At 41.3% G+C, this 121,896-nt stretch overlaps 1 protein-coding gene across 1 annotated transcript; it reads left to right on the plus strand.

Moving 5' to 3' along the window:
• The first annotated feature begins 39,490 nt into the window (after positions 1-39,490).
• Micu2 (mitochondrial calcium uptake 2) lies at positions 39,491-119,419 on the plus strand. Its single transcript, XM_034497984.2, has 12 exons — positions 39,491-39,733; positions 71,696-71,834; positions 85,012-85,043; positions 85,828-85,903; positions 94,233-94,280; positions 95,553-95,635; positions 105,698-105,763; positions 110,047-110,144; positions 112,814-112,985; positions 116,488-116,596; positions 116,971-117,128; positions 118,447-119,419. The coding sequence occupies exons 1-12, from the start codon at positions 39,524-39,526 to the stop codon at positions 118,549-118,551; spliced, it is 1,296 nt and encodes a 431-aa protein (XP_034353875.1). The 5' UTR covers positions 39,491-39,523; the 3' UTR covers positions 118,552-119,419.
• Positions 119,420-121,896: the final 2,477 nt, after the last annotated feature.

Raw genomic sequence — 121,896 nt, forward strand, 5'->3', positions numbered from 1 at the left:
TACACGGAGAAAATGTTAAGTTCTATAAAACAATTTGTGTGGCTACTTTCCAATTTCTTCTCACTCTCAGAACATTTTATATTCATGGGCCTTGATGTTATGGCAATAATTCTGCTTTCAACCACACTTCATTTCTGGTTTCTAAAAAGCTAGGCACCATTTTGTGTGCCAATTCCCAGCTGGGCTATTATTGATGAGTAAGCATACTCTTTGGCTTCATAAGTCAATGACTGTTGAGCCTTGGATCAGAAACCAATTTTTGAACTAAAGGCAAAGCTAACATTTTTATTTTTCTTTGTGAGTGGTTATCTTCTGCTCGACTTTGTTATACAGCACTGACATCTCCAGAAGAATGTCCTTGGCTTGCAGACACTAGAGTAGATTGACTCTCAGATAAGATAAATGTCACCTTTTCCCTGGATTCTTGGTAAATTTGCCATTGTTCTTTAAATTATGTAAAAATGAGAGAAACCTAGAAGAGAAATCTGAACAACTAGGAAGGCTCCATTAGACCTTGGCAGAGGCCCAAAGAGACCACCAAGCTTGCTCATAAATGTGCAGTGTCTAATAAAAATGTGATGGTTATTATTATTATACATTTATTGAGTACCAAAAATGCACTAAATTAAAAAATGTATACTCTCTGTTTTTCATATCTCCTGACGGGGGTATAGAAACTGCTGGCTGTTTGTTTGTCCCAGTAACTGGCTCTATGTCCTCATAGATTGTGGCTGCCAGGAGTCACTATCCAACTCAAGTGCTGAAGCTTCCAATGAACCATAGTGAGTCACTGAGTCATTTCACCTTGGTGGCATTAAATTAAAGATCAATCCTAATCTCTGAGTGGAGGTGGGTTAGAAGTTTTTTTTTTTACCACATCCATTGAATTTTCTTGTGTTTTTCCAAAAGAGAGGTTTCTATTTGAGGTTCCAAAGTGAGCAATTTGTTTCTTTTTTAAAATATTTATTTTTATTTATATTTTGTGTATGAATGTTTTGCCTGCAGGTATATAGGTGTACCATGTGCATGCAAGATCCTAGGAGGCTAGAAAAAAAAAGGGTGTCAGATCCCCTGTGGCTGTGTTACTGATGGTTGTGAGCTGCCATGCAGCTGCTGCAAACAGAACCCAGGTCCTCTGAAAGAGCAACCAGTGGTTTAACCACTGAGCCATCTCGGCAGCCCCACAATTGGCTTCTTAACCTAGGACAGACTTGGCTTCCTGCATCTATTTGTGGTTGATGTAGCACCAAAGATATCCTGGACTACCTCAAGCAAACTCTCATTCAAGTTGGGAAAAAGAATTAGTTACGTACATACATGAAAAAACGCAATGCCCAGATAAGCATTTCCCAACTCTTAGGCAACAGGTCTTTAAGGTATACATAGCAAATGAGCAGGAACGCAAACCCACATTTGAACCCTGAAATGGGTTCCCTGCTATCTCTAAATAAAGCCACAAGAGTAAGATGCAGTCAGGAAAAAATCTCTTCTTAGAAATAAGGTGAAGCAAGTTAGACTCCAAAAAACTAAACAACCCAATTAAAACTGGAGTACAGAGCTAAACAGAGAATTCTCAACAGAGGAATCTTGAAATGGTCAAGAAGCACTTAATGTTCAATATCCTTAGTCATTAGGGAAATACAACCCAAAACAACCCTGAGATTCCACCTTACACCAATCAGAAGGGCTAAGATCAAAACCTCAAGTGACAGCACATGTTGGCAAGAATGTGGAGGATTCTTCCATTGCTGGTAGGATTGCAAACTGGAAGAACCACTCTAGAAATCAATCTGGTAGTTCCTCAGAAAATTTGAAATAGACCCAGCTATGCTGCTCCTGGGCATATACCCAAAAGATGCTCCACCATACTATAAGGACATGTGCTCCACTGTGTTCATAGCAGTCTTACTCGTGACAGCCAAAAACTGCAAACAACCCAGATGTCCCTCAGCCGAAAAATAGATACAGAAAATGTGGTTCATTTACACAATGGAATACTATTCAGCTATTAAAAACAAGAACATTATAAATTTTGCAGGCAAATGGATGGAACTAGAAAATATAATCCTGAGTGAGGTAACCCAGACCCAAAAGGATATGTATAGTATGTATTCACTGATAAATGGATATTAGCCAAAAAGTACATAATACCCATGATACAACCCACAGATGACCATAAGAAGTTTAACAAGAAGAAGGGCCCAAGTGAGGATGCTTCAACCCCATGTAGAATAAGGAACAAAACTATCATGGGATTTAGGGGAGGGAAGAACCTGGATGGAAAAGAGGAGGGGGAGGGGGAAAAGGGAGTTGGGTCAGTTATGGGAGGAGACAGGAGAAAAGCCCAGAGGACCAGGAGAATGAATGGAAATATGAAGCTTCTGGGGTGGGAGTGGGGGAAACCTCTAGAAAGTCCCAGGAACCTGGGGTGTAAGAGGCTCCTAGGATTCAGTGGTGATGTCCTTAGCCAAAATGCCCAACAGTGGGGAGATAGAACCTGAAGAGACCAACTTCTGTAGATAGACAGGGCCTCCAGTGGAGGGATGAGGTCACCAACCCACCTTCAAAATTTTTGACCCAGAATTGTTCCTGTCTAAAAGAAATGCAGGGACAAAAATAGAGAAGAGACTGAAGGAAAGGTAACCCAGTGACTGGCCCAACTTGGGATTCATCCCATGGGTGGGCACCAAACCCTGACACTATTACTGATGCTATGTTGTGCTTCCAGACAGGAGCCCAGCACGGCTGTTCCCTGAGAGGCCCTACAGGCAGCTGACTGAGACAGATGCAGATACTTACAGCCAACCATTATAGACTGAGGTCAGGGATTCCTATGGAAGAGTTGGGGAAGAATTGATGACAACTCCATAGGAAGACCAACAGTGTCAACTAACTCAGACTCCTGGGAGTTCCCAGAAACTAAGCCACTGACCAAAGAGAATGCATGGGCTGGTCCGTGGTCCCAGGCACATATGTAGCAGAGGACGGCCTTGTCTGGCATCAGTGAGAGAGGATGCCACTAATCCTGTAGAGACTTGATACCCCAGGGAAGGGGGATGCCTGGTGCAGGGAAGCACCCTCTCAGTGAAGGAAGTAAGGAAGGAAGGAAGGAAGGAAGGAAGGAAGGAAGGAAGGAAGGAAGGAAGGAAGGAAGAAAGGAAAGAAGAAAGGAAGACAGTAGAAGCTGATGGTTCCCTTCCCTCCTCTTACAGCTCCACACTGCAGGGAGGGCAGCCAAAAGCAGAGGGCAAATGTTACAGGACCCAACTTGACTGGGCACTATTAGCCCAGCATACCTAAGGCAGCTGCTGCAAAGGGAGACTCCCTTTTGCACCTACAATTATTTTCATGCACTAATAATATACATTAAATTGGTCATTTGTGAACTGAATTCTGCACTGGCTCCTCATTTTGACCGAATAAGGGATCATTTTTCTAGCAAAATTATATTTTACAAGCAATTTCTATGTCTGCATAACTTAGCTGAGACAAACACTTAACACTACAAATGACAGCAAAGGCTTTCTTTAACACTTTGGGACAGTGTTGGGGATGTAGCTCCATGACAGAGTGCTGACCTAGGAAATACAAAGTCCTAGGTTTGATCCCATGCACTGTGGAGAACTCAAAACAAATTGAGGTCACTAAGTGCATCTGATTCTTCACCTTCCACCTTTAATCTTTACTTTCCTAAGACTGTAAATCAACATGAACCATTACACATATTCCAAACAGCTTTTCTTGTTTCTTCTTCCACTCTAAATCGATTGAGTGAACCAAGTGTTCTCAAAGAAAAGCACCATGGTGGTAAGCACGCTTAGTTTGCCCTCATAAAGGAAGCTTCTTTTTGCAGCAGATGGAGGCTCTTATTGGTTGGAATGAAGAGAATAAATAGCCATGAGGTACCCAGCTGCATCCCTTACAGCCACATTGCAATCCCAACACCTATGCTCTGAGAGCATCTCAGAGGCAATAAAAAGACTGCAGGAGCCAGAGGCTCAGGATGACTGCCATTATGTAGTGTCTTCTGCATACAGCAAGAATGCTGTGCCCATTACATCTCAACAATATGGCTATGTAAACCAGACTTCTTTAGTGACAGCAAACTAAACTAGTTGATAGGCCAACATGGATGGGGGAAATTTCACATGAGTCCCCACCCCTAGCTCACAGGCGACAGGCCGTCAATAGGTGCTGACGGAGAATCAGTCTTCTTCAGGGATGAGCACCCCCACACCAACTGTCCAATCCTAATTGGTCAGCCCTAAGCACTTGTCCATTTGAATAACACTATGTCGTCTAAGGAGGTATGTGGGACAATGATAGAAGAAGAGCTAATGAATTTGGAAGTGAGTTGGAGAGGAGCTGAAGAGGAGGAGTGGAGAGTGGGAATGATGTAAATACAGTAGGAAATATCAAAACTAAAAATAATACATTAAAGACTTAGTTTACTTTTGAATCCACCTAATTTTCCTAGCTTGTGTTTCCTTATGTAGTTTATACTCAGAAATATTTTGCATGCCCAGATACTCAGTAGTAGAATACTTACTTGGATCAGCCCTAGCACAGGAAAAATTTCACACACACACACACAGTTAAACACAAATGAATGCTTTGCAATTCATTCACCACCTCTGTCTTTCCACACAGAAGATAGTCTATGAATCCATATTACGCTAAATTTAGTAGTGTGTTAAATTCAGTAAAAAATAATTTACCCACATCGCTAAGGAAATAATCTTGGTGGACGAATAGTACAAAATTGTTCTCAATGTCAAGACTAGGATGAAACAAGTGACGTGTCAAGGTCCAGGATCAAGAGGCCTCCCTATCGGGAACTCATCATGTGTACACACATCTCTAAAACAGACCCTCAACCTTCGCGCATGGATTGTCTCTCGAGTCACCTGAGTCATGAGCACAGTCACTGTTGTCATGAGCGAACAGGACTGGTCATTCTAACATATGAAATAAAGCCAAGTCTTCCTGAATGAGTCACCAGGAGCTCTCCTGCACCTTTAAAATATGGAGGTTTCCTAGGTAAGGACCCCACCACATCCACAAATCCACATGTGTGTTGAGACCTGTGATAACAAGCTGGTTATTATCTTAAGTATTTTTATTTTAAATTGGGTCATAATAATTGCACATAGTCAGGGGATACAGTGTGGCATTTAGAGGTATGCATGCCATGTATGACAGTCAGACTGAGGTCACTGCCCTATCCATCACTTCCCCGTGATAGCTTTAGTCCTGTTTTGTTTTTGTAGTGCTGGGAATGGAATCTGGGGCATTGCACACGCTGGGCAAAGACTGAGATACACCTTCAGACCCAAGAATTGTGTTTAAGTCTTACTCACCAACCTTCCCGTGGGTTCACAGCTCTTCCATGCTCTCCCGTCTTTTGTCCCTTTGTGTTTCTCCTCAAGTATCTGTAGATTGTAAAGATCAAGTCAGAAGCTCGAAAGGACCATGGCTGTGATGTTTATTCACTTGCCATCTTAAACTTCATTTCTGCAGCCAGGCACGGCATCACCTCTCCCTCTGCATCTTTCTCCTTCCACAAGATGTACAAGCCACATCCAGCCAACCACACTGAGGTGCTGGTCAGTCAATGGACATTACAAGCAGGCCTGTTGTTGCTCAAATGAGATTAGTCTCTAACTGATGCACACGAGTCTCACTGAAAGGGCCATTCTGTAATTGTTGCCATTACTGCAGTGACCATGAGGTGGTCACAGAACCTTCCTGGAGGGACTAGGACGCTCCAGAGGCCGGGTCACTCATGTAGAACAGCAGGCACTGTGCTAATTTCCAGGCTCCCGGCCATTAGGGACAGAAGCAGCTCGTTAGAGGTCCTACCCTTTCAACGCCAATTACCCCAGGATAATGACCCAACGTAGAGCACCCTGGGAACTCTTGGGACTTCACACATCCCTCTCATTCATGATCTCTGCTGATGACAGCTACAGACATAAACAAACCAGGCCCTCACATCTTCTCACAGCCAGGTTAGGTGACATGGTCAGTCATGTGGACATGAGGTCATGTTAATTTAAAGACTGAGCATTTTAGCATGTGTCTTAGAGAAAATGCTTACACTTTGCATAAGAGGGTAGCCTAGAACACTGTTCTGTTGTGCTTTCCTATCCCCAATTCCTGTCCCTCTGATAAGGAACAGATTTTGCAGCAAGGCAAGACAAAAATCAATAGTTTTAGAAGTGCTAATATCTGTAATTTTCCTTTCTTTATGTGTGTACGTGTTTGTACATGTTCAAGTATGCATGTATGTGTGCTCACGTGTGTGCACTTAGCAGCCAGAAGCCAATGTCAGGTATCTTTGTTAAAACAGGGTGCCTCGCTGAACCTGAGCTTACCAGTTCTGCCAGATCAGCTGGCCAGTGCGCTGTAGAAATCTTCGTGTCTCCACACTGAGATCTCGGGCACATAGCACCCTGCCTGGATTTTCTTGTGCACACTGACAATCAGAACTTGCACCCCCTCCCTCATGTCCTCACCAACTGAGCCGTCCTCCCAGAACCTAGTACCTCTAATCTCTGCAGGAAACCATACAGAACTGGAAAATTAGCCCATCTGTCTCCTCAGCCCATGACATATTTACATGGCAAGAAAAAATTATGGTGGGAGAAAGTTATGGTGAGAAAAAAATGGAATTCTCTAGAAAAACAGAAAAAAACACTGCTTTGTGTGCCAGTGTGCTGTGCCCTGAAGCATCACAGAACCCCAGCCTTGGGGGTGACTGTTGCTACTTTAACCCAATGTCACTAAAGTTTCTCCCTTTCTTTGGTCCCCTTTGCCCAGTTCATTATTATTTTGCAATTTTACACCACAGTTTTGGGGGAAGTTTCCATTTGCTTCTCCCCTCTTGGCTGTAGCGTACCTAGCCCCATCCCACACAGGCCCTCCTCTGGGACAGACAGCCCCTTTCTTACTCCTAAATGCCATCTGAAAAGGAGCCAAGCCACTCAGGTCCCAACTTGTTGCCAGCAAGGTCTCCAAAGTGCCGTAATAAGAAAATACACCACACAATTGTTTTATGACTTTAAATGAATCAATGAGTTGTTTTCTGTGTTATGTAAATACTCTTTCAAATATGCAGGGGCATATTTTGTAGACGATTTCACTGACAGATCTTGTTCATAGGCACTAATGAAGAAGATGTTTTTGCAGATAATTCAAATAGCATCAGGCTCATAAAAGGATACTGTTAGCAGAAACACAGCCCATGTTTTTCTAGTGTCTTAACCTGGCATCCCAAAGTCCCAGAAGAAAAAGATGTAACTGTTTGGAACGTCATGAAACCATCAGAACTACATGAAATAAACTTTGAAATGATAAAACAGAAGTCACTCATGTTTAATTTGTGGCAAGATGAAACTACAAATTGTGTTCTCAGAAAACATAAACGAGGAATCTAGGCTCCCTCGTGTGGAGAGGGCCAGTACTACCCAGCCTAATTTACCCTCCTGCCCTGATGGGGAATCCCAAATCTTGTGAATATGTTTAAGGCCACTGTTGCTCCAGTGAGTATACCTTCCTCGACAATACCATAATAATTTCTTTCAGCCTACAGTCAGAGGTCCTTTCTTCAAATTTTCTGTCCTTGGGCTCGCTAAGCAGACCTATCTGCAGGTTACCATTGCAGAAACTTCCTGAGGAGTGATTCCTCGTGACGGAGACCACTGTGGGTTGCAGAGATGCCAAGTCAGCTCCCTTAGGACCTGCCTGTTTGGGAAGATACTAAGGCCATCATAGACTTATTCGCCCACATCTGATGAATTAATTCTTGTCCTTTTCAACACTATATGAGCGTTAGCTTGTGGGAAAGTAGGTCTGTGACCACAGTGATCCTCAGAGCAGCCATACTACTGTTCTTACGCCTTGAAGATATATCAGGGCAAGATCTCCACAACATTCAATCTGATGTGTTTGAATTGCTTTCATCTCATCTGAACTTTGTTCAGCTCTCGGTGCTGTGAGGATGGAGACCATCCTTTCAGCTGTGGCATCTTGCAGTTTCTGATATGCAAGGCATGCTTTATAACAAGGTGTTGCCTATGTGTCAATTCTACCCCCACATATGGCTTGCTGGAAGTAACAACTAAGACAGACACACAGGTATTAATGTGCACATCAGAGCAGTACATAGCAAGAGATGATAAACACAGAACCCCTTTGCCAGCTGAGTGAATGCAGTGCAACCCACCTCTTAGGAGCTGAATGGCTGTTTGCCTACTGTATCTTCACGCAAGCTTCAGGAGGCATCAGGCTGTTAAAGGCTGTCTTCTGGGACCTAACATGAGGATTCTGAGTTAGTGGTCCTGGAACCCTAAGGGCTTGCACCTCTCCCATGCTACCAGGCCATATTGAGGTGGTTGGTCTAAGGACCATACTTTGGGAACAGCTGATGCTATGGTTTAATTCTCACCCAGACTACATTCAGAAACCACTGGAAGACTGAAATTCTGTGTTTTACAGAGCACACCAAATGTAGCCAAAATCAGTGAGGGCCTAGCCATGGTCTTTAAGTCCCCTCCACCACCCCCAGACAGAAGATTCTGCATGCAGAGGAGCTTTAACAAGCATGGGCCACACTTGACTCTGTAAGTGACAAGAACATGTACTAAAATGCATGCTCCTAACTATAAAGAATTCTCCATGACTCCATAAATCCTCAAATAATCTTTGGAGTAAGAAAAAAAAAAAAGAAAAAGAAAGAAAGAATCCTCCATTCAAAAAAAAAAAGAGAAGTCATGTAGCAAGTGAGAATTCTTGGGCATAAGTCAGTTTTGGTTTTCTTGGTGTTTTTGTTTTGTTTGTTTTGTTTTGTTGTTGTTGTTGTTGTTGTTGTTCTTGTTGTTGTTTTGTTTCATTTCTTTTGGCCATATCAACTTTTGAGTCAAACTTGGAGTAGATGCAAGATCCAATTTAAAAAAACAGAGACATATCTTGACATGTACCACTTGCTGATAGAAACCATAAAGAGTAGCATAGAGTAACCTAAGGGTTAGCAACAACAACAATCTGCCACTACCCAAAACTAAAAGGCAAGCAGCATTCCTGGAGCCAGGGACCAGTAAGGAATCATGGGAGAAGCGATGGTGGACTGTGAGCTTGGTGATGAAGACTGGCAAGGCAAGGCAGAGTGGGAGGAGATAGGAAAGAAGGGGAGAGAAATGGGAGGCATAAGGAGGAGCAAGAGGGGGAGGGGGAGGGGAGAGAGTGAGCAAGGAGGGGAGGGAGGGAGAGAGAGGGAGAGACCCACCCTGTCTTCTCTCTTCTTGGAAATCTCCAACCAGAGCCTTCTGACCCATCCAACACAGAAGTCCTGTGACCTGGGAACTTGGGAAATGCAGCTTGCTCAGTCAGCAGCACAATAAGAATCAGAAAACAACATGAAGATCCAAACCAACCACATGGGGTGAATCCTCAGGTAAACCACCCCACTTCTTACAAATCTAATCTATCAAATGGAAAACACAGGTCTGGATTCAGTGGCTGAATTCAGCCTGTCTAGTTCACCATTGCCTCAAGTAAGTACTTCACTTGTCTCCTCTTTTCTTTGGTCCTCTGCTAGCAAGCAATTTGGCCTTTCCGCTGTCCTCTAAGTGATGAAAATTCTAGGGAAGGATGGATCCATGCATCAGCAATGCCACCACTCCCATGATCAGAGCTAGGCCTTTTCCCATGAGTCATTGTTGCTGCTGTTGCTAAAGATATTATCAAATCCTAGTGCCAGCCTTTGCTAGGGTGAGCACAGGTCACTGTAGAGCCTGTTGCACAGATACAAAGCCGCTGCTGTAGATGTTGTCACAGAGACGTGAGGTGCAAACAGGACCCTAAAATATTATAATGCCATCAGAATGGTGACTACACGCTGTAGGGTTCACCAGCTTCTGATCTCTACTAGTATTTGGAAAAGGTAAAACATTTTTCCCAGGGTATTTTCAGGTACACACAGGGTACTTATTTTTACATCATTATTTTTTATTCTCAATCAGAAATGGTATACTCATCTTCTGATCACCTTCAATTGGAAGAAACTGAATGCACTTCATACAAGAATTGATCTATTAAAAGAAAAAAAAAAAACATTGCAACAAAAAAGAGAAAAGAATGAGCCAGATCTGGCAGCACCGACCTGTGCTCCTAGCTACCAGGGAGACTGAGGCACGAGAATCACAATCTCAAGACCAGCCTGGGCTACTGAGTGAGTTAAAAGCAGCCTGGATAACTTAGCAAATCCCTGTCTCAAAAAAAAAAAAAAAAAAAAAAGTGAAAAGAATGAGTTAGTGAGATGGCTCAGTGGATAAAAATGCTTGCCGGACAAGCCTGGCAACCTGAGCTGGAATCCTGAGTGTGGTGATGGAGGGGCAGAACTGACTCCCTAAAGGTCTCCTTTGACCCCCACCACGCACTGTGACACGGGTATGTCGGCATGGATAAACACACACATGTAACAATAAAGAAAGGCACTTTTTAAAAAGTAAACTGAGAATCGGGCTGTGAGTTAGGGGTAGAAACACTCAGTATCGGTCCCAGAACTATAAAAAGTGAGAGAAGAGAGAGGGAGAAAGGGGGACAAGGGAGAAATGGGGTTGGGGGGTGGTTAGGTAAGAAAAAAGAAAGCAGAGGTATAAAGTATGTTTTTGTGGTGACTTGGTAAGAACTTAGCAAGACTTCATTTATAACCTTGTATGGCAAGATTTGTTTCTTATTAGACTATTGGATCGGAAACAGAATTACTAAAGCCCAATAACAAGTTGGTGCTTTGAGGGACAGCTAGAGAGATAGCTCGGTGGTTACAAGCAATTGCTGTTCTTTCAAGGGACCTGTATTCAATTCCCAGCACCTATATGGAGGCCTATAACCATTTGTAACTCCAATTTCAGGGTCTCCAACATTCTCATGAAGCCCCCACAGGCGTGTGCTACAGACTTAGGTGCAGGCAAGACACCCATACACATAAACATTTAAATAAAAATAAATGTATTTAAAAAGTAAAATCTTTAGAAGAAAATGCTTCACTTAATTCTCCTGCTGAATCCAACCCAAGTCTCTAAATTTGTTTTATTTCCTTCTTAAAATCAGAGTTAGCAAGTAACTTTAAATGTTTCTTTCAAACCTTCAAGTATAAAGATTTTTTTTTTTCTAGAAAGGAATTGAGTTGAAAAAGAAACTACAAATTGTGTATGTTATTTGGCTGAAAATTCATCAGTTGGGTTTTAGGGTCTGGCTTTTTAACAGAAACATACATTAAAATATGGGTCAATGACTACCTCCTGAGAGGCAGCAACATTGGGAGCAAGAAGGCCATCTGTGGCTGCAGTTAGAGTCTGAAGAAGAGTTGCTGCCTAGTATGAATGATGCCCAGATTTTCACCCCTACCAACACACACATGCAATGCACACATAAGCAAGTACTGAGGTGTATACACAAGCATGAGCACACACAGCAACGTGTGTGTGTGTGTGTGTGTGTGTGTGTGTGTGATTAGAATACTACTTAAACAAGATGACTGCTGGTGAGACTGAGTGAGTCCTGCATATTGTACTCTGCAGTACCAGTGCTGGGCCTGCACATACAGTACCAGTGCTAGGACTGCACATACAGTATCAGTGCTGGGCATGTGCATACAGTATCAGTGCTGGGCCTGTGCAGACAGTACCAGCTGGGCATGTGCATACAGTATCAGTGATGGGCATGTGCGGGGCACACACTGCACAGTACCAGTGCTGGGCAAGTGCATGGCATCCCTTAAGTTAGCTATTCTATTTTTGTAGTTAAGTGCTAAGGGGGAAAAAATCTTTCTTTTTCTTGGTCAGTATTCCAGGACTTTGCAGGATCCTATGCCAAAATTTATCACTGAAAAAGTATTTCAAATTTTTGAGGTCAATTAAATAGTCATTCAAAAATAAAATGAACGCTCTAGAGAATGCAAAGATTGAGGTACATGATGGGAGAGCAGGCTTTCTTGCTTGTTACTAATGCAAGTGTTAGAATAACAATAACCACCCTCTACTTAGGTAACACTTCTCGCAAGATTTAAATGTATTTTTTTTCAGAGCTATTTTCTTTAACTATCTTGGCTAGAGGAAATGATCCCAGTTAAACTAAGTTGTGTTTTGTAGGGAATAATAATTATGATGTGTTTTTACAACCTGAAACTTTATTGAGGGAAAAATGATATAGGCTCTGTCATCTTCAATATTATTTTTAAAAGCATCACATTCTAAAACAGGCTTTTCTATTAATTATTATTATTAACAATAATAACACTAATTACAATCATCAGCCACTGGCAGCTGTTCAGACAGAGGAATGAGAGGCTCAATAAGCCTCTTCAAGTTTAAGGTTTTCATGCAACGTATAATTTAAAATCCTGAAAATAGATTTAAACACTAGTAATTCTATATTTGTTTTCTTAATAGTGTTGTGACGTAAGAGACTCTTTCCTACTGAACCTGTTCCTTCCAGCTACACAGGTAACAGCTATTCACACCCCTGTAACTCACATTCAACAGAAACTTCACTACAGTCTGAACAATTGGTTGACTTTTATAATCTTGAGCTGGCCAGGTGACTCAGTAGGTAGGTAGGTAGGTGGTTGGTAGGTAGGTAGTTGGTAGGTAGGTAGGTAGGTAGGCAGGTAGGTAGGTAGGTAGGTAGTTGGTAGGTAGGTAGGAAGGTAGGTAGGTAGGTAGGTAGTTGGTAGGTAGGTAGGAAGGTAGGTAGGTAGTTGGTAGGTAGGTAGTTGGTAGGTAGGTAGGTACGTAGGTACGTAGGTAGGTTGGTACATAGGTAGGTCGGTGTGCTGGCTGCTAAGCTTCACAAGCTGGGTTTGATCCCCAGGACTCACACGGTAGAGGGAGAGAACAGACTTCCATAAGTTGTCCAATGACCACCACAAGTGTGTGAACACAAAATAACCAATGTAACTGAAATTTCAAAACCAATAAATGAAGCAAAAATAATATTAATTTTAATCAGAACTTAGAGGAGCTAATTTCACTAATGTTATATATTCTAAGTCATCCAGAGTCAATAACTTCCTGTAAGCATCAGTATGGATATTTATCAGAGAAGAATCTGAGGAAATTTAACTGTTTTGAAAGACAGTAGGTATTGTTACCTTTCCCCATTTATCTGATACTATTTCTTTCAAATAGCTTCCCTTGTGTCTATATGCACTGCAGTGTGCTGTCTCTATGTAACTCATATCCACTCTGTTCCATTCTATTAAACTTAAAGAATGTTTTTAAAAACACTTAGGTATTATCTCCTTCCTCCTAACAGTTCATAAAAATTAGTCACTTAAGTTTTAAGGACCCAATGCAGCATTTGTGACATTTATTGGTTCTCAGAACCCAGTGTAATATTAGTAAGTTATCTGGAAACTTCTGTTACTGCAGAACTCACTAGATAGCAGGAACATTTGCATTGGGCTTTCGGTAGTTAGCCATGTTGGACATGACTAGGACTCACCAAAACCTGCTTCTCTTCTTCCTGGGAATATAGAAGGCTGTACTTCCCAGCTTTCCAACTGCAGAAGTCAAGAACTACTTCTGGCCAGTAGTAAAAAGGTTCAGGATCACCCTTAAGTGAAGAGAGTAAAGACTGTGTGTTTGCCTTCCACCACACTCTCTTAAGATTGACATACTAGATAGAGTAAGACAACTTAGCCAGTGCATGTAGGTACTGTGGCCTACCACAGATCAAGAATCCAAATTTTACTATTTTTAAACCACTTAGATTAAAATTGTGGGACTTAGCCTATGCTAATTGGTTCATTATGGAAACATCCAAGGAGGGCCAATAAGCAGTGAGCTGCAAATGTGGGTGAGGAGGGAGACACTGTTCTGGAGACAGATGTTAATATCAATCCATCTGTGACTAAGGAGTGGGTGTTAAGCTACAAGGCAAGAATATCACCAGAAACTACAAAAGTCCACTGAAAACTATGGCTGCCTTCATCAACAAACATCTTTAGTTAGTGGTTCTCTAAGTTTTCCAGACATTAAGATCAACCAAATATGAGGCTCCGATCCAAATGTACAAAATAAAAAAGGCAAATCACCTTGGTTAGAGTCAGCAAAAACAAGCAGAACTGGACAGTTAAATTTTTCAGATATTTAAAGTTCCACTTACAGACTACAAAATACTCATGTATGATGTATAATCTGAATCACAAAAATACCATCATTGGGAAATTATCAAAAGTAAAACATACACAATCTGTAAACAAAAAGCAGCAATTGTTACATTAAAAGCCAAAGACTAAAAACCAGAAAACACAGGTAAAAGTAAAATCAACAAATTGGAAGTCTGATCTGAAAAAAATTATTCAACACTCAGAGGGACAAGAAAATGAAAACTAAAAGACTAGCTGATAAATAGAATATAAAGAAAATAGAAAAATAAATAGAAACAAAAACTTTTAACAATAGGCCAGGTAAGGAGGTACATGGCTTTAACCCCAGCACTCAAGAGGTGGAGACAGGTGGATCTCTGTGAGTTCAAGACCAGTGTGCTCTACGTAGGGAGTTCCAGGACATTCAGGCCACATAGTGAGACCTTGTCTCAAAAACAAACAAACAAATAAAATGGAGAGAAAGCAACATTTGAATAAATAGTGACATAATTTTACAGAACTAAACACATGAATTCTCAGAAGTTGAAAGCAGTACACTGTTTGGACAAGTAATCTTTTAAATTCTATCTTACAAAGAATTCAATTGTTCCTCAGTGAGAGGACCTATCTAGTCTATCATTTTGCTTAGTCAGAAGTTCCATCTTTTGTTTACCCATCCCCTCCCTTTGGATATTTCTCCTCTGTTCTAGTCCCTCTTGAATTTTAATGTTACATATATACATGCATATATAAATTAATATCTCAATTCTAATTTTAATTTTTTGTTTGGTTTTTTTTATTTGTTTTGTTTTCTGAAACAGGGTTTCTCTATGTAGCCCCCTGTCTGTCCTGGAACTTACTCTGTGAGTAAGCTGGCCTTGAAGTCAGAGATATGTCTGCCTCTGCCTCCTGAGTGCTGGGATTAAAGGCTTGTGCCACCATGTCCCGCACCCAATTCTATAAGTATAGGAGAACATGGAACATTTATCTTTCTGAGGCTGGGTCATTTCCCCTGACCTTCACGTATATAACTAGAAGAGCCATAACTGGGTCAAGTGGTGGGTTCCAAATGACTGTTTTCAAGAATCCACTGGTCTGATTTCCCTACTGCTGCACCGTTTGCACTCATGCATCGCATTTTCTGGGCTTTTCCTCAACCCACATTCTTGCTAACAGTCATTTTTTGCTCTCTTGATAAGTCATTCTGAGTGGAGTAGATTCTCAATATACTTTTAATTTGCATTTTCATAAGGGCTGAGGATATTGAACACTTTAAGAACTATTTATTGGCCATTTATATTCTTAGTCTGAGAAGCTTGTTTGTACTCACCTCACACCCATTTACTGGCTGGATGACTTAGGGGATGGCTTTAACTTTTGTAGTTCTTTATAGATTATAATTCCTTGTCAGATCCATAGCTGCCAAAGATTTTTTTTCCCCAATAGACAGTCTCTTTACTCTTCTGACTTAAAAACCAAATTTACTTCAAAGAAAAAGAGAGAAAAGGAAGATTGAAATATAACTTTATATTTAAAAAGTTAGTAAGAGTGCTGGAGAGATGGTTCAGTGGTTAAGTGGAAGACTGCTCTTCCAGAGGTCCTGAGTTCAATTCCCAGCAACCACATAGTGGCTCACAACCGTCTGTAATGGGATCTGATGCCCTCTTCTGGTGTGTTTGAAGACAGCTACACTATAATCATATATATATATATAATCTTTTTTTAAAGTAGTAAAAGAAAAATAATAAAAAGTTGTAAGAGGGAAACAATAAGTAGAATAATATAAATTAGCATAAAAACAAAGAACTAAAGGAAACAGTGTCCTAAGGACATCCAGTTTTCTGAACTGGCAGCTCATAACCTTTATCTTTCTTGTTTTATTTTATTTTATTTTATTTGTAGCATGATTATATTTTTACTTATTTGTTGCTGATTGCTTATATTTATACAATGTATTTGGTTATATCAATCCACCATACCTCCTTCCATCTCCCTCTAGAGTTCTCCATCCCAACTCCCTCTCAACTTCACTTTTTTTTGTTGTTATTAATAAACCTGAGTCTAATTACTGCTTCCCATATGCACATGGCTGTGATTTCATCATTTTGTAAACAAGGTAAAGAAGATGAAGCAATATTAATCAATCCATTAACTGAGCTCTTCCTTTTTCGTTCATCAGCGGGCCTGGACATATGCATGTGTGCACATGTAGGTGTACACAGAGGTCAGAGAACAATGTCGGGTACTGGTACTTGCTTTCCATCTTCTTTGAGACAAGGTTTCCAGTGGTGTTCCAGTGTACAGTAGGCTAGCCTGCCAGCAAAGTCTAGGGTATTCTCCTGTCTCCACTTCCCATCTCTCAGTAAGAACACTGGGTTAGAGGTGTACTCAGCTTTATGTGGGTCCTGAAGATCTGAACTCAGTTCCTCATGCTTACACAGCACATGCCTTACCCACTGAGCCATCTCCTCAGCCTTCTGCTCTTCTATTAAAGATTTTTAGTTTAAAGAGAACATTTAATGGCAATTAGAATTTTATACGGTGGTATAAAATTAAACTTGGCTTATTTAGAAAGAAGTCTTTGTTTGATCATAATTGGCAGCAATCTGAGGACAAACACACAATTTGCAATGCTCCTGAAATAGAATTTAATGAGAGTAACTTTCCACCTGTGCAAGCTTTGCAGACTCGGAGCTGCGAGCGACAACCAGTGTCATATGGTAATAGCATCCATCCTTCGTCTTTATGGGTGCTGTTCTCCCAGAGGACATTTTCTTAGACATCTACGTGAACATCTCACTTTTTATACTTCTTAGAAAGAAAAAAACAGAAATGCCGGGCACCTTTTATTGATGTTTCAAATCCCCAACCTTCGATTATCATCCTAGCACTCATCCTACCCCTTCCCCACACTCCCAGGTCTCCTTGTACCAGGGGGCCGCAGTGGGTTGCACAGGCTCAACCTAGCATTCTTTTACTGTTAACTACAACCTGCTATGTCATATATTTAGTAGTGTAAGCACAAGGTCTGAAGCATCTTCTTGTCCCAGAACAACCTTCATGTCACATGGCTCCCCAGCCTGTCTATGCCTCAGAAGGAATGTTCTGAGTCTGAGCAACTTGAGTGTCTGCCACCTGGGAGCACTGCTGATGGAGCCATAGGATGAGGTGCTGTGTGCTAGCTCCACCTGTTGTTGAAAAGCTGACATGACTGTGACTTGGAACTACAGATTGGACCAGAGTTGGCTTTAAGGTAGGACTACTATTTTATTTTAACCATGACAGGAGAGAATACTAAGAAGTTGCACTTTTCCTTCAATTTATTTATGATTTACAAAGACTATTTTCATTTTGTGCTATTTCATCAGACTAATTTTATGAAAAAAAGTGAGCATGGGAGGCTGGAGAGATGCTTCAGCTGTTAACAGCACTGACTGTTCTTTCAGAGGATGCAGGTTCAGTTCTCAGCACCCACATGGCAGCTCACAACTGTCTGTAACTCCAAGATCTGACACCCCCACACAGACATAAATGCAGGCAAAACACCAATACACATAAATTATAAATAAATTATTTTTTAAAATAGGTGAGAATAAAGACATATTCCAAACATAGAAAGAGATTGACATTCACATTTTAAAAGGTAATGTAAAAATTGTAACAAAAATATAGGCAAAATTGTCAGTTTTGTCAATTCAAAGTTTAAGATATAAAGCTGGGTGTGGTGAAGCACATTTGTAATCTCAAGCAGTAGAATCAAGAGTTCAAGGTCATCCTTAGCTACACAGTAGGTGAAAGAATAGTCAGGACTATATGAACCCCTATTTCAGAGCACAAAGAAATAAAGATGCATATGTACACATATGGAAGCAGTCTACGGTTCCCATTGATGTGTGCATGCTTTGTGTCTTTATGGTTCAGTTGAAGATGAAACTCTTAATTAATGCATTTTTACATTGATACTAGGTCTTCAACTATGGTAACATAAACATAAGTTTGCCATTAAAAATTCAAGAATTGGCTTGCAATAAAATTTTAAAGGTCCAATTTCTACATAGAACTTCTCTCCATGATTGCCTTCAAAATTCAAACATTATATCCATTTCTATTTTCCCCACCCAGAAGCTGGAAGTGTAATGTGTCTGGAAAATCAGACTCACAGGGAAAGAGGAGCAGCACTGAGGTTTCTTGCCTTCTCTTATAATCCTTTAGACTGAGTTCTCGGAAAGTCAACAACAGATGCCCCTGGGGACCAGAGGACCAGGAAGACATTGCTCAAAGTACTGCAAAGTCTCATCATTGTGTGGAATCTTAAAAAGTCAGGCTCATAGAGTCAGAGAGAGCAGAGACTGTGGCACCTAGGAAATGGGAGAAATGGAAAGATGTTGGTCAAAGAGTATTAGTTATGATACTAGTTTTAGTTATGATAAGTAGGTCCTCAGCCTTCCTGATGCTGTGATCCCTAATAAACCTCCTCGTGTTGTGTTAACCACGACCACAGAAGTATTTGTGTTGTACTCCCTAACTGTAATTTTGCTACTATTATGAATCATAATATAAATATCTTATATGCAGATGGTCTTAAGACGATCCCTGTAAAACAGTCCTTTGAAACTCACAAAGGGATTTTAACTCACCGGTTCAGAACTGCTAACTGATACAAAATAGTGAATTGCATAGTGAGTATAGTTTACAGCACCACACTCAACATTTGAAGTTAGCTAAGAAGAAATCTTAATGTTCACATACACAATGACACCTATGGGAGGTAATGTATGTATAGTAAGTAGCTTCATTGTGGCAATAATTTCAAAGGACCTGCATAAATCAAAACATACATGCTATATACATGTTTGCATGTATGCATGTGCATATTTTCCTACAGTACTAATTTTATAATAGATTAAAACAAAATTGTGATTATCACCTGAAAGTCTTAAAACCAACATAAGTCTAACATATTCTTGTGTGTTTAGGATGTATGTGTGTCTGTGTGTGTGTGTTGTGTTTGTGTGCATCAGTGTGTGTGTGTGTGTGTGTGTGTGTGTGTGTGTGTGTGTGTGTGTGCGCACACGCGTGCGCACACGCATGTGCCCAATCTCTAAAAACAATGCCTGCCATGATCTCAAACTCATGGCTCTGAGAACAACATTAAGAGCTCACACAACCTTCCTGTTACAAGTGAAAACAAATGTTAGGGTTAAAAATGAATGTTGGAGTTATACCAAGGAGGTTGGGAAGACTGCAGAAGTTAAGTAAGAGCACTCAGCTGGGTATCAGATATCCACGCTGACCAGATAAGAGGAAAGACAAGACTCTGGGAGAAACAGCAGAGTTTCCAAGGGGACCCCTGCTGAGGTGCCCTGCTAGCTGTCTTTGCCCCTTTCCCTAGTAAACTTCTCAGCTCTATATAGCTAATGTATGGAATTTTAACAAATTAAATTTTGGCTAAGAATTGCTTCTAAGAAAGCCTCTGCCTATTCCAGAAAGGAAAGCCCCAGACCATCCCAGGGATAGCCACAGGAGCAGAAAGGGTAGCCCTGGACTTAGAGGTCCAGATTCTAACAGCAGCCTTTGGCTGGTGCACTCACTCAGCCCACCATCCTCTGGATGTCTTTGCTTTCTCATCATTGAATAAACCTTGACTGTTCATTCCACCTGCACTGCAGGGCAGTCAAGAACCAAGACTGCTGCTGAGGTTGAGATTGAAGGAAACCAGGGAGGGGCATCTCTCCCCATCTACAGCTTTAGCTTTCAGCCAACTTTGGACCAAATTAAAACAGGAAGCTTACTGCATCTAAAACTGGTTCTCAACCTTCCTAACACTGCAACCCTTTAATACATTTCCTCATGTTGTGCTGATCCCCAACCATAAAATTATTTCATTGCTACTTTTTAACTATAATTTTGCTACTGTGATGGATCACAAAGTAAATATCTGTGTTTTCCAATGGTCTTGGGTGAGCCCTGTAAAGGGGTCATTTGACCCTCAAAGGGGTTGAGAATTATAAGATGAGAACCACTGCTCTAAAGAATTTCATTACTGGTCATTAGTAAAATTGTGTGTGTGTGTGTGTGTGTGTGTGTGTGTGTGTGTCTGTCTGTGTGTGTGTGTCTCTGTGTGTGTGTCTCTGTGTGTCTGTGTGTGTGTGTGTGTCTGTCTGTCTGTCTGTCTGTGTCTGTGTCTGTGTCTGTGTCTGTGTCTGTGTCTGTGTCTGTGTGGTCTAGTTCATCCATCTACATCTTTGTGAACTCAGGAGATAAAAGTCAGGTTGTCAGCCTTTTTGGGCAGGTGCTCTACTGCCTGAGCCATCTTGAGTACCTAATTACTAGCCCATCTATAACTGTTAAGAAAATCATCTTCAATTAAAAAAAAAAGATTTATTTTTGGTGTGTGTCTATGGTCTGTGTGTGCACATGAATGCAGGGGCCTGCAGAAGCCAGAAGAGGGTACTGGATTGCCCGAAGCTTGTGAGTAGCCAGATGTAGGTGATAGGACCCAAACTCCAGTTTTCTGGAAGAGCAGTAGGCTCTCCTAACAGCTGAGTCATCTCTGCAGACCCCTCAGACACCCAACAATAATTCTTCCAACCAATCAACCTGGTTGTCTCTCCATATCCACAGAGGATTGCTTGCAGAACACACACATCTCCCAATCCTTGGATTCTAAAACTTGTCCCCTAAGTTGCCTTTAGATGACAGAATGCCTAATATAATGTAAATGCTACATAGCTTTAGATGTAGACAATATGGTATTTCTAATATATAGGAAGGGCTGAGTATCCTTTTCTGTTTTGAATCCACCCTATGGTTAATAACCTTCACCTTAGAGCTCAATAACCTAGGCCTGCCTGGCTACCCTCCAATTCCACACATGAACTTCTTCTACTCTCTGCTGGACTGTAGACACCACAAGCCCCATGTGTGCTCCATCTCATCTCCCTACCTGAATCTCCCCTTGGTCTGCCCTGTCCTTTACATGATGACACGAAGATTTTAGCTGCTCCATGTTTACCATCAGCAGTAATCTCTCAGCTGCCAGATTCTCTCGAGTCCACCTCTACCTCAATCCCCCCAGTCCCCAGATTCTGAAGTGAACCCCATTATTGTTGATCTCATGAGCTTTTCAGCCTCATTTTCACCATACTCCCCGTATCTTGCCCTTATGGGGTTCCTCCCAAATGTGTCCCACCGTATCAAATGACAATGTCTTGGTTCAAGTAACTGGGTGGCAGGTGAGTCCTTCACAGGAAAGCAAGCTGCTAGTGAGCAGTTTCCATTCCTGAACAAACACTTGTACCACTTCTAGTGACTCTCCCATCACAACCATCCTCCCCCAAACACTGCAAACATCTTCTGAGACCTTTGAAGCACATACAGGAGTTACTTGCATACAGTATTTCTCCCCCTAGATTATAAATTTCTCAAGGGCAAGGACTGTGGGTCTGAACCATTTCCAAATATTCTAGCAAGACCCTTCATTCCTGGTGGGTGCTTTATAAATATCTGGAATAGGGAATGACCATGTGTTTCCTTGAAATCAGAATAGCTTAACTCACTGTGTGAGAAAACTCTTTAGGACACTGAGATGTCCCCTGCTCTCCTCATTTGCTGTATGTCTCCTTGCCACTAGTAACATGTTGGACATTCTACTGTGCAGTATGAAATGGATGAGACAGGGCAGAAGGACCTGAGGACATGGAACAGAAGAGACTTTTGCAGGCCCTGCTCCTTGGCAAGTACTCAGAGTGCTGCATGGAGGTTGTCCTGATCATGAACATAACATTTCATAAAGTACTGATAACCTAATGGGAACATGCCAGTGTCCCTTGGAAGGCCTTTGATCACACTAATATATTTCTTCCTTGCTTTGGGGGCTCAGAGAATGAGGATGACAGAAGAGACAGAGAAGACCCAAGTGGCAGGAAAGAGTGGATCAAGAAAAATGAACGGTCCAAGGAGCAAGTTAAAAGGGCTGGAGGTGATTGATAACCTCCGGGGTGTCTGACTGGTACTTCACTCTGCCCTCGGCCCCCACTGGCCTTTGATCTCCCTCTCAGTTCATCCCATCTGCCTCCTTGTTGGAAGGACCAAGAGTAGGGATGCTGCTAGTTCTTCCCTTACTGACTACAACCTCTATCTGCAGTTTTACTTCCTTATTCCTGGAGTCATGGCTTGTCAGTGGCCTGCATGGATATACACATTATCTAGATTTGAGGGGACTCTAGTTCAATGGCAAAGAGCTTGCCTATCATGAGCAAAACCGCAGACTATTGGCTAGATTGAAGGGAGATTATTGTCAATCAAATTATGTTCCCCAAAATGATATGTTCAAATAATGACCCCCAGATACCAATGAATGTGGCCCTGTGTGAAAATAGGTCAGATAACACTGAATTTGCAGATGTAATTAAGTGAACATGATGTCTTACTAGATTAAGTGGGACCCAATCCTACGATATCTTTATAAGAAAATGGTGATGATTGCAGCATTACCACATCATACACATACCAGCAGCAGCAGCAGCTGTGTGACAATGGAAACAGGGACCAGAACAATGCAGCTGCAAGCCATGGAACAGAGACATAAGCCCTCTCCCACCCCACCACACCCCACCCCCATCCCAGAAGCTAGAGGAGGCAAGGAGGGATTCTCCTCAGAGCCTTCAGAACAGGTACGGCTTTGCTGGTGCTTAATTCATGCCTCCACACCTGTGGGAGAAAGCACTTCTCATTTCAAGTCATCCAGTTTGTGGGCATTTGCCCACAAGGACTATGAATATTGAGTAACTGAAGACCTTAGAGCAAGAAGAAAGCTATGAAAGTTCTCCCCTCCCAAGACAGAAGCTAGTCCATTTGGCTCATGTCACTAAACAATGTGGTCTCCACTACTTACAAAATACTTTGTAACATTAAGTTCTGGCCAGGCAATTTCACTTTATTAAGATTTGAAATATCAACCAGAACACAGAAGCTGCTGCTGAGGAGAAGAAAACAAGGGAGTTAGCCAACTCTTGGCATCCAATAGGTGTTTAATAAATACTTGCTGAATGAATACATGGAAATGGAATTAGAAAATATCATAGGACATAAAAGCAGAACTTCTAATCCTGTCCCCCAGAAGATCGAGCTTTCATGCTCTGAACTGAGAAACTTAAGAACCACAGGGGAGCCTCAAAATTCAAGAGTGACCCTGGCACAGAATGTATATAGAACAACATGCTAAAGCATTGCAGAAAGAGCTGTACAATCAGATAAACAGAATGGATGGGTTATGGGATAGATCTGGGAGGTAATGGAGCATATACTCATGGCTCATAAAACATGTAGTGAGGCAAGATAATTAGTCACAATGCAAGCGAAGAATGCTTCATCTTTCTTTGCCACCAGTTTCCTCTTCAGCATCTATGCATTTTCTCTTGCAGAGAGCAGAAGCGATTGTCAAAAAGTTCTATTGAGATGCTGGCCATGTTCCCCCGCTCCTGGAAAACCCATGGGACTCTCTCCTACCCCAGCACCCAAAGCCCCACACCACCCCAACTGCATCCTACATCCCTTTTCCTTCCCTTTAAATGCACTCTTCAGAGCAATTGCTGCCCAGCTCCATGTGCCTGAAGGCAGCACAGAACCAAGCTTCCACTTCCTCTGTTCTTTCAGTAGCAGTGCACAACTGAACTTCTGAAATGGCAGAATAGTCTAGCTGTCCAGACATGTGCTTACTTGAAATACAGTGACTGTAACTGCAGAACTCGCTTTAAACTTTTGACTTAATTAACTGAAAGTTAAACGGTTGTTTCAAGGTTCATACCTACTATATCAGACAAGCCAGTGTCAGATGATTTTTAAGGAAACTAACCATTTTCATTGCATCTACCTTCTTCTGCCTTCTAATCAGACAGTGCATGAACATCTATCTACATACCCTCTCCATCTGCCCTGAAACTAGCACATTCTTCTGGGCACTGAAAAAACAAAAGTGCTTATCCCTACTCCGTGAAGTAACAAACATTTTCGGAATGGGTGAAGTCACAAAGAACTCCAGCATCCAGCCATTTGGATAATCTGTCACCAACAAGGAACTTCATTACATGAGTGAACCTACCTCCATTCGAATTTTTATCTGATAGTTCAACGAACCTATATGTCAGTCATTCAGCATTTCCTCACAGCCAATGTGTACAGACTGGTTTTCTATATTGTGCACTATCCTCTAACTGGTGATATTAAAATTAGATATTCAGGATATATGTGTTTATTGTCTAACTTTTGCTTATTTATTTCATGTCCTGGTGCAAAGGGGAAGGTTTTTGTTTGTTTGTTTGTTTGTTTTGTTTTTTGTTTGCTTTTGGTTTTTTTGGGGGGGTGGCACATTTGAGTGTTTTGACTCTGTTGTGTGTCTGGTGACCTTGAAGACAAAAAGAATGATATGTCATTTGGGTACTAGAAACTGAATCCCAGTCCTCTGGAAAAACAGCAAGTGCTCTTAACTGCTGAGCCATCTTTCTAGCTCCCAAACTCTAGGTTTCTTAGAAGAAGATTCCGTGCCGTTCCTAGGGAACAAAGACTATTCCATCTCAGTCTGGGACCTTGCTACTTAATGTGGTTCTCAGTGAGTTACATCAAGGGCTCTTGGAAAATCTTAGAAAAAGACCCCTACATGGTCCCTACCAACCCTGAACTTGCCTTTGAACAAGCTTCCCAGGTCTTGTATTTATACACTCACAGTGTTGAAAAGCACTAATCTAAACAAAGTTGTCCACACTGACTTCAGTGAGAGACATAATAGACTGGTATTTGGCTAGTATTATATTTTATAGGATATTTAGATTTTTTGCAGAAAGCTCACCAACTAATTGTTAGGGAAGGCTAGATGCTAAGGAATTAGAGGAAGCAGGAGAGGAGGCAACTTCATATGCTAACATTTCAGGAAGCAGTACTCAAATTGCATATCACTGTTTGGTGAAAAATGAAATCAAAAAATTCATTTTTTGGTGAAAAAATGAATCAAAAAAGCAGTTTGGGGCCCTAAGCTGGCCACAGGTCTAAAGGGTAAACTTATCATAACAAATATAGTTAGCTATATTTTCCTGGGTCAAAGCTAACAAAAAAAGTAAACTTACAATGTAAAACTTAAGTTAGCTACTTCCTATGTCAAATGTCCATTGTGAGTTTGGGAGCAACACAAAACAGAGGGTCCATAAAGGTAAAACCATGTGAAATTCATGGGGTTGATTGTTTTTTCCTCAGTTGGCCTAAGAAGGCAAAGGGCAGGTGTGTGCCCAGGCTCACGTCATCCTAAGCAAAATGACATTTTTATTCCAACCTCAATAAAAGCTTTAATGGACAAAGGCTCCATGAGCATGGTTGGTTGGTTGGTTGGTTTTTGGCTTTGTGGATTTACCCACCTTTCCTCCTCTTTCAAGATGCCCTTCCCCTGTACACTGCTTTCATTAAGGGCCCCTAAATCTTTCCCTTGGACTCTGGTTCTCTGGGAAGGTATTCAAGGAGAGGAGTCCATAACCTTAGGCTGCCTCATTAGCAAGCAAAGTGACTTTCTAGTTCTCCAGTGGTTTAAATTTGAGAAATTCTACAGTATTGTGGGAAGACACTGAGACTGAAAACCCTGCATTTTCTACTTTTTCCATCTGTTACTATTGATAGGACTTTGGGCAAGTCATTGACTTTGTTTTTCAGCTGTTTTGTTTTTACTTTTTATATTGCTAGTCATCTAAATATATCAAGTGGGTGTTTTCCACCTGTTTCTCCCAAATTGGGGCTTGTTAGAATTTCACAAAGGGATGACAATAAGAATTCAAAAAGAAATTTTTAAAAGCTTAACATCAAAATTAGCAACTTAACCACAAAAATACTGCTCAGGATGTCCTTTTAACTACTGTATCTTTGCTGTGTCCCTACATTACAGTGGCAGACTAAGCTGTCTCAAGCATAGAGAAAATCTCTCATAACTTCCGGAATTAACATGGAACTGATAGCAGTCTTGACTGAAAATGAACCTAAGCCCTCATAGCCTGGTGGCTTAGGGACAGCAAGGCACCGCTTTCTGAAGAGATTTGTTTGTAGACTGTGGAGACTGGCTAATAAAGTTGTCCCAGGAATGTGGAGGGGGATAGAACAAGGAAGGAAACCTAATTTCACTAGGTGATCCACCTCCCAGTCTAGGGCCAAAGATGGGTCCTGTGCTCACATTTCTGTTCAGCTTCTTTCTTCTGTCTGCTATGAATATGATGCTTGCCCTTTTTCAGTCCTGGGAACAGAACCGGAGGTCTTAAATTCGGCCTCTATCCCCTCACCCCCACCCCCCAGCTTATTTTCTCTCTGCCTTTAGAGACTTCAAACAGTCACTTCTTTGTAAAAAATCAAGAGCAGATCTGTCCTTATGAGGGACACCTGAGAATTTTCCAGTCTCTGAACATTCTTAGGACTTAAGACTTTAAATACCAAACATGTCTTAGAGAAAATCTGATTCCTGTTTAAGAGCTTGCCGCCCACCCATCCCCTGCTCACACCAATCATGCTTTCCTGTATCCTAAAAGCTCTGCTAGCCATGGAAGCAGACCTGACTGCAATTAAGAGAGAAGACACTTTGTACAAGAAAACGTATTCTTTGGTTAAAGCACAAATAAGAAATCCACAAAAGGAGATGACAAGATACAATTTGTACTACCAATTATTTACAGAACAAACTATCAGAAGAAAGTCTGTTTTAACTATGAACTTGCTGTATCCTGATACAGTTTTGGTGTTACACATGGCAACTACAGTGGAGCCTGTAAAAATGACTTGAAATCCCCATGTCAAGTGGAGCATGAAGATTTGGTTTCATTTTCAAAACTGCTCTGTGGAGACTCAGGCCCTACAAAGCAATTCTCATTTTACTCTGTTACAGCTCCAACAGCTGTGGGATGAATTATAAAATGTATTTAACCCAATCTGAAATTTGGAATTTTGATCTCTCAAGAAAACATTTGGAAAATGCAAGTTTTGGAAGAGTCTCACACCTGCTAAAAATAAAAGAACTTAAACCTTTACTAAAGCTTCAACAAACAAGAAACATTGTGACATTGTAACAAAGCCCCCTCATAAGAATGCTTCAGATCTACACTACGCAAGCTACTTTGTATAACTATATGGATTAGTGACATTTTCTCCCTGCAGCCTCCCAGGCATATCATTTTACCATAGACAAAGGGAACCTTATATAGACTAAAGTGAACGCTTATCTTTTCACATATAATATCACACAGATAGATATACTTGGTCATATATATTTCTGTTTTTTGACTAGTCACCCATAATATCAGGGCTTGCAGACTTAGTGTATCTTTCTCAAGTTAGATCCATCCCTTTGAAGTGTTTAACTAATCAGGACCCAGGGCCACAGTAATTTTTGAAAGTCTATCCCAAGGCCCATCACAGGTACCCAAAGGATAGTATGCAATAAGTCATCCTAGACTGGTGACACATGACATACCTTTACCACAGGCAAGCTTCAGATTGGGCTAATGCCAGTTTTATCTGCACTTATGGCAAGGTGTAATTCATTTCTCAAGGAAACTGCAATACAAAATGTGGTATCTTTTTCTGCAGCCTTGATAATTTTGGTTTCTGCATTAGGGAAAAACAAGTAGTTCTACCTCTGTGTGTGATACATGAATATGGATGTGTAGGTGTGTGTGCTCTGTGTATGTAGGCATATACCAGCAGAGGATGTCAGGTGACTGCCTTGGCAAGGCTGGCTGGCCAGTGAGCTCCTGAGATCCATCTGTCAATCTATCTCCCAATACTGGGGTTACAAATATGTGCATCTATGCCCAACTTTTTACATGGGTGCTAGATGGTTCTAACTGAGGTCCTTGAGCTTGTGCAGTAAGCAAGCTTGCCCACTAAGCCATCTCCTCAGACTCAAGACAAATAATTCTTATATTTATTTTTTAGGTCTCATTGCTATCTCACTGGGATTTTTTTCTATTATGAATTTGTCATAAAACTTTCAATGAAATTTATAAACACTCTACAACCATCCACAGTGGAGCGGCTCCAGGTCTTCATTTCACTATGGGTACCAAACTCTGAAGCTGCTCAAGTTTTCTGTATAAATTGGCACATTATTTTCATAAAATCTGTACATATCCTCCTATATACTTTAAGTTACTTTAATACTTGACATAATATAAATTGTGTGTGGGTACAATATTGTATTGTTAAGAAAGAATATCCAGCCGGGCAGTGGTGGTGCACGACTTTAATCCCAGCACTTGAGAGGCAGAGGCAGAGGCAGGCGGATTTCTGAGTTCGAGGCCAGCCTGGTCTACAGAGTGAGTTCCAGGACAGCCAGGGCTACACAGAGAAACCCTGTCAAAAAAAAAAAAAAAAAAAGAATATCCACCAAAAGTCTGTACATGTCCATTAAGAGACATACTTTTTTTCAAATATTTCTTGGAGTGTGTGTTTGTATATGTATGTGTATATGCATGTATGTGTGGAGATGTGTGTACATGCATATGGAAGCCACAAGTCAAAACCAGATGTCTTCCTTAATCACTCTCCACCTTGGTTTTTGACACAAGGTCTCTCAGTGAACCTAGGGCTTACTAATAGTACAAGCTGGATGCCCCAGGAATCTCCCTGTCTCTGTCTCCCCTGCACTAGGATTGCAAGTCTGTGCCTCCACATCTGGTTTTTACACAGGTACTAGGGATCCAAACTCAGGTCCTCATACTGAATGTAATTTACTGAATGAGCCATTTCCCCACCCCTCAGATATTTTACTTACAGTTGGAAATGCATATGTGGATTCAGAACCAGGACAGAGAGCACTAATTGTAATTGTTTTCTCCCTAAATGATCAACAATTATATTTCTCCATACCTACATTTAAGTTAAATCTTCTGATAGTTTGTTTACAGTCAAGCATAGTGTATGCCCTTAGTCCCAGCTGCCTACCAGGCAGAGACTAGAGAACACATGAGCATAGGAGTTAGAGCCCAGCATGGACAACAGCATAGGAATTTAACTTCTAAAAAGTGTTTCTGGCAAAAACACTCACACATAAAATAAAGTGAATAAATCTAATTTTAAACAAAACTTTAAAGGGGCTGGAGGCTCAGTGGTTAGGAGCACATATTGCTCTTACAGAGACTCTAGTTTTGGTTCCCAGCACCCACATCGTAGCTCACAAACATACATAACTCTAGTATCAAGGAATCTGATACTTCTGACCTCTAAGAACACTCAGCATGCATGTGGTATCCAGACATACATACAGGCAAAACACTCACAAATAAAATACATCTAATCTTTTTTTAAATTGATGTTCTGAAAAAAACAACGTAATATGTACATAGGTCCTCTTAACTGAAATACAGAAAAGCTTATCGTATAACAAAAGACAAGGGTAAACCACATACTCAGGTATAGAATCTTTATTTCTACTAGAACTAAAAGAAAGTTCCCCTCTGGGCTGTTATGTGGGATACAATATAATTTAGTTACAATAATTGTCTTGGTTTTTATGCTGTAATAAAACACCATGGAGAAGAAATGGTTTATTTGACTTAGACTTCCATATCCTAGTTCACCAGAAAGTCAGGAAAAGAATTATAGGTAGGCATCTGGAGTCAGGAAGTGAAGCAGAGGCCTGAAAGAATGCTATTCACTGGTCTTCTCCCCATGGCTTGGTTTGGCCTGCTTTTTTATGCCATTCAGGACACCTACCCAGAGGTAGTACCACCTACAGTAAGCTGGGACCTCCAACATCAATCACTAATCAAGAAAATACCATACAGCCAACCCTTGGCACTATTAGCGATACTCTGCTATGCTTGCCATCTCCTGAGAGGCTTCCTACAGCATTGGATGAAGGTAGATGTACAGACCACAGTCAAACATCTGGCAGAGCCCAAGGAGTCTTGTGGAAGAACTGAGGCTGGAAGTGAGCAAATTGGAGGGGTTAAGGTCACTACAAGAAGACCCACAGAGTCAACTAACCTGGAAACCTGGGGGAAGACAGAGCGTGGGCCACCAATCAGGGAGGATGCAGAAGCTGGACCTAGATCCCCAAACATCTGTACCAGATGTTCCGCTTGGTCTTCATGTGGGTCCCATAACAATTGGAGGTGGGCTGTCTCAATCTCTGTTCCCTGCCATTGGATCCCCTTCCCCCTACCTGGACTGCCTGATTGGGCTCAGTGTAGATGTCCCACAGTGGGGTGATATTCAAGAGAAGGGTAGGGGGCAATGGGGGAAGAGATTTGTAAGTGTGGGACTGGAAAGAGAGGAGGGAGGGGGGCTGTAATCAGGATGAAAAGTAAATATAAGAATAGATCTTTTTTAAAAAAGAAAAAATAAAAAATGCCATACAGACTTGTCTACAGGCAAATCTTATGGAGGCATTTTCTTAATTGAGAGTTCCTCTTCACAAATAAATCTCATCTGTGTTGACAAAAAGCTGTCACACAGAAGCAGAGGCAGCAAGATCATCAGTTCAAGGCCAGCCTGGATGTTACAGGAGCTGCAGGTCAGTAGGGCTGCATAGCAAAGCCATGCTTCAACCACTCCTCAAAAGAAAAGAGAAGACACCTTTTTGTCATCTACTATTTACAATGAACCCAATCCTTAACATATATTGTTCTTTGAATTATTCACTATTAATGGAATGAAGCTATGACAAAAATCCAAAATGATCACAAAGACAAGACTCTACAGCTAGACTTAATCTAGCTCCTGACAGAATCAACTAATGATAAAGTCAATTTAAAAAAAAAAAAAAGATAAGTTTCAAGACATTTATCTGAAGGGTAAAAATGTCTTAGCTTGAGCTGGTGTTAGATGCCTGTGATGAACTCACAGACAATGTCACCATCTCCTCCAAGATGTGTGACTGAATCACAAGAACAAAGCTTCAATGTCTTGCTCTTTATTGTCTTATTGTCATAATAAAAATTAGGAAGACAATGCTCATAAGCTTGTTCATCTGTTTGCTCACTCATGTGAGAAGTAGCTGCTGGGTGCCTACTATGAGTTAGGCATTGTTATGCAAACCAAGGACTGAGGAGTGCACAGAATACGCAAAGGTCCCTGCCCTCAGGATCCAGCATTCAAGGGCAGTGGTTCTATCCCAGAGAGCCATTCTGTAACAACCTGGAAATACTTTTGCTTTTCACAACCAGGGTAAGGTGATTTACTATTAGCATCAAGCATCTATGATATAAAAGTTAGGGACTCTGCTGACTACACTGCAGTACAAGACAGTCTTTAAGAAGGAACCAGATGGAAAGGAAGGAGAGAAGAAAAGAGAGATGGAAAAAGGAGAGAGGACATAATGGGAGGGGAGGAGGGGAGGGAAGGGGAGAGGAAGGAAAGGGGGAGGGAAGGGGAAAGAAGGAGAAAAGGGAGGGGAGGGAAAAGGGGAGGGGAAGGAAAAGGAAAGGGGAGGAGAGTTGGGAAAGGGGGAGGGAAGGGAAAGAGGAGAGGAGGGAAAGGGGAGAGGAGGAGGGAAGGAGAGGGGAGGTCAGAAGGTGACACTGGGTTAATGAAACTGAATCATGGAGGGTTGAGAGCCACCATGTGGATTCTGAGAACCAAACCTGGGTCCTCTGCAGGAGCAGCAAATGTTCTTAACCACTGAGCCATCTCTCCAGCCCCCAAACTGGACCTTCTGACCTTTGGTGTCTCTCCACCTTCCTAGCATTTAATACAATTCATACAACTTTTTTCCCAAAAGAAGTTGTAAGTGCCCATTGAATTACAAACTGCTATTAGGAAACATAAAGGAAAGAAATGCCATATGAATTTTTCCTTCTGAGACTTCATCTTTTAACCTGATGATTATATGAAGCTGGGAATGTAGCTCAATGATAAAATTCCTTGCCTGGCATGCACAAGGCCCTGGGTTTTATCCTCAGTACTTCATAAAGCTGACAAGAAGGTACATGCCCACGATCCAAGCATTTGAGAGATGGAGAAATAAGGACCATAAATTCAAGGTCATGCTCTGCTACAAAACTAGTTCGAGACAACCTACATGAGATCTTGTCTCAAAAAAAGTAAGGTTATGTGAGTGTGATGGTTACTATTACTGACTGAACAGGATCTTTAATCACCTAGGAGATGAGCCTCTGGGCACCTGAGGAACTGTGTAGACCAGTCACTGAGGCAGAAAGAGCCACCTTGGCTGTGGGTAGCACCATTCCATGGTGGGGTCTAGGACTACACAAAAGGAGAAAGCAAGCAGAGCAGTAGCCCAGGAGAAGTCCTCCCGCTTTCTGGTTGCTAGTGCACTGTGACCAGCTGCCTCAGGCTCCTGCCACTGTAACTTCCCCACTAGAGTGGGCTATATGGACCCTGGAATCATGAGGCAAATGAAACCATCCCTTAAGCTGCTTTTGTCAGGTATTTTGCTGCAACAACAAATAATGAATACAGTGAGCTTAACAATTGTGTAAATATAACCTAATCCAAGAAAACGAAGGCAAAACAACACTGGCAATGAGTTGGCGATTGAAAAGGAGGCCGGAGGTGTTATACACAGACACTCAATGCCTTATTATCTCTAATTTTGTCCATAATTTTGTCTCATACTTTGTCCATTTCATTCCACTATAAAAGGCCGAAAGGACACAATATCACAACTTTGCTACCTTAGCCAACAATAGTTGCCCCTTCCTTTTAAATTAATATATTTCTATGTGATGCTTTCTTGAGCTATGATAGTGACTCAAAAGCAATATCTAAATTAATTATCATATCAGAATTTGTGTCCTTATCACAGAAAGCTTAAACTGAAACCTTCCAAGCTGAGCTTAGAAGATGACTCGGTTCTCCAGCACTTGCTGCACAGATATGAAGACCTGAGTTGAGATCCCCCAAAAACCATGTAAAGCTGGATACTGTCCCATGTGTCTGTAATCCTCGCACTCCTACAGTGAGGTGGGAGGCAGGAACAGGAGAGTCTTTAGAAGGTTCCTGATCAGCTAGAGATCCCCAAAAGCCATGTAAAGGCAGATACCATTCCATGTATCTGTAATCCCAGCATTCCTTCAGTGAGGTGGGATCTTAGTTACTTTTCTACATTACCAAGACAACTTATAAAAGAAAGTATATAACTGGGATTTTGGTTTCAAAAGGTTAAGAGTCCATGATGGTGGAGCAAACACATGGCAACAGAAACACATCTTGATCCACAAGCAAGAGGCAGAGAGAGAGGGCACTAGGAATGGAACAAGCCTATGGAACCTCAAAGGCTGTCTGCAGGGAAACACCTCCTCCAACAAGGCCACACCTCCTAATCCTTCCCAAATAGTTCCACCAACTGGGGACCAAGTAATCAAACCTATGAGCCTATGGGGCCATCCTCCTTCAAACCACCACACCTGGCATAACAAGGTAAAAATCTAGGACCTGAAGTTTTCCTCTGACCTCCAACACACATGCACTGTGGCATGAATGAACCCAAACTAACACACATAAACATGTACATACAATATACACACATACTAAAAACACCTCAAGCCAATTTCATTTCATTAAATAATATTAATATTTTTAGACAAAGCAAACATTTGTTGAACCTCTGAATAAAATTTAAATTTTATTTTGTAAAAATGACTTAATCTTTATATCAAGATTTAAAATTTTTAATCTTTTAATGTGTGTACAGTATATATGTTCATGTGAGTGTGCACATGTGTGCATCTGGGAATGTATATATGTATGCTCATGAGCATGAAGGCTAAAGTGTATTTCTCAGTCCCTATGCACCTTATTTACCCTTTGAGACAGGGTATCTCACTAAACCCAGAGGTCACTGACTGGCTAGGCTGGCTGGCCAATAGCGTCAGAGATCTGCCCCCAAAGCTTATCGTGTTGATACAGTGGCATGCTGCCATAAAAATATAGGTTCTGGGTACCAAACTCAAGTCCTCAAGCTCGGTCAGGAGGCATTTTTCCAATATGGTCTTCTCCTCAACACCCAAACTTAAATATTTTGTATGTATTTTTAAACTTTTAAGTTGTAAATGTGTAGACGTAAGAAATAAACAAACACACATAGATGGTGGAAATATGTTTAAAAAGTCCTGATCACAGAAGGCACAAGCCACTGTGAGAAGCCTGGGCACCACAGAGGGAGCCCAGCCTTCTCTTTTCACCCCCGGGACATGGTACCATGCCTGGCACATATTTCACACTCAATACAACTTGTCAAATGAAAAACAAACAGTCCTTTGGAGTAGCACAGAACACAAATTTTCAAACTGGAAAAATAAACTGAAACCCATCTTCTCATTTTCTGACAAGGAGATGGAGGCTTAGGAGGTTAAAGCGCACGGCTAATGGATGCATGCTGAAAGAAATGTTTTAGGGAGATTGAGCTGACGTCCATCTATGGAATGCTGGGGAGGAGAGAAAGACTGGAAGCAAAGGCATGCGTTAAGAGACGCTTGCAATCATCACAGCACGAGGTAATGAGAGCATAGGCTGGGGTGATGAGAATGGAATGAGAACCAGGGGAGGGCCTGAAAGACACAGAAAAGGCTCCTCTCGGCAGGGCCTTCTTGCTGTCAGTGAGATATCATCTTGACCTATTTCTACACATGCTGGTATCAATCATGATCCCCAGATATTTTTACCCATGCCCCAAACTGCACAGAAGACATAATTAGCAATCCTTTTGACTCATCTAGGGCCTCTGGGAGTGAATCATACCCTCCACCACCCAATTATCTACCATAAACATAGTTCAACCTCCAACTATTCTAAGCAATGGTTCTTTATAAAGACCATTCAAGGACGGGTTTCTCCATTAACATTGGACTAAGCCCAACCTCTTTAACTTATCTTTTAAGAATCCTCCGTATTTTTCTCCTCCACCAAAGATAATCAATCTTAATGTACATTCTTCTGTAATGTAACAGTAAACAGCCTTGCAGAATCAGATTATAATCTTTATTGATCCCGAGCATACTAAGATCAAAGCAACACTTGACTTCATAGTTGCTTTTAAGATGTTACAGACGTACAGTGCCCTCCTCAGTTGGAAGAAGTGGTTGATTTCTCTGTTCAAGAACAGCAATTCATAGGAAGTTACATTACCAGCCATCAGGAGTTAGGAAGATGATTACAGAGAGCCATTGGTGAGAGAAGTCAATGTGGCCTGGGCAGGCAACAGACAGGCATGGGGTGAGAAGAGTGAGCTGCAGAGGTCAGCGGCAGAACAGGGGAGAGGGCAGATGACATGAAGCCACAGTCCAACATGCACAAGGTCAAGCAAGGGTGCTGACAACTGTTCCCAAAAGGGCCATGTGCAGCATGAAAACACTGCAGACTTAAGAGGCCACATGTACAACCATGATCATTTAAGCTTATAATGGCATTGAGCGTGGTGGCACAAGTCTGTAATACCAGTATTCAGGAGACTCAGACAGTGGAATTGCCTTTATGAATGTGTCATATTTTTAATTTTGGGAGTGTATTTTTGTTTATGGCTGTTTTGCCTGTATGTATGTCTGGGTACCACATGTATGCCGTGCCTGCAGAAGTCAGAAGGACTGACATTATAGAAATGTGTGAGCCATCGTGCAGGTACTGCAAATTGAACCCAGGTCCTTTGCAAGAGCACCCAATGCTCTTAATCACTGAGCTCTCTCCGGTCCCCAGATCTGTCAAAATTTTAAGTAGCACATGAATGTACACACTGGAAACTGTTGCATCCTCTCCACCCTACCCCAGCCACTAAGACCAACTCCAACCCAGCCCTTCTACTACAAGCTTCATAAACACACACTGAATGTAGTCATCTCTACATTTTACCCCTCCCTTCCTCTGCATGCAGCCCAGTGGTAAAGGACCATCTGGCACTGTTGTAGAATCTACCTAGTCTTGCCAGTGGTGGAGGCAAAGGGTCCCCGTGATAGTCTTTTCTGCCATATCACTTTTGTTCTTCCTCCAGAAAAAGAGCCGCAAGTAAGTGAGTTGAGAACAATATTTTCAAACCATCCATGCTACCATTCTGTTTCTCTCCAATTATCAGTTTAAAACAGACTGGGTGTTACAGCTGAAGAAGCAGCAGTTCCTTATTTGGTGACTGGTTTATAAACTGCATGGTTGAAAATATATCCCAGCTCAGGGCTTTTTCTATAGCTGGGGATGAAGAAATGAACAAAGCCAGGGCCCCAAAAGACCAATATAGTCAGCAGCTGCCAGGGACAGCTTCATACTTAGAATGGCTAGCTGGCTAGAGATCTGGTCTATTAAAAGACTTTGTTTCCTCTGCAAAAGAAAGGTTTGAATACACTAATTTTTAACTGGGAGCTTTAAGGGGCTGGTCTTGTAAAATAAAAACAAACTAATTACAAAGCAGTTTTCCAAGCAAGGTCAAAGATTTCTACCTTAAAATAAAATCTGTAAATCTAACCAGGCTTTTGTTTTGAAAAAAGAATTAGAGCAAAAGAGCAATAGACTGTCTGCATGTCACCCCAGACTCAGAAACGGGTGCCCCAACATCTCATCAGTGCCGTTCATATCCATTCCCCATATGTCTGTTAACTGAATGTCTAGTGTGTGCTGGACACTGCTAGGTGCTGGGAAAGCAAAGAAATGAAGACCTTCTCGACTATGAGGTTGTCAAAATGTAGGGGGAAAGATGTTTTAAATATGTTGAGTGATGTAACAGGAGTATGCACCTATCTTGGGCTTGGGGCCATGACTGAGTAGTAGATATTGACTCCACTAAGTAGGTGGTGGAGCTATGCAACTTAGACAGCTTGAAGCAGATAAAGAAGAGGTTTCTGGAAAGTGAGACTAACCTATAAGATAAGATATCCACTGTGTCTCAACTTGTCCTAGAAATTCACTGAATCACCAAGAGTCAGAAAAAAGCCGTACATCTGTAATCCAGAACAACAGGATACAAGTCAAGAACTAGTAAATCTAGCAGCTGTGTGGGTAAACCTGAGGAAATACATCAGGTGAGCTATGAAATGGCAGGAAGCCGAAGATTAACATGGGTTAGTGATCTGGAATCATGGGCATGCAGTCAAGCTCATTTGTGATGACAGAGCAGCACTAAGCCAAGTCTTAAGGGAGACAAATTCCCATGTGTCAAGTGCACCACGTGCCAGGCATCTGGCTAATCACTTCCTGTAAGTCACCCCATTTCATTTCCCATGGGAAACTGAGCCTCGGTGCCCTAAATCACAGTGATGTTACTGGCAGGGTCGGAACACAATCAGTGAGGCCTGGCTTACAGGTCTATGCACAGTCCATGCTAGGAAGGCACATTGGAAAGGTTTCAGCACCTGGGAGAAAATGAGAAAATTCTGACTTCACATTAGAACATCCTGGCTGAGATGGAGCAAGCAAAGACTAGGGATGGATAATAACAACCCAAGTGGCTTCCTTTAACTTGTCAAATTAGATTTGGTGTGGTAGCTTTCACTATTGCCTTTACTTTTTATTTCATTAACCCTTCAAAATGGCCACTGTCGTACTTCAGGAGTTCTGGCACCTTTGATGTGGGCATCAAATTGCTACACACCCAAATAAAGATTCTAATGACTGAGGCCAGTTCAGAGGTGGAACAAGAGGATAATTAAGTTTACTCAGTAGGGGTGAGGAAGAATTGAGGATCCCAGGCTGCAGAATGAAGTCAAGTTTTCTGCCAGGATGAAATCCTTTCTATCACCAAAAGAACAACCAGCCCTGAGGTCCTGCCCCACATCTGCCATAGAGAAGACAGTTGGGGCCCTGGTCCCAGGTGGGATCATAGCTTTCAGTCAATGTTTTGTAAGAACAAAATTCAAAGGAAACATATAGTAAATAGCAATTATTACAGTGGCTTTGTCTGGGAAATCTGAAGAAAATCATTGTCAGAAGTTGGGGTCAGATATTTAATAGAAATGAAAGGCCTGGAGCTCAGGAGGAGCAGACAAACAGGGACAAGCCCTTGAAAAGTGTCTGCCAGATTTGCAAGATAAAAAAAAAATTCCAAAGATAAATAATGGTTGATGCATAATAGCATGCATATAAGACTTAACAGCACTGACCTTTACACGTAGATGTTGTTAAAATACTAGCATTGTGCATATTTTACTTCAATTAAAAATAAAATTTTAGGGGCTGAATTGATAGCTCAGCAGCTAAGAGTGCTTTCTGCTCTACAAGAGGTCCAGAGTTCCACTCCCAGTTCCCATATCAGGTTGATCACTAGTGCTTCTATCTCCAGCTACAGGGCATCCAATACCTTCTTCTGGACTCTGAGGGCACCCACCTGTATGTGGCATACATACACACGTGCCTATTCATAAAAAAAATAAGTCTTAATAAATAAATGTAAAGCTCACTTCGCTATCAAAATGGAGATCTGCAAGGGTGAGCATGAGCACATATTCTTTATTTCCTTTTTTTCTTTAGACACGGGATTTCACTGTATAGCCATGGGTGGCCTGGAACTCACTGTACAGTGCAGGGGTCAGAAAGCATCTTATAGGAATCTTTTCTCTGACTTCCAACTCAGGTAGTCAGGCTTGGCATGAAGTGCCTTTAGCCACTGAACCAACTGTCTCCAGCAACTCCATATAGCCAGGCATCTGGCATTTAGGGCAAATATGACAGTGTCAAAAATGCATCACTTTTCAGGCCCTTACCCCAGCCTCTTTGAGGATGGAATTCTACTGTTGCATCATGCTCACAGTGATTATATTTAGCACCCTTTGACACTTAGTGTTAGAAGTGTTTCCCTCTCCAGCTCTAAAAGTGCCCACTTAAGACTGACAAAGGCTTTCCTGAGAGAGTCAGAGGTGCTATGTTTAAGTCTATTGACTGAAAAGTCATGCTAAATCGAATCTGACTCCGCATTTATCATCAAACACCCTTCTCACTTATTGCCTATTCTTAATCTTTTTGTCTGATGTATTCCACCCAGTACCTATTACTCTTCTTTTATTTTAATTTCATGGGGGTTGGGGTGTGATGTTGGAGGCCAGAAGAGGGCGCTGGATCCCCTGGAGCTGGAGTTATATGTGGCCTTAAGTTTCCGGAATCCAACTGTGGTCCTCTGGAAGGGCAGCAAGCACCCTTAACCTCTGAGCCATCCCTACAGCCCGTTTCTTGGACTACGGTGGTGCCCCGACCTGTTTGGACAGTTTACCAGCTAACTCATATCCTTTGCCTGGGAACTTGTCACCCGAGCCGAGGGTCACCTCAAAACCACTCTTGAACGTCGAGGAAGCAGCCACACCTAGCAACACAAGCGCAGAGCATGGTGGAGGCTGATGCGCTCTCGCGAGAGCCCAACTCAGTTCTCGGGCAACAGAAGGTGTGGGTGGGGCGCGGCGCTCGGGCGCTTCCGCAAAGATGGCGGCGGCTGCGGGAAGAAGCGCTCGGCTGGCGGCCTGGGGCGGAAGGCTGAGGCGCGGGCTCGCGGCCGGCCGGCGAGCTATGCCGAGCCGCGGCCCTCTGGCAGCCGCTGTAGCCGGCGTGGCCCTGGCAGGCGCAGGAGCGGCATGGCAGCACGGCCGCGTGAAAGCGGCTGCGCGCGAGGGCACCCTTACGGTGTTGGCGCAGGTACGGCTCAGCCCCGCCCCGCCCTCAGACGCCCCTGGGAGGGAGGCGGAGGCACCGGAGACCCCAGGCCGCTGGCGCGAGCCCGGAGTACCTCGAGGGAAGGTGGCGGGAGGCCCTGCCGGGGCAGCGTGTGGGCGTGGCTCGGGGCACGCCTCTGCTCACCTGGTGGAGAAGGGACCTTGAGATCTGCGGGTGCTGGGCACCCCTGCCTCCCCAGGAGGCATCTTAGTTAACCTTCAGTGTGAAAGGGTTCCCTGGTCGCTTCTTTGTTGAGAAGGGTGGAGTCGACCTACTGTGTGATCCACACCCTCCCAGGCTAGAAAATATCAACTGTAAAAGTTAAACAGTTGATAGTTGCAGATTTTTATCAGTTCGAATGATTACTGTTACATAAGTCGAAACCTTAAGGTTTTAGTGGACTCCACATACTCAGCAAAACCAGTGTTCCTAAACCTGGGCTGTTAGGATGCAAACGTTAATTAAGTACCCTGCTTCAAGATAAACACTGTCTTGTAAAATATTGGAAAGTTTGAGTGTATTCCCTAAGGTTTTTATAGAGAAAGGCATTTCAGTGGTTTGGTTTTTAGGTTTTTTAAATTAACGATCTTCACTTTTTTTTTTTTTTAAGATTTGTTTGTTTGTTTGTTTGTTTGTTTTATGTGAAGAGGGCGTTGGATCCCATTACAGATGGTTGTGAGCCACCATGTGGTTACTGGGAATTGAACTCATGACTTCTGGAAGAGCAGTCGGTGCTCTTAACCCCTGAGCCAGCTCTCCAGCCCCCAGTTTTTTAAATTAAAAGCAGTATGTTCTTATTTGTTAGGTTTCTATTATCTAGTTCTAGTGGAAAAACTCAAGAAATATTAAAATACAACAAAAAGAAAAGCATACCTTACAGGTTAAAGGTTGGTAAATGTTTGATTGCTGACATATAGCACTTTATACAAACACTGACTCCAACTTCACACCACATCTGATTAGAGGTGGAAAAACTTCTCATGCATTATAGACTTTTAAAAACTTTTTCTATAATTTATTTTCATTTTATATGTATAAGTATTTTGCCTGAGTGTATGTGTGTACACTGAATGCAAACCTGATGCCCAGTTACCTTGAGACTGCATTGAGCCCCTGGAACTAGAGTTACAGGTGATCCTAAGAGACCACATGAGTGCTGGGAACTGAACCTGGGCCCTCTTAGAAGAGCAGCAAGTGCCCTTAACCACTGAGCCATCTCTCCAGCTCCGACATTTTTGTTAATCCTATGTCAGACAAATTGTTCATTATTGGTTTTTTCTGTTTGCATGATCAATTCCATCCTATTCAGAACCTTAGGTTAGTCCTCCGTGTGGTATTTTACTTTAACATCAGAAACTAACTAAGATAATAAATTTTTTTTTTTCTGGTGCTGAGTTTCCAATATAGTAGGCAAGTGGTCTCCTACTGAACTACATCCCAGCCCTGCACATTTTAAAACTTTGTGACACAGAGCCACCTTAGTCACATTCCATGACTTGTTATTAACTCAAAACACTTCAGCCAGTGACTCACTCACTGTCTAGGAACCAAGTTTAATTCTCACCCACACCTTCCACAGTTTCTAAACCTCCTTTGAGTTTCAAGATTTTTCTCTGGTTTTGTTTGTTTTCTGGCCCCCAATGTTAGATTTTGATCCTTTCCCTAACTTAGCCTGCTCATTCTCTGCAACTTTGTAGCCTTTCACCTAACTAAAGAAACACAGACTCATATCAATTGTTTTGTAAATTCTGTTGGCACAGGTTGGCTTGGTCGGATCTTTGGACTAATTGAAAACCTAGGTTTATGCTTTTACTGCTACAGTGAACGTTCCTTCCTCATTCAGTGTTGGTGTATTTTGAAAACTCACCTTCTAGGGCAGTAATTAAAGGGGGGGGCTATTAATCCTCCTCCACCATTTGGTCACATGAGTACATACAGCTTTATTTTATATTTATTTTACTGCGTATATGTGGATCTAGTGTAATAATGAGAATAGACTTCATTTTCATTCATCAACACTAAATGATGTTTCCAGCAAAAATGGAGAACTTGTGTTAATGGTGCCCTACTCTTTCTGTTTTCCCTTGTGACCTTGTGGTTTGTGCAGATCAACAGTAGACATCCAGGTCATAAAGCAGCTTGACAGGTTGTAACCCTTCTTTCCTTCATAATTACTGAAATCCTGTGTACCAAGGCTGTGTGCAAGGAGTGGGGTTAGAAAGGCAGCTTGCTTAAGTCTGACAGCAGACAGCAGTTTTAATGCAATGTTAAAGCTGGCTGCCTTGGAGGGTCCTACAAGAGCACCCAGCACACACTCCTGGTGTCCTGAAGGGATGAGAAATAAATGGTCATCCTGGAGCTGCTTGGGAATTGTTTGGCAGAAAAGGAGTGTAGGTGATTGGAATATCTGCTCAGAAATCTACAAGAAAGTTTAACTCAGCAAAAACGTGAGTAACAAGACAGGTGTGTGCAGTGACCTGGAATGTCTTTAAATCCCTAAGCTAAGGACTATAGGAAGGCTTTGCAGGAGTTCTGTAATCTTGGACACCCACACTACCCCACCTCTACCCCCAGCCCCACAGGAAGCATTTTAGGTAGAAGAGGTTACTTTGTTTCCAGTACCCAGGGATTTTAACTTATCTAATTAGGAGTGCAAACAAGGCACACTAGACCAGCTGCTTAACTATGGGTGTTGCCCTCATCCTGGCTTGCATATGAGACCATAACTGGATGTAGGCTTGTCAAAGAGAGAGGGCAGGGGAGGGAGGGGGAGAAAGAGAGAGAGAAGAGAGAAAAGAGAGAAAAAGCCAAGAATAAAAGGTTTCTAAGCACCAAGGGGTGGGGGGGAATCAAACAAAAACACACTGAATCTCAAGTGTTTGTAGTAGTACTCAGTGGTAATACATGTGACTTCACTGGAACCTTGTTCTAAACAACAACAAAAAAAAAAAACTGTGTTTCTACCACCATTTTTTACATTTCTTTTAATTTATTTTTTATTGGATATTTTACTTACATTTCAGATGCCATCCCTTTTCCCCATTTCCCGTCCCTAGAAATCCCCTATCCCATGCCCCCTTCTCCTTTTTGCTTTTATACAATTTTTTAATGTTAATCAAAGGCTTTATAAGTTTGGTGGTGCTCAATATCAATCAGAAGTGTAACCCAATACCCAACCTAGATATATCAACTATCTTTGACTGGCAGAGACACTCGAACATCCGCCTCCATGTCCCTCACCCTCTCTATCTCTCATCACATAGCTCCTTCTCCCCTCCTCTTCCTCTCCATACTCCCCCACCTTAGCTCCTCCTACATATCACCCTTCCTGTTAAAATAAAACTTTTCTCTCAAAATACAATTAGAGCATAACTATATCAATTTGTGTCAGTAAGTTCCAAGATAGACCTAATACCCAGTCCATCATTTTGTTGACTAACCAGAACCTCTGTCATCTCTCCTAACTAAAACACTTAGTTCTGAACCTGGCTTTTCTCTTGGCTTTAGAATGAATGTCAGCTGAAAACCATCCTCTCAAATCTTTTCTCTCAAAATAAATAGCCAGGATTGGCTATGAGACTATAAGTTTTCAACCCCGTCGGAAATCTAGAATGACTGAGTTAACTGAAATTATGGGAAACAAAAAGCATAGCTTCTAAAACTTAGCCAATTTATAGAGACCACTGAACACCTGGACAGTCCCTATACTACAAAACGTTGGAGCATCTGATCTTCAGCCTTCTGGCCCAGGATCATCTGACAGACCTAGTGATGCAGAATTATTAAGGGCTGATTACTCTGTCTTGGCAGATATAATCAGTTGAGTATTCCACAAGTGTGTCCTTTTCTGGACAGTAATTTGTCTGTAGATGGAAAGAAGCAATTCTTGCCTAGTGGCTATCTCACTACAACTGGAGTAACTCCAAAGATGCTCAATTTCTTTTTAGAATCCAAGACAGGAAGCTGTCAGGAGCAGACAGGTCTCTAATCAAAATGAACATTAATACAGAAATGTTTGTAACTTCACTTCTGTGGACTTCTGATGTTTTGAAAGGCAATCTGGACTGTTGTTTGTTAACTGGTCTATGTAAGGCAATCTGGACTGTTGTTTGTTAACTCCTCTCAGCTATTTCTAAATAAAATATAGAAAACACCCTAACTCAAAGCCATGAATTTGCTATAGGCCCTTAACTCACAGGCTAACCATCTCAAATCAGTTAAAAAAGTTAAAGGACTGGGTCTAAGTCTTGTATTCCTAAATGTGTTCTATAGGCACAATGCCTATGAGAGTAACAATATTCATCTCACTTCTATATCCATAAGAAACTCATACCAATGGAAACCTTAAATTTGAAATCAAAGTAAATTGTGTACTATTTAAGAAATTATAACTTCATCTTAATAACAATTATACATATTTCTACCAATAGGTTATGACTATGCAATAAATCCTAGCTAATCCTCCCTGTTCCAACAAAACCACTACTTTTCCCTAGAAAGACAGCTCAATATTAAACTCCTTAGTCCCCAAGCCCAGGGAATAGGGGCGCCGACTCTTCATTAACTTCTTCAGGCTGATTATGGGCATTGAGATATTAGAAGAGGGGCAGGGGGAAGGGTAAATTGTTAAGCCTCTGACTCTGTGTCTTCACTGCATCCAGCTGGAATTCCAGGACATCAGAGTTTCAAGTAGGTCTGCTCAGCTTGCTTGATGAGTAGATACACCAAGGCTGTATATTCTGCAATATACAATCCTCAAAACAAATTTTAGTATCAAGATAATTTTTTTGTTTGAATTCTGGAATCTAGTCTTCTGGCGGCCTGCCTCTGTCATGTCTAATCCATATAATTCTGGGAGTTTCTATGAGGGTGTGCTCCCACCATCTTCCCATTTCTGCCTCCCTGCTCTCAAATTCCCCAACACTAGGGAATCCAAACTTTCAGGCACCAAGGCCCTCCACTTCCACTGATGCCTAACCCCTTACCCCATCCTCCCTCCTCCAATTATTATGAGGGTGGGTGCCCACCATCCTCCCATTCCTGCTTCCCTGCTCTTGAAATTTCCCAACACTAGGGAATCCAAACTTTCAGGTACCAAGGCCGTCCACTTCCACTGATGTCTGGCAAGGCCACCTTCAACTACCTATACAGGTGGAGCCATGAGACCCTTCCTTTGTTTTCTCGGGATGGAGATTTTAGAATGGCTACTCCAACTTGTTTCTTAGGACCATTTGCTTGAAAACTTGTTTTCTAGCCTTTTACTCAAAGATAAAGTCTGTCTTTGTCACTGAGGTGGGTTTCTTGTATGCAGCAAAATTCTGGGTCCTGTTTACATATCCAGTCAATTAGTCTATGTCTTTTAATTGGGGAATTGAGTTCATTGATGTTAAGAGATATTAATGAACAGTGATTGTTGCTTCCTGTTTTTTTGTTGTTGTTGTTGTTGTTGTTGTTAGAGGTGGAATTATCTTTGTGTGGCTATCTTCTTTTGGGTTTGTTGGAAGAGGATTACTTTCTTGCTCTTTCTAGGGTATAATTTCCCTCCTTGTATTGGAGCTTTCCTGCTATTATCCTTTGTAATGCTGGGTTTGTGGAAAGATATTGTGTAAATTTGGTTTTGTAGTGGAATATCTTGGTTTCTCCATCTATGGTAATTAAGAATTTTGATGGGTATAGTAGCCTGGGCTGGCATTTGTGTTCTCTTAGGGTCTGTATGATATCTGTCCAGCATCTTCTAGCTTTTATAGTATCTGGTGAGAAGTCTGGTGTAATTCTAATAGGTCTGCCTTTATATGTTACTTGGCCTTTTTCCCTTACTGCATTTAATATTCTTTCTTTGTTTTGTGCACTTGGTGTTTTGATTATTATGTGACGGGAGGTGTTTCTTTTCTGGTCTAATATATTTGGCGTTCTATAGGCTTGTATGTTTATGGGCATCTCGTTCTTTAGGTTAGGGAAGTTTTCTTCTATAATTTTGTTGAAGATATTTTTTGGCCCTTTAAGTTGGGAATCTTCACTCTCATCTATACCTGTTATCCTTAGGTTTGGTCTTCTCATTGTGTCCTGGATTTCCTGGATGTTTTGTGTTAAGAACTTTTTGCATTTTGTGCTTTCTTTCACAGTTGTGTCAATATTGTCTATGGTATTTTCTGCACCTGAGATTCTCTCTTCTATCTCTTGTATTCTGTTGGTGATGCTTGTGTCTATGACTCCTGATTTCTTTCCTAGGTTTTCTATCTCCAGGGTAGTCTCCCTTTGTGATTTCTTTATTGTTTCTACTTCCATTATTATGTCCTGGGTGGTTTTATTCAATTCCTTCACCTGTTTGGTTGTGTTCTCTTGTAATTCTTTAAAAGGATTTTTGTGCTTTCTCTTCTACCTGTTTACCTGTGTTCTTTTCAAATTCTTTGAGAGTGTTATTTATGTCCTTAAAGTCCTCTATCATCATTATTATAAGTGATTTTAAATCTGAATCTTGCTTTTCTTGTGATATGGGGAATTCAGGACTTTCTTGTGTGGGAGAACTAGGTTCTAATGGTGCCAAGTACCCAGGGCTGCTGATGCTTATGTTCTTGTGCCTTTCGCCATCTGAATCTCCTTAGTGCTACCTGCCCTGTCTCTGACTGGAGCCTGTCTTTCCTATTATTTTGGTTGTATTAGAACTGTGTGGGGTGGGTGTTACTACCGGTGTTAGAGCTGGGGCCCAAGATCTGCTCAGTGCTCAGGCCCAGACCTGTCTACCACCATTTTTTCAGTGTGTATCAAATTACTATATTTGTCATTGTATTGTGTTTAAATATTTGATTTGAAAATTTTAAGTTACTAATCTTAGAAAGTCGTTACATAAATCTTGCTTGGAATTAGAACATAATTTTCAACAATTTCTGAAGCATCCCTAAATAGTTATGTGTCTTTATTTATATTGTGTATTTGCATTGATAACTAAAAACTCAAAATATCAGTCAACTTCAGAAAAACATTGAAAATATACTACATCCTGCAGGGTCAGATATCCAGCCAAGATTTAAGGACCACATCTGTCTTATTAAGTACTTTTTAATTTTTTATTCCATTTATTTGTGTTCATATGTGTGGGTCCAACTGCATGTATGGAAATCTGTTATAGTCTGGTTTTTCCTTCACCATCTGAGTCTAATGATCAAAGCTCCGGTCTTCAGTCTGAGTAGCAACCTCCTTTACCTACCAAGCCATCTCAAAGGTCCATTGTCTTAAATTCTGTGTGTGTGTGTGTGTGTGTGTGTGTGTGTGTGTGTGTGGTGGGTGGTGTGCATTTATGTGTACATGTGTTTATGGGCATGTATGTGGAGGTATGAGGTGATGTCAGGAATCTTCCTCAGTCACTCTTGCACCTTATTCTTTGAGGCAGGATCTTTCAGTCAAACCTAGAGCTTGTTCTGTCCGGTCTTGCTAGCCAGATTGCTCTGAGAAACCCTTCTGCCTTTCTAACTAGAAGTACAGGCAGGCTACCACACCCAACTGACCTGGCATTTATGGCATTTGCATGGACTCTGAGGATCTGAACTGTGATCCTCTTGCTTGCTGCAAGTACTTCTAACAACCGAGCCATCTTCCCATCCCTACCCAAAAATTTGCTTTTCTCTTTAATAAATAGTAAAAATGTATAAAAAACAGTTGTTATAAGACAGTTTGATAACTTATTGTGAGTAGATGGTTTATATACCTGTTTTATATACCTCTATACCTAGGGTCTTGTAAAAATTTTTCAGTGGAAAAGGGATCTGGACTGGAAACCTTTAAGAAGCCTGTAAGGCTTTTTTTTTTTTTTTTTTTTTTTTTTTTTTACAGTATCCAACTCTGTCATGAATAGCAATGTTACTTTCCTATTATAAGTGTTACAGCATCTCAAAGTATCATTTTGCTCACCAATTCCTGTTATGCCCACCATCTTCTCAAGCTTTATATTATTTGGTTGCCTCGGTGGGAAGAATATCAAGACCTTAGAAAAATGAGTGAAGTGAAAACAAGTTACAAAGTTCTCACAGTAATTGGGAAATGGTGGCACCTTAATCAGGAGACTGAGTTACACAAGAAGCTGTACAAAGTCTGAACTGCATGTGTCTTATATAAGTGTGATTGTGCTGTTTCAGAACGTACAATGAGTACAATAGGGTAACAGTGCTGCCTCCTGCCAGAATTTTGTAGTAGAATTTGCTTTAAGGTTCATCAGTAAGTGAGTTGCTTCTAAATTTTGTCAGGTTATATAGAATATTAGACACTAGACATTTCCTTGGCTTCACTTCAGTTTTGTTTTGTTTTGTTTTGTTTGCTTTTCAATGAAAACAATTGTCTTCTGCTATTTAAATAGTCAAATTATTTGGTTTAACAGTGGACATTACTGCATTTCTATATTCTAAGTAAAGGTAGTCCACATCCCTTATTATATAAATTCATTGGTGTTTTATTCCCCTTAGTATATTTAGTTGTATTTGTGTTTGTGTTTATGAATCCTTACAAACTTCTGCTCCATCAATCAGGGTTTCTTTTCTTCTCTTTGGAATTATTTTATGTATGTATTTTGTCTTCTAGTGGAATGGCCATTTGTGTGTTTCATCTCTGCATATTGATGCATAGAACAGTGATGGAATGAACTGAACTGCACTGCTTAACAAAGTGGCTTTAGTTTGGATACCATTGATAGAAAAGTCAGACAACAGCATAGAACAATTCCCCATTGTCCCAACTAGACCCAGTTACACTCTTGGAACTCCAGAAACATGCCATGCCATGTTCACACTAGAAAAACGTAAGGAAGACACTGTACTCTTTTCTTTTGTTGTCCACAGTGTATTATGACTGAAACACAAATGCTACATATACTTAACTGAATGAGCAAATAAGTTGATAAGGCCTTACTTCTAATAAATAATTATGTAATTTCTCAAAAGTCTAAAATTCATCTCCTTTACCTATCCATAGGAAATTGAGATTTTGATATTATATTATAAGCACTTATATGTGTTTTTACTAAAGAATCTAAGTAAAATCAGTGATTTCACTCCAACTAAATTGAGAGGCTTCCACTGATAAACCTCAGACCAATTAGATTACTTTTTAATATTTTTTAAAAGATTTATTTTTTTTATGTATGTATGTTCACCACTGTTGTCTTCAGACACACCAGAAGAAGACATGAGATCCCATTACAGATGGTTGTGAGCCACCATGTGGTTGCTGCGAATTGGACTTAGTATCTCTGGAAGAGCAGCCAGTGCTCTTAACCACTGAGCCATCTCTTCAGCCTTAAACTTGGGATCCTCCTGCCTCTGCCTCCTTCAGCAAATCCTCCACCACACCTGGCACTTTTTCATTTAAATAGTCCTGGCATATGGTAAAAGCCAGCTGAATAGTATATTTTGGTGTCATGTAATGGTTAAATGCTGGGAACTGGCAAAATGGCTCTGGGTAAAGGAGCACTTACCAAACCTACCAACCTGAGCTCAATCCCTGAGACCTATGTGTGAGAGACAACCAATTCCTACAAGTTATCTCTGACCTCCACAGACAGACATATATATATATATATATATATATATATATATACAACACAATCAATAAATGGGGGTTTGTCTAATTATTTGTTAAATGCTTATATTTGTGTGACACTGCTCACCTCAACTGAAGGTTATAGAATAATGTCTTTATCTTTGCAATGCCCTCAAAAATTTGTTAGGAGAAAGAAACCCAGAAAAGTAACAGGGCCAAAAACTAGCTATCTACCTCTAGGCAAGGAAGAACAGACACTAAAAGTCAGCATCTTTGCAGCAGTTATGGATAGATACCACAGCAATATACAGCCTTCTACCAATAGGAGTCTGCCGTTTCTAGAGAGAGTGAGTGGGATGGCTAATCTATACTCACTTAGCTCCACAGCACTTCATAAACACTACATGTTGAATTGTGTGTAACTTAACATGTCTTTGGAATTGCTTTAGAAGCTGCTCAGCAGAGCTGTTTGGAAATGCCAGGGTACAAAGGATGTTTTCCTGAAGATGCAGCCAAAGCAGCCAAAGCAGCCAAAGCCATTGTGCCTACCCATCAGAAGTGGCCGTGACCTGTGATGTGGGCCTTTGGGCTCCATCTCTGAATAAATAAGATAGACAGGGACATAGGGACAAGTGCCTTTCTATTACTGGTGTCTTTCAGTATCAACACACTGTCCTCTGTTGACAGACTAAAGTTTTTCCAGCTGGCACAGGAGAGGAATTCACAAACTTCAGCCCCAGTGTCATGGAGCAGACCCAGGAAGAATGGCTGAGGAGCTGAGGAACAATGCATGAATAACTGATATAGAATGAAGACAGTTCCCCTGGGTTTCAGGAGACAAAGGAGCTCTTAGTTGACTACTTATAGCAAAGGATTTAGTGTGTGAGCTTATGGAGAGATGTGAGCAAATGCCTATTCACCCTAGATGGAGCGTGGATAACCAAAGGAAGAGTTCCATCAGTCCATCATGAGTTAGTAAATTTGTTTTGCTCAGTTGGAAAGTCCTACCTTGACATGGGCATCAATCTCCTAGAGGCTGCATAGATGGAGTTTCCTACTTCAATTAACTTCCTGCCTCCTGTATATACTCTAAGCACCTCCCAAGGCCAGGTACAGCTGGGACAGAATCAAACATAGCTATCGTGTGAGTTTAGGGGGAGGGAATAGCTGGAGTCCCTGGGCAGAGTCTGGTGATCTTCCTTTCCTATGAGAGAACTCAACAAACTCAATCTATAGGTAGTCACAGCTGCTCTGCTTCAGATAGCAATGGCTGAGCTATGGGGCCTGTGTTGGAGTATAGTTGATAGACAAGGTGTCACACTCTTAAAGAAAACTGACTGTCACTAGGCATGATGACACACAGACAGCAGAGGCTTCTCTGAGTTCTAGTGTAAGACCCCCATGAAGGGAGGACCTCACCCAAGCCTCAGGAAGTCCCGGCTACCCAATAACTCACAAGACACCGAACTTGATGCAATCAGCAAGAGGTGTATTTCGATCAGCATGCTGAGGTCAAGACCCATGGCCTACACAGGGGCAGTGGGGTCTGACCCTGGGGCTTTGGAGACGGAGGCAAAAACCACAACTCAGGGGGAAAACCACAATCCAGGGGGAGTGAAGGAAGGTTATTGGAGAGTACCTGTGGAAAGTCCCTGGTTCTGCTCAGCCTGTTAGGAGTTTCTGAAAATTTTTAACCCTTTCACTAGGACAGGGTGGTCTACATAATTCCAGAATAGGCAGGGTAAAATTACCCAATATGTCTGCATCCCTTAGCCATGATGTACTAGTATGACCTTTGCATCTGTGCCCCTACAGCCACCTCCATGACTCATGTTTTCAGACATATTTTAACTTTCAGTATCACCTCACTCAATGATTGAACATTTTAGTGGCATCAAGATGGGCTGCAGTGGTAGTAGGAAGCTTGAATTACTCTTAATTTTTTGTTTTGTTTTTTTCAAGACAGGATTTGTTTGTGTAACCCTGGTTGTCCTGGAACTCTCTTTGTAGACCCGGTTGGCCTTGAACTCAGAGATCCTCCTGCCTCTTTCTTGAGAATGCTGGGCTTAAAGATATAAACCCCCACCACCTGGCTTCTAATTTTAAAATGTTGGCACCCACAGTGACACTTAGTTTCTATTGGTATCAGTCCTTCTCACTGTTGTCTGTCAGAAGGGTCCCTTGCCCAGCACTCAGGAGGCACAGAAAGGAGGAGTTCTGTGAATTAGAGGCCAGCCTGGTCTACATAGCAAGTTCAGGACTGCTAAAACTAGAGAGACAGATAGAAACCAAGTTGAATATGGTGGCCCATGTCTGTAATACCAGGATTGGGAGACAGAGAACTTAGGTGGATCTTAGATTCCAAGTCAGCCTAGGTTATATAGCAAGACTCTCTCAAAAAAGAAAGTCAAGATCTAATACTTGCTAAAATTCTATCTACTCTAAGCCCTCATTTAGTTCTTAGTATCTTCCAAAGTATGTCCATCAGTTTTTGTCACTGGGAAAAAGTAAAGGAAAATGGATTTATCTTGACTTACAGTTTCAGAGGTTTCATTCTGGTCAGTTGAATCTACTGCTGGGACCATAGTGAGGCAGAACATTGTAGTGGTGGGAACATGTGACAAGAGCAAGTTTGATGTTGGGATCCAAGGCCTTTGCTGAGGTCCTGATTTATGGAGAAAGAACCTTGTCTAAATCTGGGAGCATGCTTGGAAAGGCTAGTAATGGCCTGGGGCCAGGGCCTTGAGGGAGCTGCAGTTTTGGCTCCTGAGAACTTGATTTTTCTCCTCCTTTAAATGCTATGGTTATCAATCCCAAGGTCACTGAGCACTTGGTCTGTGATATACTTGAGATATCCTGTGTTCCCTTCTTCCAACATTGCTTGATCCTGCTGACTTGGTCCCATTTTATGGTAGCTTTCTTCTGATTCTGTCCTATTTTCCCCATAGAAACTATAAGATGCTGTCCTTCTTAATTAACTTGCTTGGCATAAGTCATTGCTTGTACAAGACCTCCTTTCCTGTCTTCTTTGTTTCTCATCATTTGGTCCACCCTCAGGAATCTGTCACCTGCTAGTCTACGTCAGTGTGATGACAGGATTTTCCCTTTAAATTTTTCTCCCAACCAGCCTGACTGGATATGCCCACTGGTGCAGTAGTGGTTTAAGGGTTATGGGAGTAACCACCACTTTTCTGATTGAGTCTGAAGTCCACTCCATGGATGGAACTCATACCTGGCCCTGAAAAAGACCAAGAATTTGTGGCTAGATAGGATAGGTCCGAGGGGAGAACCCAATACTATTATTCTGCTGTATAGATAGTACTAAAATGACTCCTAATGCCTTTCTCAGCTCTCATCAAAGAAGCTTCTTGGAGTAGATTGCAGAGACCCTTGACTGGCCAATGTACAAAGAGATAGTGAAGTTCTAAGCCCGTTATTGGACATGAATGACAGATCTCTCCCCATAAGGCTAAGGGATCTTCTCAGAAGAGGGGTTCAAAAGATTGTAAGACCCAGAGTTGGTGGAAAATATCAAAGAAATAGTGTTTTTCTGAAACAATAGGACAGTTACACAAATGACTTTACAGCAGTTGTGACAGCATACACAAGACCTAAGCAGGCTCCACCCAGATAAAAACCCAGTGGGGTTTGGGAGGGCAGAACTAGCAGTAGACAGAAAATCCTACCACTATCAAGGTAGGAGCTATTGGCAATTTATAGGGAGTCATTTTTCTTTAATCCTATGACCACATGCCAGGGCAGACCCCACTCCCAAAACTAGCCGGGCAATACAGACTAGATTGGATAGCAAAAGAAAAACTCATGCCACACCTCCAGTAACCTATTTCCTCTACCTAGACTCCATTTTCTAATATGCCAATTTTCTATGAACTCATCAGTGGATTCATCCAATCACTTCTCAAAGCCCATCAGCTGACAATAAAGCCTTTCACATATGAGCCTAGTGACAGAATACTTGATAGCCATACCACAACAGTATTTACATATAACTTGCCTTACTTTCATCATTTTACCAGCCATACTTAGAGGAGACCCAGATCAACAGTAGGAATTCAGTAAGTACATGTTAAATAGACAACATGAGTAGCTGGATAGGTAGAGTGCCTGCTTACACTATACTTAAAATTGCCAAACTTCAGCTGGGCATGGCGGTGCACGCTTGTAATCCAGCACTCAGGAGGTAGAGGCAGGTGGATCTTTGAGTTTGAGGATAGCCTGGTCTACAGAGTGAGTTCGAGACCAACCAGGAACCTGTCTTGAAAAACAGAAAGAACAAAAAGGCTACCCTTAGTTCAAAGTTACTGGGCTGGCTGTCTAGCCTCAATCCTCGTTCTTAAAGCATTTTCTCCTGTCACTGAGTGGTGGCTAATGCTTAGAATGTCCCTTAGTAGAATTGGTCGCTGTTTCCTTGTGGTTTATGCACTTTGGTCAGGAATACCTCTAAACCACACTGTCCTTATAGTGCCTCAGATCAGAGGTACAGGATGTAGCTGTCTCCTGGTAATATTTATCATATAGTGGGGTAGTATTTGTCAGGTTTCTTCACTGTAAAATTAAAAAGTATTACATTCTCATTAGACAGTAAAGTTCTGTGGGGAGCTACTTCAAGACTTCATTGGGCATTAAAATAAAGAGAAGGTCCAGCTTACTTTTGTCGTAAACCAAAGACCCCTGCATATCTCAGAAGACAATAGTAAGCATCATCCCACCGCTGCTGAGGCCGCCCTGTCCTACTAAGTTTAGATATTGCTTATGCTGACTTGATCCTGGAAGGATCTGCAGTGACTTAGAAAAGCACTGTTGCTGGGTATGGGATTCTGAGGGAGAGGAAATGGTAACAGGAGAAATACAGGCCAAGAGGGTTAATGGTGAGATCCTCGGTTGTGCTTCAAGTGAGCCATACATTTGATTTAACTCAGCAAATGAGGGAGAAGCAGGCTTGTTAGATACTTCATGTAGGTAGAAGCAGAACTGATCCTGTGACTGGAGTTTACTGTCGGGTTCCTCTAGTAAATACAGTGGTCCTCCGAGTGACAGTCTCCAGTCTTTCCTGAAGCAAAATGCTTGTCTAACCAAAAAGCATAAGGTCAGAGGCCACAGGCATGCAGTTCAGCAATCACAGGACAGTAAAAGTGAAGGAGTACTTAGCGTTGTGGTGTGTACTTTTGTGCAAAGGAGTAAAAAGATGGTAAAATTGAGACTTGCTGCCCTGTGCTGGAGTATAATTTGTGTTCATTTAAACTACTGTGCCACTGGTAATAAAATTCACAGCAACATACAGAAGCTTGATAGCCATGAAGCATTATAAGGCCAGCAAATACAGAAATCTCTCTAATGAGTGCAGACAAGTTTGGGGCGGCTTTTGTTTTTTGTTTTTATCTTACTGCCTCAGGTAAGAATGCCTGGAAACAGATGAATGCTGACAACCTTTGATGTTAATAAGCCCAAATGAAAGTCAAAAAAAATCACAGCATGTAAATGGCTAGACTATGAGAAGAAAGATGGCACAGCTATTCCTGTAATTAGAGGTGATCTGTGATTTGGCATAGCTATTTGTCCTCATGAATAAAAGCCTGTCTTCCCTTGTCATTATAGAACCATGCTTGTTTGTCTTCCTGTATGTCTGTAGAAGATATTTTCTGCGGGGCCAAGGAAAAAAGAAAAGCAAATGCTAATGACAGAAGCAGAAGATATCCCCTCTTTCCTTCCGCAGCTCAGTTTGTTTCACTGAGCCCAAGTAAGAAGTTGCTTCTGTTGTGCTGTAACGCATTCCATAGACTGTATATGTAAGGGCTTCCAGTGCTGGGCACGTGGATGTTTTAAGAATGACTCCAGTGCATAAGCATATCCTGAACCACTAATAGTAACAGTGTAGGAGCTTATGGGTCACATGCTTGTCATAATAAGAGTAACAAATCTATAATAGCCCAATTCCATATATAACACTATTAATGTTTCTGAATTTCAGTACAACTTTAATATTTTGTGAATCTTATTCTAGTACATCTGGTGATACAGAAATGTTCATTTCCATCTGTGAACATTCCACGAGTGTATGATGGGTAAAGTAAAGGTTGGGATGACTTTGAATAAGGCCTTATCCAATTTTACCTTTATCCACAGTATATGCTCCATATGTTATATACTAGGCGTGTCATGCCTTAAGATTCCAGGCAACTTTGTCTCCATCTCTTAGTTACTATGTGCCTGGGAAATGAAAATTACCTTTTAAGTTAGGTAAATATAAGTGGAAAGAATAGGTATATGTCAACAGATTGCTCCGGGTATGCCAGGCGCAACCTAAAGCTTGGCTGTCTACTCTGGGATTATGTACAAGAAGCTGTACATGGGTTGCTTTCTGTGGTTTGTTTATGCAGTGTAGATAGCAAGAGGTTAAATCACATCTCTGTATTTTTAAAACAAAGTCTTTTTCAGTTTCATTTAGCCATACTCACCTAATTAAGAAACCAGCTTAAATCAAAAGCAGATCCCTAGGAAGGCATCTCTGCCATGTTTAAACCCACAGCCCTGGAGTTTGTGGGATGCTAGGAATTGCTCCAGGATTGAAGTCTGATCAGTGTACTGCTATTTGGTGATATAGCAGCACTCCTCTGTCTATGTGTGGCTTAGTTGGTACCCCAGAGGTGGAGCTGTAACTGTTATACTGCCAAGGGAAAGCAGGAACCAGCTGAGTGCCAAAAAGCTCGTCTGATAAGCATCACATGGTTAGCTGAACCAACATCCTACCAAGCAGCCTTAAGGAAAGGCTTCCTTAAGCCCTTCTGGTAGGTCTCACACAGGTGTACTAGATGTAAAAGATAGTTTAGTGGCAACCAGAATAAGAAGAAAGCATTGGAATTTGGCCACAAACCACTGGGATCAAGAGAGAACAATCAAGAGGCTAGAGAGATGGGTCCGAAGTCAAGAGCACTCACTGCTTTTACACAGGATCTGGGCTTAGTTCTCAGCACCCACAGCTCAGCCTGTAACTCCGGTTCCAGTGGATGGAGACACTCTTACACATAAAAGAAACAGCATGGGGTCGGGTAACAAGAACAGTCAGTATAGTATGTTTCAGAAAGACACTTTCTCAGAAACTCTGTACTGCTTAGTCATATCAGTGATAGAAACTTCATATTCAACACTCCAGCTTTTTTTGTTTTTAAATTAGGGCTTTGTGTTTTGTCAGTAGATTTGACCATTAGCAGTGATTAGGTACATTTATGTTACAGCCATGACAGTTATTTCTTGGAACACTAAAATAATATAATTACTGAAATTTCTTGAAACATGTTAGGAAAAGACCTAGAGATGTTGGGGATTTTTTCCTTAAAAATTACTAACATTTACACACACACACACACACACACACACACACACACACACACACACACACACAGAGTCTTAGTATGAAAATAAAGCTTTTAGCTCCAAAAGTAGTAATTATGGTGGTTCCAAACACTGTACACAGCAGAGTGAGGCACTCAGGCCTGTTTGAAGAAGCACCTTCCCTGTGTCCTGGCTCTCCTGGCCCTTGTCTGTGTTTTCCTCAGTGCTTCTCTGGTAAAGCTGTATTCACCTTGCTTATTCTGACATCTGCTTGTATGTAAAGCAACGAGGATGGCATCCACAGTGGCTTTGTTAGAACCAAGGAGACAACAGAGTGAAAACAAGTCAGAATTAAGCAGGTCCTCATGTGAGACTGCATTGCTCTCTGTCTTGGGCACAATCTCAGAAGAAGGATAAGAAATCTGGGCATTTTACCATATAGCATAAGGTCAGGGGCCTGTGTTTTCAGTGTTTAGGATCCGTCTTTTTGCCTTCCTGATTCTTAGCATTTGAAGTCTTCACAATATGCTCCTGTCTATATGAGAGAATGGCTTCTCTGCTCCAAGTGCACAAGTGGGGTCACTGTGAGGTTGTGTGCTTTGTGGCCTTTCCTCTTTCCTTAGTGGTTAAGAGCATTGATTGTTATTCCAGAGGACCTGGGTTCAGTTCCCAGCATCCACATGCCAGCTCACAACTCACTGTAACTCCCATTCCAGGAGACTTGACACACTCTCACAGAGACATGCATGCAGGCAAAACACCAATAAACATAAAATTAAAAAAATTAATTTTTTTAAAAAGAGACTATCCAAACAATAGTCTATAAATATTTAGAAACTAATTTTAAGCAAAATTCCAAAATCCATCCAAGTTTTCAGTAGTTCAGAGTTACTCCTTGCTATGTCACTAGTAGCTTGAGTGTAGGCAAATCTGGTGCCTGAACCATTTCAGAGCTTCAGACTCTACTCAAAGCTGCAAATGTCTGTTCCACTCTCTCCACTCTCTGCATTATTCTCTTGGTTATCACCAGTACAGGGGTAGATTTACCAAACACATTTTAAAAGAAAGATTGAGCCGGCAGGAACAAGAGTTCAAGCACTGAGCCAGGGATTGTAGCAGGAAAAACATGACTCCTACTAGTTGACCTTTGACCTTCACACACATCCTGTGGAGTGGTGTATGCACACACACTCTCACTCAAACACAGGTATAAATAATAAATGAGGAAAAAAATAAAAAGGAAGATGGCCCAGATGCTGGCTCTGTCTACATTCTACCCTTTGAGTTCGTAACAACTCACATGTTGGCTTTTGCTTCTTTTAATTGTTGGGGGTTTTTTTGAGACAGGGCATATATATATGAAATAGTAAGAGCTCTTAACCACTGAGCCATCTTTTCAACCCACTGGTTTTGTTTCTTATGTAAGATTTTAGGGGCTTACTCCTGCACTCAAGTTACATGTGCCCCCTCTCCAACAAACACACACATAGGCACACATGCATGTAATTAAAAATAAACTGTTAAAAAATACAGGTTTTTAGCCAGGCAGTTGTGGGACATGCTGGCATGCCTCCCACCGCTTGGGAGGCAGAGGCAGAGACAGGCAGGTCTCTGGGAGTTCAAGGACTATAAATGGAATTCCAGGACAGTCGGGGCTGTTACACAGAGAAACCTTGTCCCAAAAACAAACAAAAGAAAAAGGAAAAAAAAAAAAAGAGTTTTTTTTTTTTAAAAAGTATTTTAAATTTTCAAGCATTTAGGGGATTTGTTCTTGTTTTTTATTTGTTTTACATACCTCCGAAGAGCTTCATTTGGCACAGGCTCCTGACTGCATGTGACCAGCTCCCCAAACCTGGCTCTTGACTCACTGGCAGGGTTTTGTTGTTTTGTTCTGTGTACATGTGTGTTGTTTGGGGTTACTTTGGTTTGAAACAGTGGTTTAAAACAGGATCTCACTGTAGCCCAGGTTGGCCTGGAATTCATGGCTGACCAGCTACCTCAGTATCCCAAGTACTTAGAGATGCAGTGTGAGCCACCATGCCCACTCAGCTTCTCTGCAGTTTTGTGCTGCTGCTTTCTTGTATCTGCGATTAAGGTAAAGAGCTCACATTTGCCCATGTGACCCCACTTATAAAAGCTGCAGAAACTGGATGCTCGCAGTGGTAGTACCTGTTAAAGGAAACTGTCTCACTGACTTAGCAGTTTTATTTTTGTTTTGCTTAAAGCCAAAAAAAAATTTTTTTCAGGGATTATACTGCAAATTCTATTACAGAGTTTTAAAACAATCCTTATCAAAGTATCTTCAAAATTACTAAAAGCATGCATATGTCATCCTGAACTCTGTTTGAAAGAGTGATGGGAAAGTAGAAAGGGAGTGTTGGCAGACCCCGGGTTTAGGTGATGTTACTACATGTGCACAGCGGGTCCGGAGAAGGCTTTGCTTGGGCAAGAAATTAATTCACCAAAGTGCTGTAAAATCCTGTGACTTGCTATTTGTATGCACATGTATAGCCTGTGGTTCATGTAGCCTTTGAGTCCTGGTGACTTTGTTATGAGTCCACAGAATGTGAACAGCATCTCGGTGCCCTTGCTAGTGCTGCTGCCAAGTCATTGGCTCCTCTGCTCATCTCCTGCAGATTTATCCTCATAGCAGAACTGTGTAAGAAATATTGTATTTCAAGCTGCCAAGGACTCAAAGATGAAGCAGTGGGGAAAATCCATTAAGACCTAAACTAACCATGGTAGCAGGCCTGAAAGCCATCAGATCATTCATTGAGATTTACAGGAGTGTGAGACAGCTGGCGTAATCCAGATTCAGAGTGTCCTGTTTTCAAGAGGGTCATTTCATGGCCTCTGTGCTAAGCAGAACCAAGGCAGTACCCTCTGGTGTCAACGTAGCCACCACCTGTCCATGGCTTCCTTTCCACTTTTCCTTTTATGAAAGCATTTGAAAATCTACGGTAATAAGTATGCATAATTTGTGTTTGTAATAAAATGAATACAAAAGGCCTTTATTTCTCTTCATGTGTGTAGTTATTTAGTGAAATTCCACATGGCAGAGCACACAAGGTATCAAACTTTTAATACATTATTAATGTCGAAATATATACATAAAAACAGATTTTAGTATATTGGTTCTAAGACTTAAACTTTTTCTTAAAGTTATTTTTAGTAGCCCACCTTAAATATAACTGGTTACAATTCACAGAGATCCATTGGCTCATGTTACGTGTCTTCAAAGCACGAACTGTGGTGATTATGGACTGGCAGTAGGGTGCAAGAGAAACAAGGCATTTCCTGTTCTGGGAGTGCTCCAGTGAGGGCAGACAGTTCAGTATAGGGCATTGGAACACTGATAAAAATATCCTTACAAGGACACCTAACCCAGGTGCTTACCAGGGGAAGGACTCTTGGAGGAGGTAAATTAATTCTTAACAAGAAAGTTACCCCGAACAGTCAGAAGCAAAAAGTGGTCAATGTGTCTTCTGGAAAGGATCACTGAAGTTGATCAAAGGCAGCAGAATGAGTGTTAGCAAAGGACGTTCCAGCAATCCAGATGAGTTACCCAGCAGTCCTGATGGCAGTCAGAATCTTGCCCGCCCGGCCCCACAGTGTCAGTTATAGGTTAGCTTCTTACAGAAGCCAACTCATTAGAGAACACACTGTCAGGACGTCGGCTTTGTCTTTGATTAAATTGCAGATCTATCCCTTTGTTTTCTTTCTTGTTCTAAATGTGTCTTCTTTAGTGAAACTTAGGACTGATGCTGTTTACCCAAAAGTGTTTTAGAACTTCTACTCTTGTTTTGAATAAGTTCTCATTTACATGCAGTCAGCATACATACCAGGCTTGTTGGTTTTTTTTAATAATTTCAGGTTTTTATGGAATTAGGTATGGGGACTGAGAGATCCCTGTCACTAGTTAACAGTGAACTCTGAAAAGCCACCTCACTGTTTTTCTTCTTAAGCTGAGGGAGAAAATGAAGCCAACAGCCATTTGCCAAGGGTCAGGATATGGGGTGTGAGGAGTACTGAGAATGTGGGAGCACGGGGAACACATGGCAAAATAATCTCAGAATGAGTCACTCTCCTTCCTCAGTCCCAACTATGAGATGCCGTGGCCACAGACTGCAGCTGTTGCAGGAAGGGGTGGGAGGAGGAAGGGAATCCTTTAATCCAGCCCTTCTTTGCTCCGAAACTGTGTCACATACTGCAGGACACATATCCTGAGTGCTGTGGTCCCTGCCTTCAGCTTCTGTTCCTGACTCCGCCCCACAGCATTCCCACCTCCCCTAAGCCCTACTTCACAAGAGCTTTGTGCATGACTACCTGTGGTTCATCTATTAGATCAGAATCTCTGTCACAAAAGTCCCTTCTTAACTGCTCAGCGTCTCCTTAGCTGCCTAGGGAGGAGGGCTCACACCTCAGATGAATGTCCTGATACCAAACATGTTACTAGCTTTATTCATAAATCTGATTGCAAAAATCTTTAAATATACTAGTCTGGTGCATATCTTATTATAAAAACAAAAAAGCAAAATACCATGATTAATTGCCTGCAAACATAATGATTGGAGCTTAACTATTAGTCTTCCGGTACACACACCCCCAGTAAATGCCGCTGCTGCTTTCCTCTGTTCTAGCTGCACTCACTAGGAAGCCGAGAGCCTTCTAAGTCTCTGCTTGATGCTTTGTCACAGGAGATGTGCTGTTTGTTAAATAGGTTGATGTTAGAAATTGTAGGAAAAGTTCACACATTAATGTTTACCTTCGACTATATAGGGAAGAAGTCAAGGTAACTCAACTATTTCTTAAAGAAAATGTTATTTAATTTAATTGGAATGAGTGACACTGGTAATATTTTAGGGTCATGTTGAGATTCTAACTTAAGTTGTACACGTGTGTGTGTGTGTGTGTGTGTGTGTGTGTGTGTGTGTGTGTGTGCTTTCACCTGAGTTCTAAGTTGAACTTTTTGTTTAGTAGCCTGTTTTATAGAGGAAACAGTAAGAGAGAAGGTGTGTGTTTGCTTTTTTCATCAGCGCCTTTCTTCTGTAGATACAAGTCCACTCGGCGGCGCAGGGATGAAGTACATGAGAATGTGTGTGTTACGCCAAGAGGAATAGAATGTAACAGCATATAACACATACACCACTTCTTATTACTGTGCTTGTCTATGAAAGGCTACCTTTACTCCCCTGCTTCACGAGAAGGCTGGGATGCTATCACTAGACAATCAGCAGCAAGGCACTGGGGCGTTCAGTGCCCAGGGGTTCTGAGAGTAGCCTTGTCTCCTTGGCCAAGGCTCTGTCACTGTAGAATTTACCATGAGACATAACTCATGCAGTGAAGATTTCTAATTTAGTCTGGAGTATTTTGTTTCATATACAATAAAATCTCCTTCATCCGGAACAAAGTAGAAAATTTGTAATGAGCGAAAATTTCCAATCGTAAAGTTTTCTTTAAGAGAAGACATTCAGTAACGGCACAGAATGTTCAGAGGCAAGCAATTGTATTTCATCCAGATTATTACCAATTCCAAAATAAAGGCCCCAAATGAATAGGTCTTACTTACTATATTTTGTCTAATGCAGTTGTGTGTGTTAGACATTCTGAAAGCTGTAATGCTGTAAGAAAGGCCCTTTTTGTTCCCACTTTATTCTTGAGAAAAGCAGAGACCAAAGAATGTTCAACAAAGAGCAGAGAACTTACTTTTTGTAATTTGTCACTTCATGGATAAAAAGTAGAGACAGAAGGGTGAAGCACCTGTTGCTTTAAAGGCAATAAATGAGTGAAATGTTTTAACAGAAGTCATCAGCTTTCAAAGATCTCTTTTATCCACTTCCCATCACTCACTGCTCTTAATTCCTTTGTCACATTTTTTACTGCATTACAAGTAATCCTTGAAGTCCATGGAGCATTTTATATATAACTAGAACCATGTGGACAGTCCTCACATGTTCAGTGTAGCCCCAAATCCCAGCATTTGATTTTTTTTTTTTTTTTTTTGGTTTCCCACATATTTAGTCTTAGATGCAGGTTTGAGGAGCAGTCATGGGGGTAATGGGAAGAATTTCACCCCCATTCATCAGCTTCCACCTAGAAAGTCTCTGAACATTCTCCCTAGGTTTAGGGTAACAGCCCTTTGATCTCCGCCCTGCATTCTATCCCTCCCTCTGTCCTAGGAGCTGGCTCCTTGGACAGCTGCTTTCCAATAGAGTTCTCTTATTTATATGTAACTGTATACACTGGCCAACAGAGTCGATTTGTAGAAGCACCTTGTGAAATCTTGTTCAGATAAAGGGTAAGATTAGTAGTGTTTATCCATTCCTTCTGGAATAGTTCTGTTTATAACAAACAGGTTGAAGTATGAAGAGACAGAAAATCCCAGTCTCCCAGGTTAAATAAGTTCAGTGCTGATACATGATTGGGGGGTGTGCAGACACAGCCCACACCTGCTGCTGCCGCTGCTGCCCCTGCCCTCAGTGTCACACATTACAGTACAAGGACAGTGTGGCTCTGGTTGGTTGGTTGGTTGGTTGGTTGAATGTTTTGTTTTATGGGGCTTGAGAGGGACACACTCTTTCATGGAGGCCAGAGGCCAGCTAGTAGGGAACAGCTTTTTCCCTCTGCAGTGTAGACTCTGCAGATTTAATCAGGTCATGGGAGTTGGCAGCAAGCAGTTTTGCCTGCACAGCCATCTTGCTGGCCATTTTAAGAATCATCTTAAAGCTAATTCTATCTAACCCTGTACTGTAGCTTTTAAAGGGGTATGTGCGTGTACATGTGTGTTTAAACAAACTTGAAAAGGTTGAATCCAGCAATAAAGATAACATATTTTTAAAGACTAAAAATTATCAGTCTCCCATGAGATGTAAACTTACTGAAACATCAATGCACACATTCAAGACAGTGAGAAAAAATGCTTTCCTGTTTGATTTATAGTGGTCTTTCTCTGTTTTTATTTAGCTTGACCAGATCTGCTTTCTATTATGACTGCATCTTACCTGTGCTTTCTTAACATCCGTTGCCTCACTGGCTTCAGAATCTCTCCCTTTTTCTTTTAAAATGTGGTTTTCATTGTTTCCTGCTGCCTTTGCCTTAGTCTTTCACCACAGAATTTTATATAGGCCTTAGCTTAGATTTTAAACAGACATTCTAGCTAATTACGTTATTTGCCAAAAATGATGTGACTATATTTCCTGATACTATCCATCTTGACCTAAGTATTTTTTTGCATTATAATATCAGTTGAAGAACACAGCAGTGCTGGTAGCATCTGCTATACAGTAATTGAACAGTAGTGCATTTAAAAGGTAGCTGACTGAACTGGGACATAGCCTATGTCTTAAATGTGCTTGGAAGTTCTCCCTGTGTTCAAGTTGGGAGTTATAGCCAGTGTGTGTTGCTGGGGGTACCTTTTGTTTCATTTGTTCTCTCATTTTGGAGTACCTGTCAGTTTAGCTTCATAGTTCCTAGGTCACAGTTATTCTGGCCATAATGATGCTGGTCCTTCCCTGGACAGGACATGGGAGGAAACAGCTAACTTTGGTCCTTTGGTGGGCACAGTGATGAGGACATGATGTGGAAATAGGAAGTACTTGTCTTTCCTTGGCTTTGGACAAACCAGAAGCAGACACCCTTTCATCTGTCCCTCACCACCTCACAAGTGCAAGCTGCGGTAGGGTGACCCTCAGAGTCATGCAGTTAGTAGCCTGTGGCTGGCAGCTCTACCATCTGAGGTGGCTCAGGATTCCACTGGTGCACATGCACCACACTGTTCTCCCTGCAAGAAGAGAGTGGTTCTACCCTGGTTATCCTGCAGTTTCAGACACAATTTTACTGTTTAGAAAATCCTTTAAGGAAAATTTTAAAATGTTAAATTTTAGCATGGCTGTTTAACTTTGGGATTTTAGTTTTTTGGTAAGTTAGAAACCATTAAAAACTTTTACTTAATGATCTTATGAATTTGTAAATTTTTAAAATATTTTTTTGCTTTAAGTAAGAGTCGTCTTCAGGAAGGTGTATTGTGCCTTTTTTTGTATTGTTTGGGTTGAAGAAAACTAGCATTTAGATCCAATGGTCCCAGATTTTATTTCCTGGATTCTTCTGTAAAATGAGAGTAAAACACAAAACAACCCAAAGTGAATAGAAAGTGGGGCCAGTATTCCCGGAGCTTCCAGCTTCCTCATGTCCTGAGCAGGGTCATTAACCCTGAAGCAACCCTGGTGCTTCAGAGGGTTTTAGGCATGAGCAGCAGCCTCAGTAGTCACATGTACATGCAGAGTACAGGAGTTTGCCCTATGAGACTTTACTGTTTTTGTAAGCAATTGATTTAATCTTAGAATATGATTTGGTCAAAATTTTCTAGATTTCTTGAAATCCCAAATTGGTGTGTCAGCACACTCAATATTTGCTCACATAGATTCTTCTCCTGGTGCCTCATTATGACAAAGAATGAACTAATAGTAAGCTCTTAAAACGTGTGTGTTGACATTATTGGGAAGATGAAAGCATGTGAGCCTTGTGATTTAGTTTTATTTGACGTGTAACAGTATTCATGGCAATGTAGAACTCTGTCTACTTGTACTTTTCCAAAAGACATTCTGTTTTCACTCATAGCTCTAATCATTTGCAGTTTCTATAAACAAAGCCCTGTTATTTGTCTGTAGCATACATTCTACAAAGTACTTTGGATGTCTAGTGAGTCAGACAGTAATGCTGACTTATACAGCACAGTAAAGTGTGAGGTCTGTCATGTCAGTGGATCTTCCAGATAATTCAGGTTGTATTTGTTAGAAGGTATTTTTCTCATAAAAGATTTACATTAAATGCTTTTAAGCAGTATTTCTTCTGCCTACATTTTGAGCCACATTGTCTATGTGTAAGTGGCTTCTAAAAGTTATTCATGTATGTACATAGGAGCCATTGCTTGGCTGTGGTAACCTTGGTTGGCCCAAACCTTTTCAGCCATGTGTTTTATATTCTTTCCTGCCTCACTGACCTCCCTACAGCTGTTTAGTGTGCTGAACTCTAGCATTTATATGGTTTTTCAGTGTAAAACACACGGTTTATTAAAACAAACAAATGAGAAAACATTTGTAATGATCCATTCAAAGATGCATTGTGCTTAGTAAAAATGAGCCGTGTCACGCCTGTAAGACTGCGACCCAAGAGATATTTGTGGTATTCGCACATATATTGTTTAGCCTTTGTATGATTTTTTATTTGCAATGTTTTTATAATAAGGTTTTAAAGTAATTACAGCAAAATAAAAATTTACAGAAGCTTAAAATGGAGTACATGATAGATAACATTAATAAGAAATACCTTGTTAATGGTTCAAACTTAGTGTGTAAGAAATTTTTAAGTATTCCACGCTTTTAATTGAATTTAGAAGTTTAAAAGGATTTACAACCATGTCACACCCTTATCAAAATAAAAAGTATGGAGTTAGATTTTGTATAAAGTCCAAACAATTAAAATTTTCCACTGGTTCTCTACCTCAGATATGATGTGCTTAGTCTGTCTTCTTGTAAAATTAACAGTGTCTCAGCATCAGTCTGCCTTTTATCTTCCCAGATCCCTAATTCCCAGATTGAATAATTGTCTAGGAATTATATGTAGAATAACTACCTGAATTCAGAATAGCATAAAACTAGAAATCTGGGGCAGTTATAATCACTACAGACTTAATACTGAGAATGTACTTCTTTTTATAACTGCACATGAGAGTGCATGTGCATGCTTACACACACACACACACAGAGCCCAACTCAGCTACCAAAAAGTAAACAGGCAGATAGAATGCCAACTGCTTATCACTAATTTTGCCTGCCACTTGGAGAGTCAAAGCCATTGTGGAAAGCTTTGTGTGGCTGGGAAACTCTGGGCTTACTACCCCATGTGGTTCGAGACTGTGTGTATGTGTATGTCTGTGTGTCTATGTCTGTATGTCTGAATTCTATAACTGATTTGCTATTTCTGACAATTCCTAGTATATATGAACAACTGTGAGCATTCATTTTCTTGCATGTCTTCCTATCCATGGTTCCTCAGACAGGCTCATAGTCTCTTGCCAGTCTTTCTAGAGCTGAGGTCACAGGCATATGTCACCATGCATGCCTTGCTTGAGACAGACCTTTTCATCAGCAGAAGCAGACTTCGAGACACCCCATACTTAGCTCAGCCAATGACGAAGTGAGGAGGAAGTGAGAAATTCTCACAAGCTTGTTGTTGGTATTTGCTTGCTCTTGTTTTTGCAGATAACCTTTATGTCTTGAGGATGAGTTTCTTCTGAGATTCTGGCCCTGTAGGGTCACTGACAGGGCACTCAAGACATTTGTCCTGTCTCCTCTTTCCTTCATAGAACCCAGAGGGAAGGGTCTAAGGGAGCATTTTGGATGATGGGAAAGGGAAGGGAGAAATGTAATTATATTATGTCAAAGATAAAATAAGAAAATACTAATATCACTTCTTATATATACAAAAAAAGAATTTTATTTTTAATGCCTTTGTATTAGTGATGAACTTACTAGAACACTGACTTGGTTCGGATGTCATGGCATATTTCTATTCATATGACTATGAGTCTGTGGATGTTCATATTTGTGTGAAGCTCAGTGTAAAACAAGCATTTATTATAGAATGTTTTAGAACTAAATAACCAAGTTCATTAAATAGTAGATTAAGCGTAAGAGCTGGGTTTTGGTATGAGACACCCTACTTCTGCATTTCTTTATAAGCCCTAGTATTTTTATATATGGTGGCTGTTGGAGATAGCTCAGGTGATAAAGTGCATGCTGTATAAGAATTTACCTGAGTTCGCTTTCCAGAACCCACATTTTTAAAGCTGGCCGTAATAGCATGAATTTAAAATCCCAGCACTGGGGCTTACTGGGCAATCTGCCAAGTTGGTGATCCCCAGACCAATAAGACTCCCTAGTCTCAAAAACCAAGATAGACAGCTACTAAAGAACAATACCTGAGATTTCCTGACATGCACATACAATCATGCTTTATATATATATATATATATGTGTGTGTGTGTGTGTATAAATTACACATATGTATAATATATATGTATACACACACAAAGAAGAAAGTCTGATCTTTACAATATGGTACTTTTTTTTCCCTTACATTTCAGTCATGTGCCTAAAAACACCACCATTCAGCAGGCTCTGAAATACCTGAGCATGAATTTATAAACATTTATGCCTATTGTATAACAGTACTACACTAGGCATCTTTTCTCAGATTCAGTTTTGACCTTTGTTATACCTCCTCCTCCTCTGTCCAAACTGTGCTTTCTGAGTCTGCAAGCCACTTCCTTTCCCTAGCTCATTTATGAAGTCTGGTATGCCGAAAATGTACACCAATTGGAAAAAAGACAAACTAGAGAAAGGAAATCAGTGCCCAAAACAGGTTAGCTTATGGTATTGAAATCAATGCTTAGGAGGAAGAGGAACAAAACAAAACAAAAATAGGTAAAGAGACCATGGGCACATGGGATCAGCCAAAAACAGAAAATGGAAACAAAAGAACCAGAAAGGTAAGAGTTTGGATTCCCACCAAAGCCTAGTGCAAATTTGTTCAAGGCACTAGAGCATGACTTGGCCTCTTGTCCAATGCCATACACTGGATAACCAAACATGGTTGGGAACTCAAAAGCTGTGATACTGGCATTTGCACAAAGCTAGAGCTAGATGCTTCTAGGTCCCTTTTAAGTCTTAAAATTCTGGGTTATTCTATTGCTGAAGATCACATACCTTTGTTACAAAATGTGAAATTAAGCTAGAACTGATCCAGAAACTTTCACATTGCCTGAAGGAGCTGTGCATACTATTGGGAGAGAAAAGGCACCAATGGTCTGTGAGCCCTGCAAGCTGCGATACCAGTTTACCAGGCAAGACATGCCCACAAGTATACCAGTTACACAAACCACTGTGGTGATGATCAATCATTTGCTCTCTGACTGGATTTGAAGCCCGCTCCACAAGAGGGTACTCATACCTGGCACTTTGAAAGAGGGGACTCATACCTGGCACTTTGAACATAGTCACAGCCACCCTGTGGCTACAAGTTCCTAGAGAACTCACTACAGTTACTTACATAGATTGACATGGCATCAAACTGCCTTCTAAGTATTTTATTTATATGCATAGACAAATACTACACTCAGTCAGAGAGGCTTCTCTTGTCAAAGAACTGTGGTGAATGCAGAGACTGCTCAAAGTCCATAGACTAAGGGATGACTTTAGTCTTTAACATTCAGTCTTTAACAGAGCATCTATACCACCCTCTCCATGGCTGAGAGAACAAGAAAGAAGTGTCATAAGAAAGGCTGCAAAATGCTATCTTCTGGACATGACACTGCCATTGCAAATATGATTCCATGACAGCAGAGGCTATCTATGCTTGGCCTATACAAGACAGCCTGTCATCTGTCAGTCATGGATAGAGAGAAAAACCCCACCTAGCTGAACTTTGGCTACTAGTAAACTCTGGAGAAGAGTAGTCATTGTCTTCAATTATGTGCCCAAAGGTGAGCCCACTAGGCTTGATTGGATATTTGAAACCCCTAGTCACATAGATGATGCTTGTTAAACTCAGCAAGTACCAAGACAGAAAGCGGGGGGGGGGGGGGGGGGAGCATGAGAAAGGGACTTGGAGAGAGTGAAAAAATGGGGTGAGAGTAACCATAATTTACTGTGCATTTATAGAACTGTTAAAGAACAAGTTTAATACAATTTATAAAGAAATCCTGGGTTGAACAGAACTGTACTCCTGTAACACAACTGTACTCCTGATTACACAGCTAACATGCTACACATTGGAGTGAGACAGCCTGCGCATCGCTTCAGGCCCACTGGTCTACTTGAAAGCTAGGCAGAAAGAATTTGGGTGTTACAGTAGTACATCCTTAGAAAATCACAATAAAGAAGCTTTCTCCTCTTAGTAATAGCATGGTTGAGCATTGCTTTCTTGACCATTGAAACCTTGTAGTAGGCCTGAGATCTGATCAAAATAGTTATGAACATGAAGTAAAGCAAGTAAAGCCTAGCAAATAAAGGACCAAAGCACTAAAACTGGCATTGGCAAGTCAGTCCAGCTTATGTCAAATAGCCATAAATGTGCAGTGCACACTAACTGCCACTGTCAACCTTCAAACTGTCCTTTTAAAAATTGACTACTGTTGATACATTAACGTGGAAAATGATCATTTCAAAGTCCTTCTTTTCCCTCTGCTTAAGTGTGTAACAGCAAACCAATCTATTCAGGACATTCCACTCAAACTTGATACCAGCAGGAAAGGAATGCACGCTAGTTAGGCAGTGAGCAGCATTGGAGAAGGGCTAATTCTAATCCTTTTCTTTGTGAGTCTCTAGATCCAGCTCATATCCTCCTCTTCGTGAAGGCTTATCATCACACTGCATTTCTCTCTTAGGAGCTAGTGTGGGAACTTGTTGGACACTGAGAGGTTGGTGGCATATGGCCTAGGTATGCATATACTAGGCATATGCATAGTATCTACTGCATTACTCTAGACCAGCTTGTTGACCTTAACAAGCCTATATTCCTTCTTTTAAGAAACAAAAAATAGGTTGCAACTGGGCATTCTGAGGATTTGAGAGAGAGAACATGGTTATGGTGCTCACAACCTGACATATACATACCATTAGCTTTATCAACTTCATTGCTGCAAATATTTTCTGGTACACAATCATGCACTTGGTTCATTTGCATTTTGACTCTTCCTTATATTTTTCTGAAATTAGCACATGCTCAATTAAGTGTTTAATTCAGAGAAGGTAAAGCAACAGTAAAGAAAGGGAGGGTTGGAAATAAGATGTGAGGTAGAAGCATCCATTGTATACTTCATAAAGGGACTAGAAAAGTGCTGTTGACTAGGATGGCAGAGAACTCGGCCTCGGTGAGAAGCAGTGGAGAGTACCACTGGTGAGGACAGAGCACTGGTGCTGATGATGGGAAGTGAGAGGTTTTGCTCTAGTACAGTAGACTTGTTTATTCTGGGGAGTAACAGAAATTCAGAAAGCTACCATAGCAAACTAAATTGGAAGGGTGTTACTAGAGGGTATTGAAGGGTTTCGAACCATCTGCTGGTGGAGTCATGGTTATAGGTCAGTCACATCTAGGAGTTATTTGTGTGACAGTAACCTACAATTCTATGCAAATGTCAAGCTCAGAAATTATTAGTAAAAAGGATCCTTATTTCCTCTGTCTTTTTGTTGTTGTTCACTAGAAATTAAGATACTTTGCCAAAGTGTAAATGGATGCAAACAACACAGTCAGCCACCCAACTTTATAAAATGGCACTTCCTCTTCAGAAATGTGGTTCTGTGTGAGTTAGGGGTTCATGGAGGTGTATGGAAAGAGCTCCACCTCTGCTTCAGTGTTGTCTACTGCCATGTCAGTCTGTGCAGCCACAAGACCCATTCACGTATAGAGACTGTGCCTTTAGTGGAACAGAAAGCTTAGTTAGAGATGTCAGCACTGTCATCCAGCTTAGTCCTAAAGCTTGGGGAACCACAGCACCAGCAGTGTTTGATCCATGCACATCCTTTCTCAGTTGTCTGATCAGAGCCCATTGTTGAAGCACAGCTGTGCGTGCCCTACTACCCACATCTGTCTGATGTGAGCATCTGCTACACTCTTGCTGTCCCCTTGGTGGCAGTGGCTTTCTACTCCTCCTTGTTCCTGCCTTGCTTGGGAAAGCAACACTCACTAACCCCTTACTTGTCCTCTGTGAGTGTCATCCCTTCAAAAGACCCGCCCCCCCCCCCTTCTCCCATCTGTGCTCTCTGTGTCAGTTCCCCTGTCTCCATGACTTCACATATTTGTGAATGTCTTTCTCCCACTTGAGAGTAACTTCCCTCCAGTTAGTCATAATTGGTGCCTAAAATGTAGGGACTTAGTTAATATTTATTACATGAATAATGTAAATTTTGATGTTTGTCAGACCTAACTTATTCTTTAAAGATAATTCTGGAGGTACTTAAGTTTGGAAATCATATGAAAAAAAACTTAAATTATTATTTCTTTTTCTTTTAGAAAAATAACTTGGGACCAATAGAGAAACTTTCTCTCCGAAAACAGCGGTTCATGCAGTTTTCATCCCTGGAACATGATGGAGAGTATTACATGACACCCCGAGACTTCCTCTTCTCAGTCATGTTTGAGCAAGTGGAGCGTGAGTATTGTGCTGTTTTATGTTGTTTGGTTTTGTTTTTTAAAGCTTAAACATGAGGGTTGAAAAATTTTTTAAATTTGTGACAGCTTTTTTGCATTTGAATTATTATTCCTTTTATTAGGCACTTTTTTGTTATAATGTGACAGTTACAAACTTTCATGTGTATCTGCTTAAAAGTAGTTATTATATGGATTTTTTCTAACTGAGAACAGTAAGTTTTTATGGTACCTAAAAACACTATTTGACTGGATACTAGTTTTTAGTAGAATTGAGGTTTTAAAATGAGAAGAAAAATAGAGTAGATTATTAAAGAGAAACATTTATCAGAGTCATAATGTTATGTTATTTTGTTGTAAGTAAAAAAATCCTGAAGGAAACAAAGTAACCAAAAATTAAAATAACAAAGTACAATTACTTTATAAATGGCAAACTCACACTTGTCCCAAGATGGCAGGAACCCCCAGGTTTATCACCTGAACCAACCCTTCTCACTGTGCAACAGATATGTATGCACTGTAGTGCCGTAAGGCCTGTCATGTTGACTCTCTACAAAATGCTGGATTCACTGTAAGTAACTTAAGTACAGCAGAAGGCAGAAAGACGTCAAGGCAAGTGGTCAGAGCAGGATGCGGGACACTGGCTGAGCAGTGCAAAAGCAGAGTGAACATGAGGGAGCATCCCAGGGACAGGATGTCCATGGGACACTTGAGACAAAGAGCTTGGGTCAGTCTCAGAGATCACACTGAAGAACAAATAAGGGCTAGGTGGTACAAAAGTTCTCAGTGACTGGCTCACCCACCCAAGGACTGTCTACTTGGCAGAGCTGTGTGTACTTCATCTTGAGGGAAGAATTTCTTAAGAATTAGAAAATAAAATAATAAAAATGTGTTTAGATTACTTTAATCTAGCTCCATGGAAGGAAATTTAGCAGAATGTGGCAAAACTTTAAAAATGTTGACCTACATTGGTACAGTGGTTTGGGCCAGATGTGGTGACATACACCTTTAATCCCAATACTCAGGAGGCAGAGGCAGGGGGATCTCTGTGATCTACATAGTTCAAAGACAGCCAGGGCTATATAGTTCAAACATAGCCTCAAAAACTCACAATAAATAGAGTACTTTAACCTCTGGTATGAACATAACTTGGATGTTCTCACTCCTGTCCTCAGCAGAAAAAGGAAAAATGGTGAAAAATATAGAATCAGCACCTCAGATCCATCCAGGGTCACAACAGAATAGGGGTCATAGAACATCTTGATCTAAAACCTGGAGGCAGGTAGAGGCAGAGGGTTAGTCAGGGCTGGCTCGGGTCAGAAGCCTCCCAGCATCTACCAGGATTCTATCAGAAATAGTTTAAAGAATAATCAGTTAGCTGCCACAATCTGAGTATAAACCAACTTAAGAGATGAAAAGTCCTGAAGAGGAGGGGTAACATGGCTCAGAAGGCAAGAGTGCTCAGCGCTTCAGTGCCTTGAAGGTATGTGCCACGCATGTGTGGGCACACACAAACAATAAATATTTAGTTTTAATTATGTGTATATGTCTCTGTGTGGGCATGTGCACCTGAGTGCAGATTCCCCATGGCTGTGAGCTGCCCAGCATAGGTGCTGGAAACCAAACTCAGGGTTGAAGAAATGGCTCAGCAGTTAAGAACATTTGGTGTGCTTTTAGAAGACCCAGGTTCAAGTCCCAGCACCCACATGGCAGCTTACCAACTATCTGTAATTCTTGTTCCAAGGGATCCAGTACCCTCTTCTGACCTCCACAGGTACTAAGCATACATGTGGTATATATACATACATGTAAACAGGATACTCACGCATAACATAAATACATCTTAAAAAAATATATATGCCTGCCTCTCTCTGCCACTGCTAGTTCTATTAAATAGACTTACAGCCAAGCAGGGTTTACTCTCAGAAAAGATTAATTTCTTATGAGAGTTGGTTAATAGATTTCACTGAGGTTACTGTTCTGCTCAGTTGCACCCTGCTTGATCATTCATCAGCAACTGATGCCAGGGGCATCTGAGTCTCCAGAGACGCACATGTGCAGCATTCCTCCTTAAGGCATGTGTGTCTGTGTGTGTTTCCCTGAGATAGAGACACATGTCTTAAATAAGATAAAAGTACTAACCGGAGGAATGAGATTCAGCCATTGAGAACTTTGTTCTCAAACGCTGCCTTAAATTGAATGACAAGGCAAAAAGCTGGCAGAATTTATTTATAGCACATAAACTGGACAAGCATCAATATTTACATGGAAAACTACAGTTTTAAAGGAGGATTGCACACAGAAGACTGAGGGCTGGGTCATCTCCGGGTATGCTAAGTGACATGGTAATTACTGAAAAGTGACATCACTGGAAAAACTGTCATTTCAGAAAGGGCCATTTGGCCTGTCTTTCTGAATGCAGCAAGCCATAAAGATTCTTTTGAGAGGGACATCCTTCACAAAGCAAAGCCAGAAAAACAGCCTTGATCACCAGACTGGTGACTGCAGTAATTCATCACAGCCCCAATTAACAAGTTCTTTGAAGTAACCTTTAGCTTCCATTAGCTTCAACCTACCCCCCACCCCCACCCCAGATATCTCTTAATGATGTCCCTAGAATTTACCTTAGTGCAGAGATCCATTTGTCCAGTCTGTCTTCACAAATTGATTGTTGTCTAAATATTAAAGCATGTTGCTTTGGTTGTTCTTCTGGCTTCACTTTCTGGTGAGGTTCTACACACACACACACACACACACACACACACACACACACACACACACGTCAGCTTAATAAAACAGGCTTTCTTTAACACTCATTAGATTCAGCCAAGAGCCTGCAAAGGGCTGAGGGTGGCAGTGTACTTACCTAGGCTGTGTGAGGCCCCAGCTTCCATCCCTAGAACTGCCACAAGAAGACTAGGCAGGGAAGAAAGCTTTCCCTCTTGGTCTTTGCCTCTCCCCCGCCCTCCCTCCCTCCTTCCCTCCCTCTTCACAGCTATTAAAAATGGAAGAATAGATATTCACAGAGGAAGAAAGCAAGAATGTGAACATAAATACATCCCTTGTTTGTAACTGTGGTGAGAGAAAAGTTTACACTTGCTGTATTGGCAAGTCTCATCACAGAGGTTGAGAGGGCTGTAGATCAGAGGTGGAGGGCTCCCAGGACTTTTACATTTACACACTCTTGGTTGGAATTGGAAATGGAAAATTCCAACTACTTTGGAAAACAACTTTAACTGCCTTGTAAAATTAAACATAATTTTTGACCAAAATTTGCATTCCTGGGTGTATATATATACCTGATAGGAACACTTACTAGTGTGCCATAGGATATATGCAAAAGAGTGTTTATAGCAGCAGGGTTAGGTTAGCAGGAAGCTAGAAAACACCACATATCTACTAGAAAGATGGATAAACCAGAGTATGTTCACACTGGGGAATTTGATTTAGAAAGAGTGAATGAACAGTGTTTGTTATGGCAATGGAAAGAGCCCATAGATCCACTGTTCAATGAAACTAATAGAAAAAAATTGTCTGGAAATGAGTCAGTGGTTTTATAGGAAGTTTAGAAATACCTATTCAAGTAAAGCTTCTAAAATGGATAAGAAAATATCCAAATCTAGAGTACTTTAATACTGACCCCTCCACCTACCTGTTACCACTCAATGAGATGGAAACTCACTCTAGACTGCTACAGCAGGAACACAGTTCTCAGAGGGCTGTTGGGAAGGGCAGTACGGTAGTACTTTACTATGGAGCAGATGAAGGGTGGGACACCCTCCCCCACACATTCCTTATTTGTAGAGTGTAGTCTCTGCCTTGCATCCTCTTCCACTGGGAACACTAGAGACCTGACTGCTCTTGTTCTGGCTTGAAAGGCAGAGAGAGCATCCAGAAAAAAGAGATGGAAGACCTGAGGTTCACTTGCTGGACCAGGCTATTACTACTCAGAAAGAACAGCAATATTGTCCTTATGTCTGTCTGCAGAACTCTATCCTCCAAAGTTGTTTCTGCCTGGGTGATAAAAGCTAGTTTAAAAAGTAGCTTCTGGTCTCTTCGATGATAGCAACCTCACTTTAATATAAAGTGGAGACTTTGAAGCACTGTCAGAAACGAGTCCAGGTAAGCTAGACATAGTAGCACATGCTTGTAACCTCAACACTCTGGAGGCTGTGGCTGGAAGATTGCTAGTGTGAGGCCAGATGAACTCCATAGCAAGCAAAATCCCATCTAAATAAATAAATAAATAAATAAATAAATAAATGTATGTATAGGTATAGGTTGTGGTAAAAGGGAGTCAAGAGGGCAGGGATAGAGTCAGTGAAGAAAACAGGCTAAACTATATGTTGGCTACTTTGCAAAAACACACTTAGGAAAGAGAAAAATGGGGAGCCTCCAGGGGTCCTAACAAATATTAATCACCCCAATGGGAATTGTTCCTTCATGGGAGCATAAATTAGAAAAATGACCTGTAGAGCAGTGTGTCCAGGGTTCTCCTCAGTCAGCAGGGTGAGAATGTCTGCACTCAGCACCTTTCAAGGTCAGAAAGGAACTCCACAACTCCAAACCCCACCTCGTTCCTGTGGCTGACTTACAGTAGGCCTCATTGGGGAATTCCCTCAAGTGCTAGGGTTAGAGGGCAAGGTGATGCATGGTCCTTACTAAGAACCGTCCAGCCAGACACTGTGCATGTTCACAAGCAGTGAATGACAAAGGGAGCTAGTACCCAGATTCTCCACAGTATGTCCTCTGAAACAACACACGTGGGGAAGGAACTAGTACCCAGATCTCTGCAACATATTATCTAAAATATACAAAGCCAACAGCAAAAATCAAAGACTACAAAGAAACAAGAACATGTAGCATCACTGGACAAAACCAGCAACAGAAAGTGTTTGTGAATTGCAACCAGATAACAGATCTAACAGAAAAGATATCATAATAGACCCTAAAATATGTTCAAAGAGCTATAGTAAACTGTAATTAAAGACTGCGACATTTCCACTTTTATTATTCATTGGAATGTAGTTAAATGATCAGAAGGCACTGAGCCAAATCAAGAGTTCAGTAATTTTGCAGGCCAGATAATACATCCTTTATGCAGACGATGTCCTTCATCCTTATTTTTCATCGTGGATAAGATCATCTTGGTTACATTCCTACGGATCATGATGAAAAGCAAAACAAAGAAAAACTAAGCCAAACCACTGACCCATGCTCTCTGAGTAAATGAAATGATATGAAGCAATCTAAGATTTATTAGATTTTAAACTCATTTACCTGGCATTATCTTTTTGGCCTTTTGGTAAATACTACATTTTATTAATAGCCATTGATGAGACTTATGTAAGCATCTCTGTGTGGGACTTCCAAATAGACCCTGGCAACTCCCTGTCTCTGGTTCCCTGTATCTAGCTTGGGTCTCTACTATGCAGTCCCTTGCAGCACAGGTGGTCCAGCCTGAGCACCATCTCTCCTTTCTAGATTCTCTCCTGCTACAGTCCTTTCAGTGACTTTGGCTTCACTGTTCACACCTCACACTACTACCTAGAATTGTCCCAATTTCACGGTCTCAGATTTCAGAACCTCCATTTGTGACAACAACTAATTCATTATCCTTCAGTTTACCTGCTACCCAGTATGTTTATTCTGAAATCTCATAAAAATGTCTATAGTGTCCACTGTCCTATCATCCCAAGGTCCTCTTCTCCTTTTTCCCTGTAGCCACAGGGTTTGTGACTGTCACTCTGATAACTACTTACTGGTATCCCCTTTGTCTCTCTCCTGAACTGCTGGGAAGACACACACTTGTACAAGTGGAGCCACTAAGTTCATCCTCAGCCTCACCTAATCTTCCAGTCACTCCTGTCGTTTGTCAGTTCACACTCTCTAGCTTCTTTCACCCACCTGCCCAGATCCCTCACCTTCCTAGATCTCCTTCCTGTCATACCCTTCCTTCTTGCTGATGATAAGGTGTACCCATTTTGTACTGATTGAATGAAGGCTGAAAGTCAGAGAATCCTTTAGATTCCTCTGATACTGCCCTAGCTGGAGCCTCTTCCCTCCTTGTCCTGGTCACCAGGAGAGGTACGTTTCCCTTTAGCTGGTACCTCCATCCTTTGTACTCTATTGTTCTTGATCGCTGATGTCTCCTTTTTAAAACCTTCAGGTAGCCTCATGTTCACCATGATGTATTCTAGATACCAGCATAAGAGTGTGCCAGATTATTGGAAGATCTCAAATGTACATTCAAACAAGAAAGACAAGTCAGAGAACTAAACTCCAGGCTATTTCAACACTTAGAGGTAGAGAAATGGGAACCCAGAGGAGAGGGAGCTGCAGCTCAGAACTAGGGGGAAATTAGGGATGAGCTTAAATGAAGTTTTGAGGAAGAAAGAATAGTCACAAAAAGTACAATTGAGAAGCAAGCAAGATGAGGACCAAGAATTAGTTCATTACTGGCTGGCAGCATGAGGGGTGTTGGTGGCTTTTCTAAGAACTGTTTCAGTCAAGTGGTGTCAGCACAAGAGTCTTAAGTCCAGTAGGTGGGAGTACATAAAGGAGAAGTAAACATTGCCTAAAGGGAAGGAGAGGAGTGACCTGAGAGATGGGAATGGAAGTGTGCCCAAGAGAAGAGCTTTAACCTTGTGGGGAGGGAGACAATTGAGACACAGTGAGGTAGAACGGAGGATTCTTCTAGAATCAAGACACTGAGAGAACATAGGTGAGGGAGCACAGTGGAAGCTGGAATTAACCGGAATCTTGGAAAGGCCCTCCATAGCAGCAGGAAAGGGATAGTCACCATCTCTGTGTTCTCCATGAACGAGAAAGCAGTTATAAGCTATAAGAAAGGGGGGAATATTGGAGACTTAAAGAAATAGCCTCAGTAGTAAGAGATAACGGAATGAGAAAGACTGTGTAATTGCCAGTAGCCTTATAGAGTTCTGTGTGGAGGCAGTGACATGACCTGCCACCAAGCCTGACTGCCTGCATTGAATCCCCTGAGCCTATGTGCTGTGAGGAGAGCACTGACTCCCCAGTGTTGTCCTCTGGCCTTCCTGCATATGTGCTCACATATGTAAAGCACAGAAATAAAATGTGCTTTTTAAAAATAAAGAACAAAGTCATTCCTGTAGGTATTAACAATGGATTTGAAACGAGTCCTGCAGAAAGATTATGACTATTTTTCTCCACTCAACCCTACATGTTCTGGTGTAGATTAGATAGAATCAGATCTAACCAGGGCTGGGAATCACCAAGAGCCTGTGATAAAGTGAAAGAAGAGGGGGCTCTGTAGCTCTGTGAATTCAACTGAACTTCAGTCACTGTGGATGGATCTCAGGGAAAACAAAAGTGGTGCCACTCCCACCTGCCAAAATGTCTTCCGCCTCTTGTTAGGCTTTGAGTTTCAGGTATCCATCACTCCCTTCCCTCTGGGTACCTGTCTTTCTGCTCCTGTATTTTTATCAAGATCAGCTAAGTTTGAGAAGTATTTGAACATGTGTGAGGTGACTTACCATGTCATTCGGGCAAAGGGTAGTACATGGGAGTCACACAGACCTAGAGTCTATAATACTTGTCCTTTTAATTTATCTAATATTCATACCAATAATGGCATGTGAGGAAGGAACTGTGGTCAAAGCCTGCTAGCTCAGCAAGGTAACTTTATTTTCTTAACTATATGCAAAATACCTAATTACAAACCTTGATTCAACAACCTAGCTGCTAGCTCTGTAGAAATCTCTTCCTATCTGTGTCATTCTGCCAAACTAGCCTACCTTTCTCTTGAGCTCCTCCAAACCCAAGTGGGCTCCTGAGCTCTCTTTCCTAGAATCCCGTTTTACCTGTGTCCTGCCAACTGCTTCTCTGTGATTCCTGCAAGCCCTGAGAGGAAGAATCCCTATCTCATTCCCAGAGCTCCTTCCATGAAGCTCTTCCAAGACAAGAGAGAGGGCCCAAAGAGAGTGACCAAAAAAATCAAGAGACCTCAAAGGTCCAGTTCTATAAAAGAAGTCTCTAGGACATCGCCTACACCCTTAGCAGGCTGAACCACGTCACCATGGAGGTCGGGGGGCAACAAGCCAGGCCAGTAGACCTGAACCATTTCACTTTACGGTGAGGCAGCTCAGAGCCATCCAACTGACTTTTCCTTAGGTCATAGAGCAAAGACCACAAGACCTCTCCCAAGCAACTGCCCTTAAAATAGGCAGGAACTTTACATTCTTTAGCATTTTTACCTATGGAGGTTTTTAGAGGGACACCCAAGCTGCTTCTCTACAGAACACACCTAACTGCATCTGACACACACACAATAGCCATTTAAGTTTTTATATTTTGCTAACAATTGGGTTTTCTGTGAACCAAATTCAAATCCTGCAACAGGAGTTAATCCCATTGTGTCGCTGGTTAGTGCCAAAGCCTCTCCTGACTGCTTCTAGATCATTAGAAAATAGTGTTGTGGGGATGATGAAGTTAGGAAGCATGAGAAAAAGTCTGTACCTTTCAAAAACTAAAGCATTTAGTTCTAAATCTGTAGAAAATGCAGTCATCTAGAATTCATTTTTAAAAACTAAAGCATTACAATCTGTAGAGCAGAAAAATACAGTCAGCTAGAACCAATGGCTGCCACCTAGTAGTCACTAGCATTGTTAGCACACAGCTCTTTGTTTTTTCTTTTTGGCTGGTAAATTTTTTACAGAGATATAATTCATATGCCATACGTTTGCCCTTTAAAGCACACCCTTTTACTTACAGATGTAAGACATTTTGTACCACACACTGTCTACTGTGTGCTTTATAACCTAACATTTTCTGTTCAATGCATAGTGAGTAGTTTCCTTCTAGTAGTGTTGTCTGAAAATATTTTGGTTACTTCATTAGTATGCTATAATTTAATGGATTCCCTTATATTAGAGCATTTAAATTTTCTACAGTTATTTTACTAATATGAGTAATTTCATAGTGAGTATAGCTTTATAAGTCTTTGCTTAACTGATTCTAAAATAATTTTCTGAACTTGTAATCATGAAATATAAACACAAAGACTTCTTAAGACTATTATCAAATTGTCTGCTAAAACAAAGGATCTAATGATTTTGCTTTCCTGCCTAACTGGAAATTTTCTCATAAACTTTTCAATAATAAATTGTTTTATTTCATTACATATATTATGAAGCACTATTTTTAGGTTTCAAGAGCAAAATTTTACACTCTAGCTATAAAGATGGGCTGAGAACATCGTCATCCCCTTTCTGTGCAGCGTATTCTGTGTGTATGGTCAAGCCATAGCATGACATTTCCATAACCGCCTGTCATGGCACTGGAGCACGCTAGCCTCCCATCCTTCTCTCTTCTTCCCCATGCTAGCCTCTTCCTTTCTTTTATGTCTCTTTGTTAAGGTTCTGTATATGAGAGAAGAAGTGTTGGTCTTTCTGAACCTGATCTGTTCACCTAATATGTCCAGTTCCTTCCATTTTCCTGCAAATCACACAACTTGATGGCTGAATAAAATGGCATTGTGTGTGCAGAGCACGTTTCCCTTGCCCTTCATTCTGATCTGGACACCTATGCAGAGTCTATACTGTAACGCAGTGTTGACCTTGGAAATTTGAAAGTTTTCAAAGCACAGGAGGATGCTAAAGTCACTATTCAAAAATATATCAAGATTCCAAGGACTCTAAGCTGAACTCCAGCTGAACCAAAAATCAGTATTCTCAGGGCACTTGAGGATGGTACAAGAGTAGCCAGGTTTACCATCACCCAGTCAAGATACATACATACACACACACACACACACACACACACACACACACACACACACACACTTGAGATAGATGCCAACAAGGATATTCTTAGTTGTCACCCTGCAAGATAGCAAGTACCTGAAAGCTTACTTGTCTCTGATTCATCGCCAGCCTCCCCCACTGGGGCCTGGCTACATTTCCTACTTGTCCACTGTAGTCTCTGGGACAGACTGCAGCTCCCCACTCAGATGCAGAAAACTTGCCACCCTTCTCTCCTAAACTCTGCAGACATTTCTTCCGCTTGTCAGTTTACTCATTGTTGTACCTACCGATGCCCCCACACACACACACACAATTTCTCTTTCACTGTTGTGTTTATTTTAATGAAAAACTGAATGGAGTTTTACTGTTCATTTTTAAAGCTCATTTCTCAGCATCAGTTTGTGCAGTTTAAGAAAATTACAGCAAGAAGCATTAGCTTGCAAGACTTACTTAATGCTCAGAACATACCTCCTCTCTTCGACAGTTGAAGCATTTCATTCAGTTCCCATGTTAATTCTATCATGTATATAAAGCTGAGGCTGCAACCAGGTCCCACCTCCATGCCCCTGTGACTGCTGAGTGATGTGGCAGACATTGCCTCCTTCCTGATATAGAAGCCACCGGATCAGTCTGATACTTACAACACTCACTCCAGTTTCATGATCAGATTCTATGTACAAATCGACAGACTTTGTAATTAATATGAAAGTGTTTCTATTTTAATTTTTATTCACAACAAAACTGCATTTACATTATATAGTTCATGATGAATCAGTTCTGTGAAGAGTCCACAGTTCCCACTACTCTCTTCACGTGGCTCAATTTGTCCAGTACCTGATTTTTGAAAAAACTGATTGAGAATACAAATTTTTCTGGGCCAGTATGATGACCTAAGTCCTCTTGATTATTTGTTTTATATGTAAGATGAGAATAATACTATATCCAAAAGTCCAGGATCTAGAAGAAAATCCTACGAACTCTAACTTTGAACTGGCTATGAATGCTGCACTTCTGTGCTAAGCGCTCACCCACACAGTTGAGTAGATGTGAGACGTCCCTTCTTCAGAGGTTTTATAGTGTATTACTTGCCTGGAGTTCTGGTAATGTATTGCTAATATTTATAGTCATGACTCTTATCTTGTATTCTTTATTGCCATTTCTCTAGTATTGGATGTTCCTGGGGTAGCTGGTTGGCAGCCCGACTTTTTGCTGCAAGCAAGCAGACATTACCTTAACTCATTCAGTTTCAAGTAGATTTTTTTACAACATGTAATTTTTGTAAGCCCAAATACAGGATGTAACCATAACATATAAGAGTCCACCTCAGCTTCTTGGTCCTCTTCTGCCTTCACAGTTGCTGCTGCCTCACATGCTTTCTGATAGAGTGCAACCTCTTTCAGAAACTGTTAGGGCTAACCTTAATGTGTAAAAGTAGAAATAGACATAGCAATGGAATCTGTGACATACCTTGGAATTTATACATCTGGGTTTGGGATAATTATAGATTTGAAAGCTGATTTCTTAATTCCTCTGTCATGATCTTCAACTTCTGTGATTCTCTTTTCCATCTGTTGTATTCTGTTAGTGATGCTTGCACCTATAGTTCTTGTTCCTGTTTTAGATAAGTATTCCTTGGTTTCTGATTCTTTTTTGATCTTCTCTTGTCTTTGTGGCCTGAATTTTTGGTGACTGGCTTGGCCTCTGATCCAGTAGAGAGTCTCTGATCAAGTTGGGGCTGGACTTCTGGTGACTAGGTTGGCCTTTTGTGAAGCAGGGGCTCTCTGTTCTTCTGACTGATATGCCCATACCTGAACAGCAGGAGTATGTCAGAATTAGGCGCAAAGGCCAGGCTGAGGGGCAGGAGGTGAGGTGGGAGAGGGCACTATTGAATGTGCCCTTGCAAACCAAGTCTAGGTAGTGGGGCAGTTCAGCACAGCCAGGGGAATATGGTACCACCAGAGCTAAGCTATCCTAAGTCAGCAAGACTGGAATATTTCAGTGTAGCTAAAGCACAAGAATTCAACCTTAAAAATAACTTATAAAGATAATAGAGCTCCTTAAAGAAGAAATGAAGAAGTCCTTTTAAAAATCAAGGAAAAGACAAACAAAAAAAAAGTGGAGGAAATCAATAAATTCTTTTAAGAAAATCAAGAAAAAAACATATAGGTGAAGGATTCCATTCAAGATTTGAAAATGGGAATAGACACAGTAAAGAAAATCCAAAACTGAGGGAATTGTACAAATGGAAAATCTAGGTAAGTGAAAAGGAGCTGCATATGGAAACATTACCAGTAGAATACAAGAGATGGAAGAAATCTGTGGCATAAACTTTAGAGAGCCACTAGGAGACACCAAGTGTGATGGCTCACACCAAGGGAGGAAGGACACGAGTCTCATGCCAGCCTGAGACACATAGCAAGACTACCCTCAAGAAACAAAAAAGAAAAGCATTATGACAAGTTTAAATTATGATCAACATTTAACCTAATATTTTGAATTTTAATTAAAAGTGATAAAACTGCCTCTACAGTTATATGCATAATTAAACTGTTAGATTAAAGAGTTAAAATACTCCTGGGCATGTTGCCACACAACCTCATGAGGCAGAGAGATAGCTGGTCTCAGTGTACCTGCATACGAAGTAAGTTCTAGAACAGTCTCGACTTTATAACATAACCTGTCTCAAAAACAAACCAAAAGTTAAAATATATATGTTACACCATTTCTAGAGCAAGTAATCAGCATTAGATTACTATATTTTACACACTTTACAGACACTTACAGTTGTAAATAATATCGTCACTTACCTAGCTGGTATCACCTATGATGGCACTGATAATCAAGAACTTTCACTATAGGTATATAATATCCAGTGAAAATTTAAGATAGTAGCATGTAACCCTCCAGATCTGATCACAGCAGTTTCTACAACTGCACACTAATTCATCACTAATTGTGAGGTAGATACTATTTATTATCTCTAGGTTTTTCCCTCTTATTGACATTTATTATCCTTTTTTTTTTTTTTTTTTTTTTTTTTTTTTTTTTTTTTTTTTTTGGTTTTGGCTTTGGTTTTTCCAGACAGGGTTTCTCTGTGTATCCCTGGCTGTCCTGGAACTCACTCTGTAGACCAGGCTGGCCTCGAACTCAGAAATCCACCTGCCTCTGCCTCCCAAGTGCTGGGATTGAAGGCGTGCGCCACCACCGCCCGGCTATGACTATAAGAATGCAAGTGTATATGACTGAAAATTGTAGAAACTATAGTATCTTTGTGCTCAGATTCAGAATTCTTTAGTTCCTGGTTTTTACATTAAAGATAGTGACTAAAACTGCCAACTTTATTTCTTACTTAAATTGAGTTGTTTGTTTTAAAGTCATGGCGCTTCTTTGTTACAGGTAAAACACTAGTCAAGAAGCTGGCAAAAAAGGTAAGCAATGTGGGGGTAAGAAGGGGCTTGTTGTATGTAATTTAAAAAAACACTTTTGCCTTTGCCGGTGACCGTGGCCTGTGCTCTGGCCCCTCCCAGCTTAGCTCTGAGATCGGTTGCCACTAGCCCCACTCCCACTCTTTTGTTCCTCTGGCTTAGCTTCACCAAGCCACCAGCTACCACCTTTGCCCGGAGCTTTGACCTGGAGCTGCTATCCACGCTCTGGCCCTCCCAGTTCCCTTTTGTTCCTCCCATCTTAGCTTCGCCAAACCTCTATCACGGACCTGGCTTCTCTCTCTACCCACCTTTGCTCTGAGGATGAAAAACACTCAGACAGTTTTATTACTTTAGAATTTGCCTGCTAGCACAATTGCTGGGCACAGAATCTCCTACCCTGAACTTAGCAGCTAGCCTGTATCAGCCAGCCTCCTCTGACCTCCTTGCCTATCTGCTAGTTCTAGCTTCCCGAAATCTTACATAATAGCTGCATGCTGCTCGTTCCAAAACCTGGCTAAAAAAGCCCCCGTGCCCACCACCACCACCCCACACTCAGGCTCTTTCCCCGTGTCTCCTTTTCCTCCTGGGACCCAGAAGTGCCACCTATCCCTTCCACCGAGCACTTGGCTCCCAACCTCCTTTATTTATCAAATCAAGAATCAATTAGGAAAGCAGACTTTAATATCAGCACCTCCCCCTCCAGGGGCTTTTATTTGTCTGTTTTGGGTGACATGGAAGATGGTCTTGTATACCTTAAATTGAAAGACTTTAATTCGTGTATTCAAAGGACATCGAGGATGTACTGTCAGGAATCCAAACAGCGCGCTGTGGAACAACATTTTTTAGAGACCTGGGTGATAAAGGTAATCTTCAGTCATTGTTAGATTGTGTGTGTGTGTGTGTGTGTGTGTGTGTGTGTGTGTGTGTGTATTTTTAACTAAGCAGTGTTAGATAATTCAACTGGGATATTTATGCCATGTAACTTAATAGGTGTTTCATGGCATAATAAATGATTCATTGTATAAAAGATAACTTTCTTAAATTTTTTAAGCAATTAAAGATAAATTATTAGAACATCAGTGATGAAGTCCTAGAGAAGGAATGAGGGAATATGTGAAGTGAAGAGTTGGCAAGGGTCAGAGAACCCCGAAGATCACCATGCAAAGAAGTAGAGGAGGTGAAGGCTCATAAAGAGGCCAGGCAGAACGGCCAGAGAAGTGGAAGGACCCCATGAGAGATGCTTTACAGAGGCTAAAAGAGCATGTTAAAGAGGAGAGTTAGACCAGGCGTGCAGGCACAACCCTGGAATCTTTGCCTTGGGAAGCCTGTGCCTCCAAAAGTTTCCCTGCACAGACTGAAATGGTGAAGTGATGTCCGTCCATTAAGTCTGTATTACATCTCTCGATTTACATATCTTAAACCATCTCTGCATCCCTGGAACATAACCAACGTGGTTGTAGTGCTTATGCTCCTTGATGCATTGTTAAATTAAACTTGCAAATTGTATCTGTCTATCAGGAAAATCAGTCTGCAGTTTTCTGTTGCTGCTGTATTGTTATGTGGTTTTTGGTATCATGGTTAATACCAGCTTCTCACAATGAGTTTGTAGTTTTCTTACGTTTCTATTTTATGCGGCAGTTTGAAGAACATTAGCAGTGTCTCTTTCTGAGTAGGTTTGGTAGAATGAGGGAAGGAATCGGGTCTTAGTGGTGTTAGTCTGAGACCCTTACAACTTTAATCTCATTGCTCATTGTAGACATGTCTAAATTAATTATATCCTCTTGATTTAACTTTGGTAGGGTACCTGTGTCTGTGAATCCTCTTCTTTGGGATTTTCGGGGAGGGGGGAGTTGAATATAAATTTTCTTTTTTTTTTTTTCTTTTTTTTTTTTGGTTTTTCGAGACAGGGTTTCTCTGTGTAGTCCTGGCTGTCCTGGAACTCTCTCTGTAGACCAAGCTGGCCTTGAACTCAGAAATCCGCCTGCCACTGCCTCCCAAGTGCTGGGATTAAAGGCATGCGCCACCACTGCCCAGCTTTTTTTTTTTTTTTTTTTTTTTTTTTTTTTTTTTTTTTTTTTTTTTTTGTGAATATAAATTTTCAACGTTGTCCTTCAGATGATCCTCTGGACTCCAATGGGATCTGCTATAATGTCACTGTTTTTATCTTTCATTTGATTCATTGTATCCTCCCTTCCTTTTAATTTGACTAACAGTTTTTCTGTCTTGTTCATTTTCTAAAAACTTACTGTCTTTGTTTCATTAAGTCTTCATATTGTTTTTTTAATGTCCAATTCATTAATTCATAATTTCTGCCCTCATTTTTCTTGCTGTCTTCTACTTTGAAGTTTGCCTTGTTCTTGTTTTTTCTAATACTTAGATGTACCTTTAAGTTACTCAAATATGAGAACAGTGTTTTTCAGTATATGTGCATATGCTGATGTGTGCAGTTCCATGTGAAGACTTGAAAACTACCCATGGTGCCATACTCAGGAACACTGTCCACCCCCTTTCAGACAGGATTTCTCATTGGCCTGGATCTTACCAATTAGTCTAGACTAGTCTGTGAATCCCAGTAGTCTTCATCACCAACCCCCAGTGCTGTGGTTACAGCATGCTCCTCCAGCCTGAGTTTTTGTGTAGTTGCTAGTGTTTGAACTCTGGTCCTTGTGCTTGCAAAAGAAGGAACTTTACTAACACAGCCATCCCCAGCCTGTGGATCTCCCTTCCCCTTGGCTGTCATTGGCCACTGGTCAGAGGGAGCAGAAGCAACAAGCAGGGTTCAGACAGATTCAGACGAGTGGGTATGATGGAAGGACAGTGAGACAGCTCTAGTTTATTGTTCCAGGGTTAGGGTATATAAGGGCTCTTAGGGCTAAGGGTGGAAAGGGCTGATTGGTCAGAACACAGTGTGTAATTATCATAAGGCGGGAAGCTAGAGTGTGGCCTGTGTGCTGAGTCAGAGAGCTCTGCACAGGGTCATTCTTCACAAAACGTCAGGCATCTGTACTCAGACACTCTCCAAGTATGGTTAGGCAGAGCAAGGGACGCCTCACTAAAAGGGGAATCCTCCATTTTACTCCAAGCTCAGAGAGCTATCCAGACATGATGGACTACAACCTTAATAGCAGGATTCTCCAGCAAAACCCCCTCTGTGGTTTTTAACATGGCAGTCATTAGTTATAAACTCAACAACTGTCTTACCTGCATTCCAAAGGTTCTGATAAGTTGTACTTATTTTGTTTGATTTGAGGAAGTTGTCAGTTTCTTCGGTGACCCAGTGATTCATTACCTAAAAGTGTATTACACAATGTAAGACTGCATTATACAATATAGAAATACATGTTTGGTTTCAATGGGTTCTTTAACTGTTGATTTCTGCTTTTATTGAGTACGATCTGAAGAGATTCAGGAATTATTTCACTTCTTTCTATATTTATTAAAACTTGCTTTCTGGCCTATGACGTGATCTATTTTAGAGAAGTACTCAGAAGAAAGTTGGATAGAGTACTCTGTAACTGCCTTACTGAGTCCGTTTGATCTGTGGTGCTTGAAATCCATTAAAGAGTCTTCAGAATTCATTTGCTTTTGCAGATAACCAGGCTTCCATTCCCAGCACCCATCCATAACTCCAGTTCCAGGGATCCAGTACCCTTTTCTGACCTCTGAGTGCCCCAGTCATGCAAGTGGTACACATGTATTCACATATGCAGACAAAACACTCATACACATAAAAAAAAAAAATTTAAATGCTAGGATAAAGGCAAAATACTAATAAAAAATAGTATAAAGGAAAAAAGGAGAGATGATAGTAACAAGATGAAGTATCAGAGAAGCTCTTTCTGAGTACTTTAGGATTAGATTCTGCAGTGGGTCATCAGGAACACTATCAATTGAACTGGCAGACTTGTGTCTTGTCATGATTCACACTGCTATGAGCCTGAACTGGCCATGGGTTAAAAGTCGGCCAGAGCAGACTTTACTTGAGTAGCTTCCCTTTGAGTGTAGGGGCCCTCTGTTGGCCATAGTTAGCTTTGCAGACTGTGGGCCTGGCAGGTTTTCCCATCCTCTGGAGACTTAGGAATTATTATTCACAAGAGCCTCATACTTGAGGGCATCTCCCAAGTGTGTTGGGAGTAAGGGAAGAAAAACACAGCACAGAGATCTTTACATACAGGCCTGACCCTTTACTTTCAAAACTCACTAAGTGACCCTGCTGGAGGGCTGCAGCTGTGGAGAGATAATTCCCTATAGCTTTAGAATTCTGAGTCTTTACAACAGGATCTTCCTGGCACATAGATGCCTCTTGAGGATGACCTACCCACTGGTCTCAAGCTTAGGGCTATCAGACTCCATGTTATTCTCAGTTGAAAAGATCTGCCCCTAGCCACTAACACCAGGGTGTCTTCCTCCTAGAGTCCTCACTGCCTGACCCCAGCCTCCAGCCACCTGCCAACTCTTCACAGCTACCCTGGGTCTGTAGTCAGTTGATTTCAGAGTCCTTGATTTGTAATTATCTCTTGTTCTCAAGCCCCCACGGTATCAGTCTTAAATAGTAGGTTCCTGGTCAAGATGGCACCCAGCTACAGCCCCCCAAGTCATGAGGAATGACAGTATGGAACTGCTCAGCACTGTGAACCATGCTTTCTCGTCAAAACCCAAACGGGATTGAGGTTCTCTACACCTGTGAGCTTGTGTGCTGAGCAGTATTGCTCTTCACCATGGCCACCTGTGTTTCCTTTTAGATAGGCTTCTGCTCCCCACACACACACTGGAGCTGCACCACCAGAACTATTTGGGCTTCTTCAAGCTCTCCTGTCACTTCTTTGTGATGTCTAATGCTGGTCCCTTTCTCCCTCTGGAATCCAGTCTGCTGTATTTGATCCTGGCTCTTCTCCTCTGTCATTCACATGTACCAGCTACTAGCCTACCATTTTTGTCCTGAGTACTTGGTGCTTAGAGTGATATAGGTTAGTGAGGGAATGAGATCTATAGCCATGTTGCAAGTTTTTGAGAAATGGGTGCCATCATGAGAAAAGTATATGAAACCTGGTGAGAGACCTACACACAAGCAGAGGAGTTCGAATGAGGAAGCTGAGGGTGAAGCAGAGTTGAGGGCATGTTAGTTCTTTTAGGATGGAGAGATGTGAGCATATTTCTTAAAGAGAGAGAAGGGGTTGGGGGTTTAAGCTGGACAGAATCCTGGAAAGTAGGGAAAGAGGATTCTCTGAAAGCCATGCCACTGGCTGCTAGATTTTCTGTTGTGCCTGGAGGGAAGAATGAATAGATGATGCCCATCTGGCATACTGTGTTTGCAAACTAATAGCAAATATTGGGAAACAGCCTAGACAAAACAGAATAGTAGGGCTTATGTGTAGAGGAAAGTGGTTGGAAGAAGCTTCTATGGTAAGGAAATAATAGAAGAATTGGAAAAGCCTTAAGCAGAGACACAGTTCATGAAGCATAGAGTCACTGGTCAGCTGGTGACTATCCTCTTCCATCTTACATGGAGCAGCAGAATGCTGCCATTGGATTAGGGTTATAGTGGGCAAGTAGAGGACAGTCCTGGAGGAAGCCATTAAGAATATTGACTGCATAGAAAAAGTTTGGCTAATTATTCATGGATCCTCAACAGAACAGTAGAGAAGGAAGTCAGATAGGAAGAAGTATGAAAAAGAAAGAGTTAGAAAGTCAAGAGAAAGCTGCCAGTGAAATTGGAAAGTATACATGGTGGGGGAAAGAGTGGTTGCTTTGAAAACTAAACATTTAGGAAACTTCAAAATAGCTAGGGGGATGGCTTAGTGTTATAGCGCCCCTGACTAATGGGTAAGGTCCTGAGTTCGATCTCCAAGGCCTATTCCAAATAAATGTATACATGTATACACATAATTCTACATATCAGTAAATATTAATCAGTGGCTGTTTGTCAGTTCACCCCTCAGTATGTCAATATATAGTAGAGAGCACAGAATTTCATGATATTACACATACTGAATTACCCAGTGGTCTTTACACTGCAGTAACCCTATAGCAGGGTTCTCAACATGTGCCTCACAAAAGAGTCCCATATCAGCATCCTGCATAGTAGACATTTACATTATGATTCATAACAGTAGCAAATTACAGTTATGAAGTAACAACAAAATAATCCTATGGTTGGAGGTCACCACAACTGTATAAAAGGGTTGCAGCATGAGAAAGGTTGAAAACCTCTGCCCTATTGGATCCCTCCAAACTAAAACACAGGACTAAACCTATGTGCTTTAAGAGATGATAATCTACAATTTACATATTGGGAATTTGCAGAAACATATGTTCTGAAGTCAGTAGACTCAACATTTCACTGTATTTATGACAAGGAGGAGGCAGAGAAAGATCGATTCTGGCATCCATACTTTCTCCACGTTTCTTTTCAGTCAGTCCAGGACCCCAGCCATTGGACAGGCCATCCCTCTCAGCAATACCTCTCTGTGGACGCCCTACTGTCACACCATGGCATTACCTTAACAGGGATTCCAAAGTCAGTCAAGCTAATTAATAATGAAGTTTAACAAATAAAAAAAACTTTGAGGAAGGACTTAATAGGATTTTTGTTTGCTTGTTTATTTTAGTTTTCCTTTGAAATATAAATTTCCAAGGAAGAAGAAAAGATTCAACAGCTGTTATAGTCACCTGTACCTTATTGTTAATGTTAATAAAACTGTTTAAAAAACAATTTACATTGCTCCATTTTACCCCATATAAGATTTTTCAGAATTTATAACATAACCAGCAGAAGGTAGAATGTTTTTGAGATAAAACAAAAATAATTCACTATGTATTACAAAGAAAAATAAATTATAAGTTATGATTATTCTGAATTTTTAAACTCAGCTAGAGTCTCACTATCACACTTTCCTCAAGGATGTCCTGACTATTAATTCCAAGACATGTTGTTGTAAGATATAAATATATCTCCATGGAAGAGGGATAATCCAGCCTCCTTTGGAAACAAGGTTCTCAAAATGCTGTTAACTGAACATACTCGTGTTTGAGTGTGGTTTCAACTTCAAAATGTTTCTGGACGTATAAGAACTGTCTGCTTATCTCACCTAGTGACCCTTTCTGAATCTTTATTAAAATTTTAACGATGTTTTTTTTTTTAAAAAAAACATTTCCTTATTTGGGCTGAAGAGATGGTTTGGTGGTTGGGAGCACTGACTTTTCTTTCAAAGGACCCAGGTTCAACTCCCAGTACCCACATGGCAGCTCACACCAGTCTATAACTCATGCATATGGTACAGAGACATATGCAGGCAAACTACCAATACACATTAAAGGGAGGGAGGGAGGGAGAGAGAGAGAGAGAGAGACAGAGAGAGAGAGAGAGAGAGAGAGAGAGAGAGAGAGAGAGGGCGTTTTACTGTTTATTGTGCATCTTTGAAACTGCCACTTAGCGGCATTTAGTTTACCTTTCAGGGTGACAAACAGATACTGCACAGCTTTCCCCTGTGCCCTCAGGTCTGACTCCTAGAGCCACTTTCTGAGGCAGATGCTGGCCGCTGCTGGCTCTCTGATGTTTGTAATGCATCATGAGCACAAACTCATGTTTTTATACCTTCTCTACAGTGTTTATTTAAACCTTTTACTTTTAAGTCAGTGTTTCAGAAAAAGACACTGGAATTTTATTTTTCAAAAATTGTCTATGCTTAAAGGACATTTACCTGTGTTTAAAGAAAAGAGAATTCCTTTGGCACCAAGCCCAGTACAATCTACAAGTTGGTCTTTTTTTTTTTTCTTTCATTTTTTTCTTTGCTCTATTCCTTTGAAATATAGAAAAACACTATCCACTTTTTTTTCAGGCTGCCAAGGGATGAAATGCTTTGATCCTCAAACTAGCATTACAGCACTTCTGCCAGGAGCAAGACATGACAAACACATAGAACTTATTCTCCCATCATGTAAATGCTGAATACTCTTCAGAGAATATCTGAAGACTTATCCATGTCCTCACTCTGAGAAAGCACAACCGCTCTAAACTCAGGGAACTAGAGAGCTGGTGATGACTAGGAAGTCAGTACCCAGCATTTGGAGCATTTACTTAGGAGGCTTTGACGTGATATGATATGAAGGATTTGTTTCAGAATAATTCAGATGAGAGGTAAGGACTGAAGGGCAAAATAAGACTCGGGAGTTGACAATCAGCTTGAGCTTCATTACCTAACATAATAATATATATAAGTAAGTGTCAGTATTCTGTGTGGTTTTGTCTGTCACTGAATTGTTGATGATACCGTGCATGTTTACTGTTGACCTTCTAATTGCAGCAGCAAAAATCTCAACAAGAAAGTTTGTTAAGTGACCAAATATAGAGCTAGCCCCAAACATACCCAGTACCCATCTTTCAAGCCCCACAATTAAATGTGGGCTCTCAGGCTCTGAATACTGCCTTGTGTAAACTCCAGTCACTTTGCCCACGGCCTCAAATTTCTAAGTGTATCTCTCAAATCATCAAGTCCACACACACCCTCCCCACAAAAGAAGTCGGTGACCCAGCATTCTCAGTAGAAATCATGAGTACTATTCATAGTAGCCCAACTTCAGTCATGAATTGTCCCTGAACCAGTGCCTAGAGCCACACTACTACAGCCTATTCACCAGCTTGGGCTCAAGTGACTTGCCCATCTGTGCTGGCTAATGTTTTGTCAACTTGGCTGAGCTAGAGTCATTCAGGAAGAGGGAGTCTTAATTGAGCTAGGAATGGAAGCCCCAGTGTCAAGCTAGAGGATGAAGTAAGATGCCTAGCAGGTAAGGAAAGGGAGAAGGGAGAATTCCACTTTCCTCAGCATCTTGCTGGACCAACTAGGTGATGTCCGTGTATGAAAGATCAGTCTGCTACACTGCATCTACCCATTTACAGGCTGATTTCAACTGGGAACCCTCCTAGATACACCCAAAAATAATGTCCAATCCTTAGTCCAGTCAAACTGGCACAGAAGATTCACTATCCTGACCTCCTAAAACTTGATGAAGCATGGTTCTTTCTTTAAAACACAGGCTGTATTTCAGTTCTTGTTATACAGTGGTTTCCACTGTACCAAAGAGATGTAGAATAAAAACATCTGTTTTTACAGAGGTGATATTTCAGCATTAGTTATTTTGTGGTTCTCATCTAAAATTTATCTCCTGATTTGTTCTTATTTTTTTCTCCTCCAGGGGTAATTTCATATACCGAGTATCTTTTCTTGCTTACAATCCTCACAAGTAAGTACATCACACCACTTCTCTTTACAGCTGGCATGTGGCATACATATCCTTAACAAGCAGGACTTTTGAAATTTGGTATTTGCTTCTTTGTCACTAAACACATTGGTAATAGGACTGGGGAGATGGCTCAGTGGGTTAAAGTAAGTGCTTACTATGTGAACGTAAGAGCATAAGTGGAGATGCCTGGCACTCAGGGAAAGCCAGGCATGAAGACAGTCCCAGATAAGAGAGAGAGGCTCACTGGCTAGCCAGTCTAATGCAACAATGGAAAAAACTCCAGATTCTGTGAGGGCAGTAAAGTGGAGAGCAGTAATGGAAGCCATCCAAAGTCCTGGCTTCCATGTGTGTACACAGATGGACTCAGATGCATATACCACAGACACCACACACACACAGAGGAACCTTAACAAAATAATGTTAAATTATAGTATGTTCTGAGATCTCCTCTCTCCCCATACCCAGAAACTTTGTGTCTGAGACAGAACGGGGTGAGAGAAATCATGGCTAGTATTATCTGAGAAAATGGGAAAGAAAATAATCATGGTTAATGTTCTCTAAGAAAGCCGAGAGAGAGAGAGAGACAGAGAGAGAGACAGAGAGACAGAGAGAGAGACAGAGAGAGAGACAGAGACAGACAGACAGACAGACAGAGAGATGCATGCCATAAAAGCAAGCAGCACAGCCATAGCTCATGGGAGATGCCAAAACTAACACCAAGTACTGTTTGAAAGACAACCCTGTTTGTGGCCCCATGGGGAGAGCAACAATACCAACCAGCCAGAGCTCCCCAGGGTCTAAACCACCAGACTGGGAGCACATAGGGAGGGACCCATGGCTCTTGCTGTATAGGTAGGGGAGGATGGCACTGTCCGGCATAGGTGGGAGACGAAGTCCTTGGTCCCGTGAAGGCTGGATGCCCCAGTGTGGGGGAATTTGAGGGTGGGGAGGAGGGAGTGGGTGGGTGGGGGCACATCCTCATAGAAGCAGGAGGAGGGGGGATGGGATAGAGGGTTCCTGGGTGGGAGGGAAATGGGGGAAGAGGATCACATATGAAATGTAAATAAAATATCCAATAAAAAAAAAAGAAAGACAACCCTGTCTCAAAAACAAAAGGAAAGAAAGAAAAACTGAAAGAGATCCTCTTTCCTCTGTCCAGCTCTTGCCCACAAACTTTCTGGTCATTTATTTCAAATTTGAATGTTTTTCTAGCTACAGATACTTAGCTTTCACCAACAACTAAATAATTACTCCTTGTTCATTTCTTTGTAGAACCTCACTCTGGGTTCCATGTTGCTTTTAAAATGCTGGATGCAGATGGTAATGAGATGATTGAGAGAAAGGAGTTTGTTAAGGTGAGCACATGTGGGGTTATTTTAAAGCACCTGGTGCTCGTGTAGTTATTGTACATTTCCTTAAAAATCAAACCATCTTTACTGTTTACATATGGAACATCAAACCATTTGCAAGTTCAAAACTATTTTCTAATGGCTCAGCAGTTCCGAGCACTTGCAGCTCTTACAGACGACATGGTTTGGTTCCCAGCATCCATATAACACCCATATAACTGTCTGTAACTCCAGATCTGATGCCCTCTTTTGACCCCTGCAGCACTAGACACACATGGTGCTCAAACATGCATGCATGTGAAACACTCATATTTATAAAATTAAAATACATAAATGTCTAAAGATACTTTCTGAAATACAGTCTTGGGGACATTGACAAGTGACTAAAGTGTAAGATTCTAAAAAGAGAAGTGAGCTTTGAGCATCTGCATTTTCATGATTTTCTTTCATGACTTCAATGTATAATTATAAAGTCAAGAGGGATTCATAGACCATATGCCTTAAAGAATGCCTCTTAACCATATGTTTTAAATTAGTCTCATATCAAAAAAGAATAATAGAAATGTAAGCCTTCATGAAGAATAATAAAGCCAAAAAGTATGAATTGGTGCAAATTTTTTAGGAACTGGATACAGCTAATATTTGAAAAGATGTAAATACAGCTGAAGTGTTTAATAATATGTTTTCCAAATCTCCAGACAGAAAAATCCATTCTGTTTCTTAAAAGTAGGTAATGATATTAAAGAAATCTGTCAGTGTAAACTGTTGGCATGCTCTGTAGTTGCATGCAGAGGGAACTATGGATGTGTAGTCCTTAACTTAGTTGATTGTGGGCACCACTGGTAAACTAACGGGGGTATGCAACTGACAGATACTTATTATTTCTGTACATAAATGACTGGTCTGTAGCATTTTGGTTGGTTGGGTTTGGGGGGTTTAAGTTTTGGTGGAGTTTTGGATTTTGTTTTCCAAGACAGGGTGTCTTTATGTAGCTCTGGCTGTCCTGAGGTCACTATGTAGACCAGGTTGGCCTTAAACTCACAGAGATCCACCCTCCTTTCTCTTACCATTGCTATGGCTATTTTTTAAAGCCTTGAGATGTGAAACAAATAGCACTCTCTCTACTTTGTGTGTGTGTGTGTGTGTGTGTGTGTGTGTGTGTGTGTGTGTGCGCGCGCGCGTGCGTGCGCGTATAAAAATTTCTGTCTGCTTTCAAAGTTAAATACATGCTTAGCCTATGATTTGAGAATTTTTATTCCAAGATTTATAGTGAAAGAAGAGAATATGTAGGTAGGTGTGCTGGCTCAAGCTTATAATCCCAATACTTGGATAATTTTGGAGGATTGCCATGATTTCTAGACCAGCCAAGGTTATAGAGTGAATTCTAAGCTAGCCTGGGCCACAGAGAGAGACCCTATCTCAAAATAGCTGTCAAGTGAATCTCTCTAAGTTGAAGCCTGGTCTGTACACCAAGTTCCTGGCCCACCAAGGCTACATAGTGAGACCCTGCCTCAAACAAAGAACTTGATGATAGAAAGCGTATGTTAGGACCTGGATAGGTATGTGTTGCAGTTTTGTCCATAATAACTCCAATCTGGGAGTAACCAAAATGTTTGTCAAAAGTGATTAGGTAAATAAATGTTATGTATGCAGTAGAATTCAGCAGCAAAAGGGGACAAAGAATTAAGCAATCACAACAGTAAGGATGAATCCAAATGATAAAAAGTATAAACTGTGTATATATAGTTCTTCGTGTTGGTACTAAAAGAAAACAGACCATTGGTTGTCTGGAGCCCAGGAAGAATAAGGGGTTGATTGCCTGCAAGAGGAAAGTGAGGGAGAGAGAAGAAAGGCTGGAATACTGAAAATACTTCACGTCTTCATCACCATGGTTATGTGGCTCTGTAAGGTGTATATTGTTCTCTATAAAAATTCACCCAGTACATCTTTTTGACACTGTTTAATACCATAGCTTTTAAAATGGTTTGTTTAATACAAGAAACTATCCCAACGCTTTGGAACAAAGGAAGAGCAGGAAAGATCTTAAATATGAACTATAAAACAGTTGAACCCCTCAAAAAGTAGGCTTGCCAATGCTTCACATCTGTAGCAGTGATCCAGAATAGACTAGTCCACCTACACATATGAGAAGGCAGGATAGGTGGTGTGACCCCTGAGTGGGCTGTACTTGGGCTTGGGGCTCAGGTACACAGATGTTTTACCTACAGTCACCTGGAGTGCTGAGTCTTACTGTTAAAAGCCTGTTAAGTGGGGGAATCACCTTTTAGAAATTGAGACACTAGGCTAGGGAGATGACTCAGTGGCTGAGAACACTCACTGCACAAGTCTGAGGACCTGGGTTCAGATCTCAGCACCCATTGACCATGCACCTCTAACACCAATTCATCCTGGAGGGATCACAGGAGCTGGCTGGCCAGCCAGCTTAACAAAAACCAGGAAATTTCACATTCAGCAAGAGACCCTGTCTCAAGGAATAAGGCAGAGAGTAATAGAAGGGCACCCATCATGGTGGTGTTGCCTCTGCGTGAACACAGACACACACACACACCTACAAACATACATGCATATTACACTCATGCACACACACCCAACAATAAACAAATAAACAAAAATACCTATATAACAATGCATGATTAAGTTAAATGTCTGATCTAGAATGAAGGCTTTTCTTTTAGTTGGATTTTCTTGCTTAAGTATATATGTAATGTATGTATCCTCTGCAGTTCCCAGTATGCTCAAGAGGCTTAAGGCAGAGGATCACAAGGTTCACAGCAGCCCAGGTTAAATGGCAAGTCCCTGTCCAGAAAAGATGTTACACAATAAAGAGCAGCAAATATGTAAAGACACTTGGCAAAGCAGCCTTGATATAGAATCCTCAGATTATGATTTACTTCCAGCTGTTACAGTTCTACCCTGAGGAATAGGAACAAACTTATTAGCTGCATGCTTTTATCACAGCTCAGAAGCCAGTTCTCTCCTTGCACTGTATGGATCCCATAGTTCAAACTTGAGTCACAAGCTTGCCTTTAGTATTTCACGCCACCTCACAAGCACCCCTTCTGAGCTAGGTGATAATTAAAGAAGGAACTTAAACCTAAGGAAGAAACTAAGGGTGCACACATAGATTCTATCGGTTCTGTAGTTTACAAGATACCATTGCTGTCTGGCTACCTCATCCACCTTAGAGCCAAGAAACACATGGATTTAGGACAGTCATTCAGGTAGTGATGCCGTGAGGTATACAGTTGATCCTGCCGGGTTAATCAAGCTGTTATAATTTGTACATGTGAAATTCTCCGAGACCTGGATAAACTTATTTTTTGTGTGTTTTATTCCTGGTAGTCATGAGGTATGTATCTTTACAGTAATGAAGTCAGAGGTGATTTTCTCAGACAGACTGAAGAAGAGCCCCTGAAGGGATCACTGGCAGGCTTACAAAGCTCAGAGTTTGTTGCATTTCAGTAATGTTTGAGGGTAACATGAGAAAACAATCACAAAGTTATAGAATCTTTTCAGATACAGAAGATCGTAGATACTCAAGGTACCTTTAAGACAGTGAAGACTATGGCAGAATACCAAGGTTGGTTTATGACTTCCACATGCAGAGAGAGAGAAAGAGAGAACGAGAGAGAGAGAGACACAGAGACAGAGAGAGAGAGACAGAGAGGAGAGAGAGACAGAGACAAAGACAGACAGAGAGACAGACAGAGACAGAGAGAGGAGGGGATGGATGGAGGGAGGAGAGGAGAGAGAACAGAAAATATCATCAGTTGTTTGAAGGTTAAGAATATAAAGCTGACCTTGTGCATCTATGAAGGGTTCTTGGTGCTGGCTACAGAACTGGAACTTGATAGCCAAGAAGACTTATATGTATGTCAATTTTTGAAGAAAGTATTTTCATTTATATTATTTATTTTATGTTTTACTTCCATGATCCTTGTATTAATAAACCTAAGTATATACTATTGTATATATAGATATTATAGATAATATATAATATATATTATATATATTATATATATATATAATCTTTAGAAAGTATCCTCAAATTTAAATTGCCTCAGTTTGTGGCTTTGATACTTGTAAATGTTTGTGTTTTATTAACATCTGGATAAAAACACTGTGTTAGGAAGTACTGTGCTCACTTCTTCCCCTGAGAGCTGGTGAAAGTGTCACGGTCTACATGAACTGCTCTCTGTCAGGTGTGATAAACAGTATGGACAGTGATCAAAGCCAGCAATAGTTAATCCGTGCAATCTTCACCTTGATAGATGGTACATCTGCTGTGGGCTGAGTGCCAGGGTTTTAAAGCAACTCCTCTAGACAGTAGATTAATGGCCAGTCTGTCCACTCCTTAGGTGGTCCTTTCATTCCAAATTGCTTTCACACTGGTGGCGAGCACTGTGCTGTTAACATAGGAGTGTTCGAAGTTTGTCCAGCTACATACACCTGCTAGAGTTGCTGCTGAGTAGGAAAGCCTTCGGGAGAGTTTAACCTCCTTAGTCTTCAGTGATTCTCCCATTCCCGAATGTAAACTGTCCTGGGAGCAAAGAGAAGCAAAGCGGACTTTGCAGAACTCATTTTCAGCCTGAAACTGAAAGTGTTGATGAACAGAGTTTCAGAAAATTGCACATTCTTATACAATCAACAGTACATTCTTGGTCTTTCAGAATTTTTACCCAGCAAATGGGCGCTGAAGGGCCTTTTACAGTTTATTTGCTTTAGCTTTACCTGTTTGTATGACATAGCATCCCTTTGCCCAAACCCTTGCTCTTCCTGAGCTTGGATCTCCTTACCCCACTCCTTCAGGCACTTTCAAGTGCCATCAAGGAAAGCCGCCTGGAGGAAGCCTCCCAAACCCTAGCAGCCTCTCTCCAACCCCTGCTCCAATGGGTTAGCTCAACACCTGCCATTACTCTACTTGTTTCTTCTCTTCCACCCGTTAGAACGGAAGTCCAGTGATGACTAGGATGCTCTCTGTTCCTTGCTGCTGTCTCCCAGCAGTGCCATTCTCATAAAGCAGGCACATACAGCTTGTTACCATGAGCCAGGTCCTGTGCTACTGTGTTAGAGATAGTCAAGAAAGACCCTCTGGCCGACCTGTTGGACTGAGATCTTTAGGATCATATTCTCAAATGGAAATGTCAATACAAAACTGAATACAAACACTCTAAAGTCACATTTAGTGGGGGGTGGGGGTGCACGCACGCATTCAAGTTTTTGTGTCTGTGTCACACTGGACCCAGGCCCAGTTCCCAGCATCCACATGGCAGGCAGCTCCTAACAGTCTGTAACTATAGTTTCAAGGCCTCCAGCACCCTCTTATCTCTTTCAGCAGCAGGAAGACAGTAGTGCACACTCAGACACTCAGGCAAAACATTCTTTGTATGGTATTTTAAAAAAATACTTACACAATAACTTCTGAGAGAAGAGTTTATTTTATGTATATGGGTGTTTTGTCCACATATTTTCCATGTACCACATGCATAAACTACCCATGAAGGTCAAAAGAGAGCTTCACATCCCTTAGAACCACTTGGGTGCTCAAACCAAATCTAGATTCTCACAATAGTTCTCAACTCCTTGAGTCACATATCAGATAGCCTGCATATCAGATGTTTACAGTTCATAACAGTAGCAAAAGTACAGTTGTGAAGTAGCAACGAAATAATTTTATGATTGAGGGTTATTACAGCATGAGGAACTGTATTAAAGGGTCACAGCATTAGGAAGCATTAGGAAGGCTAAGAACCACTGCTCTGGTAGAGTCTGCAAGAGAGCAAGTGCTTTGAACCCCGTGATAAACTTTCACCAATATTAACAAATAATCTAGAAGTGAAGGAAGGTACATTAACAATACTTTGACTCAAAGGACAGTGCTACAGATAGCCAGGTGCAGACATGGAGTGCTCTCACAGCAGTTCATGTGGATTCAGATGAAATGCACTCATTTCTTAAACAAAACTAACAAGACATCGTATCTAATGATGAACAGCCTCTATCAGAAGCCTAGAAATCACTATCCCAAACTTTCCACAAAGAGACATTCAAGTGCAGATGGGTTCACTGGATTAAAAAGGGGGTAGTGCCAAACTTCTACAAGCCCTTCAGAAACCCAAGACAAAAGAAAGCAAGCCCAGAGTGTTCCTGGTAACTAAAACCTGGGAAAGAACTGCCAAGAAGTAAATTTTAGTCCTATTCTCATGAGCCAAAATGTAGAAGCACTTACCAGAAAAGGCAAACCAATCCCTATGTGAAGTGCAGAATGAGGTCGAGATATAAATACCAGTGAGCTCTGAAGGTAAGAAATCAGTTCATGCAGTCCAACAAATGACATAGTAACAGAGCAGAAGAGGCCATGTGTACATATGCTGTTTCTATATTGACCTTTGGCTTTTTGAGACAGCTCTTATGTAACACCCAGCCTGGCTATGAACTCCTGATCCTCCTGCCTTCACCTCTAAATGCCACAGATCCAAATGCATGCACACCATACCCAGATAATCATGTCAGTATACACAAGGCACTTAACCAAATGAATCATTGTTAAAAGTTAGTGAAATAGGAAAACAATTTCCAAAATAGGAAAACATTCTGATAAAGAGCATTTACAAAAGCTTAGAAAGGCTGGGGCATGGCTCAGGAACTCACATGCTAAACTGCATCAGACTTTGAGTTCAGTCCACAGCACCAAGAAACTAAAAGGCAAACCTAGCATCTTGCTTGAGAGGTGAGGGATCCTGAGGGCCTTCCCCACAGAATCAGAAGCAAGGCAAGGAGGTATGTTTTTAACTCTTGTGTTCGGCATCTTGCTAGACATTCCAGTGATAGCAGCCATTCAAGAAGAGAAAAATAAATAAAAGCATACTTGAAAAGGTTAGAATGGAAGAAGTCAAATCTGGCTTTTATCTCCAGCTGACACAAGTCCACAAAAAAAGGAACCATCAACAAAAGCACAGCCCATTCAAACAAGTGAGGTTAAAGTGGGCCCCAGATAGAAGAAATTAAGTAGAAATTAAGTAGATTCCTGTGGTAGAAGTAGTTATAAAGTCAGTTCCACTTAGGACAATATGAACTAATAAGTTTAACAGAAGCCTTGCCCTGAAACGTCAAAGTGTTGCCGTAGGATCTGGAAAGCTGATTCAGCATTAAGAACACGTGTTCCTCTCACAGAGGACTAGGGATTAGTTCCCAGCAACCACTTGATGGCTCACAACCATCCATAACTCCAGTTCCGGGGGATTCAACCCCTTCTGACCTCCATGGGCACCAAGAAGCCATGTAGTACACATACAAATATACAGGCAAAACACTCATAAATAAATCTCTTTTAAAAAACAAAGAAAGTATTGCTGATAAAACACAAGAAGGTATAGATAAGTACAGATGCAGAATGTCAATGGAGTCTGAATGCGTCGAGACAAACCACCTCAAGTTCAAATGACAAGCAGATATTTTTATAGAAACTGACAAAATGATTTTTGAAATGTATGTGTGGGTTACCTACCATGCACAAAGCTCTGAGTTCTGATCCCCAATACAGCAAAAAGAAGGCTTAATTTTAAAAATTAAAAATAAGTGTACACGTCAAAGTAAAGAGCTGGAATATGTGAGTCTTGAGAAACAGAAACAAATTGTGCTCGAACAACTGATGTGTATAAAAAAAATTAGCCAGACACAAAAATAGTTAAACTTCTGAGTTGAAAATATTATCAGATATCTTCATAATCTAGCGGGGAGGCAGAGTCATTTGGTTTGGTGTGATATGGTGTGGTTCTTGTGTTTTTGCTCACAGTTTGGGGGGATGCAACTCCAAGGTCTCCTCCATGATAGGCAAATGCTCTACCACTGAACTTCAGCCCCAGCCCAATGCCGTCTCTTAGGGCACTGAACGCAGTATCCACAAAAAGCAACCATGATGACTTCTCTTCACCACAATGAAACATTTGTGCTGAAGAATGCCATGGGGATTATAACCAGGCATATGGGTTCATATCTCTAATACTGATGCTTCAGAGGCCGAAGCAAGAGGACCTCAGGTCCAAGGCCAGCCCAGGATACATGGTGAGAAAATAAATATACGGGCAGGGAAGAGATTGGGAATAGAATATTTCCAGACACTTATCTAACAAAGAAACTGTATCTAAAATGTATAATGAAGTTTCACAGGTTGGTAACTTTTTTTATGGTAAGACTATACTTAACATTTTACAAGAAAAAAAGGACACAAATGAGTAATAAGCATGGGGAAAGGTATCACTAACATTAAGGAAATGCAAGTTTAAAAGCCATGGTGATACATACTATACTCCCAAGAGAATAGCAGCTATTAAGAGGTCCATGACAGCAAATGCTCCAGAGGGCCAGGCATGCAAGCCTTTACTCTCACACTTAGGAGGCAGAGGCTCCAGAGGGCCAGGCATGCAAGCATGCAAGCCTTTACTCTCACACTTAGGAGGCAGAGGCTCTAGAGGGCCAGGCATGCAAGCCTTTACTCTCACACTTAGGAGGCAGAGGCTCCAGAGGGCCAGGCATACAAGCCTTTACTCTCACACTTAGGGGGCAGAGGCAGGTGGATCTCTGTGAATTCAAGCCTGGTCTACAGAGCAAGTTCCAAGGTAGCCAGGGCTTCAGTTCACTTTGTAAAAGTAAACTTTGACCATTGTAGTTTTGTTTTAAATAAAGTTCAACAGTCCAGTTACCCTGCTGCATATTTAGTCAAGGAAAAATTAAATCAGTATCCATTAAATTAGCTGTACAAAAAAATGATCGTGACAGTTTGATTCATAATAGCCAAAATAGCAGACAAGGACCACTAAGCAGATAAATAGTTGAATAGTGTAGTCAGACTGTGACACAACTCACCAGTGACTAGAAACAAGCCACACTGAAAGAAAAAAGGCACATGCAAAACAATATTCATTATTCAGTTCCACTTGAAAACTAGGTGGACTTAATTAGAGAAAAAAACTAGAACTGCTTCCAGGGACATTCGGGAAGACCAGATGGGGTACAATAAGAACTGCTACCAAGTGGACAAGGCTAGGATCTGCATTTTAACATATGTAAATAGTAACCTAGCAGAAACACCAGGTGAAGCATTGGCAAGCTAGCTGCTCCTGCCTGAGGTTGAGTGCTGCTTCCTGGGTAGTCTTGTAGAAGGCTCTTCTCTTTGTGGGATTATGCTCATTCTTGCATGAAAGAAGTGATGGTGTTGAGCAAAGGGAGGACTAGAAAATGTGAGTGTGAAGCCCCGCACTGCCATTGGGTTTTAAAGATAGACCCAAAAGGTGAAGCCAATGTAGAGGTTTCAGTTGTTTTTCTTGAGTCAGGAGGGACATTGAGCTCTGAGGGAGGGAGGGAGGGAGGGATTTAGAGAACCCACCATGTGCCATTTGTCTAAACAAACATAGAAGGAGGTGCTGAGTGTGGATTGATGATAGTGATTTAATGTCAGCAGCTTGTAAATCACTAACAAATCACATAGAAAAAGTCCTGACGCTTTCTTTCCTAATTGATTTAAGCCATAGTTTGAGATTTTGTACACATCTCATTTTTTAAAAATCCTTTTCTTTTAATTTGCTTTCCATCTGAAGACTGGTACAAATGACTCTGAAAGGTAGGTAGGTTATTTAACATACTCAGTTTTAAGAAACTGTTTTATTTTTGTAATTAACAAAAAATTTAAGTCAATGTGTTACAGATAAAAGGAAGGGTGTTTATAGAAAAGCCTTGCGTGCAGTATGTATTTTGCATTGTTGCTGTAAACTCTCAGTGGTGTAAGAAACAAGCCTGAATAAAAATCACTGAGAGGAAGACGAGGCACAACGCCTCACAGCCTTAGAGCCTGTCTGTTGGAGGAGCTGCTGCTGAGCAGGAGACTCTGGCCATTGCGGCCTTTCCGTCTCTTCCCCTGTAGTCTTACGTGGCCAGTCAGCCCACAGACAACAGGCAGATGTCCTGTAATTACAACTTAGCATCTGTTCTTGGGTTATTTTGAAAACTCCATTAGACAGACTTGTAAAGTTGTGTCTGTAATCTTTTCAGCTGCAGAAGATTTTAAGTAAGCAAGATGGCTTCAAGACAGTGAAGACTAACGAGACAGAATATCAGGTATGTAAGTAAACATTTCCAAACACATGGTTATGGTAATAGCTGTCATCTTCCCAGGTCATTGTGGGATTTATGAAGAATTTGGTGCCTCGGCACACACCTACTAAGCTGCAAAGGCATATGCAGATGTCCTGCCAGTGCCCCACTCCCACCCCAGCCCTGGGCAGTGAGTGTTAGGCAGTGAGTGTTATGGTGTTCCTATGGATATGTGGAGGTCTGTTTTCTTTTGTTTTTCTTTGAGACAAGGTCTTACTCTGTAGCTCAGGCCAACCTTGAACTTGTAGCAATCCTGTCAGCCTCCCTAGCACAAGGGTTACAGCTATGTCACAGCCACACAGTTTGATTTTTGTTCTTATATTAGCAATAGTATACTGTGTATTGTTCCACATTTATCATTTTTATAGTATATCTAAAGACTACATCTTAATTTGTGTGGCAGTGGGGGAGGGGTGTGTGTGCACACAGCACAGGTGTGGAGAGCAGATACAACTTCAGGTGTCTCTCCCTGCTGGCCTTGGTTAGGATCTCGTGTCTCAGCTCCCACCTCCACACTGAGCACTGAGATTACAAACAGGTGCTGCTGCTGCTTCTGACTCTGTAAGTTCTGAGACTTTAAGCTCAGGCCTCACACTTGTGTGGTAAGTGCTTTCCACACCAAGCCAGCTCCCTAGCTCAGAATCTCATTCTCATTGTGGCTTCAGAGTACATTGTTGGATGGCTGTAATATTTATGCTGTCATTCATCTTTTGGGAAATATTTAACATATCTATCATTTCATAGTTCATACGGCTACAAGGAATAACACTGGGATTATACTATTTTATATACATATGACTATATTTTTACTAATGACATACCAGAAATTCAAATTGCTGGATCTAAGAGTGTGACTATTGATAAGGTTATCAAACTGTGACAAATATTAACCAGTATATTATATGGGACACAAATGAGTTTTCAGTCCTACCAGTTGTGTATACCAATAGATCTCAACTGACAACATTCTATTAATTGTAACTCCATCTTGTGAGACTTTCTTAAACTTTTGAATCACTCCATCTTTAGAACATATCAATTTCAAATTGTATACATTATTAAAAATCACAGCCTCTGTCAGGAACACTCAGGAGGAAGCAAAGGCAGGTGGATCTCTGTGGGTTCAAGGCCAGCCTAGACTACAAAGCAAGTTCTAGGCCAGCCAAGGTTAGATAATGAGATCTTCTCAAAACTAAGACACCTCCCTCCATCGGTAGCATGTGAAGCATTGTGTGTCTAGACAACACAATGAAAGAGGGATTTTAAATTATTTATTATCTATATGGGGTTCTGCATGCATATATGCCTGCATGCCAAAATTGGGAATCAGATCCCAGTGGTCGTAAGCCACCATGTGGTTGCTGGGAATTGAACTCAGAACCTCTGGAAGAGCAGCCAGTGCTCTTAACCTCTGAGCCATCTCTCCAATCCATGGAAGAGAATTTAATATCTGATACCAAAGTTGTCTTTTTAAAAAGAAATTTTTATTTTAATTGAGTTCAGCCTGGAGGGTTGCTCATTTGGTAAAGCATTTGTATTGGAAGCCCAAGGACACGAACTCAGTCCCCAGAACCCTTACAGAGGCTAGAGTCAGTAGTGCATGCTTATAATCCCAGCAAGGGAAGGCAGACAGGAGTATCCTTAGGGTTCTCTGGCAAGCTAATCTAACTTAATTGGTAAACTCTGGGCCACTGAGAGACCTTGTTTCCAAATAGGTGGACCATATCCTGACATATGACACCTAAGGTGACACACACACAAACACTCACACATACACACACACACACACACACACACACACAGTTAAAAATAACAATAATTAAGAGGTAGGGAAATGGCTCAGTGCCTAAAGCACTTGTATGCAACCCTAAGAACTGAACTTATATAGATGCTGGGTACCTGGAGGGGCCTCGGTGATCAAAGCTCTGCAGATACAGGGGTTCTGACAGCTCAGGGCCCAGATAGAGACCCTGCGTCAGTGCAGTGGAAAGTAATCAAAAAGGATTTCCTTCCTACATCAGGCTTGGGCTTCCACACATGCACAGCAAATACACCTGTGTCCATACATGTGAATGTACATACACACATGCACACACCACACATACCAGAAGGCAGATATGTGTTAATACATAAATAAGAAACTCCTTGAAACAGGAATGGAAACTTAGAAATTAACTGTTTGCTTAGAACAAAATATATTTAAATTACTAAAATAGTGCTACACTCCAGAAATCTCAGAATTCAGGACTCCAATAGATTTGTGAGTTCAAGGCCAGTTTTGGTAAATTTCCAACGCAAGACTTTACCTCAAGGGTGGCTCTGGGGCAGGGGAAGGGATGCTTGAGAGATAGCTCAGTAGTTAAAAGCACTGGCTGCTCTTCCAGAGTCCTGAGTTCAATTCCCAGCACCCACATGACGGCTCATAACCATAACTATAGGCCTATGAGAGTCAATACCCTCTTCTGGTGTACATACATGTATTCAGAACACCCGTATACATAAACAGATCTTTAAAAAAGGAAAATGAGCAAGGAGACTGAAGATGCAGCTCAGTGGTAGGACTTACATAGCATGCTTCAGTCCAGTGTGCACTGCCACATCAAAGAGGTTACCCTCACTACAGGAAACCCTCTCTCAAAAGAGCAAAAGCTAAAATAGACTTGTAAAGTGAAATCAGGGGCTCTAAGCAGATGTGGAGTCAGCCTGACTTAAATCTAAGTCTATTAGAAAAAAATTATCAGGGTGTCAAGAGAGGAGTTAGCAAATATGATCAAAATACTTGGCATGAAATTCTCAAGCCAGGTGTGGTGACAGAAACCTTTAGTCCCAGCACTCAGGAGAAGAGGCAGGTGAGTCTCTGAGTTCAAGGCCAGCCTGGTCTACAAAGCATGTTCCAGGACAACCAGGGCTGTTACACTGACAAACCCTGTCTTGGAAAGTAGGGAAGAAAAGAAAAAAAAAATTCTCAAAGAATTAATAAAAAAATTTTTGGCTACCATAAACTTATTATTTATGCTTTGACATTTGGTCTGATATTTGGCAAATGTCAAACATAGAAGCTATACTGAAGGAAATGTCAAAGAATAACATTCTGTCTAAAACCATAGACAGCTTACAGACTCCAAAATTAGTAACAATCATATTTTTATAAAGTTGAATTATTCTTTCATATTCCTGGGACAATCATAATAGCTACTATTAAATATCTCATCAGTAAATATTATCTAATTTTCTAATAAAAGAGTTTTCTGCCAGGCGGTGGTGGCACACACCTTTAATCCCAGCACTTGGGAGGCAGAGGCAGGCGGATTTCTGAGTTCAAGGCCAGCCTGGTCTACAGAGTGAGTTCCAGGACAGCCAGGGCTACACAGAGAAACCCTGTCTCAAAAAAAAAAAAAAAGAAAGAGTTTTCTTCTTAGCTTAAACTTGAGAACCTCTGGCCGTTTAGTTAATCAGGCCTCTCACCATTTAGCTGTTTAGTTGACTGCCTCTGTAATCCTGAGGCAGATGCCCTTAGCTTTGTTAGATCTGGAGAACCTTAGCACTATGGAAATTTGAATCTAAAAATTAAAATTTCTAGTTTATAACCAAACTGAGTGAAAGAGAGAATAAGGACGTTTTCACAGATAATGATATCTATGTGGCACTGGGCACCAGGGAGCCCTACAGGCGTTGTTTGCCTGAATTAGACAACCCCTATTTTAAACAGGTGGGTTCTGGAGAAAAGTTTTCTGAGGTGCTGACAGAACTCAATAATAACCCTGTCTGTACGGCCACTGAATTCGGGAGAAGTCAGCAGAGATGCCATGAGGACAGGGTTAGAGACAGAAGGAGCATTGGGCGTTAGACTGCAGACCAGCGTGCTGTGGCTGCAGAGCCAGCCTCTGGCAGCTGTATCAGAAGCACCTCAGGGAGCAGTGGAAGGCCAGATGAGGTAACGCACACCAGGGAGACGGGGTGGGCACCTTTAACTCTTTCTAGACTTTTTTTTTTTTTTTTTTACCCATTTAGTATGTTTTTTCCTGTTTAGGCATGTTCTTTCTGTTCCCAGTTTCTCTGGGGCTTACTGACCAAGGATATTAAGTGGAAGGGAGAGGAAATGTGTCCTGTTAGGCAAAAATAATAAGCAAATAGACTGCCCTCTTTCCCATCTTGTCCTACAGGACACACTTGTGGCTATTTCCCCACCCCCTGCCCACAGATTCTGTTTTTTTTTTTTTTTTTTTTTTTTTTTTTTTTTTTAATAGGAACCAACAGTGAAAGAGCCTGGAGTTAACACAACCCTTCAAGTGCGTTTCTTTGGAAAAAGAGGAGAAAAAAAACTTCATTATAAAGAATTTCGAAGGTAAACATAAAGATATTTATTTGGGAAATTTTGGTTGGTTAGTTGGTTGGTTGGTTGGCTGGTTGGTTTTGTTTTTCGAGACAGGGTTTCTCTGTGTAGCCCTGGCTGTCCTGGAACTCACTCTGTAGACCAGGCTGGCCTCGAACTCAAAAATCTGCCTGCCTCTGCCTCCCAAGTGCCGGGAATAAAGGTGTGTGTCACCACCACCCTGCTACATTGTTCTTAATACAGAACAAACCAGCCCAACAAGGATCATGCACTATATCCTGAGCACACTCTGCTGGAGCCAGCCCTGGCTGATCTCAGCTGGATCTACTCTGCACTGGAACTGATCTGAGATGTGGGGACTCAGCTCTGGTGTGCAGAGGCCCAGCAGTAAAAATGCACATCCCAGCAGCCATACTGTGAAAGCCCGAGAGCAGTACACAGGGAAGCAGACAGCTCCATGTCTCAGGCAGAGCCTGATGCTAACACTGACCTTAAGCAGTTCATTTGACTTCCCTCAACTCATTCCTTTGTAAAATTGGGCTAGTAATACATAGGTTATCTAATTAGTGTAGGTACTGACATAGTGGAGCCCTGCTTGCCCTCTCCTCCCTGAGATTACAAGAGCATGCCTTCCTGCAGCACTCTGTTAAACAGTCTTAAGACAGGTACTAAAAAGATCAGATGCACAGGAAAAGATGGACTTGGAAGACAGAGGACCTGCACCTTCCTCAGCTCACTGCTAAGTATTTATACACATATGTGCTGTTGTATGTCAGAACATGTCTCAAACACAAAGTGTAGTCCCTTTTGCAAGCTGTGTGATAAACATGCACCCACCCAGCTGCATTGCTCTGAGTGCTTGCTGATTTTACCCCAGGTGAGAAGCTGAGAGTAGATAGAAGAGAAAGGCCCCACTGAGGGCTGCAGCCCAGGAAGGTATTCAGGTTCTCATGTACGTTTTCCAGATGGTTTTCTTTAAAAGGCCCTCAGGTACAAGGAGAGATAAGTATTCTTCCCTTCCATAACTGCCCCCAGTGAGCAGAAGCGTGCTGTAACCAATACCCTTCAGAATAAGGCATTAGCTCTGATTTCTCTCCCATTCTCTCTGTCCAGTTGGTCACCAAATACTAATTCCCTTCTGCTGCTCTCTGGTTCTTCCACTTCTCCTCTTTACTCCTGCTGCACTTCCTTAGTCAGCCTTCCAACCTCTCACCTTCTTCCATCTCGGAAGACAGAGATGAGAAGAACAGCACAGCTCATTGTTGTGCCAGGTCTCTTTATTTGCTACATACTCATTTACATGGAAAGCATCTTTTGATAATCCTAATATGAATCAGATGAGAGGCGGAGGAGATGGCTCAGTCGGCTAAGTGCTTGCTTTATACACATGAGGACCTGAGTTTGCTCACCAGCAGCCATGTGTAAAAGCAGACATGGCAGCACATTCCTATAACTCTGGGGGGGCGGGGGGGGGCGCAGACTCAGAAGGGTTCCAGGATGTATTGCCAGCCAAACCCACAAAATCTGCAGACACACACTGACTCAGAAAATAAGATGGAAAAGAGACTGAGGTAGACACACACTAATATACCTGCACCTATATACTCACTAACACACACCCATACACACTCACCAACACACATGTACCCATACATACTAACACACACATACTCTCACACATGAACTAACACACATGCACCCATACACACAGACTAACACACATGTACCCATACACACAGACTAACACACATGCACCCATACACAGTTACTAACACACATGCACTCATACAGTTACTAACACATATGCACCCATACTCACATACTAACACACACACACACATGCACATACAGCACCCAAAAAAATAATTATTATTATCATAGTACACAATACAATAAAATGCAGTCAAACAAAAGGCAAAATATATCAGTAAAATCTCTCTTTATTCATTATTAATTCAACCCAAAATGCATCAAGAGTTAGACAAAATTCAAAATTCTGCTTTGACCTAGAAAGAAACAACATCAGAAAAACCTGTGCATCAGTACATTAAGTCAGTGTTGTAGGTAACAGGCTCCTTACAGAGACAGAAGCTTTCACCCATTCACCCCTCCACACTGCTGAAGTTTATGGGGAAAGTACAGATCCTAAAGCAAACTAATAGCAATGCTGGTTTTCTCCTACTGGAGAAACCCGTATGGATATATTCCACCCATTTTAAATTGTGATGTAACACACACAAAAATAAAATTATTTTTTAATTATATATATATATATGTATATATATACATATATATATATATATATATATGTATATATATATATTTAAAGGAGATTGAAGCACATGAAAATTTAGGATTCTCACAATGCTTCCACATGACTTGGGTAGTAAACCCTAGTGTGACCTTTCTAGATTCTTGTTCAAGAAAGTCAAAGTCAGCCTTACATCTGTTCAACTTGTACCTTCCCACAGAGCCATTGCTGTAACTTTGGTTAAGGAACTATGCTGTCTTTATTTTTATAAGGTGGAGGGAACGTTGAAACTATAGATTCACACTGTTGCCCAAAGGACTACAGTGTCATGTAGTTGTAGGCTTGCCATTCAAAGTCATTGTTTTTATTTTACAATGTTAAGATGCAATGCCACTAGCTGCTTATACCAATTTCTTATTTTAATATTTAGATTTATGGAAAATTTACAAACAGAAGTTCAAGAAATGGAATTCCTTCAGTTTTCTAAAGGTCTGAATTTCATGAGAAAAGAAGACTTTGCAGAGTGGCTACTTTTCTTTACTAACACCGAAAATAAAGACATTTACTGGAAAAATGTGAGAGAAAAGTTGTCAGTAGGAGAGGTTGGTATGCTTTTTCTTACATGTGTGATAGAAATGAAACAAACTAGTAATTTCAAATAACCAAGTAAATTAACTTCTAAAGTAACTCAGACTATCCTGTGTATACATTTTAAGTGAGAAAACATGATGTGTGTGTGATGCAAAATGATAATGTCCAAGCTAGCAATCCTGGGGTTTGTACATGTCTATCCTGCTTTCTGTTGCTGTGATAAAACACCATGCCTAAGGCAACTTATAAAGGAAAACACTTAATTTGGGCTTACGGTTTCAGAGAATTAGAGTCCATGGTGACAAAGTGTACTGGTCTGGCTGGTACAAAGTTGAGCAGTCCTCTGAGGGGGCAGTTAGGATTATAGGAAAGATGGAAAAGAAGACTCAGAGACAAAGGCTAGAAATCAGGAAAGGCTGTCCAGTCAGTACTGCAGCAGCCTCAAGTTTAATTCTCTTAGGCTTTATGTACTTTACAGTATCATCGAGGGAAACAAAGTTACAAGCCAGCAGAGACAATGGCTGACATACATTCAATATCTATACCCATCTGGAGGCCTCCCTCTTCCTCCCTGCCCCTTCCTCCAAAATTAACAGAACATTCAGCCCCTCCCTCGCCTTGAGCATCAAGTGTATCCCCTCTTGCCGTCCCATGTGTCAGCAGGCCAGGAAATCCACTCTGGCCTGACTTGACTCTGCCTCACAGACAGGCTTTCACAGAAGCAGGCAGAATGGCTCCTGACAGCAAAGAGAAGGCATGGAGTCAGGAACAGCTGAGAGCTCACATCTTAATCCAAAGGCAGGAGCCAGACAAGCACACTGGGAATGGCAGTCCTTTGAGACCTCAAAGTATGACACACCTCCTCCAATAAGCCACACCTCCTAACCCTTCACAAACAGTTCTATAAACTGTGTGTGAATTTTAAGTGGTGTTTGTTTTATTTTTGTTTGTTTTAAATAAGTTTCTTGCCATATTGTGTGAACTGATCTTATACTTGGGAGTTTCAAATGGTCTTTCACCTCAGCTGTGCCTGTTTCTATTCTTATATTAATTTGGATCCCCCAAAATTGCTTACATGGGAATCTACACATCCACACATAAGACATCAAGGGACTCTGCCCCCAGTTGGTTGTGATTGGTAAATAAAGATGCCAGCAGCCAATGGCTGGGCAGGGCAGACAGAGGCTGTAGCCCAAGTAAGTGGAGGGGGATGCTGTCCAGCTGGATCCAGGGCAGCAAAGATGAAATATAGGATTTAATAAATACTAACTCAGGATTATCAGAGGGAGGTGGATTAGCTAAATGGAGGTTAGGAAATGACCCAGCCATTGAGCTGTTTTAGACATATCAAAATATAAAATCTATGTGTGTGTCTTTCATTTAAGAACCCAGAACAGGGCAGATGGCAAGGAACGACCAGGGATCAGTTTAAATATTTAATTAGATACTACTATACTCAGCTTCCCAAAGCAGCTGAGACCCCACGCTCATTGTCTTTTTCCACCCTTTGTAATTTTATGTAAGCAAAATGTTTTTGGTGTGAACAAATATGTTTATATAAGATCTTAAAAGCTATTTCTACTTTTTAGATTATGAACCCTTTGTCTTTGTTTTGTATTTATTTATGAGTATGTCCGTGTGTGTGAGAGAGTGTGTAGTTGTATGAATCACATGTGTGCAAATGCTCACAGAGGCCAGAGGAGCATGTCAGATTCCTTGGAACTGGAGTTTCAGGAAGATGCAACCCACTCTATGTAGGTGCTGGGAATCAAACACAGCTCCTCTGCAAGAGCAGCCAATGTTAGTAACTACTAGGCTGTCTCTCCAGCCTTTAAACGCTATTCCTAATGAAAGGGAAAGAGAAAATATGGGTGATCCTTTTCCTCCTCTGGAGACAAGGTATCACAGTGCAGTACAGTCAGGCCTTGAATTCCTGATTCTCCTGCCTCAGTCTCCAATGTGCCACCACACCCAGAAAGGCAATGCCATTGATAATTGCAAAAGAAATACATGATTACAAATGAATTTAATTTTAAAATTTAAAAAAAAAAAATGTTTACAACGATGGTACATTTCTTTAATCCCAGCACTCCAGAGACAGAGGCAGATAGATGTTGAGTTCAAGACTAGCCTTGTCTACAGAGCAAGCTCCAGAACAGCCAGGGTTACACGGAGAAACCCTGTCTCTAAAAACAAAAATTTTAAAATTAAAAACAAGGAAAAGTTACAACCTTGCTTAGATACAAAGAAAACTTCTGTGATTCTAGAGATGTTTCTAGTATTAGAAAATAGGAACTCAGATGTTATGCACATAAATGTTTCTCCTGGACTGTGTCAGGTTGACAGCTGCAGCAAATTAGGATGTAATAGATTCTTTTCAAATCTGTGACTATGAAACACAAGAATCAGAGACTTTCTATTCAGTATCTGAGAGCTTTAAAGGCCAGTATGTTGATCACTATAAAGTATCTGAAACCTTTATCTGTTTCCAAATTATCCTGCACAATTTAATGGATGCTTACAGAAGATAATAGATTATTGGGTCAGAGCCAACAAACAAAAACCAACAACAAAAAAACTAATACTCATAACAGCAATAGCATGAGCATCCTGTTTGGGCTAGTTTCCCCTTGCCCATAATAGCTACTCTGAGAGTCCCAGAGGAAAGCTTCTGTGTGGTCATACACAGCCAAACCAATTAGTCTTTCAGAAGAGGCAGGAAGCAAGGTGTCCTGACCTTTGCTGCAGAAGGAAGCATTGTTTCCAGTGTGTGGCAGGAAGCAAAGTTGTCCTCTGTCTGGGGAAAACACTGTATATTCAAGGCTTCTCATGATACATACATCCTTGGAAAGATGTTCAGGAACCAAAAAAGGCAATTGTGCCTCTGTTGAAAAGATATTTTTAAGAAGTGTTGTCTCCCACAGCAAGAGGCCACCCGGCAGCCCTACAGCCCACCAGATATGTGGGAAAAAGATCTGTGCTGGATGATTTTGTATCAGCTTGACACAAGCAAAAGTTATCTGAGAGGAGGGAGCTTCAAGTAAGAAAATGCCTCCATGAGATCAGACTGTAGGCAAGCCTGTAGGGCATTTACTTAATTAATGATTGTTGGGGAAGGGCCCAGCCCATTATGGGTGTTGCCACCCTTGGGTTGGTGGTCCTGGGTTCTATAAGAAAGCAGACTGAGCAAACCGTGAGAACCAAGCAAGTAAGCAGCACCCCTTAGACGTCAGCCTTTCAGGAATACAGCCCACCCATGACCTCACTTTACTCCGCAGCCTCCTTACAAGAGGGCTAGAAGATTCTCATCTTCAGAATGAGAAAGGGAACTTGGACAGGTCCACACAGGCATGTGGACCCGCCTCAGCCCTAGAAGCTAGTCTTATTGTGTGTCTTCAATAGTTATCAACTTGCCTAGAGATGAGTTCATAAGCTTTAGGATAGAAGACTTACCACTAATACGATTTTGATGTATATATAAAATTGTAATTTTAAAACTTTTATTTTTATTAGAGCATTAGTCTGGACGAGTTCAAGTCCTTTTGCCATTTTACAACGCATTTGGAAGACTTTGCTATCGCTATGCAAATGTTTAGTTTAGCTCATCGACCTGTGAGGCTGGGTAAGATACAAATCATTTAATTTCTATTGTCTCTAAGTAGTTTCACTATTCAGTAGACGATGGTGATCAGGAGATGGTTAGCAGTGAGGTAATACTTCTTGGTTGTTCTCAATTCACTTACTCAAGAGTTACTTTATTTGCTTTTATTTTCTTGTTCTCAAAAAGGGGGAAGGAAGCGGGATTGACCGTGTTACTGGGAGCCATGATTAAGGTGAAATGACTCCCTTTGCTTCCGTGATTCGTCTTAGCTGAATGCAGGGTTTGAACACATTCCTGTGGGTATTTCTGTGTTTATGTCCCAATATATAGTGTGGATTAGGTCCACTTGAACTGAGTCACCTGCTTGATTGGCAGTTTCTTGTTTTGATTTTTAGCGGAGTTCAAGAGAGCTGTGAAGGTGGCGACTGGCCAAGAGCTCTCAGACAACCTTCTGGACACTGTCTTTAAGATCTTTGACCTGGACGGGGATGAGTGCCTCAGCCACGGCGAGTTTCTTGGGGTACTGAAAAACAGGATGCATCGAGGTTTATGGGTAAAACATCTTGAGTTTTGTTTTGTTTGTTTGTTTTTGGGTTTTTTTTGGGTTTTTTTTTCTTTTTTTGGTTTTTCAAGACAGGGTTTCTCTGTGTAGCCCTGGCTGTCCTGGAACTCACTCTGTAGACCAGGCTGGCCTCAAACTCAGAAATCCGCCTGCCTCTGCCTCCCAAGTGCTGGGGTCAAAGGCGTGCGCCACCACCACCCAGCTTGTTTTGTTTTTTAAACTGTGGTTTTTAACATCTTAGTAACAGTGATATTAAACCTAGAATTAGGGCAAATGTAATATGTTAAGTGGAATCTTAATCATTTATACCAGGATTATAAACTACAACAAAAACACTGAACTTTCTTTTACAAAGAATGATGTTTAGTATTTTCTTTGCTTTAAAAATAACCTGAGTCTGGGGAAACATCAGTTAGTGAGGACCTGAGTTCAACACCCAGACCCCATACATATAATAGGCATGGCGGCATGTGCTTGGTGGCAGTGCATAGAGTCTCAGTTCTGGGGAGACAGAGACAGTGGAGCTGTGGGGTTGCCAGCTCACCAGACTAGCCTGCTTTCTGAGCTTCAAGCCAGAAAATGACACCCAAGGCTATCCTCCCACCAAATATGTCACTGTACATATTTGTGCACATGCATGCACATACACTTTAGACATACATGCATACACACAAACTTGTATATTTGTGTGCACACATACACATACAAAAATCTGATTAAATTCAGAAATCAGCCTAGGGTCTGACTTTGGATCTGGCCTTGGACTCCATACCCATCTCCAGGTTCAAATCCTGCCCTCCTGGGTATTAATTAATGACAATTGAAAAGCCACTTAGTTCTGCTGTGCTTCAGATACCTCATCTATATAACTAAACTAATAGATTCTACCAACAATAGCTACATTGGGAACTACATAGAAAGCACACAGAATTCTCAGCACACATCATGGCTGCTCACAGTCATGTGCTGGGCTCTGACTGAGGGACAAGCAAAGCTCAGAATTTTGTTTGCATTAGCCTCTACACAGATAGTGGGGAGTTAGGATGAGAGACAGGAAAGAGGGGTAATCGAGAATGTGATGCATGTATTCATAACAACTTAGAACAAAATTCATCTACAAAAATTCCCACCGCACATGGAATCTGAGGGAAATTAATAGCCACAGTTTTCATTACATGCATTCAGCAGCATAGACCACCTTCAGCATTCTTCAGAGAAGTGTGGGAAGGCGACAAACAGGACTGTCAGGGGCACGGAGCTGAGCCTAGCCAGAACACCCATGACTGCTGATCTTTCTCTCCAATCACAGGTGTCACAGCAGCAGAGTGTGCAGGAATACTGGAAGTGCGTGAAGAAGGAAAGCATCAAGGGAGTAAAGGAAGCCTGGAAACAGGCTGCCAAGGGCCCCTTCTAAGGGAACGAGAAGATATAGTTCAGGATGCCAGATGCATTTTTTCAGAGAATTAGCTGTTTTTCTATACGTCTTTATTGAGTTGCTTTGAAGTGTAAAGATGCCATGTGCTCATTTCTGGTAATTTTGGAGGGATTGGGGGAGGTGAATAAGTGTGTGCCACAGTGGGAAGTCCAAGGCCAACCTGTGGGAGCCGGTTCTCTTGTCTACCATGGGAGTCCCAGTTGGAACTCAGGTCATGAGCTTTGGCATCAAGTGCCTTTGCCTGATAAAGCCATCTCACCTTCTCTGACTCCGTAATTTCTTGCTGAATTTTCATTACACAGAGTATTCCTTTATGAAAAGACACACTGCTCTGTTAAGGCCTGTGTGCAAAGTGTGCTTTCTGGAGGGTTAAACCAGTCAATCAGGGAAGGGACTTCACTTCCAAGACAAGCATTGGTCCCAGAAGCTGTAATGGCCTAGGGAGTAGCTGCAGTTAGACGCTCACTCCAGGGTTTCTTTGCTCCCTGCCTGTGAGTGACAGTGTCCTGTCTGGAAGCAGGATAAAGTATTTACGTTGATACAAAAAAAAAAAAGTTCTTTTTAAATGTTCCATGCTTTTGAAATATAAATACAGTGTCCTCTCCCAGACACATAGGTGAGGGGGCTCAGCCAGCATAGGATACAACTGGGTATCATATTTCCTAACAAGCAGCAGGCTGAGTTCCATCTCCAGCCACTCCTGCACACACAAATACACACATTCACACACATACAGTGATCATATCAAGGCTTTATAAGGTAAGGTACCTTGGGTTTGGGAAATATTCAATATGGTACTCTAAAGTAGTTTGCAATAAAATAAATATGAAATAATGGTATGTGGAAATGTATGTACATGTTTGTGTATGTGTATACAGGTGGGCACAAGTGTATGTGGAAGCCCCTGCTCCTGTTAATAACCCCAGGTTTCTGAAGTAATCACAATGAACCCATTAGTTCACCAAGCTAGACTTGGGTGATATTGATACTTTAGTCTGTCATCCATTTTTTTTTCAGATTTATTTATTTTATTTTATGTGTATAAGTATCTTACCTACACACATGTATGTATACCTTGTGTGTACCTATGGATAGTGAGACACTGTGTGGGTGCTAGGAACCAAACCCAGGTCCTTTGCAAGAACAGCAAGTGCTTTAAGTTTTTGAGCCATCTCTCCAGCACCCTGTCCTTTATCTGGTGAAATATTTGTCCATGTCTCCATGGAAACAGTGTCACAACAACCCAAAAATCATAAAACATTATGAGATTGGGGGGAGGGGGCTTGTTGTACTTTGGGTCTGGGGTTGTTTTGAGACAGGGTCTCACTATATTACTCTGCCTGGCCTAGACCTTAATATATAGTCCAGGATCTCCATTGAATTCACAGAGATACATCTGCCTCTGTCTCCCAAGCGCTGGGACTAAAAACATGACAGTGATGAATCTCAATTCCAAAAGGTTGGACACACCTGCAAGACCAATGGACTACAGTAGAGACCCCTCGCAGACGTGGTCAGATAATTTTCAGCAGGGCTGCCCAGAACATTAAATAAAGAAGCCACTTGTTTTTTCAACAAACTGTGCTAGGAAAACTAGATAGCCACATGAAAAAGAGTGAGGTTGAATCCTTACCTTTTACCATATGCAAAAAAAATCAACTCCAAATGCATCAGTGCACTAAATGGAAGAAAACAGAAAGCTTCATGACACTGGACCTATTTCTGGTGTCTAAGATACAATGCCAAAAGCACAAGAAAAGACAATAGAAAACAAGACAAAAATGATGCAAAGGGATCTTCCTCAGAGTTAGAACTTGTGCTCAAAAGACACTAGCAAGAAAGAGAAACCATAATTCTTACAATAGAGGAAATGGTTACAAATCATAGAGCCAAGGAGGACTAACATCTAGAAAATACAATTCCTACAACTTAGTAACAACTATTTAAAGCAGTCATGCTGGCTTATACCTGTAACCCCAGAACCTAGGAGGCAGAGGCAGGAGGACCATCAGTTAGAGAGCAGCAAGAACTTGTCATGCACACACAAGCAAAATTCGAAAACATGGACGAATGATTCTTTGAAGTTGTATAAGTGTATAAGTGGAACCACGCACCCGAGAAGACATGATGGCACCCTGGCTTCTCATGGTGCTAAGCCTCTCTGTAGACACCTCTGTCCTGCAGCTTTTGTGCCACCAAGATCAGTGCTCCATGGAAGACTGAAGTTGTACCCCCAGCTTGAGATGCAGCTTTGATCCCTCTCTGGACCACAGCTTTTGTGTGCTGACCCTGAGGAAATGCCTCCCAGATTACACCTCAGTGGTGCTGGTCTCTTACTAATCGCAGCTCCACCTAATTGGAAACCCCAGATTTTTAATTCAAAATGTCACAAAGATAGCTCTATAAGGTTTTTGCCTCCCTCTGGAACTTCACAAGCAGGCCTCTGTTGTCTGTCCTGCCCTCTGTATTCCTATCTTCCAAGCTCCCGTGACAACTCACTGAGCTTGAGGACTGAATTGTTTTCTAGCTCAAAACCCCAAATTCCTTCCCCAGTCCTTCCAAAAGCAGCATTGTCAGATCTGTGAGAACAGTACTCCACGATCCTGGTGCCAATCTCTCTTCTGCTTTGTTTCCTGTGCTGTGACAAACAACATGACTTAAATCAACTTGCAGAAGAAAGGGTTGAATTCAGCTTCCATGACCTACAGATCATAGTCCATCATGGAGGAGGCTTCTAAAGGCTTCACTATATCCTAACAGCACCAAGATGATAACCAAACCTTTAAACGTGTGAGTCTTTGGGGTGGGGGCGCATTTAAGATCCTAAGGACAGGAACCAGTGAGGCAGCTTAGCGGGTAAAAGCATTTGCTGCAGAGACTTGATACCATGGGTTTACTCTCTGGAACCACATACAGGACTGGATATGGTGACTCATCTCTGTAATGTCAGCATTCCTCCCTGAAATGGGAGGCAAAGACAGGATTTCACATATGTAACATATGAGAGACAGAGATCTTACCTAAAGTGAAGGAGAGAACTGGCTCCTACATATGTGTTTTGTTTGTTTTTTTCCAGACAGGGTCTCACTGGCTGTTCTAGAACTCAGTATTTTGACTAGGCTGGCTTGAATTTCACAGAGATCTACCTGCCTTTGCCTCCTGGGTGCTGGGATTAAAGACTCATGCTACACATTTATTTTTTAAGATAAAACTCTAATACAAATGAATTGCAAAAATAATAATAAAACAACATGTTACCAGTAGTTCAGGCACAATTATATTGAAAGTATGCTCCCAGATAACATTTCTGAAATACTAGAATAT

Source organism: Arvicanthis niloticus, chromosome 3 (assembly GCF_011762505.2).
Source record: "Arvicanthis niloticus isolate mArvNil1 chromosome 3, mArvNil1.pat.X, whole genome shotgun sequence".
NCBI classification, from domain to species: domain Eukaryota; kingdom Metazoa; phylum Chordata; class Mammalia; order Rodentia; family Muridae; genus Arvicanthis; species Arvicanthis niloticus.

Coding starts and splice junctions, on each gene's coding strand:
- Micu2 (XM_034497984.2), top strand. CDS start 39,524: ATGGCGGCGGCTGCGGGAAGAAGCGCTCGGCTGGCGGCCTGGGGCGGA. Junction 94,281..95,552: donor CTTGCTTACAATCCTCACAA/GTAAGTACATCA, acceptor ATTTCTTTGTAG/AACCTCACTCTGGGTTCCAT. Junction 105,764..110,046: donor CTAACGAGACAGAATATCAG/GTATGTAAGTAA, acceptor TTTTTTTAATAG/GAACCAACAGTGAAAGAGCC.